This window comes from Salvelinus namaycush, chromosome 29 (genome assembly GCF_016432855.1).
Source record: "Salvelinus namaycush isolate Seneca chromosome 29, SaNama_1.0, whole genome shotgun sequence".
Classification (NCBI taxonomy): domain Eukaryota; kingdom Metazoa; phylum Chordata; class Actinopteri; order Salmoniformes; family Salmonidae; genus Salvelinus; species Salvelinus namaycush.
In genome coordinates, this window is record NC_052335.1 from 30,948,670 (window position 1) to 31,092,848 (window position 144,179).

The 144,179-nt window shown below is 41.9% G+C and overlaps 5 protein-coding genes across 7 annotated transcripts in view; 2 read left to right on the top strand and 3 right to left on the bottom strand.

The window, feature by feature from the left end:
• The first annotated feature begins 12,044 nt into the window (after positions 1 to 12,044).
• rd3 (retinal degeneration 3, GUCY2D regulator) lies at positions 12,045 to 19,821 on the top strand. Its single transcript, XM_038968840.1, has 3 exons — positions 12,045 to 12,194; positions 17,345 to 17,671; positions 18,838 to 19,821. Exons 2-3 carry the CDS (start codon positions 17,379 to 17,381, stop codon positions 19,205 to 19,207), a joined length of 663 nt encoding a protein of 220 aa, XP_038824768.1. The 5' UTR covers positions 12,045 to 12,194; positions 17,345 to 17,378; the 3' UTR covers positions 19,208 to 19,821.
• A 1,173-nt stretch (positions 19,822 to 20,994) lies between these two features.
• Positions 20,995 to 25,122, bottom strand: LOC120024524 (uncharacterized protein DDB_G0271670-like). The gene is made up of 7 exons (XM_038968794.1): positions 24,939 to 25,122; positions 24,033 to 24,750; positions 23,792 to 23,920; positions 22,409 to 22,470; positions 22,215 to 22,310; positions 22,011 to 22,103; positions 20,995 to 21,868 (listed from the first exon to the last, which is right to left on the bottom strand). Exons 1-7 carry the CDS (start codon positions 24,939 to 24,941, stop codon positions 21,818 to 21,820), a joined length of 1,152 nt encoding a protein of 383 aa, XP_038824722.1. The 5' UTR covers positions 24,942 to 25,122; the 3' UTR covers positions 20,995 to 21,817.
• A 493-nt stretch (positions 25,123 to 25,615) lies between these two features.
• On the bottom strand, positions 25,616 to 44,008 carry LOC120024088 (ammonium transporter Rh type A-like). Its single transcript, XM_038968215.1, has 10 exons — positions 43,711 to 44,008; positions 32,164 to 32,347; positions 31,429 to 31,579; positions 30,528 to 30,675; positions 29,747 to 29,913; positions 29,392 to 29,529; positions 28,929 to 29,050; positions 28,533 to 28,603; positions 28,244 to 28,317; positions 25,616 to 27,893 (listed from the first exon to the last, which is right to left on the bottom strand). The coding sequence occupies exons 1-10, from the start codon at positions 43,895 to 43,897 to the stop codon at positions 27,822 to 27,824; spliced, it is 1,314 nt and encodes a 437-aa protein (XP_038824143.1). The 5' UTR covers positions 43,898 to 44,008; the 3' UTR covers positions 25,616 to 27,821.
• A 72,333-nt stretch (positions 44,009 to 116,341) lies between these two features.
• Positions 116,342 to 129,128, top strand: si:dkey-12h9.6 (macoilin). Its single transcript, XM_038968441.1, has 9 exons — positions 116,342 to 116,418; positions 119,075 to 119,216; positions 119,566 to 119,692; positions 120,087 to 120,222; positions 122,180 to 122,338; positions 123,371 to 123,544; positions 126,121 to 126,247; positions 127,418 to 127,595; positions 128,938 to 129,128. The coding sequence occupies exons 1-9, from the start codon at positions 116,342 to 116,344 to the stop codon at positions 129,126 to 129,128; spliced, it is 1,311 nt and encodes a 436-aa protein (XP_038824369.1).
• A 3,252-nt stretch (positions 129,129 to 132,380) lies between these two features.
• Positions 132,381 to 144,179, bottom strand: part of nrbp1 (nuclear receptor binding protein 1) — a 14,030-nt gene continuing 2,231 nt past the window's right edge. For 2 of the 3 annotated variants that reach the window (XM_038968307.1, XM_038968306.1), the window contains exons 4-18: positions 141,980 to 142,081; positions 141,789 to 141,878; positions 138,472 to 138,512; positions 138,214 to 138,317; positions 137,883 to 137,966; positions 137,723 to 137,781; positions 137,409 to 137,507; positions 136,024 to 136,156; positions 135,825 to 135,915; positions 135,569 to 135,619; positions 135,296 to 135,431; positions 134,921 to 134,974; positions 134,654 to 134,717; positions 133,574 to 133,629; positions 132,381 to 133,420 (exon numbers count right to left, since the gene is read on the bottom strand). In XM_038968307.1, coding sequence (XP_038824235.1) covers positions 133,325 to 133,420; positions 133,574 to 133,629; positions 134,654 to 134,717; positions 134,921 to 134,974; positions 135,296 to 135,431; positions 135,569 to 135,619; positions 135,825 to 135,915; positions 136,024 to 136,156; positions 137,409 to 137,507; positions 137,723 to 137,781; positions 137,883 to 137,966; positions 138,214 to 138,317; positions 138,472 to 138,512; positions 141,789 to 141,878; positions 141,980 to 142,081 — 1,260 coding nt within the window. In that variant the 3' untranslated portion in view covers positions 132,381 to 133,324. The remainder of the gene's footprint in view (positions 133,421 to 133,573; positions 133,630 to 134,653; positions 134,718 to 134,920; positions 134,975 to 135,295; positions 135,432 to 135,568; positions 135,620 to 135,824; positions 135,916 to 136,023; positions 136,157 to 137,408; positions 137,508 to 137,722; positions 137,782 to 137,882; positions 137,967 to 138,213; positions 138,318 to 138,471; positions 138,513 to 141,788; positions 141,879 to 141,979; positions 142,082 to 144,179) is intronic. The other variant, XM_038968308.1, reaches the window with a different exon arrangement.

Below are 144,179 nucleotides of genomic sequence, written 5' to 3' on the forward strand. Positions count from 1 at the left end.
GACCAGCCAGACCTACCAGCCAGCCGACCAGCCAGACCGAGCCGTCTGCACGCCCGACCCACACAAGTCTAGTCAATAACTCAACTCTCTCCCAACACAATTTCCTTCCCAGTTCACACCCAAGGGAAAGGTTTAAATATATATATATATATACATTAACACACAGAAACAGCAAATCCTCCATATAATTAGTCTCATAGGACGAACAGTACTGTAGAGCTATTTTTACTTGCACACAGCTGGGTCGCCCCGTCCTCTCCCTAGGGGTTCACAACCCTGCAAGCGCCCCAACCCAACACTCCCCAGCCTGCTTTAGGATCTTAGTGAAACGTTAATTATTGGTTTTGTGTGTGTTAGGTAAAGGCCAGAGTGACAACCCACAGGACGCCAGACCCCCAGGGCCAGGACTGACCAGCCCAGCAGCCTAAATAGGTATCTCCCCTGACGTGGGCATGTTTTCAATACAGACTCCTTATGAAAGTTGCTCAGTATACCCTTAATCTTATAATGCATCTAATATAGTGATACATAACTTGACATTGTGGGAGGATAACCAACCTTCCAATTAATGGCAAGGCATTTCTTAGCCGCTATAAATGTTTGGTGACACAGTTTCTTCAGATAACAGTCTCCAGTATCAACAGTTCCAAGCAAACAAAAACAGGGATAAGTGAGAATCTGTAGACCTGCTGAGATAAAATAACATACTCGTTGCCAGATTTCACACCATAACATATGCAAATATGTCCCTTTTTGTGTTTTACACCTCAAGCAGAGGAATGACATTTATGACTGCATGTAATTCAGTTTCACTGGCATATAGTACGTCCTATGGATGGCCTTAAACTGCAGTAATTTATTTCTGAGATTATATGAACCTGACTGGACATTCAAACATATCTGTATCCATTAATCATCATCAGTAGCTTCTACTAGGTCTTCCTCACATTTTTATTTTACATGTTTTGTGTCATTGGGAAAAGCCTCTATCAACCCTTGGTACAGTTTGGAAATCAAATTTGGTGGTTTGACAAACTGCCTTAAAATAGTATCTGGCTTGTCCAGTGTTTGCTGCACAGAGAGAATAAAGTGTTGTATTTGCAATATTTCACCTTACCTTCGTCACAGACTGTTCTTCCCTGGCTGCCTGTCCCTGCTGAGACCCCTGTCACCATCTGATCCTCCTAAAATGAGGCATGACAAAGAATTACCTTGGTGTACATTTATTCATGATATTATTTAAGAATAGAATCAATGGTTCAATAATTGAAATGACCATTATTCCCAGATCCCAGACTGTAGCTTTAAGTTTAAGCTGCTGTCTTGTAGCCTACTGTAGGTCTACCCATCAATTCAAGATGGAATGTATCATTCACTGATATTGTTGATATAGGCCTACTGCAAAATTCACTTGAGCTCTGTAGACTGGTCTTACCTGGCTGTCTGACCCTGCTGGGACCTCTGTCACCATCTGATCCTACTAGGACATGATGAGCATAGTGTTGTGTACTTACTGCACTAGAGGCCTGCATTCCCACCGGATGCCTGCAGGACCCATGGGAATAGGCATTTTTCATGCTACAGGCGGGAGTGGGCGGTCAGACAGACAATCTTGGGATGAAAATATTTTTTGTTGTCCCACAGATTATTTGGAAATGGTCCTCTTTCTGCTTTGTATGCGTTAGTTTACCTATTGAATTAAAAGTTATATATATTTTTTGCATTACATGCTGACCAGACCGCATGCACGCGTGCGTCTGCGTGCGCCATCGCGCGCATTTTGATTTTGTACACCCACACCAGACGCGATCAGGACACAGGTTGAAATATCAAAACAAACTCTGAACCAACTATATTAATTTGGGGACAGGTCGAAAAGTATTAAACATTTATGGAAATAGCTAGCTAGCTTGCTGTTGCTAGCTAATTTGTGCTGGGATATAAACATTGGGTTGTTATTTTGTCCCGTTGAATAAATATTGTGGATATTAATAAATCCTCTTTGGGCTAGGGGGCAGTATTTTGACGTCTGGATGAAAAGCTTGCCCAAAGTAAACTGCCTGTTACTCAGGCCCAGAAGCTAGGATATGCATATAATTGGTAGATTTGGATAGAAAACACTCTAAAGTTTCTAAAACGGTTAAAATAATGTCTGAGTTCAGCCTACCACTGTTTCCAATGGCTGTCATGTTTAATATGAAGGGAAAACCTCCCAGATTGCAGTTCCTAGGGCTTCCACTAGATGTCAGCAGTCTTTAGAAAGAGTTTCAGGCTTGTTTTTGTAAAAATTAGCTAGAATCTGTAGTTTTTCTAAGTGGCTCCCATTTTGGCTGTAGTGTTTTCATGCGTGTGAATGAGAGCACGTTCTTTGTTGTTTATCTCCGGTAAAGACAATAACAATTCTCCGTCTTAAATTTGATCATTTATTTACATATTAGGGTACCTGAGGTTTGATTATAAACGTTGTTTGACTTGTTTGGAGAAGTTTATTGGTAACGTTTGGGATTAATTATGCATTTTGAAGGAGGGAAACCAGTGGATTATTGAATGAAGCGCGCCAGCTAAACTGAGTTTTTGGGGATATAAATATTTTGGAGTGCCAACAGAAGAAGATCTTCAAAGGTAAGGCATTTATTTTATCGCTATTTCTGACTTTTGTGGCGCACCTGCCTGGTTGAAAAATGTTTTTAATGCTTTTGTGTGGGGGGCGCTGTCCTCAGATAATCGCATGGTGTGTTTTCGCCGTAAAGCCTTTTTGAAATCTGACACAGCGGCTGGATTAACAAGAAGTTACGCTTTTTTCTGATCTATGACATTTGTATTTTCATGAATGTTAAATATTACTATTTCTGTAATTTGAGTTTCGCGCTCTGCAATTTCACCGGATGTTGTCGAGGTAGGTCGCTAGCGCCACGCCTAGCCATAACAGGACTATCGGACCACCATTTTATTACGTTTGCAATCGCAACAAATAATCTGCTCAGACGCCAACCAAGGATCATCAAAAGCCGTGCTATAAATTCTCAGACAACCAAAAGATTCCTAGATGCCCTTCCAGACTCCCTCCACCTACCCAAGTAAGTCAGAGTACAAAAATCGGTTAACCACCTAACTGAGGAACTAAATTTAACCTTGCGTAATACCCTAGATGCAGTCACACCACTAAAAACAAAAAACATTTGTCATAAGAAACTAGCTCCAAATGTACCTTTGTGGAGGCCTTTTTTGTCAACAATGTGGCCTCATTAACCTGGGCACAGTGGCCAGGAAAACCCTCCCCAATCAGGGGAGTTTTTATTTTATTTATATAAAAAAATGAATGCCCAGCACAGCTTGATGATGTGGTGCCCGAGATAGTTGCCTCTTCTGCCTAATGGTAAGTCCGCCACTGCTGGTGTGAGAAGCTGTGGGCTGCTGCGGTTTTGTCAGATGATGCTGGGATGAAAGAGACAGGAAAAGAGGGCTGAGTGCAAAGAGACCGAATGCACTGACGTAGCTCTGATGTGTGTGTGTGTGTGTGTGTGTGTGTGTGTGTGTGTGTGTGTGTGTGTGTGTGTGTGTGTGTGTGTGTGTGTGTGTGTGTGTGTGTGTGTGTGTGTGTGTGTGTGTGTGTGTGTGTGTGTGTGTGGTACAGACTGAATGAGAATAATGAGGTAAATTGAAGTGACTAATGCAGCTCTGCACAGTACATTCAGTAGGTGGGGAAGAAGCCTTAACAGTAGAACATTCGTAAATCAGAGAATGTGATGGATTGATAATTTACATTACATATCAATATACATGATTTACATATTGACATATATACAAGAGTAGGTATAGTGCTACTGACACAACAACAACAACAACAACAACTGGTGTTATTGTAAATCTTGCCACCACACGAGGAACTGTGGATGGATGTCACAGTGGAGTATCTATCCAACAATTAGCCATAAACATTAGTCCCATTATCTTTAAAGGGATACTTCCGAATTTTGGCAATGAGGCTTTTCATCTACCGTGTGTCCAGTATGAAGGATGTTAACAGATGGTTTTGCGAGCCAATGCTAACTAGCGTTAGAGCAATGATTGGAAGTCTATGGGTATCTACTGAATAAACTACCTTAAACTTCCTTCATACTGGACACAGAGATACCCACGAGTTCATCTGACTCTGGGGAAGTAGATCAAGGGCCTCATTGCTAAAATCCCAAAGTATCCCTTTAACTTACAGGCCAGTAAGATAATACAGCATGTGGCAGCAGGGCATGTGTATGCTGAGAGACTTGTTATGGGTGAATTTATTACTTCATTTCAAAACATTTCCAGCCATCTGTTCTTCTCTGGGTTTGCTCATGTAACAAGCTGTAGTATGGGCTCCAGGGACTCCATTAGAAACAGATTCACTCTGACTAAGGCAAGCTTGCCTGGCACACGGTTCTCCACTGAGAAAAATGTGCCTATTCACTAAATCAAATGTTATAATAAACTAAAGGAGCAACAGCTTTTGCATGAATCATCGATTTTGTACATGCCGGATAATATAGTTAACTTTTTTGAAGTTTTAGTTGATTTTTGACTTCCCTATGGGGTTTTTGTTTCCTCCAAATGTGTTTTGATTAGTTTGCAAAAAAAAAAACTTAAAGAGGCAATCTGCAGTTCAAACAACAACAAAGTAACACCCCACCACCTTTTTGAGTAAACAGCTTAGGGATGGGTCTGGTGAAATGTAACCGAATTCATAGATGGAACTATGGATGCAAGGACCATCCATGAGATCATTATTGTAGTTTTAACCATGTAATGAAGCTATACAGTGTTTGTTTCTAATTACATTGCTTACACACAACAGAGTAATACAAGCTTATATTTTGGTGCATGATGGGGTTAGACAGTTGATCTAAGGGCTCTATTCAATCTGCATCCCTAAAGCGTTACAGATTATTTGATAGAAATGTAAAGTTAACTTCCAATTAAGATGATATATACAGTGTTTCAAGTGAATGCAGTCTCTAAACTTCTGAACTTCCACAATATGGAGTGAATAGAGCCCTAAATTCATGATGCATTTATAATACATATTCTTCAAGAATCAATGACTTCCTAATATTGAGTTGCCTTTTGCCCTCAGAACAGCCTCAATTCATCAGGGAATGGACTCTACAAGGTGTCTAAAGCATTCCACAGGGATGCTGGCCCCATGGACCATTCTTGATACACACGGGAAACTGTCAAGCATTAAAAAAAACAGCAGCGTTGCAGTTCTTGACACACTCAAACCGGTGCGCCTGGCACCTACTATCATACCCTGTTCAAAGGCACGTAAATCTTTTGTCTTCTGCATAATCCACAAAGGCCCAAGCTATCAAAACAGGGCATTGGGCAAATGCCAACTAAGAAAGGGGATGTCAGCAAATCCAGAGATTTTTCACAGCAGTGCTCGTCATGTGATCGGCACCGAACTTCCTTCCCTATAGCATAGCTACAGGAACATGACAAATCACACATTTTGCTGTCTTATGATATGGTAATTTCATTATGAATCTAGTATGGATAGTTGAAGAGTTTATTTCCAAAACGCCATATCCACCAATATTTTTCATTTGTGTCTTTTCATAAAAAATGATTGCTTACGGGCACCTTCATACAGTATGTGTGTAAAATATGACATGTTTAATTCATAGATTTTACATGTGTATGAATGTGTTGTTCTGCAAAACGCTACAGTATCCATCCATTGTTTAGCTGGAATGGAATGTTCTTATCCTGTATATTTGACTGTGATATGTGAATGTCTCATCTATCGTAAGATGAATGCACTTACTGTGTCACTCTGGATAAGAGCATCTAAACAACCATACACCATGATTAGATAGTGAAAAAACACTTGTATCTCTTTCATCATTTCTTTAAACAATAAAAGCTAATTTACCAATATTTCTGAAACTACAGTGCCTTCAGAAAGTATTCATAGGGCGGCGCACAATTGGCCCAGCATCGTCCGGGTTTGGCCGGGGTAGGCCTTCATTGTAAATAAGAATGTGTTCTTAAATGACTTGCCTAGTTAAATAAAGGTAAAAAAAAAAAATAATAGTAATAAATACCGCTTGACTAATTCCACATTTTGTAGTGTTACAGCCAACAACAAATCTCACCCATCTACACACAATACCCGAATAATGACAAAGGGAAAACATGTTTTACATTTTTTTTGCACATTTATTGAAATATCTTATTTAGATAAGTATTCAAAGCCTTGAGTAAATACATGTTAGAATCACAAATGGCAGCAATTACAGCTGTGAGTTTTACTGGGTAACTCTATAAAAACTTTGCACACCTGGATTGTGCAACATTTGCCCATTATGCTGTTCAAAATCTTCAAGCTCTGTCAAATTGGTTGTTGATCATTGCTAGACAACCATTTTCAAGTCTTCCCATAGATTTTCATGCAGATTTAAGTCAAAACTGTAACTCGGCTACACATGAACATTCACTGACTTTTGGTAAGCAACTCCAGTGTAGATTTGTCCTTGTGTTTTAGGTTATTGTCTTGCTGAATGGTGAATTAATCTCCCAGTGTCTGATGGAAAGCAGATTGAACCAGGTTTTCCTCTAGGATTTTGCCTGTACTTAGCTCCATTCTGTGTATTTTTTATCCTGAAAAACGTAATGATTACACGCATACCCATAACATGATGCAGTCACCAATATGCTTGAAAATACTCAGTAATGTGTTGTATTGTATTTGCCCCAAACATAACACTTTGTATTTAGGACAAAAAGTTAATTGCTTTGACACATTTTTTGCAGTATTACTTAAGTGCCTTGTAAACAGGATGCATGTTTTGGAATATTTGTATTCTGTACAGGCTTCCTTCTTTTCATTCTGTCAATGAGATTAGCATTGTGGAGTAACTACAATGTTGTTGATCCATCCTCAGATTTCTCCTATCACAGCCAATCAACTCTGTAACTGTTTTAAAGTCACCATTGGCCTCATGGTGAAATCCCTGAGCTCTTTCCTTCCTCTCCGGCAACTGAGTTAGGAAGGACACCTGTATCTTTGTAGTGACTGGGTGTATTGAGACACCATCCAAAGAGTAATTAACAACTTCACCATGCTCAAAGGGATATTCAATGTTTGCTTTTTTATTTTTACCCATCTACCAATAGGTGCCCTTCTTTGCGATTGAATCTTTGTTTGAAATTCACTGCTCGACTGAGGGACCTTACAGATAATTGTACGTGTGGGGTACAGAGATGAGGTAGTTATTTAAAAAAGAATGTTCAACACTATTATTGCACACAGAGTGAGTTCCATGCAACTTATGTGACTTGTTAAGGACATTTTTACTCCTGAACTTATTTAGGCTTGCCATAACAAAGGGGTTGAATACTTGTTGATTCAAGACATTTCAGCTTTTCATTTTTTATCAATTTGTAAATATGTCTGTGTGTGAATACTTTCTTAAGGCGCTGTAGATATGTAACATTTTGGAATGAAACTCTTCAGTTATTTACATTGTGCTTGTAATTATTTTTGTCAGTAGATGTTCTAGTTACAGTGATATTAAATCTGAACCCAGTTATGATAAAAGATAAAAACAAAATATGTTTTTTTTATTTGATTGGATACAAGGCATTTAAAATAATCGAGGATAACACAAAAAAGTAAAAAATAAAATAATTTTCCTTTGTGGTCCTCTAAGTTCTAAAGAAGAGCCACCTCTGCAAAATAACTCTACCACTCCGGAGTACTACATTTATTCATCAATCATTCATTCCATTCATCATACGTCAACACCTTCTACTCATGAGACCAAGCCCATGCATATACAGTTATACAAACTTGCAGGAGAAAACAATAGTCCAGTGTTTTCTAAGGGCTCAGCAGTAATTTTCCATTCCCGTGTGGCTTACAGTGGTGTGTCTGACTTGTCTCTTATCTCTTTAAAAACATTAATAAAAAGTAACACAATAAAATAACTATAAAGAGGTTATATACAGGTAATTTGTACATGTAGGTAGGGGTGAAGTGACTATGCATAGATAATAAACAGCAAGTAGCAGCAGTGTACAAAACAAATGGGGGGGGGGGGGGGGGGGGTCAATATAAATAGTCCCGTGGCCATTTGATTAATTGTTCATCAGTCTTATGGCTTGGGAGTAGAAGCTGTTAAGGAGCCTTTTGGTCCTAGACTTGGCGCTCTGGTACCCCTTTCTGTGCGGTAGCAGAGAAAACAGTCTATGACTTGGGTGACTGGAGTCTCTGACAATTTTTGGGGCTTTCCTCTGACACTGCCTATTATATAGGTATTGGATGGCAGGAAGTTTGGCCCAAGTGATGTACTGGGCCTTACGCATTACCCTCTGTAGCGCCTTACGGTCAGATGCCGAGCAGTTGCCATACCAGGCGGTGATGCAACCGGTCAGGATGCTCTCGATGGTGCAGCTGTAAAACTTTTTGAGGATCTGGGGACCCATGCCAAATCTTTTCAGTCTCCTGAGGGGGAAAAGGTGTTGTCGTGCCCTCTTCACGACTGTCTTGGTGTGTTTAGACCATGATAGTTCGTTGGTGATGTGTACACCAAGGAACTTGAAACTCTCGAGCGCTCCACTACAGCCCTATTGATGTTAATGGGGGCCTGTTCGGCCCGCCTTTTCCTGTAGTCCACGACCAGCTCCTTTGTCTTGCTCACATTGTAGGAGAGGTTGTTGTCCTGGCACCATACTGCCAGGTCTCTGACCTCCTCCCTATAGGCTGTCTCATCGTTGTCGGTGATCAGGCCTACCACTGTTGTGTCGTCAGCAAACTTAATGATGGTGTTGGAGTCGTGTTTGGCCACGCAGTCGTGCATTCCAGGTGACTACCTCATTATGCTGGTTGAGAGAATGCCAAGAGCGTGCAAAGCTGTCATCAAGGCAATTGGTGGCTGCTTTGAAGAATCTCAAATATAAAACATATTTTGATTTGTTTAACACTTTTTTGGTTACTACATGATTCCATATGTGTTATTACATAGTTTTGTTGTCTTCACTATTATTCTACAATGTAGAAAGTAGTAAAAATAAGGAAAAACCTTTGAATGAGTAGGTGTGTCCAAACTTTTGACTGGTACTGTACGTTCAATGGCAGTTAACTGTAAACAATGAGCTGTTCAGTTTTCATAAGATTCATAACTTAGATGGTTGCTTTTGTGTGCCTGTTGAATACGTGGAAATACCACGTTCAAGGAAAATGTATTTGCTTAATAGGTTTGGTGTGCAGATTGCAGTCTTGGGAATGAGCTGATCATTCCCTCCTTCCCTATGAGCACAATTTTTGTTTCAAATGACGTTGAAAATACGTGGAAAAGAAGTCTTTCAACCAATTTTGCTCACTGGGTTACTTCCTGATAACGTACCTTCTGACTCAACATTTTAGGGACAGCGTGAAATTCCCCACATAGGAATGTAAAATCAATTTTGATTCATTAAGACAACATTTTAAAAGGCTAACTTTAAAAAAGGGTAACACGTCTTTTTTTTGCTACTTCTTTTATTGTGTGCCCTTACTAGAAAAAAAAACTGCAAATGAGTTTCTACCATAAGTCATAAATAAATAAAATACTTAAATAAATAACAAACAAAACAATGCTTAGGTGTTAACTTCAACAGCACGTTGATTCAAACTTGCTTGTTTTGTGGATGATAGGTGACCGACGACAGAGCACTCGTGTTGAATATGAATTTACAGAAAGTTATGAAAGAGCTCTCTCTAGTGGTGGAGCTGTGAATAGCGTAGACTTCTTGCTAAGAACTACATGAGACTGTTATGGGTTGGTTGTTAGCAACGAAACTGACGCATGCGCAGCTATGGGGCAAAACAGAGTGGGTTGGCTTAGATTGTTGACAACGTGTAAATCAATATTTCGTAGCTAATGTTTTTTTGAAAACATAAATAAATGTGCACAATGAGCACTTGTTGTCTCTCAAATACATCTTTACAGTTGTTGGTTATCTAGCTAGTGAATTTTTGCCATATTAGCATTGACATGAAATCAGTCAAAACACCTCAAAATAAGAGATGGTATCAAGAACAAGATGAAACTAGCTGAAACCAGCCACTTATGATTGCCAACGTTGCAGTTTCTTGTCATTGTTGGTAGCTATCTGGCCATTCAGAAATACAACACATGGACTTCTTCCCCACTGAAGCTGCGTTTTTGTGATGTTCTCAGCTAACCCATTATTCCCATGGCGTAACTTCTTAAGAAAGTTGCAAGAAATACAAATCATAAATTCTTTAAAACATTTTAGGCCTACATTTGGGCTTTGGTTTGAAAAAAAGTTCCCATATGCTCTGTGACCACCCGCCAATGTGGCTGGTGAAAAATACATTTTTACCCGCCAATGCCTAAATCTACCTGCATTTCATTTCCCACCCTGCCCCTATGAGATAAACTAATAAGATACACTGTGCTCTTGCTCTCCATCAAAGAGTGATATGAATATTTTAAGTTAACCAACCTTGATTGATATATGGACTGGTTTAACTCACAGAAGCTGATTTGTCTGCAGACAATGTTGTCATTTGATCAGTGAAAGTTTCAATGAAGTACTGTTCAACATCACTGTTATGAAATGACTCTTCACTGTTCAGATGAATAACCTCTAAATTGATTTCAAAGAAGTCTAATACAAATCCCAGTGTACTGTATTTTAAATTTTTCCAGACACATCCTTTCTATTTAAAGGATGGGTGGGTCAGGAAGCTAGTGACGTGTACTTGGGGATTGGGCTAAACCCCAGAGTAAAGATTGTCTTTAATCTATAACAGGCTATCTCTGGAGTAAACACCACATCATCCCTCCGTCATCCTCCTACATATAGCACCCAAAATCTAGAAACTGTGGGACGACTCCGTCACCACCATGGACCTGAGAGTGAGTCACTTGGTCACATGGCTACCTGATCTTCATGATCTCACCTGCCAATCTGTCAGCTCCAGGCTGAGTCTCGGCAGTTCTCGCCAAGGCAGAGAGACGGCCTTACGGCCATGTCAACACGACCTAGATTTGGGAATCGTCACTCACGGGAAGGGGAAAGATGGAGAGATGCTGTCTGCATCCCAAGTGGCACCCTGTTCCCTATGTAGTGAACTACTTTTGACCAGGGCCTACAGGGAGAGAGACAGGAAGAATCTCTCTTTTAGTATGCTCTGGAGAAGAGCTTGCAGGTGTTTATTCTCACAAGTGTTTATTCCATGGACAACCACACTCCTACACACTAACCCTACAGTGCAAGCAAGCGAACAAGCAAACAAAAAAAACACCCACACACAGACTTCAATGTAAACGCTCTCACACATGCACACGAATGCACATACATATAATACTGAAGCTCATTTCCTTCTGTATTTGTAACATACTGAACACATACAGCATATGAACAAACCGTTGCTTTGATGATCATGCAGGAACAAACTGTGCCGACTGAGCTCATTAGGTATGGGACAAAATAATTGATATTGGACTGACCTTTAAAAAGCTATTAAAAGGCGACCATCAGTAAGCTGTCTTGTCATGTTTAGCCCACATACACTATCTCTCTCATCATCTTACTCTCTCTCCTACCCCCTCCTTTAATCTCCCTCCCTCCATCTCCATCCCCATCTCTCTCTGCCTCCCTCTCAGCTGATAAAGCTTATTGTGGCCAAATAGGCTTAGGAGCATCGCTATGGCAACAGGGAGTCCGTAAGAGGCTTCACAAGGCACTTCATCTGGGGCTGTGATCTGCCGTTGCCCTCTGAGACATTGCCCCCAATCTCTGGAAACAAGCAATGACAGGCCATGCCTCCGGGGAGGAGGGGAGTGTGTGTGTGTGTGTGTGTGTGTGTGTGTGTGTGTGTGTGTGTGTGTGTGTGTGTGTGTGTGTGTGTGTGTGTGTGTGTGTGTGTGTGTGTGTGTGGAATCAACCACAGGCTATGGCTCCAGGTAGGAGGGGACTGTGTGTGAAAGGGGTGGGGTTTACTGTATAAGACTAAGTGAGAGTGTGTGTGCTCAAAGACTTCACAAGCAAGACGAGAACTATCAGAGTCCGTGCGACCGACAGCAACACATCTTCCAACAACATCTCTCTCTTCATCTATCTTTTGGTCATAATATACATCATATATTCACTCCCTTGTGAATTGACTCCTGCTATAGCTTCCAAGACTGACGAGAGTTCAGGTAAGCAGAGTTTATTCATACAATGTTTTGTTTTAGTTTAAGGGGAGATGTGCAGTATTAGTATGGACTACAATATGTGCCAAGTGAGGTTTCTGATAGTCAGGGTGTTAAAAGTGGACAATATAGTTTTAAAATATATAATTTATCCAAATCAGTAACATGCATATATATATTTATTGTCTAAGAAAGACTCACTAAACACTAGATGAGAACGTCTTTAACCTTAAATCTAATCACACCTACCTACAATTACATAAAAATTAAATAACAGGGAAGCCTATCTACTTCTGGAAAGTTCCATGAAAAATCACCCTTCTATTCCATGTTATCCAATGTGTTCAGTTTGATCCATAGGAGTAGTGTGTTTGAGCAAATTAGTACAACATTAGCACCGTTTATACCTGGTGCTAACATGCAGCTTGTGTCTGGATCATATCCACATTCTGATTGTGCCCACATTTTCAGACAGGTATAGACAATTAAAATATTAATTGTAAACTGATTTTGATGAAGTCTACGTTTCAAATCTGTGTAAACGGGCAAATTCAGGACGAAGGTCACATGTTAGCACCAGATATAAGCAGGGCTATTCTGGGCAGGAGGACAGAAGCGAGTGGGACACATTCCAGGAAACAGGAGTCAATGCAGGAGCCCTGTTTATACCTGGTTCTGAGATGCAGCCTTTGTCTTGATCTTGTCCACATTCTAAATGTGCCAACATTTTTAGACAAGTGTAGATGATCAAAAGAAACATTGTGATCTGATTGTGATCAGATCTTAAAAGTGTAAACACAAGATCAGGTCAAGACCAGAACGAAGGATGCATGTTAAGGTCAGGTATAAACAAGGCTTAGGAAATACTTGCATATTCATGAGTTAACCTTACAATTACACTTGATCAATATGGAAAGTGGTTGGGATTGGCACTGATGGCAGGATAGAAATACTCCATTAAGCGTTTATGAATACTCATTATAACATTATTATCATTATAATCATATACATATGAGCTCAATGAAATTCTAAATAAGGAGTTGCAGTCAGTATCATAATAGGTGATTAATAATAAACTGGTCTTAAATACATCAAACTTAAAGCATTGTATTTGGTTCAAAATATTTTCTAAAACCTAAACCTTAGCTGGAGATGTGTATAAAGGGTGTGACCATTGAGCAAGTTAAGGGAGTAAAACTCCTAGATATAACATTGGATGGTCACGTATCATGTTCAAGCTCTTGGGGCCCATATGCGCCGGTCATCAATGTCTATTTTCTTTTTAAAAAATTTAATAAATACTTTTGACAGTACTGTATGCTGTGGTTAAGGCTACGACGGCGCCAGTCCAATGAGTGGAGCTTACTCAGGTGTTCAAAAGCCATATCAGACCGAAAGATTAATGCTTCTTAGGTAGTTCTTTATGAGGTTCAGTTTAGAAAACGATCTATCTGCAGAAACGACAGTTACAGGGATGGTAAAAACAGCTTGATTGCCGTACTAGCAACATCAGGGAAACATAAGTGAGTGGTGCTTCAAATACAGCAGTTCTGCAACATCTTAAGCCTAATTGAGCCTCTCATTCTCCTTAATTGCCGGCCTCAACACGTTACAGAAAGAGATTAACTGTATAGGATGCTCTGGGGACAGATTGTCTGGATACTGAACAGCCCAAAATTTGTTGGTTGGATTTAATTTGATTTAATTTATCTTGAATATAGCAAGACAAAACCCGCTGAGTAGTGGCTGAATTTATCCTTAAGCCGACTACTGTTTCTTCCTAATTGTTATGCTATTTGATATGTAATTTGTATTAAAAGTTTATAAATAGCAGCTAAATAGCAACTAAATATGGTATATAGCTATATATAGTACACTGCATAATGAAACAATCCCTCGTGAACTAGTGTTTTGAGGGTGGACTGACTAATATTTGCAGTGGCAATTTTAGCATGTAAATATTGGTCGGCAAACCATTTTTGGGGTGGGGGATGCATGCCAGCAAAGCCACAACACAACACTAAACAATACATAAATTGCACTATAACGGTGACAAACTTTGCCCACAATCTGTTAGGGACTACATAAATCAAGTTGTCCCAATAGCAGAGTCCCAACAGCAGGCCGAACACCTTACCACCACTACACCTGGCTAACAGCAGGGCCTTGTCTGGCAGCGAAACAGTTTCATTTACTGACATTAAAAAAAACAGCTGATATGGTTGACTTTTTTAAACAAATGTGGTTTCTACTGACAATTGAGATGTACAAACTATGGCATAAGGGGATGACAAGCGGATAAGAGGCAATCTGTAATTTCGATTAAGACATTAATGAGTGAGCTAGGACGGATGTAAATCATGTAATCAATATAACTATTTGTTCAGTGCTTTTGAAATGTACAGGACAGAATTCAGAACATTGGCCATTCTTACAGTGTTCTTCGTCAGAACCGTAGGAAAAATAAAGGGGGCATATAAGCAGACAATGAAAGCTCTTACAATATTCGATGATTACATTTCTCTGAATCAGATTATAGGCTACATGTGCACCACCAAGTCAGAACAGTAGGCGAAATTAAGAGGGGTAAATAGACCAAATTATTAGGGTGAGGCACATGGGCTACAAACAGCTTACTACACAACATACACTTAGTATTACTTTCTTAGCTACAGTATGCATATCTCCCTGGCATATTACATCATTTATGCAGCGGCATACAATACATTTTTGGACTCATCTTATTGTGCTGTGCTCTCTTGAACAGGAAGAAGGCGTGGCGGTCCTTCATGTGCACATTTTGCCATCAAACTTTGTCATCAGTCTGGCATTCTCTTGATTTATGGTGCTTTCAAGACAACTGGGAACTTGGAAAAAAACAAGGTCGAATCATGATGACGTCAGTGATCTAGAACGCTCTAGAAAGAGGCTTGAGTTCCCGACTTACATTTCCGAGTATGATGACCGTTGAAAACTTATTTTCCCAGTCGGATCTCGTTTTTTTCCCGAGTTCCCCGTTGTATTGAACTCACTGAAGTCAGATTTCAGTTAACAGTTGTTTTGAGCGTGGCAGAAATCATTACCAACCCCTACGCTCCGTATTTTCCGCTGGCTGCCCCACACCACAGAAAGCACTGAGCTAGGCTGAAACACCTGCCTTTTAGTGCTGCCTTACTCAAGAAAGCAAAAAAGAGACCATGCTGCTTTATTAACTCAATTATTATAATGATGTTTTTGTTTACATTGTTTGCAAATTGATATGTGACACTTATTACTTCCAAAATTACATGCAAAACAAGCAACTCCCCCCAAATAATGTGGGGCTTAAAACAGGTGGGGCTCTGCACTGAATGATGGGTTGCTACTGATTATTTGGCATTAATAGACTGGTTTTACAAACAACTTTCCACCCAAGCTGGGAGAGAGCGCGAGGACGGCTCATGTCATGCAGGGTCAGGTACAATCTGCAATGTTTGAATTTCCAACTTTAATTAGCCTATTGAACAAGTCATATTATTGCCAACAGTCTAAAAATGGCAACATTGCGACACATTGTATAGATTGTGAAATGTTACGCTTAACATGAGAAAATTACGACCGAATAGATCTACCAATAAACATTTATCCATTAGCCAAAGCAAAGCTAAACATAACATTCGGGGTCCAGAGAAACTGTCTGACTCCAGTGGCAACGCACAATATTATACAGAGCCATGATCGGATGGAACTCCCTTTCATCGCTAATTACTCAAGCAAACAGCAAAATTATCTTTAAAAAAAGATTAAACAGCATTTAATGGAACGTCGGGGGCTGTAAGGGGACACACAAAAACACGCACATATAGACAGACATAATCTTGTTTTTACTATAATGTTTTATTTGTTGTATTGTTTGTATATCGTTGTATTTTAATTTGTGTTACTGTCCTTGTCTATCAGTCTATCAGTGTTTTGTTACTTGTCATGTTTTGTGTTTTTTTGTGGACCCCAGGAAGAATAGCTGCTGCTTTGGCAAAAGCTAATGGGGATCCAAATAAATCAATATGTACCATTTAAGTCGAAAAGCTACCTACCAAAAAGCTGCACTGATCTGATCATATAGAGAGCAGGGATGGGACTAATCTCATGCTGTCTCTCTATCTGTTCAATAAGCCCCTGTTTATAAACACATACATTGTTCATCTACATCATTTACAATAAAAACCAACACAAACGTACAAAATATATATATCTTTTTAATCAAAATCCCACTTTCGGTAATAAAAACAATAAAAAAATCATGCCAACACAGAGGCACTGATGGTCAAATTAGTTTATTCCGATTATTTATGCGTATAACAAACAATATCTTGTGTATTTTTTCAGTTTTATAAATGCATAGAACAGCCCCCTTCAGTTTTAATGGACACCCCTGAAAGAGGTTGACAGGAAGTGGGAGTCATGAAGCAGAGAAGACTGCATCCCAAATGGTACCCTATTCCCTATATAGCACTACTGTTGACCAGAGCCTATAGGGTAGTGCACTATGTAGGGAATAGGGTGCCATTTAGGACAAAGATGCAATGAGAGTGGATGTGAAGGAAGGGACTGGATATGAAAGGCTTTAGCTTGTACAGACAGACACCTGAATAAAAGGGTTGTGGCTGTGAAACACCTCTCTCTTTGTGCTGTTCTCCTTTGGGAATGTTCTTTTGATCTGTGATAATAGCCTGTCCAGGGGAGAAAGGTGTAGAAAGCCTCCAAGCTGTTGGCAACAAACAGATATTAGCTAGCGAGGTACGCACGTTACCTGTACCTCTCATGAATTACATTGATGTGATGGCAACCCAGGCTAACAGACTGTCTAGACATCCACACAATCCATCCAATGAAATCGTAAGATTACAAATGATCCTCTCTTATACAATATGGAGAATATCAATAGGAGTACTTTGTAGGATTCCCTTCCCTTCCATTTACAATGACCTTTTTCATCAAAGAAATATTGAGAAAACCTCATTGTGGAAAACCAACCCTATAAGACAAATAGTCCATACCACAACCTAGCAAACACAGTAGACTTTTATTTTATTGCATGCACTGTACTAGAGAGGCACTGTACTACAGATTTACACCATGGCCTCTCCTCACACTCCCGTCTGGTTCCTCCCATGCAGCACGGGGCACGAGGGGGACAAGGCGTCGGTGGCGATGGCCTCGTGGTTCAGTTGGAGCAGCGAGCCGGACTACCGGAGTCCGCGGCGGGACCCGTCTGACGTGGTCACGGACACCCTGATGCTGGAGCTCAACTGGCAGCTGAAGGAGGCCGAGAGGATGCAGCGTGAGAGGGACAGCGAGTACCGGCGCCTCCAGACTGGCGTGGACTACAGCTGGCTGGTCAACACGCCACGCAACAACTACGACGTGTTACCTGGTGAGAAGCTGGGCCTGGAGGACCTGTGCTCCAAGGTGCATCCATCCTACTGCGGAGCTGTCATACTGAGGTGAGTAACCTTTGACCTTCTGTACTCTGTACTTTACCCCCTAACCTAACGTATCTGGCGTAAAAAGACGACAGAGCAGAGTCCCCACATCCTTTTTTCAGAGAATAATACTGTATTCTGAAAACCAGAAACATCTACTTTCTTCCGATCAAGCGGAGAGTGTTATCCCCCTAATCTACACTGGCCTTCTGGTCAAGTTCTCTATACAACCCCTGACCTTCGACCCCCATTGATTCAATGCTGTCCTCATAATTGATTACCCTCTTACTCTGACCAAGGTTGTGTGACAGTAATGTGAGGCAGAGAGAGAGAGAGAGAGACAGAGAGAGACAGAGAGAATATAAAAAGAGCTGGAGGCCAATCGGCCAAATCAACAGGAGCATGGGTACAGGTGGGGGCTGACCTATTTGAAGGCCTAAGAACTTATCAGCCTAATCTTGAGAGGAGTAAGTATCTTTAAGTATCCCATCTCTATGGGAAGACAGAGGGGCCACCATTAAATATCCCATCTGCTAGTGGCCAGCCGATGAGCAAGGGACTCGAGAGCACTGATGCTGTCACAAAAGCATGGTGGAAAAGCAGAGAGAAGCTCTTCTGATATAATAGGCTTGTTTGGATCAAAGGTTTTTCAAGTGCATTAGTGATAGCACGTTGTGGTGGTACAGTGGCGATGGTAAACGCTGCTGAGCGGAATAGTACGAGCTCATCTCCTTCCCACGCATGTACTCTGAACCCTCTATGAGAAAACTAGACGCCCACATAGTTTCTCTCCTGTGCCTATAACTAGGCAAAGTGAAACAAAGCTATCGATTACAGCGGATGGCTTAAGGTCTCTTGGTTTTGTACTATTTTAAAATCTATAGATAAGTCATCCATTTATCCTGATGCATATGTATTGGGGGAGGTTTGGACCCACACTCACGTGATGAGTCCTGAAGACTTGTGTTGGCTTCTTGTATGAATGCCTAGGCCTGAGCTTGGTGGGCTAACAGTCTTGTGGTGCGCAAGATACCTGGGTTTGAACCCTGGCCAGTAACATGAAGACCTGTGTTGGCTCTCTGAGTTAATTCCTAGGCTTTAGCTCCGGGGCCTAACCTAACACAGCCACCCGACCAGTCACACATGGGTCTAGCTGAGACGATTTGACTTCTCTCTCTGACATCCAGGTTCCGCCAGGTGGTGACTGAGAACGAGCCGGAGGTGCAGGAGGTGTCTGCCCTTTTCCGCACAGTCGTCCTCGAGGCCTTGGACCGCATGAGGGAGGAGCAGGAGGCGCAGCGGCTCTCGCGCCAGTGGAACAACAAACGGGCCATGAGCATGTCTCTCATGAACTTCAAGTCACGCGTCAAGATCAACCCCTTTGGCAGCACCTTGGGTCTGACCTCGACTGGAGGGGGAGGGGAGGGTGTGTGCGAGCTGAAGACGGTGTCAGAAGATGTGGAGAAGGCGCTGGAGGAAAGGGCTGACAGGTCCCAGAGGGTGTGGAGCATGCCCAACTTCAGACATAAAGGGCTGTACACTACCAAGGCCGTCTGAGCTGGGGATCCACAGGACAGTGTTGTGGTTCAGTGGAGGATAGAGTGACGCTAGTGAGATGTAGCCTATAATAAACCCCTGGAACCTGCCCAATCTGCTTTGAACAAGAATGGGGAGAAATAGGAGACATGTTTCTCCCATTCTCTCCTTCGGCAGTGTGGGGTCATCCACTATTGAAAGCGTTTGACTTATGAATTCAATATGGGGAGCTATGCTAAGGATATTTTACAATGTTTTGAGATTTTCAGACACATTCTTTGCTGTACCTTTATTGTAAATTAGATCGTTTCTAAGAAAATTGTGTTGCATGCACTTCCTTTTACTGTGCTTTTTTTCTTTATAACAACATAATACTCCGGAGCTACATGTATTTAAATTGTAGTTAACCAATGAGACTTACACATGAAACAATCAACAAGTTCTGTTTTTTTCTCAAGCATTTTTTGGCACTGTAAAGGGAAGTGCTGCTAATCATGACTTTTTAGTGACCTTTTTATAACTTGAAAAATCAACAGTAAACTGACTGCTCTATTGGAGTGGTTACCATGACATTGTAGATTATATCAATCTTCATTCTAACTCTTTACAGTTGGAATACAGTGCATCTTGATCTCTTTGTGTTGTCGGTCTTACTTTATTGCTATTGACTTATCGGCAAAATACAATTTCTGTGCAAATATTTCAAATGCCAAATATTTCAAATCACTTTCTTATGGCAATTTCTCAGTAGAAAAGCATATCTAAGCTAAGGGTAAGCATGAGAAAAGCTAAGTGGTAACCACAAAGGCACCGTTTTATTGCTCAGCAACCAAGGTTGAGGAGCCTGGGCTATTTGCCTTGTCCAATAAGATTGACAAAGCCTGGATACAGGACAAACTGTGTCTCATAAGAGGCACACAATGGCAGCAATAATTCATACACAATGGGAATGGATGCTTGATTGTACTGTAACATTTCAGATGACTATTGTAAAGAATCTCTATAAACAGCAGCAGTTTATTGCTGTTGAGAGAAGCGCTGTTTTATTGGGTGGACTGTAGCAGTTTGCCACATCAAGTGGGCTTCACAAAATATAAAAAGCTCATCCAAAATAATATTGATTTATAGTATTACATGTGATGACATCCAGTTTCCAGTCTCAGATTTGTACATACTATACATTATTCTCTGATAATCAATATATCTAACAATAACAACATTCCAGGGGACCCGAGTTTAGCTGCAGGACTGTTTTGAACCTTCTTAAAACAACTAGAAAAACATAGATCATCAAACACAATGCAATGCCGGACTGGTGTTCTGTTTGACAGATTACGTTACAATAAAATGTACCCAAATCTCTTTGTTCATCACACCTGGGTTTAAATAGTATTTGCTTTCAAATACTTTTATTTTATTTTTATTTTTTAAATTTTATCCCCTTTTCTCCCCAATTTTTCGTGGTATCCAATCGCTAGTAATTACTATCTTGTCTCATCGCTACAACTCCCGTACGGGCTCGGGAGAGACGAAGGTCGAAAGCCATGCGTCCTCCGAAGCACAACCCAACCAAGCCGCACTGCTTCTTTAACACAGCGCGCCTCCAACCCGGAAGTCAGCCGCACCAATGTGTCGGAGGAAACACCGTGCACCTGGCCCCCTTGGTTAGCGCGCACTGCGCCCGGCCCGCCACAGGAGTCGCTGGAGCGCGATGAGACAAGGATATCCCTACCGGCCAAACCCTCCCTAACCCGGACGACGCTAGCCCAATTGTGCGTCGCCCCACGGACCTCCCGGTCGCGGCCGGCTGCGACAGAGCCTGGGCGCGAACCCAGAGACTCTGGTGGCGCAGTTAGCACTGCGATGCAGTGCCCTAGACCACTGCGCCACCCGGGAGGCCCCCGCTTTCAAATACTTTAAGTGCTTGAGCCTGCTGGCGTGAAAGATGGACGGGTTGGCACTTTTCCTTTTGTTTCATTGTGCCAGGCAAGCTTAATCAACTGAAGTACTTAAAAGAAAACCGATAATATTTGAACCCAGGTATGTTGTTCATCAATCAGATCTTTGCTGATCTGTAGTCTCCACCACAGCAACACTGTTCTATCTTGCTTAGCAACACCTTGTGCAGCAAACATACTGAAAAAAAGTCAGTGACTGGCTCCTTTGATGTTATAGTAAAATTACAATTCTAAAGACCAAACACACAGACATCAGTTACAAACAGTGTGAAGCACAGGAGGTTGGTGGCACCTTAATTGGGGAGGACGGGCTTGTGGTAATGGCTGGAGCGGAATTGGTGGAATGGCATCGAATACATATGGTTTGATGCCATTCCATTGGCTCCGTTCCAGCCATTATTATGAGCTGTTCTCCCTTCAGCAGTCTCCACTGGTCTGAAGAAAGGGGCCGACAACCACAGGAGTGACAGCACGCTTTTTCTAAAAGAGAGACATGGCACATTCTGTCATTTTGAGATAACAGGCCATGTCCCACATCTCTTGCAGTGATAATAATAACCCTGTAAATGGATGATAGTTCAGAGCTTAATCAAAAGGGTCGTCTTTCCCTGAGTTCTGTTCTGGACAAAAATTGGAAGGTTCTGGAACATAACCAACGGTGACGGCCTTTGCATTACAACGTGGAGTTGAGGAACTCGAGCAGTTCGGCGCGATTCTTGTCCCTCTGTTGAAACAATGTGTAGTATGCATACGTTTACATTTTAGAGAGACTTACAATCAGTGCTTTCAACTATGGTAGGCAAAATAACCTTCACTTTTCATAATCATTGTAAGTAAAAACCTTCATGCATCACACTCATACACACCAGCTTGTCTTTCTTGGACTTCTTCAATTTCATTTTGATCTTCTTTCCTGTGATCATGCTGTACTTGCTTTTTCTCCTCCTCTCCTTTAAATACTGAAAGATAGATATTTAATTTCAAAATGACAGCTTTCAGAAAGCTTCAAACCACTGGTATGGATGTAGCTAACTTGGTTAAGGATAAATAGTCCCATAAATGTATTCTACCTTGGAGATCTGAATAGGTCCAGGTCCAGCGCTTTCCTCCTCTGGTGTCATTTTCTTGTCCTTCTTTCGTTTATGCTTCTTCTCCTTTTTCCCTTTCTATAAAAAAATGTTAAAACAGAGGACACTTTACGTAAGTCACAAACCACACCTTTAACAAAATAAATACTGAAAACTGAATATTTGAAGAAAAATACCTTCTTGTGTTGTTTTTCCTTTTTCCTTTTCTTAGAATTCCTTCTGGATTTGCTGTGGGAATCTAGACAGGAGAAAGCAAAATCTAACTGAAACACGGTCCTTCAGGCTTTGACTATTAGCTATACATATACAGGGCTCTACAGTGCTACCATTTTGGGGGCATATGCTCCTAAATATTTTGTTGTTCTACCTGAAATGTTTATTTGGGAGCACCAGTGCCCCTAGATGAAAAATAAAAAAAAAACCCTGTTAATAATTGTTGTAATGATTTCTTCACTGTCCCACAGCCTCAGAAGTATGCAAACGTGGTAGCACAGAAAGAAAGGACAAGGGAGAGCTCCTTCAGGAGATGTGCTTCAAAAGTAGCTAGGATTCATATAGGCCCAATGTAGCCTACATCTCAATCTTAAAAATCTATTTGCTTGTGCTCCTAAACCCTGTATTTTGTAATTGCTGGCAATTATTTTCATTAATACCTCAAATATTTTTCATTGTGCTCCTGAATTTCTTTGTGTGCTGCTACATTTTTCAATTTAGGAGCACATGTGACTGTAGAGCCCTGAAATAATATGGTAATCTTTCAGATACAGTCCATTCAGAAAGTATTCAGACGCCTTCACTTTTTCTACATTTTGCTACGTTACAGCCTTATTCTAATATGGATTAAATAAATAAAAAATCCTCAATCACACAATACCCGATAATGACAAAGTGGCAGGGACTGGGAGACTAGTCGGGATCAAGGGAAAGATAAACAGAGCAAAATACAGAGAGATCCTTGATGAAAACCTGGTCCAGAGCACTCAGGACCTCAGACTGGGGTGAAGATTCACCTTCCAACAGGACAACAATCCTAAGCATACAGCCAAAAGAATGCAGGAGTGGCTTTGGGACAAGTCTCTGAATGTCCTTGAGTGGCCCAGCCAGAGCCTGGACTTGAACCCGATCGAACATCTCTAGAGAGACCTGAAAATAGCTCTGCAGCGATGCTTCCCATCCAACCTGACAGAGCTTGAGAGGATCTGCAGAGAAGAATTGGAGAAACTCCCCAAATACAGGTGTGCCAAGCTTGTAGCGTCATACCCAAGAAGACGCAAGGCTGTAATCGCTTCAAGTCGCTTCAACAAAGTACTGAAAAGGGTCTGAATACTTAAGTAAATGTGATATATTTTAAATTCACTTGCAAAAATGTATAAAAACAGTTTGTGCTTTGTCATTATGGGACAGTGTGTAGATTGATGAAAGAAAAAAACAATTTAATAAATTTTAGAATAAGGCTATAACGTAACAAAATGTGGAAAAAGTGAACGGGTCTGAAAACTTTCCGAAAGCAGTGTACATGTGCTTCTTTACAACTACGGGACAAGTACTGGCACACTCACCACTGCTGCTGGAACTACTCCTACTGCGGGATGAAGAGCGGGATGAGGATGAGGAGGATGACGAGGATGATGAGCTGGATGAGGAAGATGATCTACTGCGGCTCCGTTTCGTTTTCCTTTTTTCTTTCCCTTCAATAGAAAAATACAAGAGAACAGTGACTATTTACCATGACTCCAAGGTAGGCGCACGCACACACACTTGTGATATCAGTTAAGTGATCACAATAGACCATTAAATGACCTGTGCTTGTAGATCTTCTGTCATCTCTTGTGGCAGACTCAGTACTCCTTCTGTCATTTCCTCTTGTGGCAGACTCAGTACTCCTTCTGTCATTTCCTCTTGTGGCAGACTCAGTACTCCTTCTGTCATTTCCTCTTGTGGCAGACTCAGTACTCCTTCTGTCATTTCCTCTTGTGGCAGACTCAGTACTCCTTCTGTCATTTCCTCTTGTGGCAGACTCAGTACTCCTTCTGTCGTTTCCTCTTGTGGCCGACTCAGTACTCCTTCTGTCGTTTCCTCTTGTGGCCGACTCAGTACTTCTTCTGTCGTTTCCTCTTGTGGCCGACTCAGTACTTCTTCTGTCGTTTCCTCTTGTGGCCGACTCAGTACTTCTGTCGTTTCCTCTTGTGGCAGACTCAGTACTTCTTCTGTCATTTCCTCTTGTGGCAGACTCAGTACTTCTTCTGTCGTTTCCTCTTGTGGCAGACTCAGTACTTCTTCTGTCGTTTCCTCTTGTGGCAGACTCAGTATTTCTTCTGTCATTTCCTCTTGTGGCAGACTCAGTACTTCTTCTGTCGTTTCCTCTTGTGGCAGACTCAGTACTTCTTCTGTCGTTTCCTCTTATGGCAGACTCAGTACTTCTTCTGTCATTTCCTCTTGTGGCAGACTCAGTAGTAGTACTTTTTCTTTCAAAACTTCTTATACTGGACTCACTTTTCACTGTGTCTACTTTGCTGGACTAACAAAGACAAAGTAAAGGGAAATGTCTTGTAAATCTATCTGCATTGTGAGCCCAAACCTCTATCATAAGCCCGTCAGATTTTAAACACAGATCATCAGTAGCGTTATTTAGCTAGCTAATTAGCATTCCTAAATGCAAAACAAGTTGCTTGCTAGCCCGATGACGTTAGGTACCTAGGTACTTACCATGGTGGCTGTTGTCTCGACAAAAAGAGGCGAATGCAATAAAAAGTTGCTGTTTATCAAAGTGATATTCGCTACACAATTATTAGCAATACTTTATCGACTGTACTTATTTGTAAATATAACTGTATGGCTGTAAGAGATAACTGTTTGGCTACTTTGCTGACAACACGATTGAGCCATTTTGCATCCCACAATGCACCATTGATTTCTTAAAGCAACACCGCAATGTTTTAAACAGCAATATAATTAAATTTCTATGGTTGTAAACCTCGTTGGGCTCAAGTATTATTTTTGCATTTGACGGCTTGGAAGAGGTAAGGCAATAACACTTTATTTCCTTAACAAAAACAACATTCAATCAGAAAGAGAGAAAAAACCTATCCCTAATAGCATACAGTCACTGGATACTGCACACACATGTCATGAATCTACAAAATCATTCAGTGACAGTAATAATGCTCCTCGTGCAGAATAAACCTGACCTTTCAACCCCTGGCAAATCCTGCCAAATCCTGTGTGGTCAAAGGATGCACATTCATTAATGCATGGATCTTGACCCTGGAAAAGATACAGCACTCCATCACCCCTTCTACTAGCCACAACTTTCTGGTTGTAAAAATAATGTTGATGGTGATAATGCAATGGAATCATGTCAAAAACCACACACACAGAGTCACTCTGATATGATATATAATCATATTTATAAGTGCCAGTATTAGTATTTATACATTAACAACAGTGTCATACATATTCATTTTCTGTAACCTAAAAAGCTAATGCCATGTCAATCATTTCAACAAAGTCTTGACTGCTGGTGTCCTAAGCTTTAGGCCTACGTTTATATCACACGTTGGCTACTACATCAGCCAAATGAAATACTAGGCTATTTATCTATCTGTAGTCAGTTTAATCTTTCCTTGCAACAATGGTCTAATACAGGAACTATTGCAGGCTATTTTCCTCCTGCATTCTAAAGTATAACCTTCGCTTTATTCAACAAAATGTTTGAAATATATAAAGACATACCTTTTTATCTGATACACTCTGTACCAATTGCTAGTCCTAGGTGCAGGGATTTAGAGAAACTAACTATATCCATTGTGTAACTAACTACACTGTACATTAAGAGGTTACAATAAGAAGTGAAAGAAATAAAGAAAGCTTATCAGTGACTATCTTTGTCATGCCCCATTTATTCTGTATCCATATTATAATTGTGACATGTAGCCTATCCGGTTTTTAATTGGACGTGTCAGATTTCAATGCAGCCTTTCTGTATTTGAAAAAACTTAGAGGGAGAAATTAAAATGGAAGACACTCTACTTTAGCATTGAGGTGACTGGGGCTGAAGAAGGAAAAGCACAGAGTGTTGGGAGCACACAGAGAGAGTAGGACCAATCCTTGCCCTGCGCCAATCCCTGTGAGCCATTGGCCCATATTTATCAAGCGTCTCAGATTAGAAGTGCTGATCTAGAAAGGCAAAACGGATCCTAGATCAGCACCCCAATATCAGACGCTTGATGAATACTGTCCCTTACCCACTGGGCCAAAAATGGTTGAATCAACGTTGTTTCCACATAACTTCAACAAAAACATTACATGTGATGACGTTGAATCAACGTGGAAAACTGATTGGATTAACTAAAAGTCATCAAGGTAAAGTGATTTCAATGTTAACCTAAATTGATTGATGTATTTTTGTTGTTGTTGTTGATTTCACGTTAGTTGACCACTCAAAAACATGTAAATCAAAACTAGATGTTGAAATGATATCTGTGCCTAGCGGGTAGCTCCTGCCTATACTTCACAGGTCTGGGATCAGATTCTCTCCAGTAGGAGTAGTGGGCTCCAGTGAGGCGGCCTTGCTCTGCAGCAGGCCAAAGTAGCATTTGATTCTCTTCATAAAACAAGGCTTAGCACACAATATCGGTTATGTCAGTTGGATGGCGAAAAATATACAATGTATAACCCTAACTAATGAGGAAAAACAAATGTCTGTTAACATTTTGAGGAGGATTGGTGATATGATTGAATGTCAGCTTGATATACTGTTTCTACTATTTCTATACTGTTTCTACTGTTTCTAGTGGCTCAGAACAGTGGCACATTATTGGTCATCAAATTCAGTTTAAAAAAAGAATCCCTGAAAGTATCTTCCCTCCGAATATGTGAAAGAACAGTTCATGCTTATATGCAACTTATTAAGGAGCATTTATATCAAAATGCTGCTTTCAGACTAACACATCCAAAACTCTGCAAGCATGTAAGGTTTGATATGATTTTCTGTTAACAAAAATACTTACAATGTTATTTCAATTACATTGAGACCTGATAATACATGTTTTGTATGTAATACACCCACCTCTTACACTTTAGTTGGAATTATAATGAGCTAGAACATCTTTCCCAAATGCTCTTCAGTGGACTTATTCTATTCAATTAATACAAATCTATGGACAATGAGGACGTAGTTTGATACACAGAAAAGTGAAACATGAGCTTCCTTGCTGTTCGGATTGAATTAGAGATGTGTAAATAAGGTAGCTTGAACCACTTCAAATATGATTTGATATGATCTCAAATCAATACATTTATGCTGTGGGTAAAAACAACTGACAAGTTGATAGCACTGGTCATCCTGGGTTGATCTCAATAGCATAACTTGGCTTCCTCTCCTTCTTTCCGTCTGCACTGATGGTCAAGACATTAGACAGATGGCACAGGAAGTCCTGGTAGGGATCCACCACTTAAACGAAGGAGAGGAGACGAGGAGAGGAAGCCAGCTAAGAATATTAACATACACCCAAGGTCTAATGTCTGGTTCATGATTTCTCACTTTCCCATCTTTAGCTCCATGAGTATTTGCAGCACAGGGCGGGAGATTTAGGCCTCTGCTTTGTTCATGGAATGGTCTCCGTGAGCCAGACTCTCCTCGCCCTCTTCCTCTTCCGGAACCTAAGTACAGTCACATCTCAGTCAGTAACAGATCTTACAGTTTAGCCGCAATTTCATCTACGCCAAATCATATTTGTTATAAGATAGTATTTTTTTATTTACAAATTAAATATTTTTTGCATGTCACTAGGTGGTCACGTGACATGTAATACAATACAATATGCCATCTTAGACATATATGGCTAATGCCACATTATGGTATTGGATATCTCAAATGTTATATGAGTGTCACACCAATACATGAAACATCATGTACCGTGTACTATATAGCTCAGGTGTTTGATTCATCTGTAAGCTAGTGATGTTCAGGGATGGAACAGTATGATGTGTTTTATCTCTCAAGGTCTTACCTCCCAATAGATTGAATCATCAAAGCAGTTCTGATCTGGAGGCTGTCCCCAGAATGGAAGTTTCATTATCAGACCTGTATAAAGAGATAAGTCAATTACAGATTTATTCAATAAGTTTCCCCGTCTTCATGGAATAAAGTAAATTGTCATGACCTCAACGATTTGATGATGAGTGTAGAAATATAATACTTCTATTACCATACGAAAACCGACAGGAAGTCTGTTCAAATGATTTTGTGATGTCGATTTTTTGAATGACAAAACATTTCACTGTGTTTTCTCCACCCACCTGTTATGGCTCCTCCAACCAAAGCGAACCCAAGGGATGAGGCCAGGGCTGCAGCCTGCATGGCAGCACTCCTGAGGGAAGAAGGGTGGAGAAGAGAAAATGAGAAGGGTACAGTACTTTTTTTTTTTTTAAGAGACCCTTAATTTGACACTTATTATTGAGGCCAAGGTCACGCATTCACTGAAAAGTGAATTACTATAGACATTTCAGAACTACAGTATCTATACAGAGATCACAAATATGGCCACTGGTCAAAATGCTGAGTTTCCCATTACTGTTGATCATGAAAATGACTACACATTGTAATTTACCAAAAGTCTTAATAAAAATCATTCCTGTTTCTTAATCTGCTTGTATAGATGTACAGTATGAAGAGTGTCATTAGATGAGCCTTACCCATTCTTCTTGCCCAGAGCGACAGCCACAATGCCAGCGATACCCCCAAGGATGCCAGGCATGCCGTGCAGATTGTGGACGCCACAGGTGTCCTGGATGCCCAGGTTGGATGCCAGGATGGGCTGAAATGTGGTCTCATTTACATTATTCCCTATGGCCCACTCATTTCAAAATGTTTCTAGCTATCTGATGGTAGGTGTTTGTTTTGACTAAAATGCAAGTTTCTCCCAGCACGCAAAACTGGTTTCACCAACCACAACCAGAACCATTTTTTCTCATTAGGCTGAGGAGTTAGTTAGGATGCTGGTAGAAAGGTATTATTCAAAAGAATGTAGGTGTATTGCCACTCACAAGACACATTACAACCCTAGTTAACTATGGCATTTTCTAGACAGTTTGGTGTCCTGGTCCATCTCAGGATTGTCTTCCTATTGGTTCAGACGTGTGTGACCTTTGTACTCACAGTGAGGAACTTGAAGCCCAGGGTGGAGACGATGCCAGCCACGAATCCGATGATCATGGCACCGAAAGGCCCGATGTCCATGTCAGCGCAGGTTCCCACGGCAACACCTCCGGCCAGAGTGGCATTCTGGATGTGGACCTATGGAAGCATCTATTAGCTATGCTACAGTAGGTGCTGTGTGATATTCTATTGTCTCTCCCAGAGACACACATGCACGCACACACACAACACACACACAAACACTCAATAGCCTTGTTTGAATATATACAAGTCAAATAAATTGAGGAGGTAAACAATCTACAGCTTTGCTGTCTTCTGACTCTTTGTGGTTTGAGTGAAGCATGTGATATCTCACCATGTCCAGTTTCCCTTTGTGCTCCACCAGACTGGAGACAGCGTAGGCGGAGAGCACACAGGCAGCCAGCGAGAAGTAGGTGTTGGTGACAGCCATGAGCTGATCAGCACCGGGTTCTGCGATGGCAGAGTTGAAACTGGGCCAGAACATCCAGAGGAACACAGTACCTGGAGAAGATATTCAAGTAGATTTATATTTGTCTGCTACTTCAATTGATTCTGAAATATATAAAACAAAAACGAATGCATTAAATGTATTAAAACTATGTCAAACAGAAGTTGGCTTGCTAGTCTGAAGCGATTCACTTTTTTGTCCACTAGGTGGCGTATGTGACTATGATATGTGGAGGAGCCTCCACTTGAGCCACACACATACAACACCCCTTCCCTTGTGAGTAAAATATAAATATACCGTGCAAACAGACGCCAGGGGCTAAATGTATCAAGCATCTCAGCTTAGGAGTGCTGATCTAGGATCAGGTCCCCCGTTCATATAATATCATTCATTTTGATATAAAAGTCAGAACTTGATTGTAAATCAGCACTCCTAGTCTGACATGCTTGATACAAAAGGCCAGGCATTCCCTAGGCATTCCCTAGGCATTCCCTTAGGCACGTATTGCAACATTTCTATTTTTAGCGTTCCAAAGATACATAAGGGGACATTTGATCAATATTTAGCTGATCTATCTTTTAATAGTAGTTAGTGACTGACTACAGTAATAAGATCAACTGAATTTTGCATTGACTGTGATGACTGCCATGTGAGTTGCTGCTCCTACCGATCATGGCGAAGAGGTCAGAGTGGTAGACAGAGCCGTCGTTCTCATGACTGTTCCGCAGAGCTGGCCTGTACAGCATGCGGGCCACTGCTAGACCGAAGTATGCCCCAAAGGCATGGATAATCATGGAGGCCCCAACATCATTGGCCTGTGAGTTGGACAAACCACATAAACCACTTCATTATGTTGTAAAACAAAATACAACAATTCAAATAAAAGCCCTCCCAAACAAACTTTCTGCTTAGCCTGCTAGTTATCTCAATCACTTGTCACTTCATCCATCCCGCCTCTGGCCATTCCCAAGCAAAACTAGTGCACTGATTGGTTGGGAATAGAAATGGACAGATTCAAGAATAAAATTTGACACCTTGACGTTACATTTTTTTTTTTCAATGGTAGACTCATCCCTATGAATTAACGGCATGATTATATTTATAAGAGCCCTTTTGGTAGGATAAATCTTGTCTAGTTGTTTTGGGCTGCCACTTCTCACCACTAGAGAGCAATCTCACTGGGGTTAGGGGTCAGGTGGTGGGGTCGTGGGGTGAGGTCGTGTGTGTAAGGGCCCAGGTAAACGAGTAGTAGTCATGCACAGTAGGGGGTGGCATGCACCTTAAAAGTTTGTTTACGGACCACCATGATACCAAGGAAGAAGAAGAAGAAGAAGTAGTTATGCATGGATCAACAGGAGATTCACAAAAAATGTTTTACCATTACTCACAAGATTGCACACAATATTGCTCATTGGACTGTATTAACTAATATACTTTTTTTGCATAGTGTTGTCTTTCATGTACACGAGTGCTTAGATGAGTGGATGGGGGTGAAGTTAGTCTGTTGTGACTGACTGTTAACATAAGGGTTGGTTCTGGGTTATGAGATTATGGTGAAGTGCACTGACCTTCAGGACTTCGGCCACCAGATGTTCATTGATGCCGAAGATGGTGATCTCAAGGAGGGTCATGATGAGGAGCTGGACTGGGCTGGTTTTTCCCAGGACCGCGCCGAACGAGATCAGAACCGTGGCTGTGCTGAAGTCTGCGTTGATCATCCTTTTGGTGAGGAGTAAGAAGAGGTGGAGGTGGAGAGAGAGAAGAGAGAGAGAGAGAGCGAGGGAGACAGAGAGAGACAGAGAGAGACAGAGCGAGAGAGAGAGAGACAGAGAGAGACAGAGAGAGAGAGAGAGACAGAGAGAGACAGAGAGAGACAGAGAGAGACAGAGAGAGAGAGAGACAGAGAGAGAGAGAGAGAGAGAAGAGAGAGAGAGAGAGCGAGGGAGACAGAGAGAGACAGAGAGAGACAGAGAGAGAGAGAGACAGAGAGAGAGAGACAGAGACAGAGAGAGAGAGAGAGAGAGAGACAGAGAGAGACAGAGAGAGACAGAGAGAGAGAGAGACAGAGAGAGAGAGACAGAGACAGAGACAGAGAGAGACAGAGACAGAGACAGAGAGAGAGAGAGAGAGAGAGAGAGAGAGAGAGAGAGCGAGGGAGGGAGGGAGACAGGGAGAGAGACAGAGAGAGATGCATTATTAACACTAAAACAGACCACTTCCTCGGGTGTCCTCCATCATGTGGACATAATGCTGCTACTGCTAGCTACATTCCTTCTGACCGTATTGTGTTTTATTGTATTTACTTGAAGATGGAGACTTTGATCTTTCCTTCGTCCAGGTGCCAGAGGCCTTGCACGAGGAGACCCCACTGCAGAGCGAAGGCGGCCAGGAGCAGGTTGAGGCCCACGCTGCTGAAGCCATATCTCTTCAGGAAGGTCATCAGGAAGCCGAAGCCAATGAAGATCATCACGTGGACATCCTGGAACACTGTGGACCAATGAGAATGCAGGTCAGAGGTCAGCTCAGGGGAGTTTGACTATTTGATCCTTAACACAACATGGTTTTATTGAAGGTCCATTATGGCCAATCTGGCCCCATTTGAATTATTCATCACGTTGAATGAATACTGAATGAAATCAGAGAGGATGAAAACAAGGACACTGAATGAAACTAATAAAGGGTGTCAACAAGACAAAAAAAAGACAGAAATGCAACTGTAAAGACATTCAAATCGATTGACAGACCAGCAATTGATCAAATACCTAGGGCTTTGCCTTTTGATGCGCGAATGACTCATGGAGCAGCCACATTGGACTGTGCAGCAATCATAGTAACCCCTATCCCCACAAGGGGTCATTGTAAATCCAAACTTGTTGGAGGATGGAAGACCAATTCAATTTGTCTGTGAATGGGATACTGAGAACTGAGGCTCCCGATAACCGTGTTGTGTCAGTAACCTCACGCTGTTCCATTCACTGACTTCACATGATCTTACTCAAGTCTTCTGAACTTATCAGAGGGTCTCGGGGAAGCAGACACTCCACAGTTAAACACATTCCTCACTATTAGTTTCAGTTACTGGAATTATAAGGACAGGGGTCTTGTGTATGGATCACTGTCCTTGCACTTTATGTACTGTATGTTTAGATTGATTTACGTAAGAGGACAGAGACTTTACTTAGAGGGTGTATGAGGGCTCTAGTTCACTGTGTTTGTGGACAGTCGGATGTGGATGTGAGCTCTGTCCGATTGTCTGCAGATAAGGATCAGGCTACTAGCCCAAGAGACTGACCAGACGTATATGTGTGTGTGCATCTGGTATGTGTGTGTGCGCATGCCTGTGTATGTAGCTTAGAACGGTATGTCCACTGCCACCAGAGGAATGATCCTAATTCTCCAAGCTCCACTCTCGCGCAATGCTCACAAAAGGTTCCCTTCCCTGAAATGCCTGACAACAAGAACTTCCTAGTCCCAATAGCCATGTCCGATGGATGACGGGATCTCATCTGGAAAGTATATGAATGTGTGGCAGAAAGGGAAAACAATAGGCCTCATTTCTCCAGGTCTGGTTAGCATTGTGATGAGCAGTTAGCATTGTGGTGAGATGTTAGCATTGTGGTGAGCAGTTAGCATTGTGGTGAGCCGTTAGCATTGTGGTGTCACGGCAGGACCTAGGCAGACAGTCACACCTTAGAAAGTCCTGGCTGGGGAAGTGATGGAATATAGGGTGTGGGGTAGGGGGTTTCGGGGCTTAGTTGCAGCATAGACTAGCCCATACGTCCATTGTCTTCTTTTTGTCTGTGACTATGTATGGCTGCTATGTACAAGCATTTTGCTACACTCGAAATAACATCTGCTAACCATGTGTATGTGATCAATAAAATGTGATTTGATTTACTGTATGACTCTGTCTACCAGAATGCCATTCTAGAGCTTATATACATCTCTATCTTATAGTGCGGTCTTGAAATACAAGACCTTGCTATAAGTATAACTGATGCTGCATTGTACAGTTGTAGAGGGATTGTTGTAACTGGCAATTCATTTTAGAGTTGAGTTTGTTTGGAGGCTCCCTGTTTCTGCCACACCATGATAGAGACAGGATAAACAGGAAGGTTAGCTCTTCTAAACAGATATTGTCTCAGATTAGAAGTCTGTGAATTCCTCTCTCTCATTATTGTGTTTACATGTGACTGGCTCTTTCTCCCCAGTAGTGCATTGTATTGCTATGGATGATATTCAGCACACTACACCATGATTCTAATCAGGTTTAGTATTACTTACGCAATGCCTCCGAGACGTCATAGGATACATTATAACCCCTCTGGCACTGGTCAGAACACCCGCGCCCATCCGGGAACAAACAAATAACTCCAATCTATTCAATCTTTTCCCTGATATCGAAGTCTGAACAATGTCAGATATGTAAGATATACAAATAGCCTTGTAAGATATATAAAAGGTAAGATATACAAATAGCCGTGTGTTGACTTGACTTTTGTTACGGAACAAATCTGCATTTTTGTTGTTAATACATTGCATGCAATGTTTTCTGTTCTTTGGCACTGATTGTGGGTACTTATTATTGGGAATGTGCAAATCAAATCAAATCCATTCCCTTGCATCTGGGTGGATGCAAGGGAATGGACCGTATGCTAATAATGCTAATAATACAAACTAGAATATACGATGTATCGTGTAAAGCTGCTGAGAACTGCCTTACCTGATAAATTCAGAGCAACAAACTTTAGAACATAACAGGAAAACAAGTCTCAGCTTTTGTCTTGTCTATATTGCATATCTTTCTTTTTTTGGCCCACCGCTGCACATTGTCATCTTAACCAGCGCTGTCATCTAAAATCTCTAATGTTTTATTTCTTTGGCTTGGTAAGGTATGCACTATGTAGTGACCCATTGAGGAAGCCCTTGGACGGTGCTATATCACCCGAATACTTGATCCCTTGGCGACATCATACCAGTTTGCGTCTCTAAGAAAAGGAAGTGGCGGGAGCTAGAGAGGTCCATTTGGAACTCAGCCTCGTAGATGGCCTCTTTGCCCAACATGTTAGGTCATCCCCCATATGGTAGTTGTATTGTGCTAGCACTCTAACCAAGATTTCAAGTATTTTCTGGATTGCTAGTCTGAAGGGGTGTCAGTCTGAAAGGAGATGGTTTCAGGCCAGCAACTTAATTATTTTCGATGTTGAATCCTGACATGTTTGGAGGTCAATGCACAACGATCTGCCGAAGAAGCTTGCTCTGAAACGTGTCAGCATCAAACATCATTGAAGGGAATTAAATTGCTGTTCCTCAACCGTCCGTCAACATTTCAGTAATCCCTAGTGTGCTCATTCTGTCCCCCAGGCATGATGACCTAGTGCCAACTCCACTGCATTCACTAGGGCGGGCGCCAGTGACAGTATGGATCATGCAGATACAGTTGAAGTTGGAAGTTTACATACACTTAGGTTGGAGTCATTAAAACTCGTTTTACAACCACTCCACAAATTTCTTGTTAACAAACTATAGTTTTGGCAAGTCGGTTAGAACATCTACTTTGTGCATGACACAAGTAATTTTTCCAACAATTGTTTACTGAGCGATTATTTCACTGTATCACAATTCCAGTGGGTCAGACGTTTACATACACTAAGTTGACTGTGCCTTTAAACAGCTTAGAAAATTCCAGAAAATTATGTCATGGCTTTAGACGCTTCTGATAGGCTAATAGACATCATTTGAGTCAATTGGAGGTGTACATGTGAATGTATTTCAAGGCTTACCTTCAAACTCGGTGCCTCTTTGCTTGACATCATGGGAAAATAAAAATAAATCTGCCAAGACCTCAGAAAAAAATTGTAGACCTTCACAAGTCAGGTTCATTCTTGGGAGCAATTTCCAAATGCCTGAAGGTACCACGTTCATCTGTACAAACATTAGTACGCAAGTATAAACACCATGGGACCACGCAGCCGTCATACCGCTCAGGAAGGAGACGCGTTCTGTCTCCTAGAGATGAACGTACTTTGGTGCGAAAAGTGCAAATCAATCCCAGAACAACAGCAAAGGACCTTGTGAAGATGCTGGAGGAAACAGGTACAAAAGTATCTATATCCACAGTAAAACAAGTCCTATATCGACATAACCTGAAAGGCCGCTCAGCAAGGAAGAAGCCACTGCTCCAAAACCGCCATAAAAAAGCCAGACTACGGTTTGCAACTGCACATGGGGACAAAGATCGTACTTTTTGGAGAAATGTCCTCTGGTCTGATGAAACAAATATAGAACTGTTTGGCCATAATGACCATCGTTATGTTTGGAGGAAAAATGGAGAGGCTTGCAAGCCGAAGAACACCATCCCAACCGTTAAGCACGGGGGTGGCAGCATCATGTTGTGGGGGTGCTTTGCTGCAGGAGAGACTGGTGCACTTCACAAAATAGATGGCATCATGAGGCAGGAAAATTATGTGGATATATTGAAGCAACATCTCAAGACATCAGTTAGGAAGTTAAAGCTTGGTCGCAAATGGGTCTTCCAAATGGACAATGACCCCACGCATACTCCAAAGTTGTGGCAAAATGGCTTAAGGACAGCAAAGTCAAGGTATTGGAGTGGCCATCACAAAGCCCTGACCTCAATCCTATAGAAAATTTGTGGGCAGAACTTAAAAAGCGTGTGCGAGCAAGGAGGCCTACAAACCTAACTCAGTTACACCAGCTCTGTCGGGAGGAATGGGCCAAAATGCATCCAACTTATTGTGAGAAGCTTTTGGAAGGCTACCCGAAACGTTTGACCCAAGTAAAACAATTTAAAGGCAATGCTACCAAATACTAATTGAGTGTATGTAAACTTCTGACCCACTGGGAATGAGCTGAAATAAATCATTCTCTCTACTATTATTCTGACATTTCACATTCTTAAAATAAAGTGGTGATCCTAACTGACCTAAGACAGGGAATTTTTACTAGGATTAAATGTCAGGAATTGTGAAAAACTGAGTTTAAATGTATTTGGCTAAGGTGTATGTCAACTTCCGACTTCAACTGTAGGGGCAAACCTCCAAGGCACCAGATTAATTTAGCATCTAACTGAATCTAACTGCAAGTCACTTTTTATGTTGTTAACTGTAATTACAAAATTGAATTCCGTCCGAATAGCGCCTGACTTTGATGATAGGGCTTTACGGCTGTGAAACAACTCTGTGTTGGATAAATTCTTAAGGTCCCACTTCTCTGAGGAAAACAAATATTTCACAGAGCCACAGAACCCATTGGTTACTCTCAATTACATTTTTTCAATACTGATTTTGTCCCTTGATGATAAAGCCCAGCAACAAGATAGGTTCTTTTTTTCTAAATTGCATTTCTCTGCTTATTTCCTCTGCTTTGAACCTGTAATTGTGGAGTTTTGGTATGCACCATATAGATGGACGGACAGGGGGTGCAGAGAAAGGAAATCATTGCCACCTTTTATACGCATATCTAACTGTATAATCCCTTAAACAATTACTATTTAGGTATTTATTGTGGTTTATGTAGGATGAATACGGATATTTTATTTAACCTTTATTTAACTAGGCAAGTCAGTTAAAAACAATTTCTTATTTACAATGATGGGGAACAGTGGGTTAAAACTTCTTGTCAATAGGGGGGCGCTATTTTCACTTTGGAAAAAATTGTGCCCAATTTAAACAGCCTCGTACTCTATTCTAGATCATACAATATGCATATTATTATTACTATTGGATAGAAAACACTCTCAAGTTTCTAAAACTGTTTGAATTATATCTGTGAGTAAAACAGAACTCATTTGGCAGCAAACTTCCAGACAGGAAGTGAAAATTCTGAAAATGGGGCTCTGTTTCAGGGCCTGCCTATTCAACTGGCTTATATTTATCGATATACATGCACTTCATACGCCTTCCACTAAATGTCAACAGGCAGTGGAAGGTGGAATGGGGTGTCTAGCTTGATCTGAGGTCGAACAAGAGCTTTTGGAGTGGCAGGTCAGGAATTTCCTTTCTCTACCTAGGCGCGCGAAGCACCTCGATATTGTCTTCTGATAAGCGTTCGGTTTACACGGCGAATATCTCCGGCTCTGATTTGATTTGATACATGTGATAATAACATCGTAAAGTATATTTTTTCAACCGAGTTTTATCAGATTATTCAACGTTTATTGGGACTTTTGGAGTTTTCCGTTCTTTGCGTAGAGAGAAGATGGGAACGTTATCAAGCTTGGCTAGCATTGTGGCGCGAATTCGACAGAAGAAAAGGACATTCTAAAACCAAACAACGATTTATTCTGGACCAAGGACTCCTTGTACAATATTCTGATGGAAGCTCAGCAAAAGTAAGAACAATTTATGATGTTATTTCATATTTCTGTGGAAAATGTTGATTCCTATTCTCTGCCGTTTTGGCGAGCGCTGTCTCGCAATAACGCAAGCTGTTTGTTATGGTAAAGTTATTTTTAAAAATCTAACACGGCGGTTGCATTAAGAACCAGTGTATCTTTCATTTGCCATACAACAAGTATTTTTATGTAAAGTTTATGATGAGTTCTTTGGTCAGATTAGGTGAGTGTCCAAAATATCTCTGGAGATTCTGGTGAATCGATGCTACGTATTCACAATGTATAATCAGGATTTGTAGCTCTAAATATGCACATTTTCGAACAAAACATAAGTGTATTGTATAACCTGATGTTATAAGACTGTCATCTGATGAATTTGTTCAAGGTTAGTGATTAATTTTATCTCTATTTTGTCAGTTTTGTGCAAGCTATTTTTGCGGGGAGTAAATTGCGTTGTGTGTTTGGCTACTGTAGTGAGCTAATAGAAATATATATTGTGTTTTCGCTGTAAAACACTTAAAAAATCTGAAATATTGGCTGGATTCACAAGATGTTTATCTTTCATTTGCTGTACACCATGTATTTTTCATAAATGTTTTATGATGAGTATTTAGGTATTTCACGTTGCTCTCTGTAATTATTCTGGCTGCTTCGGTGCTATTTGTGATGGTAGCTGCAATGTAAAACTATGATTTATACCTCAAATATGCACATTTTTCGAACAAAACATAAATGTATTGTATAACATGTTATAAGACTGTCATCTGATGAAGTTGTTTCTTGGTTAGTGACTAATTATATTTCTATTTGGTCGGTTTTGTGATAGCTACCTATGCGGTAGAAACATGGTGAAAATATGCGGTTGAGTCTTTGGCTATTGTGGTTAGCTAATAGAAATACATATTGTGTTTTCGCTGTAAAACATTTTAAAAATCGGAAATGATGGCTGGATTTACAAGATGTTTATCTTTCATTTGCTGTATTGGTCTTGTGATTTCATGAAAATTATATTATATGATATCCCTGTCCCGTTAGGCTAGGCTATGCTAGTCAGCTTTTTTGATGAGGATGCTCCCGGATCCGGGATGGGTATCACTGAAAGGTTTTAACTGTCTTGTTCAGTGGCAGAACGACAGATTTTTACCTTGTCAGCTCGGGGATTCGATCTAGCAGCCTTTCGGCTACAGTGATACAGTGGGACATCATATGAACTGGGACAGCTTAATCCTGATGCTTTTATTTCTTCGTCTGACAAGAGAAAATAAAAACTATTGTTAGGGCTCTCGAGTGGCGTAGCAGTCTAAGGCACTACATATCAGTGCTAGAGGCGTCTGTCACGCCCTGACCTTAGAGAGTCTTTTTATTCTCTATTTTGGTTAGGTCAGGGTGTGACTAGGGTGGGCATTCTAGTTTTGTTATTTCTATATTGGCCTGGTATGGTTCCCAATCAGAGGCAGCTGTCTATCGTTGTCTCTGATTGGGGATCATATTTAGGCAGCCTTTTCCCACCTGTTTGTTGTGGGATCTTGTTTTTGTGTAGCTGCCTGTGAGCAGCCCAGAACGTCACGTTTTGTTTTCTTCTGTATTGTTTTTGGTGAGTTTCATATTTATTAAACATGTGGAACTCTAAGTACGCTGCGCCTTGGTCCATTCATTCAGACGAGCGTGACAGCGTCACTACAGATGCTGGTTCGATTCCATGCTGTATCACAACCTGCCGTGATTAGGAGTCCCATAGGGCGGCGCACAATTGGCCCAGTGTCGTCCGTGTTAGGGTTTGGCTGGGGTAGGACGTCATTATAAATAAGAATTTGTTCTCAACTGACTTGCTTGGTTAAATAAAATAAAATGAAATGACTAAGCCCTTGCTGAGAAACCACATGATCCAAATCACATCACTTCATTGGAAGTGTTTTTTTTTTCCAGCTTTTTTTCTGTTTTGATGTTAAGGTCACAAAAACTTGCACTGTACCAAATTGTGATGGGAATGTGCATTCTATGTACTTGTGCATCAAAATACATAAAAAAGTTACCAATATTATGTTTCTATTTGGTAATTCAGTCAGCATTTGTTGTTGTTCTGCTTCACCAACCATAGCTAGCTAAAGTAGAACAGCATGAAGTAACTAAAGTGGGACAGTCTTATAGGCTTTTCCAATGGAGGACAGAGATCCAGTTTACTTTAGGGACCCCCTGTATTTAGGTTAGGCAGGGCTCTGCTTCTTGTAGTACTATATCCTGTTCCTTTTTTCTTCTAGTACTGTTATTAGTATACTATTGTTATTGTACTGTTATTAGTACTGTTATTGCACTGTTATTAGTATTGTTATTAGGACTGTTATTGTACTGTTATTGTATTGCTATTGTACTGTTATTTGTACTGTTATTAGTACTGTTATTGTACTGTTATTTGTACTGTTATTAGTACTGTTATTAGTACTGTTATTGTACTGTTATTAGTACTGTTATTGTATTGTTATTTGTACTGTTATTAGTACTGTTATTAGTACTGTTATTTGTACTGTTATTTGTACTGTTATTGTACTGTTATTATTACTGTTATTGTACTGTTATTAGCACTGTTATTGTACTGTTATTAGCACTGTTATTGTACTTATTGTACTGTTATTGTACTGTTATTAGTACTGTTATTGTACTGTTATTTGTACTGTTATTTGTACTGTTATTGTACTGTTATTAGTACTGTTATTAGTACTGTTATTTGTACTGTTATTGTACTGTTATTAGTACTGTTATTAGTACTGTTATTAGTATTGTTATTAGTACTGTTATTTGAGTGAATTCAGAAAAGTGGGGCACTTTTTACATTTCCGTCTTCTGTAACCTCTTCAGAAATCTATCAAACATATTAGACCAACAAATCAAATCGTATTTGTCACATGGGCTGAAAACAACACCTTACTATGAAATGCTTACTTACTTTTTAAGTATGTAACAACATTTTAGCAAAAAAAAATAAAAAATACAATCTAAATAAATAAATGTAACACAATAACAATAAATGTAACACATATACTGGGGTTACCGGTACCGAGTCAATGTGCGGTGGTACAGGTTAGTCAAGGTAATTGAGGTAAATGTACATGTAGGTAGGGGTAAAGTGACTATGCATAGATAATGAACAGTGAGTAGTAGCAGCATAAACACTGAAATCCTCAGATGTTTCCTATCACACAAAATTGAATAGAATAGTTATTGGGGTACAATTGGGACTATAATAATGGTATCCCAGTTTATTTAACCTGCTGTCTCAGTCTACCAAATGCAAACTGAAAATATGGTTTTGACTCAGTGTACACAAATGGGTGTGTCATGCCTGCTGTGACTATGATTAGGAAACGTCTTGAAGTTTGCAGAAATGTATAATGTGTTGGGCTTATATGTTGGATAGATGACAAAAGAGGTTACAGAAGACAGAACATTCTAAAAGTGTCCCACTTATTTTGAATTGACCCTATATTGTTTCTCTGATCATTTAGAACAACCTATAATTATAACAACTATTAGGATGTTTTTGGATATGACTTAACGTAAACAAAGAGGGGAAGTTCACCCATTTTTACGTTTTCACTCTTTCTGTCCTTGTAGTTTGATTCCTCCAAACCGTTTTTTGTTTTGTTTTGTTACAGAGAAAATTGGTCACATTTTGCTGAGTCATCATTGACTATAATGCAATATGCAAACATGTTAGGAAACACATCAACTCCCATTCTGAATGTCTTTGCACAACATTATTTATGTCCACTGTGCCATAAATCCATGTTTGAATGATTGTGTTTACAACAACAAAAATATGCAAATATGGATTTATGGGACAGGGGAATTTGTTTTTCTAAAATTGAATTCAGAGATCATTCAGAATGGGATTCTGGTGTAATATGAGTCTGTGTTTTCTATCATGCTTTAGACACATTTTCATAATGCAAATGATTTTGGGGATCAACTACAATCACAAAAAGAGTGAAGTGTAAGTCTACATGTAAAAATAGGTGAACTTCCCCTTTAACATTTCTTAACACTGAACTAATCTCTTTGGGTCACAGCTGCCCCTCCCATTTATGGCTAAACCTCCGTACTGTAAGTCTTCAAGTATTTATGCTTTATAAAGATTTATGTACAAAGAAATGCCAGTGTCATATAGGTAAAGTAGTAAGGGTGGGTCTTTGTCACTTTTCAACTGATAAGTCACAAGATTTACAATAGTCTCCAAACACAAATTAATGTACACATGTGCAAACATTTTTACCCGTAACTCAATCAAATTCCCATTTAAATAAATTAAGAATTTATTTCCCTTCAGCGCATATGCAAGTTAATCCAGTTACATTGTAAGTATGTGGATGGCATTCATCAGACACTCATATCCCGAGCGACTTACAGGAGCAATTAGTGTTAAGTGCTTTGAGCAACTTTTCACTTAGTTGGCTCTGGGAATTGAACCAGCAACCTTTTGGTTACTGGCCCAACGCTCTTGACTGCTTGGCTACCTGCCACTAGGCTTCCCCTTTGTACAATCCTTCTGGGGGTAGCCACAGTGAACCTGCCCAGTATGAGCGAGAGGGGTGCCCCTATGACAGCTGGAGCATCTGGCCCGTTCCATACAGAATCATTTCAGGCTGCAATGGACACATGCACAACCAGGGTTGGGTAGGTTACTTTCTAAATGTAATCCATTACAGTTACTAGTTACCTGTCCAAAATTGTAATCAGTAACCTAACTTTTGAATTACCCAAACACAGTAACGCAATCTGATTACATTCAGTTACTTTAGGATACATTTCCACTTAACAGGCATTAGAAGAAGACAAAAATTATCCATCGAACACATTTGGTGTGTTATCATAGTGGTCTCTGACTTGTGGTCAGACTCGCTCAGGTGGAACAAACTTAAACTTGTGCCTTTTTTCAATTCTGAATTGAACGTCATTGAGAAAACAGAAAGGTGTAATAATGTATTTTTTACCAAACCTTTCTGAATTTAAAAGTGATCCAAAAAGTAATCATCTAGTTTTTCAAAAGTATCTGTAATCTGATTACAATATTTTTGCTGTTAACGTAACTGACTACATTTCTTTCTGTAATTGGATTACATGTAATCACTTACTCCTAACCCTATGCACAACAAGCTCACACTATGCTAACCCACATCCTTTCCCTCTGATTGATCACAGGAGCTACTGCACAATTATAAAGAGAAGAGGGGTCAAATCATTGAGACTCAATTGCATTATTAACTTCATAGCCTGTCATCCATAGCAACCATGGCTGCTATCAATAACAGATCCATGATTCTTCAACCGGGCTGCCACAGCCAGACTGACACACTGACAGACTATGTGTAGCACCACACTGAGGTAGCCTGCTCCCAGATCTGTTTCTGCCTTGCCAACTGCTATGGTCATTGTCATGCCAAGACAACACAAACTGATCTGGGAACAGGCTAACACTGAGAAGCCTTCAGGTGTCACTTACTGGGGTAGAGGGTCAGAGGATTCTGTTCTGTCTCCTCCTCATGGTGTGTGGTGTTGTGGGCTCCGTGTCCCCCGTGTTTCCCATCATCGTAGACCACAAACACAGCAAACAGGATGATGGTGATAATCTCCAGAGTCAGAGCCAGGATGGGAAACTTCAGCCTCATGTTGGTGGAGTAAGCAGGCATGCTAGCATTAACTAATTCTGTGTGTGTGTGTCTCTCTCCTCTCTCTCTCTCTCTCTCTCTCTCTCTCTCTCTCTCTCTCTCTCTCTCTCTCTCTCTCTCTCTCTCTCTCTCTCTCTCTATCTCTCTCTCTCTGGCACACTCACTCCCTCTCTCCCTATCTATCTTTTGGGGCTTGTGGTGGTAGTGTGACGGGGGAAGAGCAACTGGTGTCTGGTTTTAAATTGGTGGAGGTTTCGTGGGGACCAATGGCAGGGGATAACAGGCAGGCCCGGGTGGTTACTCCCACTTCTGCACTTTGCTTATGGAGATTGGTTCCCTCCCTGTTGGGTGTTTACTATTTTTAAAAGAGGGGGCAAAAACAAGACTTTGGCAAAACACACAGTAATGACAACCGGCCAGTGACAGAGCCATGATATTAATGGCTAATGAGCTTTTTCAAACTCATTTGCAATTGTAATGTCATATTAAGTTGAGGCATAATCCTGTAAAAATGAAGATTAAAAAGCAGTCTTCATCATGTGCTGTGCAAATATACACTTTAAAATCCTTAAGAGTCTATTGACACAACTGTGCGTCAATCTAATTAACATGATAAAAAATCCCCATCAAAATCCATCAGTTTAAACTAGAGAAATCCGCCGATGTCGGCCTACGTGGTAGAGCTACAGCGCTGGTTGTCAGACCAGGTTAAAGGACCCCACCAGAGAGAGTTGCTGACACTATTTCAATGTAATTCTGTCCTAGTGCAGAAATGCTTGCTTGGAGCGGGACTGGACTGGGCCTGGACTGGGCACCGGCGCAGAGGAAGGCTCCTGCCATGGAGCGGGACTGGACTGGGCCTGGACTGGGCACCGGCGCAGAGGAAGGCTCCTGCCATGGAGCGGGACTGGACTGGGCCTGGACTGGGCACCGGCGCAGAGGAAGGCTCCTGCCATGGAGCGGGACTGGACGCCGTGCCTGGACTGGGCACCGGCGCAGAAGAAGGCTTCGGCCATGGAGCAAGACTGGACGCCGACTGTGGACCGTCGTAGGAGGTTCCGGACTGTGAACCGTCGTAGGAGGTTCCGGACTGTGGACCGTCGCCGGAAGCTCTGGACTGTGAACCGTCGCCGGAAGCTCTGGACTGTGAACCGTCGCCGGAAGCTCTGGACTGGGGACCGTCGCCGGAAGCTCTGGACTGGGGACCGTCGCCGGAAGCTCTGGACTGGGGACCGTCGCCGGAAGCTCTGGACTGGGGACCATCGCCGGAAGCTCTGAACTGTGAACCGTCGCCGGAAGCCTGGTGCGTGGAGCCGGCACCGGTGGTACCGGACTGGTGACACATACTTCAGGGCAAGTGCGAGGAGCAGGCACAGGACGTAACAGACTGGGAAGGCGCACTGGAAGCCTGGTGTGTGGAGCCGGCACAAGTGGCACCGGACTGGTGACACGCACTTCAGGGCAAGTGCGGGGAGCAGGCACAGGACGTACCGGACTGGGGAGGCGCACTGGAGGCCTGGTGCGTGGAGCCGGCACAGGTGGTACCGGACTGGTGACACGCACCTCAGGGAGAGTGCGGGGAGCAGGCACAGGACATAACGGACTGGGGAGGCGCACTGGTGGCCTGGTGCGTGGTGCTGGCACAGATGGTACCGGGCTGAGAAGGCGCTCTTCAGCACGCCTGCACTGCAGCATACTCCTTGCCAAAACCTTTCTCCGGTATCTCTCATTACTTTCCTCTATCGACTCCCATACATGCTCTGGCACTCTCCGCTGCTCGACCGCTAGCTCCGCCGACCACCTCTCTGTCCCCCCCAAAAAAAATCTTGGGGTTGTCCTTGGGCTTTCTGTGGGTGCGAACCCTGGCGTCGTCGCTGTCCTCCCTTTTTTCCTTCCGTCTGCCGCCAAGGAAGGGTTTCGCATCCTCTCATGTCCTCCCAAGTCCAATACCTCCTCACCTCATGTTCACTCTGCTTGGTCCCTTGTTGGTGGGATCTTCTGTCACGATCGTCGTAAGCATACTCGGACCAAAGCGCAGCGTGATTAAAGTTCCACATATTTATTTACGCGAAACTTCCAAACAAAAAAGGAAACAAACAACGAACCGTAACATCAGAGGTGCCACATGCACTAACTCAAAACAAGATCCCACAAAACACAGTGTGGAAATGGCTGCCTAAATATGATCCCCAATCAGAGACAACGATAAACAGCTGCCTCTGATTGGGAACCATACCAGGCCAACATAGAAATAAAACAACCTAGATCACCAACCCTAGTCACACCCCGACCCAACCAATATAGAGAATAAAAAGGCTCTCTATGGGCAGGGCGTGACAGGTAATCTCTGGGCATAGCTTCCTGGAGGTGTGCACCAGGACACCAACACCACACCCCCATGTAGTAGTACTGTACATCCTAGCAATGTCACACTCTCTGTGCATTGAACCTGGTGTCCTGTACAGCAGAATAACATTTTAGCCTGATATGCCAAAACTTAAGCAATTTAGCTTGAGGGAGCCAATGGATTTTTTCTGGTCTCAGGCAAAGTTACTTATCACATGTGCTTGTTCACCGAACCACTTCTTCCTGGTTAGTCATTGGTGAGTAACCATGCCTGATACCTGAAGAGTTTCATTGGCTACAGGCTTTGGTTTAGCGGACTTATGTAATCTTCTGATTTGCAGAAGACTCTTGTTTGAACCCTGTCAATCATATTTGAATCAGCTTATTACAATGTATATCTCATTTTTTTTGTAAATACTTGTTAGAATATTGTTTACAACACACAGATTTAATTTATTGTTTTTCTCTGTAAGAGAAAGGATGGTGAATTTTAACTGAGGTGGTCCAGTTACCACACATGCATGATGAGTTAGCCTAACCTTGCTTGAGACCTGAAGAGTTGCATTGGCTCCCCGAGGCAATGCCTAAGCTTCATCTTAGCAGGCCTATGCTTTTCTGGTGCGCAGGAGACTTGAGTTCGTACCCAGTATGTTGGTTACACTAGACTAAGATTGATGTACAGAGAGCATGACATGGCTAGGATGTACAGTGCATTTGGAAAGTATTCAGACTTTTTACATAAATGTGATATTACATTTATTTATTTATTTCTAAAAACCTGTTTTTACTTTGTCATTATGGAGTATTGTGCATAGATTGATGAGGGGACAACGATTGAATCAATTTTAGAATAAGGCTGTAACAAAATGTGGGAAAAGTCAAGGGGTCTGAATACTTTCCAAATGCACTGTACTACTACAATCCATACTAGTACTAACGCTACCACACACCTTTTGTTATCAAACGTGAAGCTGTCTCCAAAACACAAGGTGTCTCTTCAGTAAAAAGAAAGTGCTTGCTGGCCAATGTGATACAAAATGCTGCAAAGTAATAGTAAAAAGTGCAAACTACAGTTCATGTAAAGTTGTAAGGACAAAACATAATTATGTTTCAATAGCTAGCTAGCCTGCTTTCAAAATTGAGAGATTGTGTGTATGTAGCTAATGCAATGAGTTCATCCCTCAATTTTGCAATTCTGTGTTTAGCAGAGTAAAATGCTGTCCTATTCAACATGCAGCAAATGTGAGAACTAATATTGCCATTTTCTCTTAGGCTACCCATCCGAGCCCCCCCTCTGCTACGACTAGCCACAGAAGTAAAACCATGGTCAGACAGAGGCCTTTCTCTCCACGCAAGCGAGAGAAAAACAAATATTTTAATATATTACATGTATACTAAAGTATAGTAAATACACTACAAATTCTAATAATATACTTCAAATACAAGATGTACTTTTCTAGTATATCTTAAGTATACTATAAATATACTATCATCACACTTCAATACACTTATTAAAATGTTATTAATTAATAGTTTCCCCAGACTATTAGTATGCAATTAATATACTAATTGTTTTTGTTTTTCAGTCTTTAAGTATACAGTGCCTTCAGAAAGTATTCACACCCTTTAACTTTTCCCACATTTTTGTTATTACAGCCTAAATTTAAAATTTATTAAACAGAGATTTTTTTGGTCACTGACTTAAACACAATACCCCATAATGTCGAAGTTTTACAAATTCATTAAAAATGAAAAGCTGAGATGTCTTCAGTCAATAAATATTCAACCCCTTTGTTATGACAAGCCTAAATCAGTTCAGGAGGAAACATTTGCTTAACAAGTCACATAATAAGTTGCATGGACTCACTCTGTGTGCAATAATATTGTTTAACATGATTTTTTAATGACTACCTCATCTCTTTACCTCACACATACAATTATCTGTAAGGTCCCTCAGTCGAGCAGTGAATTTCAAACACAGATTCAACCACAAAGACCATAGAGGTTTTCCAATGCCTCGCAAAGAAGGGCACCTATTGGTAGAGGGGTAAAAAAAGACATTGAATATCCCTTTGAGCATGGTGAAGTTATTAATTACACTCTGGATGGTGTATCAATGCACCCAGTCACTACAGAGACACAGGCGTCCTTCCTAACTCAGGGGTTTCACCATGAGGCCAATGGTGACTTTAAAACAGTTAGAGTTTAATGGCTGCGATAGGAGAAAACTGAAGATGAATCAACAACATTGTAGTTACTCCATTGTCATTACACTTAAACACACTTATTAAAAGTGTACTTCAATTTCATATGCTCTAACTGTCATTTAGCATATTAATTCAAAATACACTTGGAGTTGTTTTTAAGTTGAAGCATAGATTTTTTTACGAAACTTTGCTTGTGCGTGATCAAGTACACTATAAGTATAGTTTCAGTGCCAGTATTGAGTTTTGAATTACTTTCTGAATTTCTGTTGACAACGGAAATTATTTAGGGTACATGCACAGCTGAGGAACATGCTTCCTGAGAGTATACTTTTTCTTATCTCAAAAAAATATACTTAGGAAATATTTTCAAAAAGTATATTTAACTTAAATGTCCACAAAATATATTTAAGTATACTTTCAAAAAAGCATGTGCAAAATAATTTACTTTTTATTTATAATCTGATGTTGTTCCTCATATTTAGCTTATTCAAATGTTTTGATGATCATTTTCCAACATATTACATGTATTTTCGTATGTTAATTTTCACTGTAATGCGAACAACTAAAGTGTGAAATGCCACTGGTACACAGTTATCAAAACTGTTGTAAGTTGCTGCTGCAGCAACAACTGCTTTGTAAATAGCATGTTGTAACATTGTCTGAGAAGATGCTTAGGTCAATCAAGGTAACATTTACATGGCTAATTACAATAGCTAATGTGGTTCATGAGTAATAGTCTATTTGTGGAAGTATACTTGAAACACATTATAAATACACTTTATATGTAAAGAAAAAACAGGAATTTTAATTCCAAAACCATTTTAGTATACTTCTAATTCATGAAAATATACATAAAATGTACTTAAGGTAAATTCAAAGTATATTTGTTTTGCTCTATATCTACATTGAACAAAAATATAAACTCAACATGTAAAGTGTTGGTCCCATGTTTCATAAGGTGAAAAGAAATATGCACAAAAAGCTTATTTTGTTTGCTTGTTTAAATCGCTGTTAGTAAGAATTTCTTATTTTCTAAGATATTCCATCCATCTGACAGGTGTAGCATATCAAGAAGTTGATTAAACAGCATGATCAAGTAGCCAAGTTGTGCTGGGGAAAATAAACGGCCACTTTAAAATGTGCAGTTTTGTCACACAACACAATGCTTCAGATGTCTCAAGTTTTGAGGGCGTGCAAATGGCATGCTGACAGCAGGAATGTCCCAGTTCTTCCATGGCCTGCATACTCACAAGACATGTCACCCATTGAGCATGTTTGGGATGCTCTGGATCGACGTGCACCAGTTGCGACCCATCATTCAGGGCAGGTGGGGCAGAGGCCCACTTGTTTTGAGCCCCACATTTTTAGCAACAAAAATGCTAAATATTTTTTGGGTTTGTTTGTTTTTTGGGGGGGCTTGCCTGTTTTGCATGTTATTTTGGCATTAATACATGTCATATATCAGTTTACAAACAATGTAAAATAATATATATATCATTGAGTTAATAAAGCGGCATACAAACATGGTCTATTTTTAGTTTTCTTGAGTAATGGAGCTCCAAAATGCAGGTGTTTCAGCCTAGCTCAGTGCTTTCTGTGGTGGTGGGGCAAGCCAGCAGAAAATACGGAGCGTTGCACCATGATTGACTCAGTGTTCTGTCACTCATGGGGACACTGCCTCACCGCCAAGTCTAAGGGTACTCTAAGGGTACCGCCAAGTCTAAGCTCGAATATTCAAGCCCCTTGCGTGCTGCCATAGAGTTAGATTAGAAGTGCCCATCCAAGAAGGCTCAAGGTCAAATCAAGTTATTTCTACATTAGCTTTGATTGGACTGATCATGTCAACATCAAACTTTCAAAATCTTAGCTAGCAGTCATCAACATGAATCAAGTCGACAATCTACTGGCAAATCCTTTTTAATCCCTGTCATATGAAGAGAAATAATGAAGAGAAATTATAAATCATCGGCCATTGGATATAAGCATTACACAACAAGTTGGAAATCGCAAATTCAACAATGAGTGATTTGGAAGGAATCAGTGGCTAACTGCAAGCATTGCAAAGCAATCATTAGCCTGCTATTCAGCGGAGTGGCTGTGTGGTCCTAAATCTAAGATTAAGGGTCTCTTTTCCTAGATTAAAATTATGACATTCAACATTGGCCATACTGTCAATGTGCCACGCTCAAAGCAACTATTAAATCGGAACTGCAAAATCTGACTTTAGTGAGTTCAAGACATTGTAAAAAAAAACTTTAATTGTAAATCGGAAACTCTGGCTGCTTTCTAGAGCTACGACCTGAAGATCACTGACGTCATCATGATTCAAACTTTTATTCAGAGATCCCAGTTGTCCTGAAAGCACCATAAATCCAGAGAGTGCCAGACTTTGACGACAAAGTTTGATGACAAACGAAGGACCGCCGAGCCACCTTCCTGTTCAAGTGAGCACAGCACAACAAGGTGAGTCCAAAAATGTATTGAATGCTGCTGCATAAATTATGTAATATGTCAGGGAGATATGTATACTGTAGCTAGTAAAGTAATACTAAGTGTATGTTGTGTAGTAAGCTGTTAGTAGCCCATGTGCCTCACCATAATAATTTGGTCTATTTTCCCCTCTTAATTTTGACTACTGTTCTGACTTGGTGGTGCACATGTAGCCTATAATCTGTTTCAGAGAAATGTAGTCATCGAATATTGTAAGAGCTTTCATTGTCTGCTTGTATGTCCCCTTTATTTATCCTACGGCTCTGACTTGGTGTACAGGGAGAACACTGTAAGAACGGCCCATGTTCGCTGTACATTTCAAAAGTGCTGAACAAACAGTTATATTGACCACCTCCGTCCTAGCTCGCTCATTATTGTCTTAATTGAAATTACGGATTGCCTCTTATCCGCTTGTCGTCCCCTTATGCCATAGTTTGTACATCTCAATTTTCAGTAGAAACCATTTTTTTTTAGCAAGTCAGCCATATCAGCTATGTTTTTTTTAAAGGCAGTAAACGAGGCTTATTTGAACTGTTTCGCTGCCAGACAAGGCTCTGCTGATAGCCACGTGTAGTAGTGGTAAGGTATTGGACCTGTTGTTGGGACTCTGTTGTCGGGACAGCTTTATGTAGGCCCTAACAGTTTGTGGGCACCGTTTGTCAACGTTATGGTGCAATTGTTGTGTTGTATAGTGGCTTTGCTGGCACGCGTTCCACATTTTTTTTATTTTTGCGCCAAACAAGATTACATGCTAAAATCCCCACTGACGTGTACGACAGTGTGTTCCAGTTCCCACCAATATCCAGCAACTTCGCACAGCCATTGAAGAGGAGTGGGACAACATTCCATAGGCCACAATCAACAGCCCAATCAACTCTTATCAAAGGAGATGTGTTGCGGTGCATAAGACAAATGGTGGTCAAACCAGATACTGACCTACAGTATCTTTTAAGGTATCTGTGACCAACATGTGAATTCCATAGATTAAGGCCTAATACATTTATTTAAATTGACTGATTTCTTTATATGAACTGTAACTTAGTAAAATCTTTGAAATTGCTGCATGTCGCATTTATATATATATTTTTCAGTATACTATACTAACAATATACTAAAGTATCAAAAAAGTGTCACAATTTACATAATTTGAAATGTATTTAATATACTTAACTGCTAATAAAATACAACTACATTTGACATTAAATGCATTAAATGTATTTCAAATTGTTCCAACTTAGATAATTTTATATACTTAAGTATATTTATCACATTCAAATATATTAAGTAGGATTTAAGTATATTTAAAGAGAACGCCAGCATCCCGGAGTCGCCTCTTCACTGTTGACGTTGAGACTGGTGTTTTGCGGGTACTATTTAATGAAGCTGCCAGTTGAGGACTTGTGAGGCATCTGTTTCTCAAACTAGACACTCTAATGTACTTGTCCTCTTGCTCAGGGGCCTCCCACTCCTCTTTCTATTCTGGTTAGAGCCAGTTCGTGCTGTTCTGTGAAGGAGTAGTACACAGCGTTGTACGAGATCTTCAGTTTCTTGGCAATTTCTTGCATGGAATAGCCTTCATTTCTCACAACAAGAATAGATTGACGAGTTTCAGAAGAAAGTTATTTGTTTCTGGCCATTTTGAGCCTGTAATCGAACCCACAAATGCTGATGCTCCAGATACTCAACTAGTCTAAAGAAGGCCAGTTTTATTGCTTCTTTAATCAGAACAACAGTTTTCAGCTGTGCTAACATATTTGCAAAAGGGTTTTCTAATGATCAATTAGCCTTTTAAATGATAAACTTGGAATAGCTAACACAACGTGCAATTGTTGCACAGGAGTGGGCCTCTGTACGGCTATGTAGACATTCCATAAAAAATCTGCCGTTTCCAGCTACAATAGTCATTTACAACATTAACAATGTCTACACTGTATTTCTGATCAATTTTATGTTATTTTAATGGACAAACAAAGTGTTTTTCTTTCAAAAACAAGGAAATTTCGAAGTGACTCAACTTTTGAACGCTAGTATATATTCTACCAACGGGACATTAAAAACTGTAATATCTTGTGTTTCACCGTGTCGTGGCTGAACGACGACATTAAGAACATATACAGCTGGTGAGTTATACACTCCATCGGCAGAACAGAACAGCAGCCACTGGTAAGACACGGGGCGGGGATCTATGCATATATGTGAACAACAGCTGGTGCACGATATCTAAGGAAGTCTTGAGATTTTGCTCGCCTGAGTTAGAGTATCTCATGATAAGCTGTAGACCACATTATCTACCTAGAGAGTTTTCATCTGTATTTTTCGTAGCTGTCTACATACCACCACAGACTGATGCTGGCACTAGAACCGCGTTCAACGAGCTGTATACCGCCATAAGCAAACAGGAAAACGCTCATCCAGAGGCAGCGCTCCTAGTGCCCGAGGACTTTAATGCAGGGAAACTTAAATCAGTTTTACCTCATTTCTATCAGCATGTTAAATGTGCAACCAGAGGGGGAAAAATGCTTCACTCCACACAAAGAGACGCGTACATAGCTCTCCCTCGCCCTCCATTTGGCAAATATGACCATAATTATTTTCTCCTGATTCCTGCTTACAAGCAAAAATTAAAGCAGGAAGCACCAGTGACTCGGTCAGTAAAAAAGTAGTCAGATGTAGCAGATGCTAAACTACAGGACTGCTTTGCTAGCACAGACTGGAGTACACTGAGGAGTACACCACATCAGTCACTGGCTTTATCAATAAGTGCATCGCGGGCGTCGTCCCCACAATGACTGTACGTACATACCCCAACCAGAAGCCATGGATTACAGGCAACATTCGCACTGAGCTAAAGGGTAGAGCTGCCGCTTTCAAGGAGCGGGACTCTAACCCGGAAGCTTATAAGAAATCCTGCTATGCCCTTCGACGAACCATCAGACAGGAAAAGTGTCAATACAGGACTAAGATCAAATCGTACTACATCGGCTCTGATGCTCGTCGGATGTGGCAGGGCTTGCAAACTATTACAGACTACGAAGGGAAGCACAGCTGAGAGCTTCCCAGTGACACGAGCCTACCAGACAAGCTAAATAACTGCTATGTGTCAGGGCTTGCAAACTACTGCACACTACAAAGGGAAGCACAGCTGAGAGCTGCCCAGTGACACGAGCCTACCAGTCAAGCTAAATAACTTCTGTGCTCGCTTCGAGGCAAGTAACACTGAAACATGCATGAGAGCATCAACTGTTCTGGACGACTGTGTGATCACGCTCTCTGCAGCCGATGTGAGTAAGGGCTTTAAACAGGTCAACATTCACAAGGCTGCAGGGCCAGACGGATTACCAGAACGTGTACTGCGAGCATGCGTTGACCAACTGGCACGTGTCTTCACTGACATTTTCAACCTCTCCCTGTCTGAGTCTGTAATACCAACATGTTTCAAGCAGACCACCATAGTCCCTGTGCACAAGAACACTAAGGTAACCTGCCTAATTCCCCGAGCTGACAAGGTAGAACTCTGTCATTCTGCCCCTGAACAAGGCAGTTAACCCACTGTTCTCTGGTAGGCCATCATTGTAAATAAGAATTTGTTCTTAACTGACTTGCCTAGTTAAATTAAGGTAAAATTTAAAAAAATAACGACCCGTAGCACTCACGTCTGCATCCATGAAATGCTTTGAAAGACTGGTCATGGCTCACATCAACACCATTATCCCAGAAACCCTAGACCCACTCCAATTTGCATACCGCACCAACAGATCCACAGATGATACAATTTCTATTGCACTCCACACTGCACTTTCACACCTGGACAAAAGGAACACTTATGTGAGAACGCTATCCATTGACTACAGCTCAGCGTTCAACATTATAAAAAAGCTCAAAGCTCATCACTAAGCAAGGACCCTGGGACTAAACACCTCCCTCTGCAACTGGATCCTAGACTTCCTGTTGGGCCACCCCCAGGTGGTAAGGGTAGGCAACAACACATCCGCCACGCTGATCCTCAACACGGGGCCCCTCAGGGGTGCGTGCTCAGCCCCCTCCTGTACTCCCTGTTCACTCATGACTGCACGGCTAGGCACAACTCCAACACCATCATTAAGTTTGCTGATGACACAACAGTGGTAGGCCTGATCACTGACAACGATGAGACATACTATAGGGCAGAGGTCAGAGACCTGACCATGTGGTGCAAGGACAACAACCTCTCCCTCAACGTGATCAAGACAAAGGAGATGATTGTGGACTACAGGAAAAGGAGGACTGAGGATGCCCCCATTCTCATCAAAGGGGCTGTAGTGTAGCTGGTTGAGAGCTTCAAGTTCCTTGGCGTCCACATCACCAACAAACTAACATGGTCCAAGCACACCAAGAAAGTTGTGAAGAGGGCACGACAAAACCTATTCCCCCTCAGGAGACTGAAAAGATTTGGCATGGGTCCTCAGATCCTCAAAAGGTTTTACAGCTGCACCATCGAGAGCATCCTGAAGGATTGCATCACTGCCTGGTATGGCAACTGTTTGGCCTCTGACCACAAGGCACTACAAAGGGTAATGCGTACGGCCCAGTACATCACAAGGGCCAAGCTTCTTGCCATCCAGGAACTCTATACCAGGTGGTGTCAGAGGAAGGCCCTAACAATTGTTAGAAAAAGAAAGACTCCAGCCACCCTAGTCATAGACTGTTCTCTCTGCTACCGCACGGCAAGCGGCCCCGGAGCACAAAGTCTAGATACAAGAGGCTCCTAAATAGCTTCTACCTCCAAGCCATAAGACTCCTGAACAGCTTCTGTTTAGGTATGTGAAGGGTCATCAAGTTATAGCAACAATCTACCTCACCAAGCAAAGTGAGAAGAATAAGAGCACCACATTGAAGCTGCCCAGCAACACCCTTTGGGGTGGTGTTGTCGTCATGTTTGACAGTCTCCTGGAGGGGAAGGAGTCTCTCCAAGAAATGGCCATATCACAGTCTGCCGATATGGACAGCCCCATCAAGAGGATCCTCCTGGATGATGTATTTTGGGAGAGAGTGGTAAGCAGCCTGAAACTCCTGAAACCTATAGCAGTAGCCATTGCACGGATTTAGGGAGACAATGTCATCCTGTCTGATGTTCAGACTCTGCTTGCAGATGTAAGAGAAGAAATCTGTACTGCCCTGACCACTTCATTGTTGCTCCAAGCAGAGGAAACTGCAGTTTTGAAATACATCAAAAAGCGTGAAGACTTCTGCCTGAAGCCCATACACGCCGCAGCGTACATGTTGGACCCCAAGTATGCTGGCAAGAGCTTTCTGTCTGGTGCAGAGATCAACAAGGCCTATGGTGGCATCATTACAGTGGCTCGCCACCTTGGCCTGGATGATGGCAAGGTTCTTTGCAGTCTGACGAAGTACACTTCCAAGCAAGGGCTTTGGGATGGAGATGCAATATGGCAGTCATGCCAACATATCTCATCAGCCACCTGGTGGAAAGGACTTTGTGGTTCTGAGGCTATTTCCCCTGTTGCCTCCATCATCCTCCAAATCCCAACAACATCAGCCGCCTCAGAGCACAACTGGTCCTTGTTTGGGAAAACACACACCAAAGCATGCAACCAGCTGACCAATACAAGGGTTGAAAAATTGGTGGCCGTCCGGGCAAATTTTATGCTTTTTGAGCCTGACAACGAGCCATCCTCAACAAGGTTGGAAAGTGACAGTGAAGATGAGGCCTCAGAGTCTGATTGTAACGCTCGTCTGATGAAGAATGAGGAGTGGACCAAAGCGCAGCGTGGTACATGTTCATGATTTTTATTTAACTCAGAACACTACGAACAAAAAAAACAAAGAGACAAACAAACAGTTCTGTAAGGTAACCAAACTAAACAGAAAACAACTACCCACAAAACACAGGTGGGAAAGTATGGTTGTAAGTATGGTTCTCAATCAGAGACAACGATAGACAGCTGCCTCTGATTGAGAACCACACCCGGCCAGACACACAGAAATAGAAAACATAGAACACAAAACGTAGAATGCCCACCCCAACTTGACACTGATGTTCAATAAGTGGACATTGAGGAGGTCCAGGGAGAAGACATGGAAACCTGACAGGCAACAACCAAAGCTTTAGTTTTTAGACGATCATTTTACAGATGTATGTTGAAAAACATTTTTGGGAGATGCGATGGATAATTGGGGATCATTCAATATTCCCTTTCTTTTGTTGTTCATTGAAATCATCCCAAGTGAAGAGTCAACTCATTTAATTATAGTTAAATTATGTTTGTATCCTAACCCCAACCCTACCCTCCCCATACACTGATACATTGATACATCACTCTCTCTCCCTTCACCCCTGTCTTTGTTCATGTTTTTGTTTAGTCTGATGATTTGTTTTGACTCGATAATTGTAAAGCGACTTTGGGTCCTTGACGAGCTATTTAAGTCCCATGTAGTATTATTATTATCTTATTAGAACTTTTTAGCCTATTTTTTGCTCCTGCTGAAGTAGGCGCCGTTTAACGTTAGCTTCTTACTTCATCCTTCTAGCTGGCTAAATAATATTAGCCAGAGCCCTTCAATGTTACTGTAATAGAAGTCTCTGCAAGCAGCTAGCCATCTGAATGACAGACATGTCTATTTTGTGCACTCCTTCTCTAAAACCAAAGCAAAACAAAGGAGTTGATTGCTGACTTCAGGAAGCAGAGGAGGGAACATGAACCGATCCACATCAACGGGATTGCAGTAGAGAGTCAGCAGTTTTTAAGTTCCTCAGCGCCCACATCACCGAGGACTTGACATGGACCAACAACACCACCACTCTTGTCAAGAGGGCACAAAAGAGTCTCTACTTCATAAGGCGGGTGAAGAAATTCGGCATGCCACTCTGAGTACTCTACAAATACTACCGCTGCACCATCGAGAGCATCCTGACCAGTTGCATCACAGCCTGGTACAGGAATTGCGCCGTTCACGACTGCAAGGCCCTCCAGTGGGTGGTGAAGACGGCCCAGTATATCACTGGGACCGTGCTCCCACCCATCCAGGACAGCTTCTCAGAAACGGTGCCTGAGGAAGGTCTGCAGCATCACCAAGGACCCCAAACACCCCAGCCACGAGATGGTCAATCTCTTACCGTCGGGCAGACGATATCGGAGCATGAGCTCTGATACCAACAGGATCAGAGACAGTTTCTATCTACAAGCCATCAGACTGTTGAACACTTGAACTGGACTGACCACTTGCTCTGATTCTCCACACCTTAGCACACACACACACACACACACACACACACACACACACACACACACACACACACACACACACACACACACACACACACACACACACACACACACACACACACACACACACATACATCACAACTTTTGCTACTAGACTCTTCTTATGATTGCTAAATGCTGCACAATTTAAACACTTGTCCGTCAATCTCCTCTTCCCCAAAACATGTGTAAATATTGGACTATAAATTGTGCCTTGTGTATTCTACTTATGCTAAATGTTTTTTCTATTCTACTGAACCATTTACTTTATGTTCGTATTTTTATCTTTTATTATTTGTTATTGGTGTTGCATTGTCGAGAAGGAACCTACAAGTAAGCATTTCATTGGATGGTGTATGCTATGTGTATCTTATACATAAGACCAATAAATCTTGAAACGTAGTGATGTGGAGCCGAAGTAAGAAGCTAAATATTAGCTAGACATTAGGCCATTCATTAGCTAAATATTAGGGCTGTAGGCTAATTATGTCAAGTGCAAGAAAAGGTTAAAGTGGCATTCCAGTTTCCTTTTCACTTCATTTAACACCTGATTTACTTAACAAAAGGTACATCTCCATAGGTGGTCCAGGTACGTCATCACCAAGTACGTCATCACATAGTGGGAGGGGGGGGGGGGGGGGGGTTTCCTCTCTTGTTCTCTATTTCTCCTCTATTGTTCCTCAAGCAAGGGGAGAGGCTGATGACATCACAGATTTCTATCAGACCAGCTCGTTGACTGCCCTACTCCTTGAACTTTGCAGATGGGGCTAAAAAACATGATTTTTTTTTGCTCATAACAGATTTGATGACACTTTAGTGTGTGTACTTACTGTATTTATCCTTGTGATGTCACTTTTCAACAGTAACATTTCCAAAATCACTGGAAGACGTCTTTAACAGATTATGAAATGGCAGATCTGTGGGTTCCTCCAGTCCTCGGGCATGCACAGCTCCACTATTGATTAGGTCTAGGCCTACGTTTTTAGACAAGCAAAGTATTCTACACTGCATGACCAAAAGTATGTGGAGCATCTCATTCCAAAATGATGGGCATTAATATGGAGTTGGTCCCCCATTTGCTGCTACAAAAGTCTCCTCTCTTCTGGGAAGACTTTACACTAGATGTTGGAACATTGCTGCAGGGACTTGCTTCCATTAAGCCACAAGAGCGTTAGTGAGGTTTGGCACTGATGTTGGGCGATTAGGCCTGGCTCGCAATCACTGTTCCAATTCCTCCCAAAGGTGATTGATTGGGTTGAGGTCAGGGCTCTGTTCATGCCAGTCAAGTTATTCCACACCGATCTCGACAAACCATTTCTGTATGGACCTCGCTTTGTGCACGGGGGCATAATCATGCTGAAACAGGAAAGGGCCTTCCCCAAACTGTTGCCACAAAGTTGGAAGCACAGAATCGTCTAGAATGTCATTGTATGCTGTAGCATTAAGATTTCCCTTCACTGGAACTAAGTGGCCTAGCCCGAACAATGAAAAACAGTCCCAGATCATTATTCCTCCTCCACCAAAGTTTACAGTTGGCACTATGCATTGGGGCAGGTAGCGTTCTCCAGGCATCCGCTAAACCCAGACTCGTCCGTTGGACTTCCAGATTGTGAAGTGTGAATCATCACTACAGAGAACGTGTTTCTTTTTTTTCTTTTTTCTTTTTGTTTAACATTTATTTAACTAGGCAAGTCAGTTAAGAACAAATTCTTATTTACAATGACGACCTACACCGGCCAAACCCAGACGATGCTGGGCCAATTGTGCGCCGCCCTATGGGACTCCCAATCACGGCCGGATGTGATACAGCCTTTTGCTCCAGAGTCCAATTGCGGTGAGCTTACACAACTCCAGCCGACGCTTGGCATTGTGCATGGTGATCTTAGGCTTGTGTGCGGCTGCTCGGCCATGGAAACCCATGTCATGAAGCTCCCAACAAACAGTTCTTGTGCTGACGTTGCTTCCAGAGGCAGTTTGGAGCTCAGTAGTGAGTGTTGCAACCTAGGACTGGCGATATTTACACGCTACACGCTTCAGCACTCTGCAGTTCCGTTCTGTAAGCGTGTGTGACCTACCACTTCGAGGCTGAGCCTATTGTTGCTCCTAGACGTTTCCGCTTCACAATAACAGCACTCACAGTTGAGCGGGGCAACTCTAGCAGAGCTGAAATTTGACGAACTGAATTGTTGGAAAGGTGGCATCCTATGATGGTGCCAGATTGAAATTCACTGAGCGCTTCAGTAAGGCCATTCTACTGCCAATGTTTGTGTTTGGAGATTGTATGGCTGTATGCTCAATTTTATACACCTGTCAGCAACGGGTGTGGCTGAAATAGCCAAATTCACTAATTTTAAGGGATGTCCACATACTTTTGTATATATAGGCTTTCTGGGCTACAACAACATAGTGCAATGATTAATTTATTCTTGTTATAAACAATAGGCAGGTAGCCTAGTGGTTAGAGTGTTGGACTAGTAACCGTGAAGGTTGCGATATCAAATCCTCAAGGTAAACATCTGTTGTTCTGCCCCTGAACAAGGCAGTTAACCCATTGTTCCTAGTCCGTCATTGTAAATAAGAATTTGTTCTTAACTGACTTGCCTAGTTAAAATAAATGTTAAATACATTTTTTTTTTTAAATCAAGTGATTACACAACCACTCAAACATGTTTTGTTTCATGCCAAAGTAACTGCATACAGACTAGGTCTGATTATGCTGTCAGCAGCATCTCTAGTTGCCTACTTGAGCCGACTCCAACCTGGGATAGTTTGTTTCACGTCTCTGGCCCTCAGCATGTGCTGCCAGAGGGCGGGGTTAAATGTTTGAGTGGTGAATGTGCTGCTAAAAAGGTAAATCCGGGGGATGTAGGCGAACATAATGAACAAACCACTGTTCATGATTCCACTCGTTCTCAAAGAGGCAGGCGCATTTAGAACTCAGTTAGATCAAGAATATCCACTTCTTTTTTTTATGTTGCTATGGGCACAGCTAGATGGAAGTGAGGGATTCAACTTCTGCTTTACTTCCCTACTGCAGTGCGCGGGTGCCAAATGTGCCAGAGTAAATTATTCAAAGGAGTCAATTTATAGAGCATAAAAGTGAAGTAAACAAGTATAAGTTTAAGTGTAATTTGACATTTATTTCATTCAAGTTGGCTAACGTTAGCTAGACCTACTTGTAGTTCTGCTACTATAATAACAGTGGGACTGACCACCTGCTCTGACTCTCAACACCTTAGCACGCATGCACTCACCCACACACATCACAACTGCTGCTACAATACTATTATTGTCATGTGTATCCTGTACACATGACTAATAAACCTTGAAATGTAGTAATGTGGAGCCGAAGTAAGAAGCTAAATATTAGCTAGACATTTGGCCATTCATTAGCTAAATATTAGGGCTGTGTGCTAATTATGTCAAGTGCAAGAAAAAGTTAAAGTGGCACTCCAGTTTCCTTTTCACTTCATTTAACACCTGATTTACTTAACAAAAGGTACATCTCCATAGGTGGTCCAGGTACGCCATCACCAAGTACGTCATCACATAGTGGAGGGGCTTTCATCTTTTGATCTCTGTTTCTCCTCTATTTTTCGTCAAGCAAGGGGGGAGATCGATGACATCACAGATTTCTATTAGACCAACTCCTTGACTGCCGTACTCCTTGAAATTTGCAGTTGTGTCTAAAAAAACTAAAATGTTCTTATAATTTACACTTTAGTGTGTTTATTTCACTGTATTTATACTTGGGATATCGCTTTTCAACAGTAAAATAAATACAAAAAATCACTTGAGGACGTCAGATTATGAAACGGCAGTGTGTTCCTCCAGTCTGTGCTCTGCTCTGCGGTCCTTAGGGCACGCAAAGCTCCGCTATTGATTAGGCCTACGTTTTAGGCTACAACAACATAGTGCAATCCTGAATGTCTTATTGTTATCAAGTGAGTACACAATTATTGTGTATAGACTGTAAACTGCAGTGATCTAGGTTCATTTGAATTACCGCTCAAACATGTTTTGCTTCATGCCAAAGTACAGTCTATACACAATAATATCTGTAAGCAGCGTCTCTAGTTGCCTACTTGAGCCGACTTCGACCTGGGATAGTTCGTTTCACGTCTCAAGCCTGGGATAGTTCGTTTCACGTATCAGGTCCTCGCCTATGCCGTGAGAGGGCGGAGTTAGATGTTTGAGAGAGTGGTGAATGTGCTGCTTAATTAAAAGGTAGATCCGGGGGACGCAGGCGAACATAACAAACAAACCACTGTTTATGATTCCACTCGTTCGCAAAGAGGCAGGCGTGATTAGAACTCAGTCAAATCAATAATATCCACATCATTTTCTAATGTTGGTATGGGCACAGACAAACAACGGAAGTGATTGTTCGACTTTCACTTTACTTCCCAACTGCAGTGGGCCAGTGGCAAACCACAAATACGATGACATTGCTGCAGTAGGAGTACACTGAGTATACAAAACATATGAATCTATAGGGAAAGTTATGATCCCGTATTGATGTCACTTGTTAAATCCAATTAAATCAGTATAGATGAAGGGGAGGAGACAGGTTAAAGAAGGATTTTTAAGTATTGAGACAATTGAGACATGGGTTGTATGTATTCCATTCAGAGGGTGAATGAGCAAGACAAAAAATGTAAGTGCCTTTGAATGCGATATGGTAGTAGGTGTCAGGCGCGCCGGTTTGTGTCTAGAACTGCAGCGCTGCTGGGTTTTTCACGCTCAACAGTTTCCCGTGTGTATCAAGAATGGTCCACCACTCAAAGGACATCCAGCCAACTTGATACAACTGTGGTATGCATTTGAGTCAACATGGGCCAATATCCCTGTGGAACATTTCTGACACTTTGTAGAGTCCCTCCCCCGACAAATTTAGGCTGTTCTGAAATTTCACTACATTTCGTCAGCCAGTGATTGTCAAGCAAATAACTATCGGTAACTATCGGTAACGGTAATTGACCGTTAATTAACATAAACACATTTAGAATCTCCTGGCTTCCAAACATAGCCTACAAGCCACTGATAGAGACCTTTAGAACATTTTAAAATGTCTAATACATCCATGTAATATAGCCTACATCTTCACCATAAATCCATTATTTATTTTAGACAGGTCTAAAGAAACATGATATGAAGATAATGTAGTCTATTTCAGAAGAACAGAATAGCATACTCTTTGTTGTTCTTATGTTAGGTCCTGATGTGGCTATGCCATATGACTGTGGGCTACACTAGTTAATTTAGCAGACCAGATTTTCTTAGAATTCCGTGGCATTGTTTTATATTACTTTATAGTATGAAGAATACAATTGAACAAAGATGAATTAAATATAAATTATATTCTCTAAATTATTTGAGGGAGTGCGCACGTCCCTATTCTGTGTTGAGCAGTTAACAAAGAAATAGTTACTCCTATAAGCATAATTTAGAGTTATTAATGTAACTTTAGTTGTTCTACAAATGTTGGACTAGATGTTCTGATTTTAAATACATTGTAAGGCTGCATGATGCGACTCTAATGATGATTTGAAAAAAATTGCTTGAAAGGCATGAGCTCTGCTTTGTTTTTTTGCACAGGCTGTACACACTTCATCAGTCTCTCATTCACAATTTGATAAGCACTTGATAATGCCTCGAATTTCTCGGCGGCATCCCCTTTGTGTGGACTTAATGCACCCTGAAAAAAATCCATGACTTTTGTGGCTAGTTGCCGTTGTGCCCTTGGCCCGGAGTGATGCGTTGTGCCCTTCTCCTTGAGTGCTGCATGCTCCGAAGCACCTCTCACTCGCATGGCTCTCCATCACGTGAACAGGTCTTTCTCACAGGATACAAGTGAAGACAGACACATCGGGGATGCAAATACGCTCGTACTTATCCAATTTTATAGATGCATATTGAAGATATTGGAAGCACTGTCCACATTTACTTTTCGTCAGCCAACAAGATGTGTAGGCCTAACAAACAGCAAAAGCACTAGCATATGTAAATCTACTATCCCCCAAAGTACAAAAGTTGACCTATTCTATTCTGTGTGAGAAAAAAATATTCCAAACATAGTCTGAGACAGTTGTTGGATGCGATAGATCCCAAATTAATACAACCACTAGTATCCCAAAACTTTTTGAAGCAATGTGGCTGACGCAATAGATCAGAACGATAAACTATTAGGCTATTTCATCACATTATAAGCGCAGCAATGCACTTTCGGCAGTAGGCTATAAGCGCCAATATACCATTAGCATTATTAAAAGATACCACAAATGCAATTATGCATATAATGCCTTTATTATAAAGGTGCATGTTTATGGTGAAAATTATCTTCCCCAAACTTGAAACTCACGCACTGCTTATGTATGCCAGTTAGGCTCTACACCCCTTGGAAAGCAGATTAATGTGGTTAATTTTAAGAAGTTATTTGGCCAATTTAGTTGTGATAGAAACCTTATCAAAACATATAGGCCTATGGGCTAGGTTACATGAGGTGTGCGACTATTATTCGGAAAAGGTCATGTTTCTTGCCTTATGCTGGGCATCATTCACAAGTGATAATATATAATTCTCAAGTGACAGGCTAATATTGTCACCCATCAGACTATTCTTGATTTAATCTCGTCTTTACATATACTAAATAAAATATGTGTGAAATTTGTTTTGATTTAGAATGGACCATTATCATGCATCTGTCTGGAAACGGGCAGAGGGGAAAAAATACATGTCATCTATGCACTTAAATAGCGAATGGAGGACGCTTTTCCCATGGTTAATTTTCATGCCAGCCAGGTAGGCAATACTCCTGTTGTAAAGATAAGCAATGTGCTTAATATTAGTAAAGTTGAGAAATAAATTTAGTAGGCCTAGCCTATAGAAAGCTGATGGGATCCTTCTCTTTCTAATAGAGGCCATCACTCTGTTTTCTCATGCAATTGCATAGCCTATAGAAATGTTGCGCAACATGAGCTCATGGGCTCTCATGAAGTGTTTGATAAGAATTTCGATGACATTTGCACTGATGTCAGAGTGATTAGAGGGACAATAGAGTGCTGAGTATCAGGCAGTTAGCAAGTTTGGTAGGCTACTAATGACCATCAGCAGCATCAGAGCTTGGAGAAGCCTAATTACCATGACTAAACGGTCACATGGAATTTGACTGCCTTCATGACACAGGTGGCCTCAGATTAACAAGCAGAAACTTAAATATATCAACATGAAATTTTCTGTGGTTATACAATAATATTAGCATGTTAAAATTAAATATAGTTAAATATACACTGAGTATACCAAACATTAGGAACACCTTCCTAATAATGAGTTGCATCCCCCCTCCCCTTTTGCCCTCAGAACAGCCTCAATTCGTCAGGGCATGGTGGTCTTCAAGGTGTCGAAAGGTGTTTCACAGGGATGCTGGTCCATGTTGACTCCAATGCTTCCCACAGTTGTGTCAAGTTGTCTGGATGTCCTTTGAGTGGTGGACCATTCTTGATACACACGGGAAACTGTTGAGCGTGAAAAACCCAGCAGCGTTGCAGTTCTTGACACAAAACGGTGCGCCGGGCACCCTACTACCATACCCCGTTCAAAGGCACTTAAATCTTTTGTCTTGATCATTCACCCTCTGAATGGCACATATACACATTCTGTGTCTCAATTGTCCCAAGGCTTAAAGATCCTTCTTTAACCGGTCTCCTCCCCTTCATCTACACTGACATTAATAAGGGATCATTTACACTGACATCAATAAGGGATCAAGTGACATTAATAAGGGATCATTTACACTGACATCAATAAGGGATCAAGTCACATTAATAAGGGATCATTGCTTTCATCTGGATACACCTGGTCTGTCTATGTCATGGAAATAGCAGGTGTTCCTAATTTTTTGTACACTCAGTGTATTATAGTTAACAAAAGTTTTTAAGAATTAGAAGTTCGGTTAGCCTGAACGGTGTCTATAGCTTGAACGGTTCAAAAGTTACTGTTGGTGAGTTATTTTGGGCTAATTTATATAGTTATAGTTGATTTTGAAGTTAGCCTGAACATGTGAAACCTGGTTTGATGCCTCTAGCTTGAACGAATCAAGAGTTACTATTGGTGGGTTGTTTTATACAAATGTATAGTGGATAAAAGTTTTTAAGAATTTGAAATTCGGGTTAGCCGGAACTTGTTAATGAGAACCATAGGAATACAGTGGTCCTATTCAAATTTTTCCTGCACCTTGGCCAATTAAGCTATAAGACTAAATTTAAAACGTTAAAACGCTATCCTTACTTCAAATTCTAAAACATTTATAAACAACTGTATTTTGCATAAATTTGCATAAAATAATTCACCAACAGTAACTCTTGTACCGTAAACAACGTTCTCATGTTCAGGCTATCCTAACTTAAAATTCCTCCCTTTTTTTTATTAACTATAACTATACACATTTGCATAAATGAGCATAACATTACTCACCAACAGTGACTCTTGAACTGTTCAAGCAGAGACACCAAACCAACTTTCACATGTTCAGGCTATCCTATCCAATCAGTCAATCAATCACCCAATACATTTCTTCATCTACATAATTTTTCAAATATACTGTAGTTAACCAAATAGCTACCCGGACTATCTTCATTGACCCTTTTTGCACTAACTTCTTTTACATTTTTATTTTTATTTTTATTTACTCCCTTTTCTCCCCAATTTTTCGTGGTATCCAATCGCTAGTAATTACTATCTTGTCTCATCGCTACAACTCCCGTACGGGCTCGGGAGAGACGAAGGTCGAAAGCCATGCGTCCTCCAAAGCACAACCCAACCAAGCCGCACTGCTTCTTTAACACAGCGCGCCTCCAACCCGGAAGCCAGCCGCACCAATGTGTCGGAGGAAACACCGTGCACCTGGCCCCCTTGCACTAACTTCTTTGACTTCTTTGACACACGCTGCTGCTACTATTTATTATCTGTCACTTTATTCCTAGTTATATGTACATATCTACCTCAAATACCTTGTACCCCTGCACATCGACTCAGTACTGGTATCCCTTGTTTATAGCCAAGTTATTGTTACTCATTATGTATCTATTACTACTTTTATTATTATGAGTTTTACTTTTCTATTATTTATCTTGTCTTTCTCTCTGCATTGTTGGGAAGGACCCGTAAGTACGCTTTTCACTGTTAGTCCACACCTGTTGTTTACGAAGTATGGGACAAATAAAATGTGAATTGATTTTATCCACAGTTTCCTCGTTTGGCTTCTGTATTTTAAAAGCAATTGAAAATGAGGTGGGTAAGTGTTCAATGCTTTGATCAATGCTGGGGGAAATATTTAGACGTTGACCCCTAATAGATTTTCTGTACAAATATAGGGGTACCATCTTTTTTAATGGCCCTGTTACAGGTACTCATGCTTGAAACAACTTTGGAACCAATTTTCCACAGTTGCTAACAGTTAACAGTAGCTACCTGGCTGGCTAGCTAGCAAACTCTATTGGGCCAAGGAGTAGGTTAGCTAGCCTCTAGCTTTACCGGTAAAACTCCAGTATTACCACTAAACTCTATTCATCCTTGATCATTCAATTCCATTGCAGAAGAGGGAGGAGGAGAGTGGATGGTCCTCCGCCTTGTCATAGATAGCTGTGCTGTTCTCCATGGCGATTAGGAATGGATGGAAATGTACATAATGGGTACCTGAAGGAAAATGAGGGAGTGTCATGCTTTTTCAATTTCAGTCAAGGGAAGGGTTTAGCATTTTAAAAATCTAGTCCAAGGAAGGGTCATGCAATTTGTAGTTGATGAATTTAAATATTTCTCAATATTTCTCACATTTTAGAATTAGTTGCTTATTAGGCTATGTATTGATGTGTGCCCGATGCCGCCATGTGCCCGATGCCACCATGTGCCCAATGCCGCTGTGTGCTCGATGCCGCTCCTCATCCATTGTAAACAAGACACACTGATTTGACATGGAGAAATATGATAAGATTAACACACAGGCTTATCTCTCTGTCCATTCTTAGCCTTTAATTTCTGTAATTTGTGTGGTATTAAAAAAGATTTTGCTAATATGTAAAATGACATAGAATTGCATAAAATGTTTAGAAAATGATTTTTTTTCTCTGACCTGCAAATACAATTAATCTTTTTTTTTTTTTGCAATGCTTTTAGAATAAAGGATATCTTTCCACTCCTACTCTTGTCTACGGCAGTCTGCGAACCCACAACCTTCTGAAGCCCTGTGCGCTATCAAAATTCCTGCATTGCTATGTAATGCCCGCAGTACTAAAACTTTTGCCTGCAGCTTTGATATGTGCTGAGAGAAGGACGGTGTACCGTCTAGTCATACTCCCAAGTACTTGTATGAGGTGATTACCTTAATCTCTAAACCCTCAGAGGTAGTAATCACACCGATGGGGAGAGGGGCATTCTTCTTACCAAACCACATTACCTTTGTTTTGGAGGTGTTCGGAACAGGGTTAAGGGCAGAGAAAGCTTGTTGGACTCAAACAAAACTTTTTTGTAGAGCGTTTAACACAAAATCCAGGGAGGGGCCAGCTGAGTATTAGACTATCATCTGCATATAAATGGATGAGAGCTTCCTACTGCCTGAGTTATGTTGTTGATGTAAATTGAGAAGAGTGTGGGGCCTAGGATCGAGCCTTGTAGTACTCCCTTGGTGACCGGCAGTGGTTGAGACTTTATGTTCTGACTTTATACACTGCACTCTATGAGAGAGGTAGTTAGCAAACTAGACCAAAGACTCCTCAGAGACACCAATACTCCTTAGCCGGCCCACAAGAATGGAATGGTCTACCCTACCAAAAGCTTTGGCCAAGTCAATAAAAATAGCAGCACAACATTGCTTAGAAGCAAGGGCAATGGTGACATCATGTAAGACCTTTAAGGTTGCAGTGACACATCCATAACCTGAGCAGAAACCAGATTGCAAACCCGAGAGAATAGTATAGACATCAAGAAAGCCAGTCAGTTGATTATTGACAAGTTTTTCCAACACTTTTGATAAACAGGGAAAAATAGAAATTGGCCTATAACAGTTAGAATCAGCTTGATCTCCCCCTTTAAATAAAGGACGAACCGTGGCTGCCTTCCAAGAAATGGGACACTCCCCAGAGAGGAGAGACAGGTTAAAAAGGTCAGAGATAGGCTTGGTGATGATAGGGACAGCAACCTTTACATTTACATTTAAGTCATTTAGTAGACGCTCTTATCCAGAGCGACTTACAAATTGGAAAGTTCATACATATTCATCCTGGTCCCCCCGTGGGGAATGAACCCACAACCCTGGCGTTGCAAGCGCCATGCTCTACCAACTGAGCCACACAGGACCTTAAAGTAGAAAGGGTCTAAACAATCTGAAACCAATGTTTTTGGGGGGTCAAATTTAAGGAGCTCCTTTAGCACCTCGGACTCAGTGACCGCCTGCAGGGAGAAACTTTGTAGCGGGGCAGGGGAAAAAGAGGGAGGAGCATTGGGGATAGTCACATTAGAAGGGGTGGGAGATGTGGAAATGTTTCAGCAATTTCATCAGGTAACATGAATACAACGCCTGCAAGAGGTGGTTAGAATAGGATGGGAGGCCAAGAGTCCGTGTAACCAATAGAGAGTCAGAGTCCCAAGTGTGGGAACAAATATAGACTGTCCCACGGTTTGGTAAACAAGCAAGTTCATAGTCAACAAAGCATGAGTCATGAGGCAAATAGCATAGAGCACAAGCAAAAAATATAACAACTTGGGGCTAGCCATTGTAAGGTCAGAGTCACTCGCCTCAACAGTGCGTGTGTGCTGGAGGCAAGCGAAAGCTTGTAAGAGAGAGGGGAGTGTGGTAGTAAGGAGCCATACGTCTGTGTTCGGAGGGTGGAACTGAACATGCATTTCTGCACTGTATAAGAATAATGCCGGAATATTGGCGTTACTCCCTCTGGAGGGGCCCGTTAACATTCTGCAAACACATGGCATACAGCAGTTAGCTGCTACACACTAGCTCAGCGCCGGAATCAAAAACTAGTTTAGTTTCATGTCAAGTCAAACAGCAGCTAGAGTGGCTTCAGAAAGTATTCATACTCCTTGACTTATTCCACATTGTGTGTTACAGTCTGAACTCAAAATGGATTGAATAAAAAACCCATCTACGCACAATACCCCATAATGACAAAGTGAAAACATATTTTTCAATTTTTTTGAACATTTTTTGAAAATTAAATACAGAAATATCTAATTTATACACCCCTGAGTCAAAATTTTGTAGAAGTACCTTTGGCAATAATTATAGCTGTGAGTCTTTTGGGGTAAGTCTCTAAGATCTTTGTACACCTGGATTTGACAATATTTGCCCATTTATTATTAATACAATTCTACAAGCTCTGTCAAGTTGATTGTTGATCATTGCTAGACAGACATTTTCAAGTCTTGCCATAGGTTTTTTGATCAAAACTGTAACTAGGCCACTCAGGAACAGTCCATGTTGTCTTGATAAGCAACTCCAGTGTAGATTTGGCCTTGTGTTTTAGGTTATTGTCCTGCTTTAAGGTGAATTTGTCTCCCAGTGTCTGTTGGAAAGCAGGCTGAACCAGTTTTCCTCTAGGATTTTGCCTTTGCTTAGCTCTTTTCTGTTTTCATTTTATCCTGAAAAACTCCCTAGTCCTTGACAAGCATACCCATAACATGATACAGCTACTACCATGCTTGAAAATATGCGGAGTGTACTCAATGGTGTTGTGTTGGATTTGCCCCAAACATAACACTTTTTATTCAGGTCAAAAAGTTAATTTCTTGGCCACATTGTTTCCAGTATTACTTAAGTGCCTTGTACAGGCTTTCTTATTTTCACTCATTTAGGTTAGTATTGTGGAGTAACTACAATGTTGTTGATACATCCTCAGTTTTCTCATATCTGTCACGTTCCTGACCTGTTTTCTGTTATTTTGTATGTGTTTGACGGTCAGGGCGTGAGTTTGGGTGGGTAGTCTATGTTATGTGTTTCTATGTTGGTTAATAGGGTGACCTGATATGGCTCTCAATTAGAGGCAGGTGGTTTTCATTTCCTCTGATTGAGAGCCATATTAAGGTAGGTGTTTTCACACTGTTTGTTTGTGGGTGATTGTTCCTGTGTCTGTGTAATCCACATGGGACTGTTTCGTTTGTTCGTTCGTTTTAGGTAGTCTGTTCCTGTTCTTGCGTCCTTCGTCTATATGTAAGTTCGTTTGTTTCAGGTCTGTTGCCTTCGTTTATTGTTTTGTAGTTTGTTCTAGTGTTTTGTCAGTGTTTCGTCTGTTTTTTTAAATAAATCGTTATGTATTCATCACCCGCTGCGCCTTGGTCCGTTCATACACCACCAGACGAACGTTACAATATCACAATCATTAAACTCTGTAACTGCTTTAAAATCACCATTGGCCTCATGGTGAAATCCCTGAGCAGTTTCATTCCTCTCCGGCAATTGAGTTAGGAAGGACGCCTGTATCTTTGTAGTGACTGGGTGTATTGATAAATCATCCAAAGCCTAATGAATAACTTCACCATGCTTAAAGGGATATTCAGCATCTACCAATTGGTGCCCTTCTTGCAAGGCATTGAAAAACCTCCCTGGCTTTTGTGTTTGAATCTGTGCTTGAAATTCACTACTTGATTGAGGGACCTTACAGATAATTGTATGAGTGGGGTACAGAGATGGGGTAGTCATTCAAAAATCATGTTAACCACTATTATTGAACACTGAATGAGTACATGCAACAACAAAAAAATACTAACAAAATTCCAATTTGACATTATGGGTTATTGTGTGTAGATCAGTGACACAACATCTCCATTTCATACATTTTACATTCAGGCTGTAACACAACAAAATGTGAAGGGGTGTGAATACTTTCTTAAGGCACTGTATATTCAAACTCTGCCAGCAATACGTTTCTGTTAGTCTTGGAGCTCAACCCAGTGGACCTATTCCCAGACCTATTGGGAATCGCTTCCACATGTTGAGGGATATTATAACCCCCTTCTAAACGTTCTATCCATTAAGTACTTCTATGGTTGGAGAACAGGCAGAGAGAGCAGCCATATTAGTTTCCACCAGCTTGTTAGAGTAATGTGCCACATGGGAAAAAAAGGTGCTGAATTACGATGTTAAGAAATGGGTGCTGAACATAAAGGGACACACATTAAAAACCTTTTGTTTAAGCGTTATTTTTTATTTGAAGTGTATACGGAAATATAATTAGTGACAATGAAATATTACCATATGCATTCATTATAATGATCATACCTTGGTTACCTGCCACCTGATAAATCAAATCAAATCAAATTTTATTTGTCACATACACATGGTTAGCAGATGTTAATGCGAGTGTAGCGAAATGCTTGTGCTTCTAGTTCCGACAATGCAGTAATAACCAACGAGTAATCTAACCTAACAATTCCACAACTACTACCTTATACACACAAGTGTAAAGGGATAAAGAATATGTACATAAGGATATATGAATGAGTGATAGGCATAGGCAAGATGCAGTAGATGGTATCGAGTACAGTATATACATATGAGATGAGTAATGTAGGGTATGTAAACATAAAAGTGCATAGTTTACAGTGGCTAGTGATACATGTATTACATAAAGATGGCAATATGCAGTAGATGATATAGAGTACAGTATATACATATACATTATATTAAGTGGCATTGTTTAAAGTGGCTAGTGATACATTTTTGATCAATTTCCATCAATTCCATTATTAAAGTGAGCTGGAGTTGAGTCAGTATGTTGGCAGCAGCCACTCAATGTTAGTGGTGGCTGTTTAACAGTCTGATGGCCTTGAGATAGAAGCTGTTTTTCAGTCTCTCGGTCCCTGCTTTGATGCACCTATACTGACCTCGCCTTCTGGATGATAGCGGGGTGAACAGGCAGTGGCTCGGGTGGTTGTTGTCCTTGATGATCTTTATGGCCTTCCTGTGACATCGGGTGGTGTAGGTGTCCTGGAGGGCAGGTAGTTTGCCCCCAGTGATGCGTTGTGCAGACCTCACTACCCTCTGGAGAGCCTTACGTTTGTGGGCGGAGCAGTTGCCGTACCAGGCGGTGATACAGCCCGACAGGATGCTCTCGATTGTGCATCTGTAGAAGTTTGTGAGTGCTTTTGGTGACAGGTTGAGGTTGAAGAGGCGCTGCTGCGCCTTCTTCACAACGCTGTCTGTGTGGGTGGACCAATTCAGTTTGTCCGTGATGTGTACGCTGAGGAACTTAAAACTTACTACCCTCTCCACTACTGTCCCGTCGATGTGGATAGGGGGGTGCTCCCTCTGCTGTTTCCTGAAGTCCACAATCATCTCCTTTGTTTTGTTGACGTTGAGTGTGAGGTTATTTTCCTGACACCACACTCCGAGGGCCCTCACCTCCTCCCTGTAGGCCGTCTCGTCGTTGTTGGTAATCAAGCCTACCAATCATCAAGTTTGTCGTCCGCAAACTTGATGATTGAGTTGGAGGCGTGCATGGCCACGCAGTCGTGGGTGAACAGGGAGTACAGGAGAGGGCTCAGAACGCACCCTTGTGGGGCCCCAGTGTTGAGGATCAGCGGGTGGAGATGTTGTTACCTACCCTCACCACCTGGGGGCGGTCCGTCAGGAAGTCCAGTACCCAGTTGCACAGGGCGGGGTCGAGACCCAGGGTCTCGAGCTTGATGACGAGTTTGGAGGGTACTATGGTGTTAAATGCTGAGCTGTAGTCGATGAACAGCATTCTCACATAGGTATTCCTCTTGTCCAGATGGGTTAGGGCAGTGTGCAGTGTGGTTGCGATTGCGTCGTCTGTGGATCTATTGGGGCGGTAAGCAAATTGGAGTGGGTCTAGGGTGTCAGGTAGAGTGGAGGTGATATGGTCCTTGACTAGTCTCTCAAAGCACTTCATGATGACGGAAGTGAGTGCTATGGGGCGGTAGTCGTTTAGCTCAGTTACCTTAGCTTTCTTGGGAACAGGAACAATTGTGGCCCTCTTGAAGCATGTGGGAACAACAGACTGGGATAAGGATTGATTGAATATGTCCGTAAACACACCAGCCAGCTGGTCTGCGCATGCTCTGAGGACGCGGCTGGGGATGCCGTCTGGGCCTGCAGCCTTGCGAGGGTTAACACGTTTAAATAGGTGGACAGAAACTGTAAAGGTTCATGTTGATTGATCACTCAGTTACATGCCACCTCACTGTTATTTGTATAAATATGTGTCTTGCCTTTGAACTGCTTTGGCTTTCACACAAAAATACTATATTTGCTTGATCAATAAAGTGGTTGCTTGACTTTCTTTTGGAGCTGTAAGACATCTCAGGTCACAAGTGTGGAATTCCCGTTTCACCACAAACATGAGACAGAAACTGAAATACTGTATACATAATGATGAGAATATGAACAATAGAGATTTAGCTGAGTAAGTAGCTGATTTGTCATGTGTCATCTCAGTGCTTGGAAAGTGAACAGGATGACGCTGTGTTGAAATGTGGGATGATTCAGTTTGGACTTTTTTGGTTAAAAGCAGTTTGTGGAAAGCAACCAAGGAGTGCAAATATATTTCAAATAGATTGCAACAGAAGGGAACATTTACAAATCCCACTGAAAGGTGACTTTCAAGCTGTGTGTTTTTACGAATGTAACTGTTTTTGCCACATTAACAGGTTGCACTTTTTATTTTGAAAAAGCAGATTTTAGAGTGGACTGGGTCAATCAGATCACTTTAGGGGTTATTATTTCTAAAATCTATAAGAATCAGAATATGTCATTTGAGTTTGGCCAAATATACTGTATCATAGGTTTAGTAGCAGAGCTTGTACAAGAAATTAGATCATCAAAAAACTCTAGAGTAGTCAGGTTCATTTCCCATCACTCTTTAAGAGAAGATAGCTAGCTGTGTATTCTATTTCTCACATAAAAAGTTTGTAAATATCGCTCTATTGCTACTAAAAGCAGTGAAATACTGTATGTTCCATGTAAACTTTATTCTTGCACTAAGTCGGAATTCTGTTGTTTAAAATATATCTTTGTACATGAACTCAATGGAATGTTTTCCGTAATCTTGAGCAGGAGCTGTCGATGGTGTTTTTAGCATTCTATGCTAGCTAGCTATGTAGCTTTGCTGTTAGCTGGCATTGTAGCTGTTATTTGGTTTTGAGATGGTATACAGCTCCGGACAGAAGTCAGTTTTCATTGGAGGTTTGAAGAATTAGGAAACGGAGTGGCTGTGGATCCAACTTTTTATAAAGTTCCCAAGATGTTCTACTTTACGCACAGTTTCTGCTCTACTTGTAGAGAACAGGCTATTCTGACTCATTTAATTAAGTTGAGATTTATGGATGACTGAGATCATATCGTCATAATAATCTAATGTGGCCAAAACAGAACAGCGTGCGCCACTTGGCAAAATATGTGTTTTGATTGAAACTAAACTCAGGTAGGCTATGTTACAGTTTGTTAACAGTCTGCTCTGAAATTCACTTACTGTCCATAATTCAAAACAACACTGTAGGCTACTTTGAAACTTTAGTCTATAACTCAAGAAGATCTAAATGCGTATCCCATTGAAACTGATTGAGATCAAGTGGTTGGTATGCAGATGTTGCATGGAAGTTTCACCAGTAAAACTTGAAGAATCATCATTCACGATTGACAGTGAGAAAGGCACAAGGGAAGGTTCTCCACAAGAGGAGTAGAGACTGTGTGTAAAGTAGAAAATCATGCACATGCTCAGAAGCTACTGGTGGGAGGATATCTACTAGATCAAAGTAGATCCTAGATCTACCAAATCATATTTGGGTTGGGGTGGCAACAATTTAGCCTAAATTAATATAGGGGAAACACTGCTAAAAGGAATAATTGAATGTAAGTGTGCTCAATTATTTTACTTCTCTTGTCTTCTGATCCGTTGGAGAAAGATGTCCTGTTGTAATTCAATGTTACATACATGTTCAGTATATATGTTCAGACCCTGACAGAAGTTGTGGTGTCATCTTTACTCAAAACATCACGACTCAGAGTGTCACCTGTTACATTTATATACAAATACACTGGCCAACACATATGGGCTGTATATGGGGGTCTTAAAAGGACAATACACTTTCAACTCAAACTTGAATTTATTGATGAAATATCCTTTCAACACCATGCAGCTTCTCTGCACTGATAACAAAAGAAAATGCCATTCTCCTTGCACTGTTTTGATCAGTAGCTGGAAGAGTGTTTGTAGTCATACTGTTTGATGAGTGTTCATGTATTCACTTTTCACTGTGGGGACTCTCTTATACCCCACTTTAATTATGTGGTTGTTTCTTCTCCAAACACATTTTTTTTCCTTCTTCCATTTTTGAATCAAGTCCCCGTGGCGCGCCCATTGATGGCTGGAAGCTGTAGTTGTCAAGGGTCATGGATCCGGCTGTGATTGGCTGGATACAGGGTGTGTCTGTGGTTGGCCAGATCCTCATCCTGAGAAGAGCAGGTGTCTGGCACCGTAAGGTAAGCCCAAGCTGTCCTGAGATTCAATCAAGTTATGGTGGCCCCAATGGAACAACCCTGCTAATGGTATTGTATCGCCATTAACACTGATTCCACTAAATAGTAGTACTACGCACTATTAGTCTTTAAAAACCTCTGACGAATGTACTATGTGTCATGGAAATGGTTTAGCCTATTACCTTGATTGGGGAAAAATCTGCCACATCAAAGTCTCAAGCCGGCACAAAAAAGGCCCACACAAAAAACAAGAACAGCTGGTTATTTTTATCAGGACCAATCACTATCTGAATCTAGCCTGTCTGTGAACTCCACATTCCAGGAAAGCCATTAAGCAATTTATCTTCGTTCAGTCACAAGCCACCATAAAAGGCAGATTTGTGGAAAATATACAAGTCCTCGGCCCCAAAAGGCGCTCCTTTGTCTCGGAGCCCCACGTGCTGTAACATTACGCAACTTACACTGCATAGACATCTCCAATGATTTTACTATTGAAGGCTGACGTTAAGTTGATATACCTAGTTTACTCAGTACTGTATATCTTCCTAAGATAGATAGCTAGGCCTGGGAGAGTGATAGTGAAAATGTGAGGTGGTTTGAGGGGAGATGATAAGGGGAAGGTATCAGAGAAAAGATGGAGGAGGATGATGGTCTTTCATGGGCTTCCGAGTGGTGCAGCGGTCTAAGGCTCTGCATTGCAGTGCTAGAGGTGTCACTACAGACCCTTGTTAGATTCCAGGCTATATCACAACTGGCTGTGATTGGGAGTCCCATAGGGCAGCACACAATTGGCCCAGCGTCGTTAGGGTTTGGCCGGTGTAGGTCGTCATTGTAAATAAGAATTTGTTCTTAACTGACTTGCCTAGTTAAGTAAAGGTTAAAAAAAAAATAGAAATGAACAATTACAATTACCCTAATGAACTATATTCTACAGGGTCATGACAGACATACATTTACAACTGTGATGGGCTCTCAACTAAAAGGGTTAACCTGGGGTCTTTGTTATTTTACAGTTCCCAAAATCAATGGCTTTTTACAGAAATCTACAGATTCCAATGTGTTTGTTTACTACCAACTGTTTGCTACCAACTGTTGTTATCTATTGTCCTCAGCTGTAGATTAGCAGTAGTCCCAAATCAATGGGTTATGTGGCTGAACATGTGCAGTGCACTTACATGCTTAGAGGCAGGTAAACTGGGGCCATCTTGATCCATAATGGTGGGCGAGATGTAACTTGTAATGCATGGTGGGTGGTGGTCTTAATAGTGTTTTCCACATTTGTATAGTGTTATTGTAAAGATAAACAACATGCTCGACTCCACTTTATATAAACTTAAATTGGGTGCTGGATCCTCGTATATAATCCAAAGAACAGAAATAGGACAGCACTCCTGTAAATAAACGTACATTTACATATTACGTTTATTTACCGGAGTGCTGTCCTATTTCTGTTCTATAGTGTTATTGTATCGAAGCATCATTTCTGAAATGGTTTGTTTATGTTGAAGGAACAACGGGTAGCCATATACGCTCTTTATTAAACGGTGTGTCATAAGTTTGTGTTGCATACATATTCGTCAGGTCTAGATACTAGCACTGTAACATAATCTAGATTGCTTAAAACCAATGCTCTGTGGCTAAACTCTTAGTATACTGAACAAAAATATAAACGCAACATATAAAGTGTCGGTCACATGTTTCATGAGCTGAAATTAAAGATCCCAGAAATGTTCCATACGCACAAAAAGCTTATTTTTCTCAGATTTTGTGCAAAAATGTGTTTACATCCCTGTTAGTGAGAATTTCTCCTTTGCCAAGATAATCCATCCACTTGACAGAAGCTGATTAAACATCATGATTATTACACAGGTGCAGCTTGTGCTGGGGACAATTAAAGGCCACTCTAAAATGTGCAGCTTTGTCACACAACTGTCACGCCCTGACCTTAGAGATCCTTTTTATGTCTCTATTTTGGTTTGGTCAGGGCGTGAGTTGGGGTGGCCATTCTATGTTTTGTGTTCTGTGTTTTCTATTTCTGTGTGTTTGGCCGGGTGTGGTTCTCAATCAGAGGCAGCTGTCTATCGTTGTCTCTGATTGAGAACCATACTTAGGTAGCCTTTTCCCACCTGTGTTTTGTGGGTAGTTGTTTTCTGTCTTTGTGTCTGTACCAGACAGAACTGTTTCGTGTTGTTCGATTTTTGTTTATCTCGTTGTTATTTTTGTCATAGTGTTCACTTTTCTAATAAAGGCATGAACACTTACCACGCTGCGTTTTGGTCTCCACCCTTAGGCGATCGTTACAACAACACAATGCCACAGATGTCTCAAGTTATGAGGGACCGTGCAGTTAGCATGCTGACTGCAGGAATGGCCACCAGAGCTGTTGCCAGAATATTTTATGTTGATTTCTCTACCATAAGTCGCCTCCAATGTCATTTTAGAGAATCTAACCAGCCTCACAACCCGCAGACCACGTGTAACCACGCCAGCCCAGGACCTCCACATCCGCTTCTTCATCTGCAGGATCATCTGCGACCAGCTCCCCGGACAGCTGATGAAACTGTGGGTTTGCACAACCAAATAATTTCTGCACAAAATGTCAGAAACCATCTCAGGGAAGCTCATTTGTGTGCTCGTCATCCTCACCAGGACCTTGACTTGACAGCAGCTAGGCGTATTAACCGACTTCAGTGGATAAATGCTCACCTTCGATGGCCACTGGCACGCTGGAGGAATGTGTTCTTCACGGATGAATCCCGGTTTTAACTGTACTGGTCAGATGGCAGACATGTGGGCGAGCAATTTGCTGATCTTAACGTTGTGAACAGTGTACCCCATGGTGGCGGTGGGGTTATGTTATGGGCAGGCATAAGCTACAGACAACGAACACAATTGCATTTCACCTATGACAATTTGAATGCACAGAGATACTGTGACGAGATCCTAAGGCTCATTGTCGGCCATTCATCCACTGCCATCACTTCATGTTTCAGCATGATAATGCACAAACACATGTCGCAAGGATCGCAAGGATCAAATTCCTGGAAGTTGAAAATGTTCCAGTTCGTCCAGGGCCTGCATACTCACCAGACATACCACCCATTGAGCATGTTTGGTATGCTCTGGATCGACATGTACAACTACGTGTTACAGTTCCCGCCAATGTTCAGCAATTTCGGATGGCCATTGAAGAGGAGTGGGACAACATTCCACAGGCCACAACCAACAGCCTGATCAACGCTATGCGAAGGAAATATATTGCAGGCAAATGGTGGTCACACCAGATACTGACTGATTTTCTGATCCACGACCCTACCTTTTTTGTTTCGGTGTCCAACATATGCATATCTGTATTCCCAGTCATGTGGAATCCATTGATTAGGGCCTAATTAATTAATTTTAATTGACTGATTTCCTTATATAAACTATGATCATTGTGTTTACTTGATAGCTACCGACACAAATAGCTAGCTAGAACAATGTGTTAATAAGATAAAAAATAATTTAAAAGATTTAAAAGAAATACAAATAAAAGTTGTCCATTAAAATATTTGAAATTGTTGCATGTTGCGTTTATATTTTAGTTCAGTTTAGTTATATTTTGTCAAACAAGCTGTCCAGTTTACTGAACACCCCCTTAATATCTGTGTTCACAGCTGCCTTCCTTTCTCATGATGACTTACTTCTATTACTTACCACTTAAATCATCAATTTCTTATCTCCCCCACTAAAAGCCTGGTACAGTAGTTTTCCCACCACTGGCCAATACAGCCGCGGCACTCCTAAAGGACCAGATGCCTCTTCCTGGAATGTCCGATGATCACCCCCCCAACATTCCAGGGTTTTCCAATAATCTTGAACAGGATTCCCGGAGTGTTCTGCGCAGTGATCGGAATGCACAGCTTTGGTGACCCTTCGCAGTGTTGATTCATTATTTTAATTGCCAACGTCTCACTGCCAGTATTAACTGGGGGTTATTGTGCGGAGTGTTGCTTGGTGGAACCTGAGATCCTGTGCTTCTAGATCTGCATTTCTTGTTTTATGGAGTTTTATACTGGGTTTCTGTATAAGCACTTTGTGACATCTGCTAAACAAATTAGATTGGATTTGTAACAATGACGGAAAAAGACCAGGCCATCTCCTTCCCACAGTAACCTCTGCCTGACATTATTTCTCTTAGCCCCCCTCCCCCGTGTCTGTTGTGGAGTAACCCTGTGTGATTCATATTCCGCATGTCTGGTGGTTGTGATTCACAAGTCGCACACCCCTGACCCACCTCACTCCACCCTACGCCGCAGAGCACTGTGCTTTAGTTAGTAGAGGTTCTATTTACTCCAGTGGTGTGTTGGGAGACTACTGACTTGGGGAAAGTGCACAGAAGGTCAGTCTAGATTGCCATTAGAGTGTCGCTGCAGGGGTCTATGATTTGCACCAGTGGAATATTATGACTACTTTTATGTTGTTATTGAGTTCTTCTGCTTCGGCTGCTGCTCATAGTACTGTTGATTCTATCACCGTGGATACCACTGTAGAATTATTATCATGACCTAAAGACCCTTATAATTACTCCCAATACTATTACTGCTATACAGCATATCATGATGCTGATATAACTGTTAGGAACATTTGACTGAGGAGTGAAGTAGAGGAGTGGAGAACTGTGCAGCCCCCTTAACAAGCACACTGTACATCTATAGATAGTAGGCTTATATAGCTTCATGATGGAGTTTAGGCTTAGTGGCTGGGGTTAACAAAGCTTGTAGTGTGAAGGAAGAAGAAGATGGCCCATTGCAGCTGCCGTAGGCTGAGGAGACAATGGACAGATAGAAGGGGTTTTATGACTTAGAACTTTCTGAGGCTGGACATTTAAAACAGAATGCATGATTGACGTTCCACATTATTGACAGTCTACTTGACCATTTAAAGTGAACATCTGCTAAGAACTGTGTAGATTTGTTTCCTTCTATGTAGGGATAGAGCGATACGAGTAGGTTGAAGATTATTACCACTTAGTAATTTCTTGCAATGTCTCTTATGTCCATACATACCATTTCAAACTAAAGCGTAAAGCAAACTGGAGTATTCCTTTCATGCATGGGTAACCATGGGGACTGTAGTATTTACCCAGGGGTCTCTGAGGGGTCACCATCACTCATATACTGCTATGTCCCAAATGACAAAAATGGGGTCCTCCCAACCTTGAGCTCTGATCTGCAGTGCATCTGTAGCCCATCTGTAAGGGGATCCGCTTTGACCCACTCCCAGAGAGCAACCCCAAGTCTATCCATCACAAACCAGGCCTTCTCTTGCACTCTCAGCCTGCAGCTGCTCCACAGAGTTACCTTACCAGCAACCGGCCCAGTGATGAAACTATTTTCAGCTGAGATATGAGCAAGGACTACAGCTATGTGACTATGCCTGAAAATGAATATGTATGGTAGGCTTATATGTGGGCTTGAAGGTATGTCGGCACCCTTCTGTTTCACATGGTTTCCATCTTTAGAATTTAGGCCGCTTTGCAATGACAGGTGTTGTATAATGTATGGTTTTGGGAAAAGCTGTCTATAGTTTGATGGTGGTGAGGGCTACAGTTTGTACTCCACAGACGCATGGAGTACATGTTGTCCATAACATGGATTGCCAAGAGTGTGCAAAGCTGTCATCAAGGCAAAGGGTGGCTACTTTGAAGAATCTCAAGTATAAAATATATTTTTTATTTGTTTAACACTTTATATGTGTTATTTCATAGTTTTGATGTCTTCACTACTATTCTACAATTTAGAAAATAATAAAAATAAAGAAAAATCCTGGAATGAGTAGGTGTGTCCAAACTTTTGACTGGTACTGTATGTTATTTGATGCCAAGCGACCTTCTCTCTAGTTTAGACACCTTCAACCAATGGAATGGGTCAAAATATTGTCACAAATGATGAACATGATCATCTAGTCTATTCTGTGAACACCTAAACCCCACAGTCTCCCAGGAAATGCATTGCCTTGCTGCTGGAGGGGCCCTCTCCTTTCCTAGAAAGACTATAAAAAGTCATGCATAATCTGTGGAGGATGGGAATGGACAGGGAGGTAGCCTGGCCCCGGCACGTTTTCATGGACATTTCTGTGATGGAATGGCAGAATGGTGTGCCTGGCAGGCAGTGGTGTAAAGTACTTACGCAAAAATACTTTAAAGTACTACTTAAGTAGTTTTTGGGGGTATCTGAACTTTACTTCACTATTGATATTTTTTACAATTTTTACTTTTACTACATTCCTAAAGAAAATAATGAACTTTTTACTCCGTACAATTTCCCTGCCACCCAAAAGTACTCTTTACATTTTGAATGCTTAGCAGGACAGGAAAATGGTCAAATTCACGCAGTTATCAAGAGAACATCCCTGGGTATCCCTACTGCCTCTGATCTGGAGGACTCCATTATGTCTGGCATTCCGTAAATAAAAAAACAGGAAAATAGTGGTTTCTGGTTTGCTTAATATAAGAAATTTGAAAAGATTTGTACTTTTTTACCCCCAATTTCATGGTATCCAATTGTTAGTCTTGTCTCATCGCTACAACTCCCGCACGGACTCAGGAGAGGTAAAACACAACCCAACCAAGCCGCACTGCTTCTTAACACAGCACGCATCCAACCCGGAAGCCAGCCGCACCAATGTGTCAGGGGAAACACCTAGCGACCTGGTCAGCGTGCACTGCACCCAGCCACAGGAGTCACTAGTGCACAATGAGACAAGGATATCCCTGCCGGCCAAACCCTCCCTAACCCAGACGACGCTAGGCCAATTGTGCACCGCCCCATGGGTCTCCCGGTCATAGCTGACAGAGCCTGGCTTGAACCCAGAGTCTCTGGTGGCACAGCTAGCACTGCGATGCAGTGCCTTAGACCACTGCACCACCCGGAAGGCCGTGATTTGTACTTTTACCTTTGATATTTAAGTATATTTCTGCAATTACATTTACTTTTTATACTTAAGTATATTTTAAACCAAATATTTTTTACATTTACTCAAGTAGTATTTTACTGGGTAACTTTCACTTTTACTTGTCATTTTCTATTAAGTTATCTTTAATTTTACTCAAGTATGACGGTTTGGCACTTTTTCCACCACTGCCGGTGGGAGCAGGTGGTCGGAATGAGGAGGACAAACTGGCGTGCCTCAGAGCATAATAATTCCGCCTGCCGTCCCTTCACTGTCTACACACACATACGACCCCACCCCCCTTAAAAGTCACCCCACCCTTAGTTTCCTGTGGCCCAGGCAGAAGAGAACAGTTGTGCACCCTGATAAGGGGGCTAAGAGGAAGGCCTATGCACCCGGGCAATCAGCATGTTAGACGTTGGTAATCAAGAACAATCGCAAGCCAGGATCTTGTTTATATAGCGTTGGACCTACATGCTATTTAAGTGAGATACACATACAATGTGTTACTGTATAACATTCTATAGTGCACCATAGAATGTGACTCCATAGCACCTAGTCGACAAGTATACCCCAGGCACATATTAACAGCTGGAGGGAATTGGAGCCCAATCCGACCCGAGTCATTAAACTACTGTCCAAGACAATACTCGAGCAATGGCAGTTCTTATGTGGTAACACAGAACCAGTATATCTCATGTCAGTGAAGCAATTCGTCTGACCCACCATTGGAATCCAGTTGAAGTTAAATGATTGCATTAAATTCCATTATATGATTTATCTGTGTACTCTTTGTATTGATGGTGGTTCTTGCATTCCCTCATTTGTTAGTACCCACAATGCATCCCCATACTGTATCACCTACATCAGTTCCTCTCTATGCACATGTATGGTTGTGCAGATTCGACCTGGGTTATAATAGTATTTGTTCTCTTTCAAATACCTTGAGCAGTAGATTGAACCTGCCTGGAGTGCCAGATGAGCAGCAGATTGAACCTGCCTGGAGTGCCAGATGGGCAGTAGATTGAACCTGCCTGGAGTGCCAGATGGGCAGTAGATTGAACCTGCCTGGAGTGCCAGATGGGCAGTAGATTGAACCTGCCTGGAGTGCCAGATGGGCAGTAGATTGAACCTGCCTGGAGTGCCAGATGGGCAGTAGATTGAACCTGCCTGGAGTGCCAGATGGGCAGTAGATTGAACCTGCCTGGAGTGCCAGATGGGCAGTAGATTGAACCTGCCTGGAGTGCCAGATGGGCAGTAGATTGAACCTGCCTGGAGTGCCAGATGAGCAGTAGATTGAACCTGCCTGGAGTGCCAGATGAGCAGTAGATTGAACCTGCCTGGAGTGCCAGATGAGCAGTAGATTGAACCTGCCTGGAGTGCCAGATGAGCAGTAGATTGAACCTGCCTGGAGTGCCAGATGGGCAGTAGATTGAACCTGCCTGGAGTGCCAGATGGGCAGTAGAGCAGCCGGTGGGTATGCACTTTTAGGACTATTCCAAGGGTTCCATTATACCAGGAAAGTTCAATGAAATGCAGGTAAAGTATTTGAATGAAAACGAATACTACTTGACCCCCTGGATCTGGTGTAGCTCACCCTGGAAGTCACACGGAGTGTGATATGGGCCGACTGCTTGAAGAAAGCCTGGACTACCTGCATGTTTGACAGGTGAGACTTAGTACCGTGTTTATAGCGTGACCCGCTATGTGTGCAACATACTGGTTATGATGACAGAGCAGAGCGGGGAGCTACGTATGTAACTGTCCCCGTAACACCCATGTTCCCATGATAGGGGAGATAAGGAATTAAGAGTTTGGTTAATAAGAAACAAAACGAATGCTAGGCCTATGAATACTATACTTCAGATCCCCAATTTAGGTTTGATGAGTAATGACATGTACTATTTCTATTTTGTTTTAGGTGAATGCTCAGTAGGCAGGTTTCCATTGACCTAGGGTTATTCAACTAAAGCAATGTCGCAAAAACAATCTTTGCGACATTTGTAATGGAAACGGCAGATATAGGCTAGGAGAAATGTTTATATAGATCGACAACATTTTTGTCCATTCGACAGGGGTGGATTTTTATTTTGTCGAACTTTCTTTATTGTGACAAATGATGATGGAAAGCGTGTTTTTTAAAATAAATGATGATTACCGAATCATTTTGAAGGTACGCGGGGCAAGAGATGTCAACGCGTAGCTATAAAGCTCCTCTGCACATTTAATTCTAAATGCCTACTGATTGCAAAATAAAAAAATTCTACTAGAAAAATAAAGTTTCTTTGCAGGACAAGGATTGTCCTGACTTTCAAGAACAACACCCGTGCCAATATATCCTCCAAACACCGGCTTCTTGGGCATTATCACTTAACTATCCATGCTGGCTTTCGCAGGCTACCTGAGACATGAAACATATATGGGAGGGCATACAGACTGTCGCCAATGTATTATCATTCGCCTAAATGAGCAATGGAAACAGTTCAACCACTATATTTTGTATTCAGCACTAGTTTTTTGCCTTTTTAGTGTATATTTTTATTGACACAGGATAGTTACATTGAAACACAAACTAGCTGGAAATGATCACATCTATTTTCAATGCGAACTTTATTCAATGTCGAGAAAAAAAATCGCTGGACAAGTTTAAGGAACCATAGCTACTGACGTCAGAGGTTTGCGAAATCTCTGAGGAACAAATCATTGCCATTTGGAACCGAAGTTTAAAGAAAGGGGTTGTGGGAGGTTGGGATAGAAAAAGGAGAGAAAACACTCATTTGGTCATTAGCTGATGACATTTCAAGACTTTGGCTCTGTGAAGACATACTGTACTTCACTGTCATACAGAACCAGCCTCAATGGTAAGAAAGTGACAATATGTGGCCCGAAGACAGCCTGTAGGCTTACATGTAGTTTGACAGTCAGGTGGAGGAGGGGGACTTAGTTCAGTTACACTACGCAGGAGGAGGGGGACTTAGTTCAGATACACTACGCAGGAGGAGGGGGACTTAGTTCAGTTACACTACGCAGGAGGAGGGGGGCTTAGTTCAGTTACACTACGCAGGAGGAGGGGGACTTAGTTCAGTTACACTACGCAGGAGGAGGGGGACTTAGTTCAGTTACACTACGCAGGAGGAGGGGGACTTAGTTCAGATACACTATGCAGGAGGAGGGGGACTTAGTTCAGTTACACTACATAGGAGGAAGGGGACTTAGTTCAGTTACACTACACAGGAGGAGAGGGGCTTAGTTCAGTTACACTACACAGGAGGAGGGGGACTTAGTTCAGTTACACTATGCAGGAGGATGGGGGCTTAGTTCAGTTACACTACGCAGGAGGAGGGGGACTTAGTTCAGATACACTACGCAGGAGGAGGGGGACTTAGTTCAGTTACACTACACAAGAGGGGGACTTAGTTCAGTTACACTACACAGGAGGAGGGGGACTTAGTTCAGTTACACTACGCAGGAGGAGGGGGGCTTAGTTCAGTTACACTACGCAGGAGGAGGGGGACTTAGTTCAGTTACACTACGCAGGAGAAGGGGGGCTTAGTTCAGTTACACTACGCAGGAGGAGGGGGACTTAGTTCAGATACACTACGCAGGAGGAGGGGGACTTAGTTCAGTTACACTACATAGGAGGAGGGGGACTTAGTTCAGTTACACTACACAGGAGGAGGGGGACTTAGTTCAGTTACACTATGCAGGAGGAGGGGGACTTAGTTCAGTTACACTACGCAGGAGGAGGGGGACTTAGTTCAGATACACTACGCAGGAGGAGGGGGACTTAGTTCAGTTACACTACACAAGAGGGGGACTTAGTTCAGTTACACTACACAGGAGGAGGGGGACTTAGTTCAGTTACACTACGCAGGAGGAGGGGGGCTTAGTTCAGTTACACTACGCAGGAGGAGGGGGACTTAGTTCAGTTACACTACGCAGGAGGAGGGGGGCTTAGTTCAGTTACACTACGCAGGAGGAGGGGGACTTAGTTCAGATACACTACGCAGGAGGAGGGGGACTTAGTTCAGTTACACTACACAGGAGGAGGGGGACTTAGTTCAGTTACACTATGCAGGAGGAGGGGGACTTAGTTCAGTTACACTACGCAGGAGGAGGGGGGCTTAGTTCAGTTACACTACGCAGGAGGAGGGGGACTTAGTTCAGTTACACTACGCAGGAGGAGGGGGACTTAGTTCAGTTACACTACGCAGGAGGAGGGGGGCTTAGTTCAGTTACACTACGCAGGAGGAGGGGGACTTAGTTCAGTTACACTACGCAGGAGGAGGGGGACTTAGTTCAGTTACACTACGCAGGAGGAGGGGGACTTAGTTCAGATACACTACGCAGGAGGAGGGGGACTTAGTTCAGTTACAATACATAGGAGGAAGGGGACTTAGTTCAGTTACACTACACAGGAGGAGAGGGACTTAGTTCAGTTACACTACACAGGAGGAGGGGGACTTAGTTCAGTTACACTATGCAGGAGGAGGGGGACTTAGTTCAGTTACACTACGCAGGAGGAGGGGGACTTAGTTCAGTTACACTACGCAGGAGGAGGGGGGCTTAGTTCAGATACACTACGCCGGAGGAGGGGGACTTAGTTCAGTTACACTACACAAGAGGGGGACTTAGTTCAGTTACACTACACAGGAGGAGGGGGGCTTAGTTCAGTTACACTACACAGGAGAAGGGGGACTTAGTTCAGTTACACTACACAGGAGGAGGTGGACTTAGTTCAGTTACACTACACAGGAGGAGGGGGACTTAGTTCAGTTACACTACGCAGGAGGAGGGGGGCTTAGTTCAGTTACACTATGCAGTGTCTAGGGACCCTTCTAATTGCTCACACACAGAGATAAAGCATATTTTGCTTTCTAGTTTCCTCAATTACAAAGATAACGAAAGCAAAATCTCAGAGTCTCAGTCTGTTGCATGAAATGTAAGCGATAAGCTTCAATTCTCCTTACTTTGAATTGTGGACTAGTGGTAAACTACAGTATTTGGGGGCAGCACATTGTAATACTACTGTGTGTTGAGTTGAGTTAAAAGATTAATCCTTGCTTTATCCATTTTTATTCAACTAGAAATGATCTAATTGCCTTCTTTTTATTCTAATAGTTGACTGTCAGATCCAAAATCCACTCCATCAAACAGGAAAAAATTCCATATAATTCTTCGATCAAAGATCACGACTTCCTTTGTTGTGGATGCTGATGCCGAGCTGCCTTTTATATAGAGGGCCTCCCAGCAACAATGCTCTAATTGATTTATCTTACCCAGGCTGCTTTGAAAGAGGGCTAATTGATGGTCCCCCACCCTTTTCTCATGCGGCTCCATGCCGCAATCAACCTGTGACCCGGCTGCCTTATCGGCACATCTTAGTAAAAACTCAAATGATTGGGCCGCAACCCAGCACTTCCCATAGAAATCGGAAAGCCAGGGATAAAAAAAAAAACAAGAATGAAAAAAACATCCTGACTAGAAGAACATGGGGAGTGGGCTTTCAACGCACAGGATGTAGAGAGACTGGTTAGAGAATCATGTCGGTAGAACCAGGAGGATAAAAAGGGCAGAGTGAGTTGTCACGCGAGCAGTATGATAATCCGTATATCTAAGGGAGAAAATGCATGTGCGTATATGTTTCAATGTCGTAGTTAATGAGTCGTGTTAGCTAAGCCTCCAACCAGAGTATGTACAACAATGTCGCTTTGGAATGCAGTTTTAACCAATCAGCATTCATGATTAGAACCACCCGTTGTATAATACATCATAATACAGAGTAAGCCCTCTTCACACGGAAATTATAGTAATTCTATCAATTGATTAGTTGAATAATGTAGGTTAATTCCCTGCTGAATGTAGAAATTGCAGAAAACGTGCCTCTTTTTTAGGGGCCAGACATAAACCATTTGTGTAAATGTTTTTCCACATGTAAGGGATTACGGGGTTTGCTAATTGCTAAATGAGGCAGAACCCAGATGTACAGTATACATATGGGCCCTTTGTGATTGCATGCATATGGATGGAGGACCATAATGCTCGCTGCTTTTCTTAAAATATTCTCACCAAAATCTCACGACTGTCAAAATGGCCCTAGCCTTGCATACAAAGCTGCTGAGAAAAACCTTAGCATCAGTCTGAACCACAGGAGGCTGCTGAGGGGAGGACGGCACTTAATATGGGCCGGAACGGAGCTAATGGAATGGCATCAAATACATGGAAACCATATTTGATACCATTCCACCTATTCCGCTCCAGCCATTACCACAAGTCCGTCCTCCCCAATTAAGGTGCACCAACCTCCTGTGGTCTGAACATGGGAAATTAATGGATCATCTCAAACTCAAAGTCCCAAGATAGTTGGGAGGCATTGTTGATTGCCGTGAATTGGTAGATGGCAATTGTTTGTTATGCGAAAACATAAGATAAATTAGCTTTACAGAAAACAATGGGAAGAACTCCCACATTCCAGTTGTCAAATCTCAGCGGTTTACAGTGGTGTTGTAATTACTGGATATCTGGTGACAGAACCATAAATTATATAACAATGTAACAGTATCCCACAACAACAACTTGTTTAAACTTGTTTACTGTGATGCAGGGAGCAGCGGAGTGATTTCCCCACAATGCAAAACTCTAAGTGTTATGTAGTTTCAAATCTATTCTAGAAATGACAGAGTAAACATTTGAGAACATGTTTATTGTTTACCACAGTGTGCATACATTCCTAACCTGGTCCTAGAGATCTGTTTGTGTTGTCTTGCCAACTCCAATGGTCATTGTCAGGAGTTGGCAGGACAGCACAAACAGATCTGGCACCAGGCTATCAATTTCTGCTCTAACGTTCAGAGTGATACTCCTTGAGCTAGTCTTCCAGATGGGGCCTCACCCTGCAAACATATCCCCACATCACAGGAGGCTGGTGGCACCTTAATTGGGGAGGACGGGCTCATGGTAATGGCTGGAGGGGAATTGGTGGAACGGTATCAAATACATCAAGCACATGGTTTTCATGTGTTTTGATGCCATTCCATTTGCGCCGTTCCAGCCATTATTATGAGCCGTCCTCCCCTCAGCAGCCTCCATTGCCCCACATCAAACACCACGGTTTCCAGAATGCAGTGTCTGCCGTGCTGTCGAGATACGATGGCATGAGGGATTGACCTGTGCTTGACCAAGCCATTCCTGAGTGAAGCGTATGCATTTAGTTCCTAGGCCAGAACGACACAGCGTAATGGCAAACAGATGAAAACAGGAATGTTAGCCCCCTCCCCTTCCTAAAATGTTTTATACGACTGTCAGGCCTGGCGAGCGTCTGTGTCAGATTACCCAGAGAGCCTCAGATAAGCCAATGTAAAGGCAGGGACTATTTATTATTGAGGGGGGGGCAACAGTCAGAGCTCTGTAGTGAGAGCGCCGGCGCGAGAGAAAAATAACCCACTCTCATGCGATATTTGGATGGCATTAGGCATCTCTCAGGCCTGACATGTATATTTGTGAATTTGCCCCGTCATGCACTTTCCAGATGTTTTCCGAGCGTAGCGATTTGCACTCATTCGCAGAATCTGAATGTTGATGTAGGAGTTTGCATGAAAAAACAAACGCTGCTGAGAAATGGGCTTTTACAACTTAAGCCATCGATAGGCCTATTCCTGGCATGTAAGGGGAGAAACAGGAGGTTCCAGGCTTTCACTGTATGGTTGAGTAATGAAGCCAATGAGATGATTCTGATCACAAAGATAAAGGACACAGCTTTGAACATGATAATGCGTTGACGAGTGACTTGTTCATCAAATCGACATGCACGCTAAATTGAAAACCGGTATTAAGTCCTGAGTCAATACTGGCAATGCACTGTTGAAATGCTGGCAATGCCAACAAAACAACAAATCAAAAAAAGAACAGAGTATGAATACGAATGATATCCAGTTCATCGTTAGTGACAGAAAGACTCTGATGAGAGCTTTCTCCCCCACCAACAATGCCAAGAATTGTTGCTTCGCTCGGTTACGCTCAGGGATAGGGGGGAATGCATTGCAATGCATCGTGTTTAGAATCACTCCCTCTGTTTTTGAATTGGGACAAGGGTTACGCCCATCAAGGGGCGTGATAGGCAGTCTTTTTAAAGGGTCCATCTCGTCGTGAAATGGAAACATTGTTTTCATGTGAGCCCCTGATGGCGTTAAGGCTTTATTGAGAAACCACTACCCTAAACCAGAGGCCTTAACTGAAATCTTAGTGACATCCAGAAATCTTGTTGCTGAATAGTCCTATTTCTCCTATCTTGGGGTCAAAAGTTAAGCTCAAATTCATTTGTATTTATTATGGCAAAATTAAGGCAGTTAATCAATCTCTCTCAACCAAATGTGGGGCCAAAGATCTAACCCCACGTCCACTCTTGGGAAGTACAGGTCAACCACGATGAAACAGGGGCCCCAGATATACTGTACAGGCCAAAGGGTTTGAGATACTCCGGATAGGACAATGTAGGGAAGCGTAGTGGTGACATTGCCTGTGATCCCACCAGATTGGAGAAAGTGCGCCCGTGGCTGTGATGTTTTCACCTCTTCTTCCTCTATCGTTCAGAGTGATCTGCCGCTCCCTGACATAAGGCGTAGGACATTGGCAGGCGGCTGTTATTCGAGAGGCGTAGTTTACGCGAAGCCCAATGTATACCTCTATCACATTTTAGGGAAGACCCAGATGCAGACAGTGTCGAAGTAACAATTATTACTAGAACGGGGGGCAGGCAAAACGACAGGTCAAGGGCAGGCAGAGGTCGGTAATCCGGATCAGAGTTCAAAAGGTACAGAACGGCAGGCAGTCTCAGGGTCAGGACAGGCAGAGGTCAATAATCCAGTGTGACGGGACAAGGTACAGAACGGCAGGTAGGCTCAGGGTCAGGGCAGGCAGAATGGTCAAAACCGGGAAAACTAGAAAACAGAAACAGACAGGAACAAGGGGAAAACGCTGGTAGTCTTGACGAACAAAAGGAACTGGCAACAGACAACACAGGTATAAATACACTGGGCATGATGTGCGACACCTGGAGTGGGGTGGAGACACCTGGAGTGGGGTGGAGAAGCACAAAGACAGGTGAAACAGATCAGGGTGTTACAACCTCAGTGTGCAATGAGAGCTTTAGAGCCCAGAGAGGGTGTCAGTTATGATATTTTAACCTTTATTTAACTAGGAAAGTCAGTTAAGAACAAATTCTTATTTACAATGAAGGCCTACCCCGGCCAAACCTGGACAACGCTGGGCCAATTGTGCACCGCCCTATGGGACTCCCAATCACGGCCGGATGTGATACAGCCTGGATTCAAACCAGGGACTGTAGTGATACCTCTTGCGCTGAGAATCAGTGCCTTAGACCACAGTGCAACTCGGGAGCCACACCTACAATCTCAGACCAATGGATGAAAGGAAGCGAGCAGCGCTGTTGCCACTCTATGCTTTAGTTGAAAACTGACTTGGGCTCCATTAACGAATGAGAACCTATGGAATGAGTGTTTGTAAAGTGATCTACTCTGATTTTGATTTTGATTATGGGAAATGGTATATCATTTCTCCTCTTAGAGTCAAATCAAACACTGAGTACAAAATACAATGTAAACAAGTGCTGAAGTATCTAACTGAGTTAGTTTTGACTTTATTTGAAGCTAGGCTCAACCTGTTGGATCGAGTTCAAATCAATTGTCCTGCCTTCTGCATCCTGCATTCTAACTCAATTTCCACCAAGTTAGGAAAACCTGCTTTTAGTTGTTTTTGCGCCTCTCATGTGGAATGATCTCCAAAAGTCCTTAAAGTTGATGGAGTTGATGCCTCTCGGGTAATTCAGGCAGATGTTAGAGGGCCCTTTTACTGAAGAATGTGTATGTTTCAGATGATTGCGTTTTGCTTTTCATGTTTTGTGTTTGTTTTTAATGTAATTGATGTGTACATAGATATGTATAATGTAATTGATGTGTACATAGATATGTATAATGTAATTGATGTTAATTGATGTGTTCATGCAGGGCTCATCTGCGAAAGAGACTGTGGTCTCTGCTTCCCATTCGTTTTTGCGTCTATTACTTTTGGTTTTGTAGACCAGTTTCAAACAGCTGAAAATACAATATTTTGGGTTATGGAAAATATATTTCACAGTGGTTTGGCTTGTTTTGTCACAGAAACTGAAATTAAGAAAATAATAGAATTTTAGCAACCAGGAAATGACAGAGTGATTTTTGTATAGTGCACTTTTAAATTAAGATGATATATACAGTACCAGTCAAAAGTTTGGACACACCTACTCATTCCAGGGTTTTTCTTTATTTTTACTATTTTCTACATTGTAGAATAACAGTGAAGACATCAAAACTATGAAATAACACATATGGAACCATGTAGTAACCTAGAAAATGTTAAACAACAACACTACTGAGTTGTGACTACAGTAGGTAGGGGTGGTATGCAGAAGATAGCCCTATTTGGTAAAAGACCAAGTCCATATTATGTCAAGAACAGCTCAAATAAGCAAAGCGAAAAGACAGTCCATCATTACTTTAAGACATGAAGTTCAGTCAATGCGGAACATTTCAAGAACTTTTGAAAGTTTCTTTAAGTGCAGCCGCAAAAACCATCAAGCGCTATGATGAAACAGGCTCTCATGAGGACCACCACAGGAAAGGAAGACCCAGAGTTACCTTTGCTGCAGAGGATAAGTTCATTAGAGTTAACTGCCTTGCAGCCCAAGTAAATGCTTCACAGAGTTCAAGTAACAGGCACATCTCAACATCAACTGTTCAGAGGAGACTATGTGAATCAGGCGTTCATGGTCGATTTGCTGCAAAGGAACCACCACTAAAGAACACCAATAATAAGAAAAGACTTGCTTGGGCCAAGAAACACGAGCAATGAACATTTGACTGGTGGAAATCTGTCCTTTGGTCTGATGAGTCCAAATGTTTGATTTTTGGTTCCAACCACCATGTCTTTGTGAGATGCAGAGTAGGTGAACGGATGATCTGCACATGTGTGGTTCCCACCGTGAAGCATGGAGGAGGAGGTGTGATGGTGTGGGTGTGCTTTGCTGGTGACACTGTCAGTGATTTATTTAGAATTGAAGGCACACTTAACCAGCATGGCTACCACAGCATTCTGCAGCAATACGCCATCCCATCTGGTTTGTGCTTAGTGGGACTATTAATTAGTTTTTCAACAGGACAATGACCCAACACACCTCCAGGCTGTGTAAGTGCTATTTGACCAAGAAGGAGAGAGATAGAGTGCTTCATCAGATGACCTGGCCTCCACAATCAACCCAATTGAGATGGTTTGGGATGAGTTGGACCGCAGAGTGAAGGAAAAGCAGCCAACAAGTGCTCAGCATATGTAGGAACTCCTTCAAGACTGTTGGAAAAGCATTCCTCATGAAGCTGGTTGAGAGAATGCCAAGAGTGGCAAACGGTGGCTACTTTGAAGAATCTCAAATATAAAATATATTTTGATTTGTTTATAACTTTTTTTGGTTACTAACGTTACATAATTCCATGTGTTATTTCATAGTTTTGATGTCTTCACTATTATTCTACAATGTAACATGAAACTCCGTGACAGCAATCTCACTCTGACAGAAATTCATGATTTGTGACACATTTCAGCCGTTAGCTGCACTATTAACGGTTTCCTGGGCAGTTTCTAACAGATAATGCCGCCAGTCTGTTTCCTTTAGCTTCCTGTCTTCCTGTCGTAGTGAGATGATGCGTTGTGATAACAACATAGACTAAATGAACTGCCTGAACTGCCAACATAGACTAAATGAACTGCCTGCCTGGACAAACACTCAGATATTTCTCCCACTGTCTAAGATGTATCTTTATCTCACACACATCACATGCCCCTACTCTCTCTCTCTCTCTCTCTCTCTCTCTCTCTCTCTCTCTCTCTCTCTCTCTCTCTCTCTCTCTCTCTCTCTCTCTCTCTCTCTCTCTCTTTCTGTCTCTCTCTCTTTTTTTCTCTCTCTTTTTCTTTCTGTCTCTCTCTTTCTGTCTGTCTATCTCTCCCTCTCTCTATTTTCTTCTCACAATTGTTTTGATTTGCCGTAGGACTAACTGTCGAGGTGCACTGGTACACGTGATAAGGCCCACAGGATGGCATAGCTGGGCTTATCATGTGTGGCCGAGCCCAGTGCCCCCACTACTATCGCTCGGGCCATTGGCACAGGAAAGACTCATCCCCCTTATCTTCCCCAGCTGAAGAAATAACACTTTACTCCTGCCCTCTCTGTAGCTTCCTGCTCGGATGGGCCATGTTTCTCTCCTACTCAGAATAATTTTTTTGCTTCACATGGATTGGGATCTGAAACATCTCAGGCAGTCTGATATTTGAGTCTCAAAAATTAGCTGTTTGTTAATCTGTAAACATTTGTTCTAAAAGCTCAGCTGTTTTTGGTCATACATTTTAGTCTCTAACAGTCTCCAACATCACTTGGATTGATTTATGATTATTATAGTATTAGTCGGCATAGTCGGCATCTTTCACTTTGTTTTGGCTACCAGATGACTGTTCTATGGCTGGGACAATGCTGGGGGAAAGGTCAAAAAAACAATACAGACAATGCCTTCATCAAACAACACTGTTTCACGACGCATTAGTTACATGGCAGGAGATGTTTTGAAACAATTACTGCTTCGCATACAAGCCAGTGAATTCTATGCGTTACAGCTGGATGAGTCAACAGATGAGGCGGGCCTGGCACAGCTCCTGGTATATGTCTGTTACGTTTATGGGGGGTCAAATAAGGAAGACATCCTCTTCTGCCTACCACTGGAAACCAGGACAACAGGTTTCCAGAGGATATTTTTTTAAATACTGGACAGCTTTGTGACATCAAATGGACTTTGGTGGTCAAGATGTGTTGGTATCTGTACTGATGGTGCAAAAGCCATGACAGGGAGACATAGGGGAGTGGTAACGTGCGTGCAAGCAGTTGCTCCCGATGCCACTTGGGTACACTGCAGCATCCACCGAGAGACTCTGCTGCCAAGGGAATGCCTGACAGTTTGAAAGATGTTTTGGACACTACAGTGAAAATGGTTAACTTTGTTAAAGCAAGGCCCTTGAACTCTCGTGTATTTTCTGCACTATGTAATGTGGACAGCGACCATATAAGGCTTTTACAACATAAAGAAGTACGCTGGTTATCAAGGGGCAAAGTATTGACACGTTTTTTTGAAATGAGAGATGAGCTTAAAGTTTTCTTTACTGACCATCATTTTCACTTGTCTGACCGGTTGCATGACGACAAGTTTCTCACACGACTGCCTTATCTGGGTGATGTTTTTTCTCGTCTGACTGATCTGAATCTGAATCGTACTACTTCCTGCGCCGACCGAGATGGCCGCCTCGCTTCGCGTTCCTAGGAAAATATGCAGTATTTTGTTTTTTTATGTGTTATTCCTTACATTGGTACCCCAGGTAATCTTAGGTTTCATTACATACAGTCCGAAAGAACTACTGAATATAAGAGCAACGTCAACTCACCATCGTTACAACCAGGAATATGACTCTCCCGAAGCGGATCCTGTGTTTTGCCTTCCACCCAATACAGTGGATCTGATCCCAGCCGGCGACACTAAACAACGACGCCGTAAACGGGGCAAACGAAGCGGTCTCCTGGTCAGGCTTCGGAGACGGGCACATCGCGCTCCACTCCCTAGCATACTACTCGCCAATGTCCAGTCTCTTGACAACAAGGTTGATGAAATCCGAGCAAGGGTAGCTTTCCAGAGAGATATCAGAGACTGCAACGTTCTTTGCTTCACGGAAACATGGCTTACTCGAGAGACGCTAACGGAGTCGGTGCAGCCAGCTGGTTTCTTCACGCATCGCGCCGACAGAAACAAACATCTTTCTGGTAAGAAGAGGGGCGGGGGTGTATGCGTTATGATTAACGAGACGTGGTGTGATCATAACAACATACAGGAACTCAAGTCATTCTGTTCACCTGATCTAGAATTCCTCACAATCAAATGTCGACCGCATTATCTACCAAGGGAATTCTCTTCGATTATAATCACAGCCGTATATATCCCCCCCCAAGCAGACACATCGATGGCCCTGAACGAACTTTATCTGACTCTTTGTAAACTGGAAACCACACACCCTGAGGCTGCATTCATTGTAGCTGGGGATTTTAACAAGGCTAATCTGAAAACAAAACTTCCGCGACGCATATAAGGCCCTCCGCATATAAGCTGACCACGACTCCATTTTGTTGCTTTCAGCCTACAAACAGAAACTAAAACAGCAAGGTCCCGCGCTCAGGTCTGTTCAACGCTGGTCCGACCAATCTGATTCCACGCTTCAAGACTGCTTCGATCACGTGGATTGGGATATGTTCCACATTGCGTCCAACAACAACATTGACGAATACGCTGATTCGGTGAGCGAGTTCATTAGAAAGTGCATTGACGATGTCGTACCCACAGCAACGATTAAAACATTCCCAAACCAGAAACCGTGGATTGATGGCAGCATTCGCGTGAAACTGAAAGCGCGAACCACTGCTTTTAACCAGGGCAAGGTGACCGGAAACATGACCGAATACAAACAGTGTAGCTATTCCCTCCACAAGGCAATCAAACAAGCTAAGTCCCAGTATAGAGACAAAGTAGAGTCGCAATTCAACAGCTCAGACACAAGAGGTATGTGGCAGGGTCTACAGTCAATCACCGATTACAAAAAGAAAACCAGCCCCGTCGCGGACCAGGATGTCTTGCTCCCAGACAGACTAAATAACTTTTTTGCTCGCTTTGAGGACAATACAGTGCCACTGACACGGCCCGCTACCAAAACCTGCGGGCTCTCCTTCACTGCAGCCGAGGTGAGTAAAACATTTAAACGTGTTAACCCTCGCAAGGCTGCAGGCCCAGACGGCATTCCCAGCCGCGTCCTCAGAGCATGCGTAGACCAGCTGGCTGGTGTGTTTAAGGACATATTCAATCAATCCTTATCCCAGTCTGCTGTTCCCACATGCTTCAAGAGGGCCACCATTGTTCCTGTTCCCAAGAAAGCTAAGGTAACTGGGCTAAACGACTAGGTCTCGACCCCGCCCTGTGCAACTGGGTCCTGGACTTCCTGACGGGCCGCCCCACATCTCCACCCCGCTGATCCTCAACACTGGGGCCCCACAAGGGTGCGTTCTGAGCCCTCTCCTGTACTCCCTGTTCACCCACGACTGCGTGGCCATGCACGCCTCCAACTCAATCATCAAGTTTGCGGACGACACTACAGTGGTAGGCTTGATTACTAACAACGACGAGACGGCCTACAGGGAGGAGGTGAGGGCCCTCGGAGTGTGGTGTCAGGAAAATAACCTCACACTCAACGTCAACAAAACAAAGGAGATGATTGTGGACTTCAGGAAACAGCAGAGGGAGCACCCCCCTATCCACATCGACGGGACAGTAGTGGAGAAGGTGGAAAGTTTTAAATTCCTCGGTGTACACATCACGGACAAACTGAATTGGTCCACCCACACAGACAGCGTTGTGAAGAAGGTGCAGCAGCGCCTCTTCAACCTCAGGAGGCTGAAGAAATGCGGCTTGTCACCAAAAGCACTCACAAACTTCTACAGATGCACAATCGAGAGCATCCTGTCGGGCTGTATCACTGCCTGGTACGGCAACTGCTCCGCCCACAACCGTAAGGCTCTCCAGAGGGTAGTGAGGTCTGCACAACGCATCACCGGGGGCAAACTACCTGCCCTCCAGGACACCTACACCACCCGATGTCACAGGAAGGCCATAAAGATCATCAAGGACAACAACCACCCGAGCCACTGCCTGTTCACCCCGCTATCATCCAGAAGGCGAGGTCAGTACAGGTGCATCAAAGCGGGGACCGAGAGACTGAAAAACAGCTTCTATCTCAAGGCCATCAGACTGTTAAACAGCCACCACTAACATTTAGTGGCCGCTGCCAACATACTGACTCAACTCCAGCCACTTTAATAATGGGAATTGATGGAAATTATGTAAAAATGTATCACTGGCCACTTTAAACAATGCCACTTAATATAATGTTTACATATCCTACATTACTCATCTCATATGTATATGTATATAGTGTACTCTATATCATCTACTGCATCTTGCCATCTTTATGTAATACATGTATCACTAGCCACTTTAAACTATGCCACTTTATGTTTACATACCCTACATTACTCATCTCATATGTATATGCATAGACTGTACACTATACCATCTACTGCATCTTGCCTATGCCGTTCTGTACCATCACTCATTCATATATCTTTATGTACATATTATTTATCCCTTTACACTTGTGTGTATAAGGTAGTAGTTGTGGAATTGTTAGGTTAGATTACTTGTTGGTTATTACTGCATTGTCGGAACTAGAAGCACAAGCATTTCGCTACACTCGCATTAACATCTGCTAACCATGTGTATTTGACAAATAAAACTTGATTTGATTTGAATCTAGGATTACAGGGACTCTCTGCAACTATATTCAATGTGCGGGACAAAATTGAAACTATGATTAAGAAGTTGGAGCTCTTCTCTGTCTGCGTTAACAAGGACACAACACAGGTCTTTCCATCATTGTATGATTTTTTTTGCGTGCAAATGAATTCAAGCTTACGGACCATGTCAAATGTGATATAACGAAGCACCTGAGTGAGTTGGGTGCGAAATTACAAAGGTATTTTCCCTAAACAGATGACACAAACAACTAGATTCGTAATCCCTTTCATGCCCTGCCTCCAGTCGATTTACCGATATCTGAACAAGAGATCCTCATCGAAATTGCAACAAGCGGTTCTGTCAAAATTTAATTTAATCAGAAGCCAGTGCCAGATTTCTGGTTTGGGCTGCATTCAGAGTATCCTGCCTTAGCAAATCGCACTGTTAAGACACTGATGCCCTTTGCAACCACGTACCTATGTGAGAGTAGATTCTCGGCCCTCACTAGCATGAAAACTAAATACAGGCATTTAAGACTGAGACTCTCTCCAATACAACCCAACATTGCAGAGTTATGAGCATCCTTTTAAGCACACCCTTCTTATTAACCTGTGGTGAGTTATTCACAATTTTCCATGAACAAATAAGGTTTTATATGTAAGATGGTTAAATAAAGAGCAAAATGATTGATTATTATATTATTATTATTTGTGCCCTGGTCCTATAAGAATTCTTTGTCACTTCCCATGAGCCAGGTTGTGACAAAAACAAACACTCATTCTTATGTTTAATAAATGTACCGTATAGTGTGTGTGTGGCAGGCTTACAATGATGGCTCAAAACAGCATTTGAGAGTGCACTGACCCTGGTGCTAGAGGGGGTACGCAGCTGGAGGTTGAATGTTTGAAGGGGTACGGGACTATAAAACGTTTGGGAACCACTGATCTACACTGATTGAATTGGATTTAACAAGTGACATAAATAAGTGATCATAGCTTTCACCTGATCAGTCTATGTCATGGAAAGAGCAGGTGTTCCTAATGTTTTGTACAGTTAGTGTAGATCATAAAAATAATCCTCAAGCGCACAGCAAAGTTGATACTGTGAGATTTCAAAATTTTTAAAACCATGACTAGACCCAACAAATATAGCAAAGAGCTGCTGTTTTTATGAGTAAGTTCATGTTGTGCTCAGAAAAAAAAGGGCACCCCTAAAATCTGTTTCCCGTAACTATGGTTACAGACTCATTGAGCTATTATTACAAGAAGAGGGGAAAAAACACAATCTGATGAGGAATGTATTTTCCAAAACTATTTTGAACTGGAATAAATGCTGCATGAACAGATATGCATCTGTTAGTCACAGATACCTTTAAAAAAGGTAGGGGCATGGATCAGAAAACCAGTCAGTATGTGGTGTGACCACCATTTGCCTCATGCAGCGCGACACATCTCCTTCGCATAGAGTTGATCAGGCTGTTGATTGTGGCCTGTGGAATGTTGTCCCACTCCTCTTCAATGGCTGTGTGAAGTTGCTGGATGTTGGCGGGAACTGGAACACTCTGTCGAACACGTCGATCCAGAGCATCCCAAGCATGCTCAATGGGTGACATGTCTGGTGAGTATGCAGGCCATGGATGAACTGGGATATTTTCAGCTTCCAGGAATTGTGTGCAGAGCCTTGCAACATGGGGCCGTGCATTATCATGCTGAAACATGAGGTGATGACGGCAGATTAATGGCACGACTATGGGCCTTAGGATCTCATCACAGTATCTCTGTGCATTAAAATTGCCATCGATAAAATGCAGTTGTGTTTGTTGTCAGTAGCTTATGCCTGCCCATACCATAACCTCACCGCCACCATGGGGCACTCTGTTCACAACTTTGACATCAGCAAACTGCTTGCACACACAATGTCATACACATGGTCTACGGTTTTGAGGCCGATTGGACGTACTGCCAAATTCTCTAAAACGACGTTGGAGGCGGCTTATGGTAGAGGAGTGAACACTCTGGCAACAGCTCTGGACATTCCTGCACTCAGCATGCCAATTGCACACTCCCTCAAAACTTGGGACATCTGTGGCATTGTGTTGTGTGACAAAACGGCACATTTTAGATTGACTTTTTATTGTCCCCAGCACAAGGTGAACCTGTGTAATGATCATGCTGTTTAATCAGCTTCTTGATATGCCACACCTGTCAGGTGGATGGATTATCTTGGCAAAGGATAAATGCTCACTAACAAGAATGTAAACAAATTTTTGCACAAAATTTGAGAGAAATAAGCTTTTTGTGCGTATGGAAAACTTCAGGGATCTTTTATTTCAGCTCATGAAACATGGGACCAACACTTTACATGTTGTGTTTATATATTTGTTCAGTGTATATCCAACCCAACACCATTTGTTGCCACTATCATATGTCCCAGTGGTTTTCCACAACCCCCAAAAAATTAGTGGCATAACATTTGCGACCCCCGAGCACGCATATGGACATAGACGTAAACACACGCGAGCATGTTGGAAAGTATACACAAACGCAGTTTATTGGAAAGTATTCAGACCCCTTGACTTTTTCCACATTTTGTTACATTATTCAAAAATGGATGAATTTTTTTTTTCCCTCATCAATCTACACACAATAACCAATAATGACAAAGCAAAAACAGGTTTTTAGACATTTTTGCAAATGTATAATTTTTGTTGTTGTTGAAATAACACATTTACATAAATATTCCAACCCTTTACTCAGTCTTTGTTGAAGCACCTTTGGCAGCGATTACAGCCTTGCGTCTTCTTGGGTATGACGCTACAAACGTGGCACACCTGTATTTGGGGATTTTTCCCATTCTTCTCTGCAGATCCTCTCAAGCTCTGTCAGGTTGGATGGGGAGTGTCGCTGCACAGCTATCTTCAGATCTCTCCAGAGATATTCGATCAGGTTCAAGTCTGGGCTCTGGCTGGGCCACTCATGGACATTCAGAGACTTGTCCCGAAGCCACTTCTGTGTTGTCTTGGCTGTGTGCTTAGGGTCGTTGTCCTGAAGGAAAGGTGAATCTTCGCCCCCAGTCTGAGGTCCTGAGCACTCTGGAGCAGGTTTTCATCAAGGACCTCTCTGTACTTTGCTCTGTTCATCTTTCCCTCAATCCTGACTAGTCTCCCAGTTCCTGCCACTGAAAAACATCCCCACAGTATGATGCTGCCACAACCATGCTTCACCGTAGGGATGCTGCCAGGTTTCCTCCAGGTGTGACGCTTGGCATTCAGGCCAAAGAGTTCAATCTTGGTTTCATCAGACCAGAGAATCTTGTTTCTCATGGTCTGAGAGTCCTTAAGGTGCCTTTTGGCAAACTCCAAGTGGGCTGTCATGTGCCTTTTACTGAGGAGTGGCTTCCGTCTGGCCACTCTACCAAAAAGGCCTGATTGGTGGAGTGCTGCAGAGATGGTTGTCCTTCTGGAAGGTTCTCCCATCTCCACAGAGGAACTCTGGAGCTCTGTCAGAGTGACCATCGGGTTCTTGATCTTCTCCCTGACCAAGGCCCTTCTCCCCCGATTACTCAGTTTGGCTGGGCGGCCAGCTCAAGGAAGAGTTTTGGTGGTTTCAAACTTCTTCCATTCAAGACTAATGGAGGCCACTGTGTTCTTGGGGTGCTGCAGAAACTTTTTGGTACCCTTCCCCAGATCTGTGCCTCGAAACAATCCTGTCCCGGAGCTCTACGGACAATTCCTTAGACCTCATGGCTTGATTTTTGCTCTGACATGCGCTGTCAACTGTGGGACATTATATAGACAGGTGTAACAACATGAATTGGTACATGAGGCAGAAGTAATTCAGCGCGACTGGAGTTTCTCCATCAGATGGAAGACTGTGTCCCCTTTTCAAAGCACATGGAGGCAGAGCGGAGGGCCGGAGAGTCGGGTGAGAGGCAGCCTTACCTCTGCTCTCTCCATCCCTGACCATCAGAGGCAGGCCATCAATCCAGTAAAATGGCATGTGGGGGGTGAACATGGAGGAGTAAGACACCCATGTAGAGCCTCATTCAAAGGGGAGCAGTGAGTCCGGATTCTGTCTACAACTTCAAACATCTGCGGCCAAGCTCCTCACTTGAAGAGTTCTGACCTTGAGGAGTTACGTGAGAGCTCTGAATGCCAAGGTCTCAATTAAGTCCTCACCTCAGCAGACAGGAAGTCCTCTCTCCAGCTTCCTGTGTTACTGAGACACTTCCTATGTTACTCCTCGTATCCTGCACTTCACTGTCAATTACTGTCATCTAGACTGCTTTGCCTTGTTTTCACTGGGGAGGGAGTCATGTAGTTTTACAAGAAGAGGGTGGAAAGTAAACATTGAAAACCAGATGACGACTAGTAAAAATATTTTTTTCTTCAAAGTGCCACTGACACATTTATACCTAACTAATATACACCTTGTTAAATTTCATCTGACTTTGAGTCAGGGCCACGGTCAGAAGGTAAACATTGTGGAACGTTCCAGATAGACATGTTTGTTCTTTCATTTAGCGGATGCAAAGTCCCTAAACCAAGCGGTTGCTTCCGGTCCTACTGTGTTAAGCACAGACTGATGGGATGACCCAAAGGGTGTGAATAGAGAGGGGTCATAATTTCTGACATTGGGCTCTGTTGGGGGGACTCCATTGTATGTGAAGTTTTACTTTCCCGTGTTGGATCCTACCAAAAGCAGACCTCTATCAGTTGGTTCATCCCTCCCCCTCATCTAACACCTCAGATGTAGTCATCAGTTTTGTCCCTGTGCGTACTGTTATGCCAAGATCATTGGGTGCCAGGGGAGAATTTACCATAGGTTCTTTGCCCTACCTCACCTGAGAACAGTTTAGAAATTGCTTTCATTATAAGACTGGCAGAGAAGCAGCCACAAACCTGAAAGCGAAAGAGTAAGTGTTGTCCCTTAATTGCATTTTACAACTTAACCAAAGGATGATTATTTATTGTACACCTTAGTCATGACCAGGTTTATTAGGAGATTGTTGTTGTCTATCAGGATGATTGTTGTTGTCTATCAGGATGATTGTTGTTGTCTATCAGGATGATTGGTCAGAAAATGTCTCTGGCTGATCAGACCATCTGATGAGTCCTGCAGGAGGCAGGACACCAGGAGGTGACATGACTGTTGCTGCAGCCCCGGCTGCTTGGCCGCACAGTTGGTGTACTTATCAGCATAGTGGCAGGGGCTGGCTATGAGAGGGGAGGGACAGAGGATAAGAGAGAGAAACAAATAGATTGTGAGAAACAAAATAAATGGCTTAGATTAACTTTATTGTCTGTCATTAGCAGAAAAAGCAATGTGTTACAAAAATAAACCAAAAGAGATAAAGTTGCAAAGGGAATTTGAATCATATAATTCTGGCAAAGGTAATTGAGTTCAATAACAAATGTGAGTTTGATTGTGTTGCTTTTAGCCACTTACTGCACAGTCTGCTATCGCAGGCACCAGGACAGTCTCCAGAGGTGCATCCTGACTTGTAGTGGTGGTTGTTGTAGTTTCTGTAATAGGTCTGAGCATAAAACATTAAAACATGGTTAACACACACACACACACACACACACACAAACACACACACACACACACACACACACACACACACACACACACACACACACACACACACACACACACACACACACACACACACACATTATCTGAGCCATAACATGCCACGGTATAGCAGGGATAGACGGTACTGGAGAGCCACGAAATGTGTAGAGACTGAGAAGGACAATGCCATGTGAATGGGTGGCTCATGTATACATGAAATATCTTATATGGTATGATCCTGTGGAGAAGAACAGTAGTGATTGACATAGAAGTACTTGTAGTAGGAGCAGGGGACCACAGTACAGCCGATCTGGATGGTCATGAGAGCAGAAACAAGACACAGGCTCATTCAAGAGCGTATCTATAGTATGATCATGACGCTCTGTGAGAAGGTTACAAATTGTTGTGATACCTTGAACAGTATGTTTTGTTTGTAATAGAGTGAAATATGTATACAGAATCAATATGATAAAGGCAAACGTTTTTTCAAATGGTGGGTGGTGGATGATAGGGGAGTTAGCCTTTCAGAATGGAAAGCGTTTTGAGACCTCGGTGAAAAGAGCTACATAAATGCTATTCATTGCTATAATATGTCTATATACAGCACGTAGATGCACCTTCACCTCGTCAGTCCAGGAGTGGATGATATTACTCCAGGAGCTATTGTAGCTGGCCTTACACAGGTTATCTCCACAACTGCTGGCTGGTTGAAAATAGAGAAACGGTAAAGGGGGGAGGATGGTGTCAGTATTAGGTGAGCCATATGGTAAAGCAATAAGATTCTTCCCTCACTTGAGGATTAGGCATCAAGGGAAACACGTCCCCCCTGTGCACAGTGACTGGATCTGTCTTTGTCAAGGCAGGAAATTGAAGAAACCCTCCTACCTTTCCCCTGGGGTCAGATGATTACTTTAACTCTGCCTAATATCTGTAAAGCATCTGAAATATGGTATATTCTCTAAGTCATCCATTTATACCTTCTCTCCGATTTACAAATTAGACCTTACAAGTCTCAGAGTCTGGTCTCCCACAAAACTAACAACCATCCATGACAAGTATTTACAGTTCTGCTCATAAGTTATTCATGTGTCTCTGATCTGATGATCATGTAGACAATGGAATCTGTCTATTCAAATACTTTAGCTACGCTTGACTCAATCAAAATCTTAACATATTTGAAAGAAAACAAATACTATTTGAATCTGTCTGTCTGTCTGTCTGTCTGTCTGTCTGTCTGTCTGTCTGTCCGTCCGTCCGTCCGTCCGTCCGTCCGTCCGTCCGTCCGTCCGTCCGTCCGTCCGTCCGTCCGTCTGTCTGTCTGTCTGTGACTATTATAGGAGTAGAAGGAGCTGTTTTCAGGTGATGTTGCCAGTGCTCCAGATGTGCCATGTCTGTGCAGTATGTGGCTCTGAGAGAGGTGGTGGAGGAGGAGGGAGTGTACTGCTGATCTCTCTTTGGTTCCAGGGGCTGTGGATCATGGAGCAGGTACTAGCTTGGGCTTCCTTGTTCCTGCTCTGAGGGAGAGAGAAAGACGCCAGAGGAACAGACAGCCAACAACAACCCCAGTAAGTCTATTATGCCATTGCTTTTGATGAAGTTTCCAGATTACCCACTGTTTATTGAAGAACTGCTTATCATGATGTAACTAAGAAAAATAGTTGGGAAAAGCATTAGAAGTGCTTTCCATTTTGTAGGTTTATCTTCGCCACCATATGAAGAAATAATAATCCGCCTGGACCAAGAGGTCAAGAGGGAGCTGGATGTAAGGTAAGGTGGCTGTCTCAAAACCTGGTCACACATGCTGACCTCTCACATTTATGGACACATCAAATCAGGTTCTAGGCCATGTAGCTAGGCCTTAGACCACTAGACAGAACGAGTCAGGTTCCAGACCATGTAGCTAGGCCTTAGACCAGAAGACAGAACTAGTCAGGTTCCAGACCATGTAGCTAGGCCTTAGACCCCTAGACAGAACTAGTCAGGTTCCAGACCATGTAGCTAGGCCTTAGACCCCTAGACAGAACGAGTCAGGTTCCAGACCATGTAGCTAGGCCTTAGACCCCTAGACAGAACTAGTCAGGTTCCAGACCATGTAGCTAGGCCTTAGACCCCTAGACAGAACTAGTCAGGTTCCAGACCATGTAGCTAGGCCTTAGAACCCTTATACAGAACGAGTCAGGTTCCAGACCATGTAGCTAGGCCTTAGACCCCTAGACAGAACGAGTCAGGTTCCAGACCATGTAGCTAGGCCTTAGACCCCTAGACAGAACGAGTCAGGTTCCAGACCATGTAGCTAGGCCTTAGACCCCTAGACAGAACGAGTCAGGTTCCAGACCATGTAGCTAGGCCTTAGACCCCTAGACAGAACGAGTCAGGTTCCAGACCATGTAGCTAGGCCTTAGACCCCTAGACAGAACGAGTCAGGTTCCAGACCATGTAGCTAGGCCTTAGACCCCTAGACAGAACTAGTCAGGTTCCAGACCATGTAGCTAGGCCTTAGACCCCTAGACAGAACGAGTCAGGTTCCAGACCATGTAGCTAGGCCTTAGACCCCTAGACAGAACGAGTCAGGTTCCAGACCATGTAGCTAGGCCTTAGACCAGAAGACAGAACTAGTCAGGTTCCAGACCATGTAGCTAGGCCTTAGACCCCTAGACAGAACTAGTCAGGTTCCAGACCATGTAGCTAGGCCTTAGACCCCTAGACAGAACGAGTCAGGTTCCAGACCATGTAGCTAGGCCTTAGACCCCTAGACAGAACTAGTCAGGTTCCAGACCATGTAGCTAGGCCTTAGAACCCTTATACAGAACGAGTCAGGTTCCAGACCATGTAGCTAGGCCTTAGACCCCTAGACAGAACGAGTCAGGTTCCAGACCATGTAGCTAGGCCTTAGACCAGAAGACAGAACTAGTCAGGTTCCAGACCATGTAGCTAGGCCTTAGACCCCTAGACAGAACTAGTCAGGTTCCAGACCATGTAGCTAGGCCTTAGACCCCTAGACAGAACTAGTCAGGTTCCAGACCATGTAGCTAGGCCTTAGAACCCTTATATAGAACGAGTCAGGTTCCAGACCATGTAGCTAGGCCTTAGACCCCTAGACAGAACGAGTCAGGTTCCAGACCATGTAGCTAGGCCTTAGACCCTTAGACAGAACGAGTCAGGTTCCAGACCATGTAGCTAGGCCTTAGACCCCTAGACAGAACTAGTCAGGTTCCAGACCATGTAGCTAGGCCTTAGACCCCTAGACAGAACGAGTGCAGCAAAATCAGTAGGCTAGTTACTGGTTTCATAACATTTGCAAGTAAAAACTTGAATCTTATCATTTATGTTCATTATCAAATGTATTACATGATATACAACCAGCTCAATACGATAAAAGTGGTATGAAAATGTAGTAATATTAATATTAAGGCAACTGATTTATTTTCAACATGTTGCTGGTCGTAAGTTGGACTCCTCTCCTCAGGTCGTTATGCTTATTGACTGCTCTGAGGCTCTGATGAGATATAAAATAAACATGAGACCAGTTCGTTTACTAGCTACTAAGACAAAAATAAAGGCTTCTTGGATGACAGAGAAAATTACTAGATATGGTCCTACACTCATCATCCTTCAAGTCAAGATAGACAATATAGAAAAGTCAATAGATTTCATCCAGAAATCAGCAATATAAATGTTTTATACTATTGACTGACCATATAAACTGAGTGTACAAAAAATTAAGATATTGAGTTGCACCCACTTTTTCCCTTAAGACAGCCTCAGTTCGTCAGGGCATGGACTCGACAAGGTGTTGAAAGCATTCCATAGAGATGCTGGCCCATGTCGACTCCAATGCTTCCCACAGTTGTGTCCTGTTGGCTGGATGTCCTTTGGGTGGTGGACCATTCTTGATACACACGGGAAACTGTTGAGCGTGAAAAACCCAACAGTGTTGCAGTTCTTGACACACTCAAAACTGTGCGCCTGGCACCTACTACCATACCCTGTTCAAAGGCACTCCAATCTTTTGTCTTGTCCAGTCAATCTCTGAATGGAACACATACACAATCCATGTCTCAATTGTCTCAAGGCTTAAAAATCCTTTAATAACCTGTCTCCTCCCCTTTATCTACACTGATTGAAGTGGATTTAACAAGTCACATCAATAAGGGATCATAGCTTTCACCTGGATTCACCTGGTCAGTCTGTGTCATGGAAAAAGCAGGTGTCCTTAATGTTTTGTACACTCAGTGTATATTCAGTATATAGTGAACAATTTTTGCTCCATTACTTGATGTAGGCTAAATGTAGTGATGAGATAGATATCGATATACATGTTATACAAAAGATAAATATTGAGGTGATTCTAAAGCACTGCCTGGGCTATAGAATACCCACAGAACAACCCACTTACAGTTGAAGAGTCCTCTACATTATCCGCCCAGGTAGCGGCCACCTCTAGAACAGCAAGGAGACCCAAACACACAGGAAGGTGAGAGTGGTCATGACAGCATTGGGAAGAGGCCTCAGTGTGTTGGACATTCTGTTATATACCCCCCAGCTCCCGCTGACACGTGGATTTACCACAAAACACAAGTAGATTTAACAGAAATGGAAGGACAGATTTAAGATAGTGTATTTCTAGACGTGGAGCCTGGCACAATTCCCTTCGTTGTCATCACGTCCTTGAAAGGTTTGTGGAAAAGTCTCATAACACATACAATATGTATGGTTTGTGTCTGTGCATGTGTGTGCGCATACAGTGTTGTTTTGGCATACATAGTATGTGGACACCTGCTTGTCGAAAATCTCATTCCAAAATCATGGGCATTAATACGGAGTTGGTCCCGACTTTGTTGCTATAACATCCTCCACTCTTCTGGGAAGGCTTTCCGCCAAGATGTTGGAATATTTCTGTGGGGACTTGCTTCCATTCAGCCACAAGAGCATTAGTGAGGTCGGGTACTGATGTTGGGCGATTAGGCCTGGCTTGCAGTCAGCATTCCAATTCATCCCAAAGATGTTCAATGGGGTCAGGGGTCTATGCAGCCAGTCAAGTTGTTCCACACCGATCTCGACAAACCATTTCTGTGTGGACCTCGCATTGTGCATGGGGGCATTGTCATGCTGAAACAGTAAAGGGCCTTCCCCAAACTGTTGCCACAAAGTTGGAAGCACAGAATCATCTAGTATGTCATTGTATGCTGTAGCATTAAGATTTCCTTTCACTGAAACTAAGGGGTCTAGCCTGAACCATGAAAAACAGCCCCAGACCATTATTACTCCTCCACCAAAGTTTACAGTTGGCGCTATGCATTCAGGCAGGTAGTGTTCTCCAGGCATGCGCCAAACCCAGATTCGTCCGTCATACTGCTAGATGGTGAAGCGTGATTTATCATTCTAGAGAACGCATTTCCACTGCTTCAGAGTCCAATGGCAGCATGATTTACACCACTCCAGCCGACACTTGGCATTGCACATGGTGATCTTAGGCTTCTGTGCAGCTGCTCGACCATGGAAAACTATTTCGTGAAGCTCCAGACAAACAGTTCTTGTGCTGACATTGCTTCCAGAGGCAGTTTGGAACTCAGTAGTGAGTGTTGCAACCGAGGACAGACAATTTTTACTCACTTCAGCACTCAACAGTCCCATACTGTGAGCTTGTGTGGCTTACCACTTTGCAGCTGAGCCATTGTTGCTCCTAGAGGTTTCCACTTCACAAAAACAGCATTTACAGTTGACCAGGTTAACTCTAGGGGCAGAAACTTGACATCCTATGACAGTGCCACATTGAAAATCACAGAGCTCTTTTTTAACTAGGCAAGTCAGTTAAGAACAAATTCTTATTTTCAATGATGGCCTAGGAACAGTGGGTTAACTGCCTTGTTCAGGGGCAGAATGACAGATTTTTACCTAGTCAGCTCGAGGATTCGATCTTGCAACCTTTCGGTTACTAGTCCAACGTTCTAACCACTAGGCTACCTGCTGCCCCAGGCTACCTGTAGCCCCTAGCTCTTCTGTAAGGCCATTATACTGCCAATGTTTGCCTATGTACATTGCATGGCTGTGTGTTCGATTTTATACTCCTGTCAGCAATGGGTGTGGCTGAAATAGCCGAATCCACTCATTTTAAGGGGTGTCCACATACTTTTGAATATATAGTGTAGCCGGATGATCTTTCAGACTGATCATTTATGCCTGGATAATCCATATATGTGGAATTGTTTCCATTTGGAAGGAAGCGATTGGAAATGTACATATCAAGTACATATCATGTAGTCCCAAGTCCACAGTACTGTTCAGCAAGAGAACCACTCAACCCAGTCACCCAACAGCTACAGTATACTTTAAACTAACTGTCTACACCATTGATGAACACAGTGATTGGCTGGTAGTAGAAAGTGTATAATGTATAGAGGAAGGTCACAACGAACCCCACTATGTAAACGACATATCACTTAATTTGGTTGTCCTTGAATGTTTTTTTTATCAAATGTTTTTTCAAACAAGTCATGCTATAACTACTCAAGTTAACTCTATACAATATTGACCTCTCTGGGCCAATGAACAACACTGCACCCTTTTATTTTAAAGGCACAATCTGGGATATGTAATGCTGCTCAACTGTCATTTCAATGAATACCTATCTATTCTTGGAGAATATAACTTTTAAATGTACCATGAGCTTAGAACCCCATCATATTGCAAAGGTTGTATTACTAAATGTTGTATGTTTTGAGTTTTTGTAAACAAACATTGTGTCGCCTCCAAATATGTTTAAAACTATCACGTTGATCAGTTGAAAGTGGTTACATTCCTCCATGCCCTTCCTTCAGCTGTATACCTAACCAAGTTGTTTTATCAACACATAGCTCAGTGGCCTTGTTAAGTGGCTGCACTTGTGTCTTTGCATAACATTGCAAACTCTTATCATGTCCTTGATACATATTATTATTTTTTAAATCTTGAATGAAGTTGTAAAAATAAAAGTGTATTGTAGTTTGATGCTTGAGTCAAAATGTAAACTACAAGTCATTATGATACACATGGCCGTCCAGCAAACCAGTCCCCCAACAGTCAAACTTTAAATGTTCCTAGTCTAATTTGTTCTGTAGAGAGGATAGAAAGGGCTTAAATACAACCGTACAGCTTACAGCTATATTAAATAAAGTGAAGTTGATTCATTAAGTTGACAGGTGAGCCTATCATCTCATGGTGTCTCAGGTCAGGAGATCATTTGGTGCACTTGGACGCAGGATGTCAGGTGGCAACTTGAGGGTGGTTGCAGCTCCACTTCTTTGCCAGGCTAGAGCAGTACTTGGAGTACTTATTCCTGTAAGTGCAGGAAGTGGCAGAAGTGGCTGTAGAGAGAGGAGATTACACAGGGAAATTGTATTTTTGCTGAGAATGTTTTTGTTGATGGGGGGCCTGAACAAATCTTTTTGCCCGCACTGGCGCTGCAGACAGCTATATCGGTCCACTAATATTTATTATTACAAGTTTTTACTCTGATTTACACCCTCAGCACCCCTACTTCCCGCGGCTATGCATAGCATACACAAAAAGTATAACAAATGGAATGAGTGACTGTAACGTGTCCGCTGGGAGTCGGGAAGCAAGTTCAGGGTGTTACGCTCGTTGAAAGATGGATTGGACCAAGGTGCAGGGTGGTAGGCGTACATTTCACTTTTATTTTAAATGACACAACGAACGTAAAGCTATATGCAGTGCAGAAAGCAACTACACACAAACAAGATCCCACAATCTAAGGTGGGAAAAAGGGCTGCCTAAGTATGATCCCCAATCAGAGACAACGATAGACAGCTGCCTATGATTGGGAACCATACCCGGCCAACAAAGAAATAGAAAAACTAGAATGCCCACCCAAATCACACCCCGACCTAACCAAATAGATAAATAAAAAGGCTCTCTAAGGTCAGGGCGTGACACAGGGAGTGTATTTAATAAATAAATGAACATAGAACAAAACAAGAGACACAGGTAGTGTACAGACATGAACACTGGAACAGAAACAATAACGCCTAGGGAAAGAACCAAATCATTAAATCTAGAATCGGCTTCCTATTTCGCAACAAAGCATCCTTCACTCATGCTGCCAAAAATACCCTCGTAAAACTGACCATCCTACCGATCCTCGACTTCAGCGATGTCATTTACAAAATAGCCTCCAACACTCAACAAATTGGATGCAGTCTATCACAGTGCCATCCGTTTTGTCACCAAAGCCCCATATACTACCCACCACTGCGACCTGTATGCTCTCGTTGGCTGGCCCTCGCTTCATACTCGTCACCAAACCCACTGGCTCCAGGTCATCTACAAGTCTCTGCTAGGTAAAGCCCCGCTTTATCTCAGCTCACTGGTCACCATAGCAGCACCCACCCATAGCACGGGCTCCAGCAGGTATATCTCACTGGTCACCCCCAAAGCCAATTCTTCCTTTGGCCGCCTCTCCTTCCAGTTCTCTGCTGCCAATGACTGGAACGAACTGCAAAAATCACTAAAGCTGGAGACTCTTACCTCCCTCACTAGTTTTAAGCACCAGCTGTCAGAGCAGCTCACAGATCACTGCATCTGTACATAGCTCATCTGTAAATAGCCCATCCAATCTACCTCATCCCCATACTGTATTTATTTATTTATCTTGCTCCTTTGCACCCCAGTATCTCAACTTGCACATTCTGCACATCCTACCATTCCAGTGTTTAATTGCTATATTGTAATTACTTTGCCACCATGGCCTATTTATTGCCTTACCTCTCTTATCCTACCTCATTTGCACATGATGTATATAGATTTTTCCACTGTATTATTGATTGTATGTTTTATTCCATGTGTAACTCTGTGTTGTTATATGTGTCGAACTGCTTTGCTTTATCTTGGCCAGGTCGCAGTTGCAAATGAGAACTTGTTCTCAACTAGCCTACCTGGTTAAATAAAGGTGAAATAAATAAAAAAAGAACCAAAGGGAGTGACATCAGGCAGGTGATGTATTCAAGGTGAGTCTGATGAGTGGCTGGTGCGCGTAACGATGTTGATAGGTGTGCGTAATAATGAGCCGCAGGACGTCAACCAGAGGTACTGTCCCGGAGACCAGGTGGGTCGCTTCGGCTGAGGCACGGGAACCTGACGAGCCAGCTGTGGCGCGGGAACCTGACGAGCCAGCTGAGGCTCAGGAACCTGACGAGCCAGCTGAGACTCGGGAACCAGTCTCAGCTGGCTCGTTGAGCTAATGTGAGCTAATGTTGAGCTAATGTGTTAAAGTTTGTTATCTCAACAAACTCTGCTCGAAAGCGAGCTGAATCTTTTAAAAGCTTGTTGAGTAAATTACAAATGTATGTTTTCTCAAAACAACTCAAAACCACGCCATCATTATGAAATTTCCCAGCATGCTTTATTGCAGGTTGATTTTCAGAATTGTTTGTTCCAATACCTGTGTTTTTGCATAGAAAAATGTATGGTAAATAATGTATTGTGTCATTTTGGAGTCACTTTTATTGTAAATAATAATATAATATGTTTCTAAACACATTAATGTGGATGCAACTATGATTACGGATAATCCTGAATAAATCATCAATAATGATGAGTGAGAAAGTTACAGAGCCAGAAAGATCCTACCCCCAAGACATGCTAACATACTAAGGCATGCTAAGGGGAGGTTAGAATTTTTTGGGGGGTATGGTATTCATTTCTCTGTAACTTTCTCAACTTTCTCACAATTATTGGGGAGGGACATAAGAGAATAGTAACTACCTAAAGACTTTATGAATATGTTGAATATATCTTTTGCACGTTTATGATCTATGCACTTACAGCTGAGGCTGACATGTTTGAAGTTAAGCCTAAATGTACTTCCAGAATTGAAATGGAATTGATCCCAACCCTGATGAGCATACCCCTGATAAAGGCTCCAGACCAGGTTTAAGTACCTACTAATGTAAATTGACATTTAGAGCTATTTAGTAGGTCTACATGTGGCCTACACAGCTGTTCTCTACTTTCCTCTATTTAAAAAAAGTATACTCCTTACATGAAAACTAATCATCCGAATAGGGCTCTGACGAGACACATATAGGCCTAGAAGACACCTATGACCTGGAATAATCCCTTTAACTCTAAATGTATCAGTGAGAGAGCTGATAGCAAAATTTCGCACCTGAGCTGAAAGGGGAATATTTTGTCGTCCTTGTCCAGCTCTTCGACTATTGGACCATTTCTCTTTGCTTTCAAACATTTTTCATGGCCTAAGTACTATGATTCTCCCCTCAGCTCGATGTAGCCACTGACTTATAATACAAGGATGTAGCAGGTGGCCACAGCAACGGTCCGTGCTATTCGGAATCCTTGGTACGTCCCTACCCCATTTGAAGTATACATTTAAAATAGTTAAGGTAAGGGTTAAGGTTAGGGGTAGGGATTAAGGTTAGGGTTTAGGGTAGCGACGTCCCAGTGATCCCGTATAGCACTCATGTGAGTGCTGTCTCCATCGCGCGCTTGAGACGTCGAAGTATTGAACATGCGCACAGTAGCATCCGAGGTGGAGTTTCATTCATACACAAAGCCTCAAAATATCAGGTTGTTTTCTAACAAGGCCATCCATATTCGTTTTTTCCTACATTGATTGCCGCTTTTTGCGGTTTATTAGGGCACAAGGAATAGATCCATACAATGAAGAAACGTTATGTGGATGCAAGCAAGCTACGGAAAATGAAAAAGATAAAAATTACGGAGGAGATATCTGAAAGGTATAGTGAGGTGACGCATTGACCGGATGCCGTTGCTTTTGTTGTTGCTAGGCTTTGTGTAATGCGCATCTTCGTCATTCTCACCTGATGTCTATTTTTATCACAATAATTGCTTCTTCCCTTTAGCCTACTCTTGGACACTGTATGATATGGAAAAGGGCATTGTGGTTGCTAAATAGGCCTACAGACATTATAGCGGAGTCAACTTGAAAAACAAGCCTTTGCTACTTGATGTGGGTAGTTAATACAGTATATGATTCAGGCTATCTTCTCCCATTTGAAGGCTAACCATTAAATTATGCTACAATAATCAGAATGAAAATCGTGTAGGCTATTATTATTATTATATGCTCTGACCTTAATAGATATAGGCCTACTTAAACCTATTCGTACAATATTAGCTTACGACCAGGTAGCCATTTCAGGCATTTAGTTACAGGCAGCGTGTCTAGACCAATAGAGAATTCGCAATGTCCCCTTTGTGACGAGACAAAGCGCTGAGGTATGTTCAGTGGATTAATGCACTAACTGGAAGTTGCTCTGGAAAAGCGCGTCTGGTAAAAGGACTAGAATATACATTTCAATTGAGATCATCTCCTCTTTCCTTTTTTTGTGTGTGTGTGTGGGGGGGTTGGTACCCAGTATCGCGGATGAAACGTTGTCATGGTTACCAAACAAAAAGGGGGTTGATGTAATAACAGTACGCTATGGAGGTGTCGAGCGCACGAACAAAGGAGTTGTTGAAAACAAGACAAGAGTGTAGTCTATAATGAGAGAATATAGGCATTATCTTATCCAAGTGTCTATTTTCTCGAAGATGATAGTCTATATAAAACTAGGTTATGTTCCCAAATATAAAATAATGTCATGAATCGTGATTTAGTGAGTACAATATTTGCCTAATGAGATGAATCCCTATATGAGTGTATGATCACCTAGCTTTATATGTATAAGTCTGTTTATTATATTTATTGACGCAAGACTTCAAAATGTTTTGCATACCTTTTACATAAAAGTAACAGTATCTTTCACAGTTTGCCAATATTCCTGCCAAATGCATGATAATGACAGGCTTAGGCCTATATCGTGAGAAATAAGCTACATTGAGCTCTTCCACTAGATTGAGATTTTTTTTAACCTTCAATCACAGATCATCAGCATGACATTTTTACCATTATTTCAATAAAATTATAACACACACATTTTACATCAGAAGAGTTTATTTACAGAAAGCTATATCCACCAATTTTCACACTTGTGTTTTTTCATCAGAAATGAATGCTTATGGGGACCAGTGTGTAAAATATTACTGTCCTCTTTTGTTGCAAAACACTACACTGAGTGTATAACACATTAAGAGCACCTGCTCTTTCCATGACATAGACTAACTAGGTGAATCCAGGTGAAAGCTATGATACCTTATTGATGTCACTTGGTAAATCCACTTCCATCAGTGTAGATGAAGGGGAGGAGACAGGTTATTAATTGATTTTCAAGCTTTGAGACAATTGAGACATGGATTGTTTGTGTCAGAGAATGACTGGGCAAGACAAAAGATTGAAGTGTCTTTGAACGGGGTACGGTAGCTCACCGGTTTGAGTCAAGAACTGTAACAGTTTCCCGTGTGTATCAAGAATGGTCCACCACCCACCATCTCATATTACTGTACTGATTCATTTTAAAATATATATATTTTAAAAATATGATGTCACAAATGTATCATTTGTACAGCTCGTTACAAAAAAAATCATTATTTGTAACATTAGACGGTGTAAAACCTTGCCAAGCTAACTTTTTGAGGCGGATATATCTGGGGAGTTTTCAACAAAATGTGATTGTTTCATTTCATAGAGACAAACAATCTAGTGATAGATTTCAAACAAATACATGTCTGTCATTGAACAAACCAATGCCATGATTAGATAGTGAAAAAATACACCAGTCTCTTTCCTAAGTTCTGTGGTGGTTAATTTCTTTACTATCAAATGAAGAGAGATAAACTTATCACACAAGTCAGAGTTATACTTAAACTAAATCTTTAATCACTTATTAATAAGGGAGCAGGTCAATACAACGCACACATATAAAGTGAATCGATTGAGTGCTCTACGATAATGATGGCTGGTCATGGCTGATCGACGATTCACGCTCAGATGATTTGTTGAGAGCCCCGAGACAAAAGTACAAAAGTCTTTTATAGCCAAGATACACCCCTTTCAACCTACATGACGAACAACAGATATATAGAATTGGTTTGTATGAAAGATACCTATAATACATAGCAGACAGTATCTGCTGTGTCAACAGTTTTCATTGTGTAGAGACCAGTGTCTGGCCCCGTATTGAACAGAAATATTAACTCATCCTCTGGAATGCTCTTTAGGTTTAATCACCCAAAAGACATCGTAAATCTCCTGTCAGTGTTATCTCCCAGAGGCCCATCCTCAGTAGAACACACACACAATAGTAACAGAATACTCTATTCTGTTGCATAAAACAACCATTTGATGCAATAAAAGTATTATAACATAATCTTGCAATTTTTCCCCATAGTTCTTTAAACAAAAAAAAAAGAATTTACCAACATTTCTGAAAATGGATATATAGCGTTTTGGAATGAAACTCTTCATATCCTCCTCTTATGCCTGTTTTTCAGCGCTTACACCTTTCTGAAGTTTATGATTGTGTGGACTCTGGTGCTCCTGGCAGATTTTATACTGGAGTTTCGATTGGAATACCTGTGGCCCTGTTGGCTATTCTTCAGGAGCGTCTACACCACTTTCCACTGCCATGGGCTGGTGAGGACTTTATCAGTTAGTTTGTGTCCCAAATGGCACCCTATTCCCTATAATATAGTGCACTACTTTTGACCAGAACCCTACTTTTGAAAGTAGTGCCCTATATTACAGGGAATAGGGTGCCATTTGGGATGCAAGCCCTACCTTAATGGTCTACTAGATGGAAGTCAATAACAGTAAAGTATTGAGATCAAAATATTGTTGAAAATAGTTTTAGGCCTTGCAACCTGTTATATAAATGTTATAAACCTGTTATATACCACAGCCATTGTCTTCTTGTTCGAAACTCAAGCTGACAGAATAAAATAGCTATCCAACACAGCACCAACGTAATGTCTCTCTGTTGCAGGTGATTTGTGTGGTGTTTGTGTGTGCGGCGTTCACCCTGGACATCTTTTGTTTCATTTTTGTTCCCCTCCACTGGTTGTTCTTCGCAGCCAGCACCTATGTCTTATTCAATTACATTTGGCACACAGGTAAGTATATCAAGCCTGTTTTACAGCTTAACAATATGTATTGTATTGCCTAGCTATGGAATGCCTTAGATAAGGATAATGTGGAATGTTATTTAATTGTTGTCTAACAAGTCACAGGTTTCTGTAAAGAGTTGAAACAAACCATTCCGGTAACAGGTGAAACCTTCCATTATGTAAACTTTTACAATTATGAAATCTGCTATTTATAATAAAAATTATGAAAATTTACGTAATTTAATGTTTCAACCCGTTACAGAGAAATGGAACCACATTATGCTGTTTTGTTTGTAAAAGCACAGTTCTGGTGGTAACTACACTAGCTATGAACATAAGCTTAGTATTTTCTCTTGGTAAGTTGTGATGTTTTTTATAATAATAGATTTATTCTTCTCAGAGAAAGGCATCTGTATGTCAACGGTGTCCCTGTGGGTGTCCCTGTGGGTGATGCTGGTGTACACGGATGCTTCGTTGAGGCTCAAAGATCTGAACAACTCCCACGCCAACCTGTCTCATCTCTTCGCCGCGCACTGGTAGGTCGATTGAAACACAAAGCACTTCTCACCAGATATTCACCCTCGAGCAGAATCTTCCAAACAAACCCAGTGTATACGCTGTAGATACTTTCTGAATGCCAAGGATTTTCACAACCGCTTGAATTGAGTGGGTTTAAGCTAACGTCTTAAAATCGCAATGAATCACAAGTGGCGTACTCTGCTCATGCACTTGTTTGTCATCATGACACACAATAATGTAGGCCATTATTTAATATTTATTTTCTCTCTCCCGCCCCCCCCACCTTCCCCCCAGCATTGGCTACCCTGTTGTCTATCTGGGGTTCGACGCCACATGTTACTTCACCAGCATCTTCAAACTGAGGACGCAGAAAGCTGTGCAGAGCGAAAACAACTTCCATATGCACCTCCTGGAACAGTCCCTACCTCTGGGCCTGCAGCTTTACCCCAAGAGCATCACAGACGACAGCGGCAGTAAGTACAGCTGCAACGGCAGTAAGTACAGCTGCAACGGCAGTAAGTACAGCTGCAACGGCAGTAAGTACAGCTGCAACGGCAGTAAGTACAGTTGCAACGGCAGTAAGTACAGCTGCAACGGCAGTAAGTACAGCTGCAACGGCAGTAAGTACAGTTGCAACGGCAGTAAGTACAGCGGAGATTGTGCCTACTACTCATTCATTTCTACACTGTTTTACACTGTTATGAGATGATTCCCCAATGGTAGTATTACTTTGTTTGGTAAGTCAGTTGTTTTCAGGTTAAGCCCTTTGGATGGGCCCTGGTAAGGCAGTTGTTTTCAGGTTAAGCCCTTTGGATGGGCCCTGGTAAGGCAGTTGTTTTCAGGTTAAGCCCTTTGGATGGGCCCTGGTAAGGCAGTTGTTTTCAGGTTAAGCCCTTTGGATGGGCCCTGGTAAGGCAGTTGTTTTCAGGTTTAAACACTTTAGTTGGGCCCTGGTAAGGCAGTTCAGTACATAGAGAAAGTGGAGCCATTTGGAACTCATATAATGCCAAAGGAGGACATTTTTAGTTAATGCCCCACTTTAATATCCCTGTGCGTGTAGGAAGCAGAACTCACTGTGAGCTCAATACTCTGTAGCTAGATATTGTCTTTGAAATATAGCTCTTTCGCCCTGCAGACTCAAAGTGGAGGCCTAAACCTGAGTCCAGTCAGTACCAGTGTCAGAACGGTGCTGTGGCGTCTGACGAGAGACTCACCATGGACTGCCTCCAGATACAGAGCGGAGTGGAGCAGGGAGGGACCGAGAGGGGTGTGGAGGCAACAACGCTGGGAGACTCAAATCCCCAGCCACCCCCGTCCTCCAAACCCAGAGACCCCCCCACCGACGGTGGGACAGGAGGAAGGTCGACAGGAGGGTCGACTGAGTCTTCGGCCACCACCGAAAATATACCTCAGGAGGAGCAAGGCAGCAAAGTCCCCCGTGCCGCCAAAAGCTCATCCTCCTCCCCCAAAGCACGCAGGATGTCCCCTGGCGCCGCTAGCATCCCTTCACCTCCTCCCACTGGCAGGGCTGATAGGAAGCAGAAGAACGGGGCCAAAACAGTCAGCCCCAATCGGCACGCCGCAGACAAGGGCCCCGCCGCGCCAAATCCTCACGCTGACCAAATCACTAAGTAGGGATACTCCGCCGCCATTCACTTTGATTTCATTGGCTTTGGAGACACACAGAGAGATGTGTCTCTTCTTATTCTCTACCTCTCTCTCTACCTCCCTCTCTCTCCCCCTCTATCTCTACCTCCCCCTATATCTCTTTCCCCCTCCCTCTCCACCTCCCTCTCTCTCCACCTCCCTATCTCTCCACCTCCCTCTCTCCACCTCCCTCTCTATCTACCTCCCTCTCTCCCACCCTCTCTCTCTACTCCCTCTCTCTCTACCTCCCTTTATCTATTTCCCCCTCTCTCTCTACCTCCTTCTCTCCCCTACCCCTTCTCCCTCCCTCTCTCCCCCATTTCCCAGGCTGGAGCAGGAGATGAGGAGGCTGAAGGGCGAGCTGCAGGCCAGCAGACAAGGTGAGCAGGAGCTGCGCAGCCACGTCTGCAACCTGACCAACAGCGAGCACAGCCTGAGGCCCGAGGTGTCTCTGCTCAGGCAGAACAACGAGCTGCTCCAGAGCAAGTGAGTGATAACATTGCATTTTATGGTCTATTTTGTTTTGCCTCGCATCGTGACCCTATTGCCCTGTCTGTCTGCCATACACTGTTTTTGGCTCCCCCTGCTGGTTAACCAGGTAGTCTAGTGGGTAGAGCATTGGGCCAGTAAACGAAAGGTTGTTGTTTGAATACCCGAGCCGACAAGGTGAAACATCTGTAGATGTGCCGTAATTCTACACTGTAAAACAACACATTTCCCTGCACCTCTCTAGTGGATGTGACAATAAAACATTTACTGTTTATAATTATCATATGCACTGACACTCTGTTTGAAATGTTATGTCATGTCCCCCCTCTACCCCACCACCCTCCACATATGGCACTATTACACTGAGTATTGTACTCAAGCCAGGTTAGCACAAGTAAGCTATGTGGTGTAGTACCTTGATGCAATAATGTGATTATACTAAAATGAAATAACTAACAATGTTAAAGATGCAGTCCGGGATCTTAAGCACTTACAAATTCATAACATATTTTACACATTGGAATTCAAAACATTTCCTACAAATTGCCCAAAAAAACAGGACGGAACATGAAATGAATTACGTAGTACCCAATTGTGCAACATTTTCAGGGACCCGTTTTGGCTTGTGAGCACTTCTTTCAAAACTACTGGCTGAAATTATACTTTAGCTTTGGAGAATCACATGAAGTGCTACTGAAATATTTTTCACGTTTCGAACCTTCTAACCAATTTAGTGGGAATGGAATGTATTGATTCACATACACCAATGCTGCATGCGAAATGCACCTTATTGGGCCCATAGGACTCTGGTCAAATGTAGTGCACTATGTAGGGAATAGGGTACCATGTAGGATACAGACCAAATACTCCCTTTAGTCTAGAACAGGGATGGGCAAATTTGATGGGGGTGGGGGCCACCACTAGTGGCTCATGAGTTTGCGTACCCACAGGCCTCAGGCCTACAAAAGGGGGCACGCAGCAGTTGCCCATCCCTGGTCTAGAACATTGTGGTTTGACTCTGTGTTTCAGGATCTTGTCTCTGACCAAGACCAAGCAGAAAGATAAGCAGATCAGCGCCGTGCTAGAGAAGAAGACCAGAGCAGAGACAGAGGCCAGGCTCTCCATAGAGAAACAGCTGGCCGAACTCCAGGCTCAGAAACTAGAGGAGGCGGCCATCTTAGCTCGTAGTAGTCTACCAAACAGGTATGGCACTCACTCTCTCACCTTCCGCCATTATTTTGTATTCAAATGCATATAAATGTATGACTTGCATGTTACGCAATAACCTTTACCCTCAGATGCTATTGAGGCTGCGTCCCAAATGGCACCCTATTCCCTATGTAGTTCACTATTTTTGACCAGGGCCCATAGGACTATGGTCAAAAGTAGTGCACACTATATACAGTGCCTTCAGAAAGTATTCACACCCCTTGACTTATTCCACATTTTGTTGTTGTTACAACCTGAATTCAAAATGGATTCAATATTTTTTTTCTCACCCGTCTACACACAATAACACATAATGACAAAGTGAAAACATGTTTTTAGAAATGTTTGCAAATTTATTGAAAAGAAATAGAGAAATCTAATTTACATAAGTATTCACACCCCTGAGTCAATACTTTGTAGAAGCACCTTTGGCAGTGATTACAGCTGTGAGTCTTTCTGGGTAAGTCTGTAAGAGCTTTCCACACCTGGATTGTGCAACATTTGCCCATTATTATTAAACAAATTATTTTAGCTCTGTGAAATTGGTTGTTGATTATTGCTAGACAACCATTTTCAAGTCTTGCCATAGATTTTCAAGTATATTTAAATCAAAACTGTAACTCTGCCACTCAGGAACATTCACTGTCCTTTTGGTAAGCAACTCCAGTGTAGATTTGGCCTTGTGTTTTAGGTTATTGTCCTGCTGAAAGGTGAATTCATCTCACAGTGTCTGGTGGAAAGCAGATTGAAACAGGTTTTCCTCTAGGATTTTGCCGTGATCATTGCTCTGTTACGTTTCTTTTTTATCCTGAAAACTCCCCAGCCCTTAACGATTACAAGCATACCCATAACATGATGCAGCCACCACTATACTTGAAAATAGGGAGAGTGGTACTCAGTAATGTGTTATTTTGGATTTTCCCCGAACATAACACTTTGTATTCAGGATAAAAAGTGAATTGCTTTGCCACATTTCTTTGCGGCATTACTTTAGTGCCTTGTTGCTAACAGGATGCATGTTTTGGAATATTTTTATTCTGTTCAGGCTTCCTTCTTTTCACTCTCTCATTTAGGTTAGTATTGTGGAGTAATTACAATGTTGTTGATCCATCCTAAGTTTTCTTCTATCACAGCCAAACTCTGTAACTGTTTTAAAGTCACCATTGGTTTCATGGTGAAATCCCTGAGCAGTTTCCTTCCTCTCCAGTAACTGAGTTAGGAAGAACGCCTGTATCTTTGTAGTGACTGGGTATATTGATACCCCATCCAAACTTCACCATGCTCAAAGGGATATTCATTGTCTGTTTTTGAATTTTTACCCCTCTACCAATAGGCGTCGTTCTTTGCAAAGCATTGGAAAACCTACCTGGTCTTTGTGGTTGAATCTGTGTTTGAAATTCACTGCTTGACTGAGGGACCTTACAGATAATTGTATGTGTGGGGTACAGAGATGAGGTAGTCATTCAAAAATCATGTTCAACACTATTATTGCACATAGAGGGAGTCCATGCAACTTATTATGTGACTTGTTAAGCCCATTTTTACTCCTGGAATGATTTAGACTTGACATAACAAAGGGGTTGAATACTTATTGAGTCAAAACACTTCAGCTTTTCATTTTATATTAATTTGTAAACATTAAATCTCAATTTAATCCATTTTAAATTCAGGCTGTAACACAACACATTTTGAAAAGAGCGTGAACACTCTGAAGGCAGTGTAAGAGTCAATGTTCCAGATCAGTGGTTCTCAAACTTTTTGGGGTCGGAGAAAATTCATCAGGGACCCTCATAATCAAAACACAAAAAATATCATACAAAGTGTTTTACTATGACTTCGGTAGTGCATGGCCGGACTAACCAAGTTTCAGGCTGTAGGAAGGTACATTTTAAAGGCCTACCTCTTGGCATCGGAGAGAAAATGTTGCAGTTTTCAAGTTGAAATTACAGTGCATTTATGTATTGAGAAGTATTCAATACAAGACCTATTGAGTTGAAAAAATATAATTGGTGGAGTACTGTGGATACCAATAAACCTGTGACCCTCCCAGGCCCATGTTGCCCAGGGTTAAGAACATACATTGTAGATTAATAACATTGCATTGTATAGCACCCTCTAAAGTTATTTGGATCGCTTGGGCAAAATTTATTTCATCTGTTGTTGTTAGTAATATTCATGAGAAAAAAACAGTGAGATCTGACAGCGGACCCCCTGCAGTACCTCCGCGGGTCCCTGAGAACCCCTGCTCCAGATCATTCCTAATTTCACCAACACTTGCTTTTCTTTCTTTTATTTGCTGTACTATTAACTTTATTTTCATTGCAGCCGGTAACAACAATCATAGTAAAAAAACATAATGATTAGTGAAGTATAATATTTGTTTAAAGTAAACAAAAGTACAGATGGATTTCAAAATGCCCCCCCCAAAATCCCAAGATCGCTTGCTGTCGATGATGTCATGTTTCTTTGTGTTTGGACTACCCCACCTCCCCAATCCCACAAATAAGCAGCACCTCTCTGACCGCCTGAAACAAAGCATGTACTATTCTCTCTATCTTCCACCACACTAGGCAGGAACACTCTGTGACCCTAATGTTAAGGAAAAAAGAAAAAGATCTAGAGACAGAGTACAAACAACTACAGCTGGAGAGTCAAGGGAAAGAGGGCCGTCTAATAGCTCTAGTGAATGAAGTGGAGGTAAAAATAAATAAAAGTACTACTCTTTCACATGAGTGGGTTCCGTACGAATGTACGTGTCGAGTTTGTGAGTTTTCACGTCTTGCTCGTTGTTGAAGTGATACTCCGTTGTCTTGTGTTTTTGGATATGCCGTTTTGTGGACTTGTGGCTTGTTGCGTGTGACTATCTGTGTCATTATTTGTGTTTGTGGATTTGAGTAGCAGGAAATGGTGTTTGGGCCAGTGCTTTGAGGACTTTCAGATCATCAGTTTTTTTTGTGTTGGCCTGAACTCAACGTACTGTAATGTGGGCACTTTGTATTTGCATTCATCGATACTGTATGCTAACTGTATTCATTTCACATATATTTAATATCTTGTCATTTGTGATTATTGTTTTCTTGTGGTGACATATACTTCATGAAGCATGCAGACATTGCAGAGGCAGAAGCCAAGCCTTTCATAAAACATTGTACATCTTAAAGTGAATTCATCATAGGTTACTAGTTAGTTATTTAGTAATACAACCCAATACAACTGTTACTACCTCCACTTAACTTGTGAATATTTAAAAACCTCTTTTACAAAAAACAAAGAAAGAATCAGGTCCTTAGAGCGTTTAAACAAATATTCAGCTCACATTGTTTTTTGAATGGCTGGCCATCAACCAATCCACCATCACTGTTGGAAATAGATATTGTGGTCATGTGGTGCATTGGTTCCCGAACTGGGGAAATTGGCTTTCGAATGAGGGCGTTGCAATTCTTCAGCATACAAAAACGAGTATAAAAAAAAAGCATTCAACAAGTTTGGGGAACCAAAGCACATCCTGTTAAAAGCACCTCAGAATGACTGCTCAACCACCAGGGTCATGTTCAGTAGGACACACGGTTTAAAACGTTTTGAAACAGAAAACGAAACCAATCGTTTCTTATTGGACAACTCCAGGGAGAACCACCACGTTACACTCAATTACAAACCGTGTTCTCCTGTATCGTACCTACTGAACACAGCCCTGTTAGTCCACGCTCCTGCGTTAGCCTGGCATCCAAACTGATTTCGCTACATTTCACCATCGCTTCGATTTACAACAACAGTGAAACGTAGGTTAATCCATTTGGGTGCCAACCAGTCTGCTTCTATGTAGCCCTGGGGCTATTGCGAGTGTCTCTCTCCCTGATCCCATCCCAGGCCCTGGGGAAGTATCGTTGTGTTGAACAGGAGGAGCAGGATGTGCTGCTCTCTGCCCTGTCAGCCCTGCAGGACAAGGCTCAGCACCTGGAGTACAACCTGAGCGCCGAGACGCGTATCAAACTGGACCTGTTCTCAGCCCTGGGAGACACCCGCAGGCAGCTGGAGATAACACAAGGTCCCCCTCCCCATTTATGTTAAAGCGCTATATAATAATTTATAGCTTTATAGAATTATGTTATAGCGCTAGAATTATGTTATAGCTTTATAGAATTATATTATAGGTCTATAGAATTATGTTATAGCTTTATAGAATTATGTTATAGCTCTAGAATTATGTTATAGCTTAATAGAATTATGTTATAGCGTTATATAATTATGTTATAGCTTTAGAATTATGTTATAGCTCTATAGAATTATGTCATAGCTTTATAGAATTATGTTATAGCGTCATAGAATTATGTTATAGCTTTATAGAATTATGTTATAGCTTTATAGAATTATGTTATAGCGTCATAGAATTATGTTATAGCTTAATAGAATTATGTTATAGCTTAATAGAATTATGTTATAGCTTTATAGAATTATATTATAGGTCTATAGAATTATGTTATAGCTTTATAGAATTATGTTATAGCTTAATAGAATTATTTTATAGCGTTATAGAATTATGTTATAGCTTTAGAATTATGTTATAGCTCTATAGAATTATGTCATAGCTTTATAGAATTATGTTATAGCGTCATAGAATTATGTTATAGCTTTATAGAATTATGTTATAGCTCTATAGAATCATGTCATAGATTTATAGAAATATGTTATAGCTTTATAGAATTACGTTATAGCTTTATAGAATTATGTTATAGCTTTATAGAATTATGTCATAGCTTTATAGAATTATGTTATAGGTCTATAGAATTATGTCATAGCTTTGTAGAATTATGTCATAGCTTTATAGAATTATGTTATAGCTTTATAGAATTATGTTATAGCGTTATATAATTATGTTATAGCTTTATAGAATTATGTTATAGGTCTATAGAATGTAATAGATTTCTAGAATTGTGTCATAGCTTTATAGAATTATGTTTTAGCTCTTTAGAATTATGTTATAGCTCTGTAGAATTGTTGTAGCTTTATATAATTATGTCATAGCTTTATGGAATTATGTCATAGCTTTATAGAATTATGTTTTAGCTCTTTAGAATTATATTATTTCTTTATAGAATTGTGTTATAGCTCTGTAGAATTATGTTATAGTTCTATATAGCATTGATTTAGCTGATTGCCAACTTGAGATATGCACGTGTAGCTTGAACTTTCGCTTAAATCTTGCATTGATATCAGTGGAAGATTTGCGTGAATATTCCAGTTATACCTTATGCCGATTATTATGTGAAGATTTGACACTAAGGAGAGTTTAGCTACAGTAATTCAGTGACTTCATAAATCTTTTATTTATTTTTTATCTATAACTCCTCCAACGCTTATCGTGACTCTACTGTACCTCTGTCCCACAGGAAAAGTGCTCAAGCAGGATAAGGAGATTGGCGAGATGAAACGGAAGATCGCCGAGGTCATGGCCGTCAGTCCTGGCATGTCCTTCATGACGCCGCGGCCCGCCGTACCGCAGTACCTCACCAAGTTCCTCAACTCAGAGCGCTATGTGCTCAACCCACGGGCGCTGATGTACCAGTGTCTTAAGAAATAAGAATCCATCACGACCTGTTGAAAACATGCGGTAGACCATCTTAAGCCTTCTCTTGAGCAGGGCTCCGTCTGTGCAGTCACTTGTAACACGTCTATCTCGTAGAGACGGAGAGCACCCAAGAGACTTCCTGGATGTGGCGACGATGTCACAGTGCTCAACAACATTCTCAGTCTCAAGGATTTGTATACGGTAGTTCTCACAAAACATAAACTGTCTGAGATGATTACCTTCTCAGTAACCCTCCATAAATCATTGGCAAGGTGGGAAACAAAAAGCCTTTGGCTGCTTCACAGGTGCTTAATTCACAAAGGAAATATTCCTCAGTCTTTCCTCTGAAGAAGTATTTGAGTTCAGAAGACTTGTGAGATTACTGACGCCTACGGTGATGTGTTAATGTAACATTGAGCTCCCTTGGCTACAGTAAATGACATTTCATAGATGCTCGTCCGTTAGGACACTATTGGCTTTTTAATTCAGAATCCTGGCACAATGTACCGTGTAATGTGATTTGGGTTGAGCAAGATTAGGTTGGAAGAGATTGGGCTGTCTGAGCTCACTCTTAGCAACTCTGTCCTTATGTCGTTGTTTTCGGTTTCTCTCTCCTATTCATTTGCCTTATATTGATGGGCAACGTTTATTCAATGCATGTATTGCCAGTGGACAAACCCCTGGCCTTGATTATCAACCTTTTGGGACCTTTGGACAGTGTCACTTCGAGTTAAAGGATGATCAGGTCGTACCAGACCTGGGTTCAAATACTATTTGAAATCAATACTTCCTTGAGCTTGTCTGGAACAGTGGAACCAATAGCTTAGTTGCAAGAGTTCAAACCGAGACCATCTGGGTTTGAACTCTTCGAGACAGACTAAAGCAAACGCTAAAGGAGTTCAAAGATTTCAAATAGTATTTGAACCCAGATGTGGTTGACACCACTGTACCGTTTACCAGTCATGTTAAGTAATCTGAAAATTGATATTGTCTATAAAAGTTGGGCAGCGTTGTGAATAACATGGAATTTTGTGGACCAAAAATTGTGTAGCGATGTGCAAAATTATCCGTAAATTGAATGTGCCTATACACATTACTTTCAAAATAGGAGGTAAAACACTATTTAATGTGAGACAGTAATGTGTTTGAAATGAAGTGATATGTAATGTTTTTGTAGTCTTTTTTTATACACACACACACACACACACACACAATGTAAAGAATTTGAAAACACACCCCGAATTGATTTTCAAATTGATGAATACTAATGAAGTTGATCTTACCATTTTTTTGGTCTCTTTTTGTTAGAATTAATGTTTACACTTTTCTATCAAAACAATAATTTTTAGGCTTGATGTACTTTTCACGTGGAAGTTTACTGCTTTAATTTAGTAAATCAATGTTTTTGTCAGCATGACACTGGTGTGTGTAATACAGTACTAGTTGTTTGGGCACAATGTCATTGGTGACTAAAGATTGTGCAGTACATACATATTATAGTTCAAGGGCTCCAGCTATTCTTACAATTCTGATGAAACAGTTGATAATAAAACAAATGTACAAATTAACCAGTTACCATAAAACTTGCTTTTTCTTACGTTTGAAATTCACTGCTTGACTGAGGGACCTTACAGATAATTGTATGTGTGGGGTACAGAGATGAGGTAGTCATTAAAAAATCATGTTCAACACTATTATTGCACATAGAGGGAGTCCATGAAACTTATTATGTGACTTGTTAAGCCCATTTTTACTCCTGGAATGATTTAGACTTGACATAACAAAGGAGTTGAATACTTACTGAGTCAAGACATTTCAGCTTTTCATTTTGTATTAATTTGTAAACATTAAATCTCAATTTAATCCATTTTAAATTCAGGCTGTAACACAACACATTTTGAAAAGAGCGTGAACACTCTGAAGGCAGTGTAAGAGTCAATGTTCCAGATCAGTGGTTCTCAAACTTTTTGGGGTCTGAGAAAATTCATCAGGGACCCTCATAATCAAAACACAAAAAATATCATACAAAGAGTTTTACCATGACTTCGGTAGTGCATGGCCGGACTAACCAAGTTTCAGGCCCGAACTTGCTTTTTCTTAAGTTTGAAATGAGCTTTGCAGAAAAATACCTTCATTCAGGTTATTGAGACCAAAACGTTGGTTATAAGATCCATTCCATCAGTGGAGCATCACCAGTTACCTGGAGTTTTTATTATTTGAGCATACCGTTTTTCTGCATGCACCTGGTAATATGATAGGTATGTGAGCAGGGCTGGGGTCAATTACATTCCAGAAGTAAACTGAAATTCCAATACCAAATTCTATGAAAAAAATGTGAAATTGGAATTTCAGTTTACTGACTGAACTGACCCTAACCCTAAGTGCAAGTCATCAGTTTATCTATTCTTCAGCAGACAAACATTCAAAGGAAACCACTATTACATAACATACAATCTAGGTCAACAGAAACCAGAAGGGAGTCAAACAAGTTATTGAAGTGCTAGGTGTCGTGTTTATTTCAGGAAGTGGAATAAAAAAAGAGAAAGGTGTTGCAGAGCCAGATACAGCAGAGGCAACCCTGTTCCTGGAGTGCATTTACATTTTGTTACAACTAGGCACCACACCTGACCAACGGAGCTAATTGATCAGTTCAGTGATTGCATATATTCAACACACCTGGCCCTCCAGGACCAGGGTTGCCTACCCGAGACACAGCATTATGTCCAGCATGACATACACTATAGAAGACCAATACCAACCCATGTATCCCGCTTACCAGACCAACACCCCTCCCTCCCCTAACACATGCAAATCGTTACGTTGCTGGTTAAAACCATACCTAAGCAGTAGTAGTTATTGTATTTGAAAAGACGGGTTAAAACAACCAAAACAGTACATTAGTGCAAACTAGCAGCAAGTGGACTCGACAGATACTAGGAACAGTGGGTGCTTTCGTGACTTCTTAGCATATTCTGTGCTGCATCTGATTTCAAGCAGAACGTGTGCTTTCAGAGAATCAGCGAGACAGTCCTGTAACTCCCACACTGATACTGTATGTCCGTTATGACAATACGTTATTCTCAGTTTAACATACAGGCCTTCGCCCACACCACATTCCTCACTTTAGTTTCTGTAAAGAAAAAAGATCTTCCCTTCACAATGGTTGATTGAATAGGAATGTAGTGTTGTCAATTAGGGAGTGATAATTGTTGACTTGCAGCCAGTTTAGTTTAAGGTATAAAGAGTGCATGCATGTATTCACTACACGTTATGAGTCAATTTATTTGTTAAGGAATGTGACTATTGAGGTAAACCAATAGTCTTAAAGTGTAAACCAGAGGTCCTTACATGAATACTGTTTCACTGTGTCTGAAATGGCACCAAAACATAAAATTGGAGAAAATGCATGACCACTTTCTAACATTTGCAAAATAAAACGTTAGAGTGTAAGAAACAGTCGAGTGACAAAGTTCCTTCTCATAGAATAATTAAAATTGACACATTTGTATGTGGACCCCAGGTAAGAGTAGCTGCTGCATGGGCAACAACTACTGGGGATCCTAATGAACTAAACATTCACTAAAAGAACCAACCGGCTCCGTGCTGAAAGTTCATGACAGACCGTATTGATAAATAACTTATTAATCATCCCAACATTTGGACTGCAATCAGCTCTCCCACTCCCCACCTGAGCTCAGGTAAAGGTGTCGTCATAACTACAGCTACATCTCATTCTGATAATACAAAAGGAAGTTGGGGGGGGGGGGGGGGGGCATCACACTCACATCAAAGGAAGACGCCTCATTTGCTGGGAGAAAGTAGAGAAGAGGACCAATCACAACCAGACTCCGCCCACACACAGCACCATGCATAAGTACATCGGAATACGTGAGACCGAAGATATTGTCGTTCACAGACTGAAAATTCTGATAGTTGTGTAAAAACTCCTTAATTTTCAAAATATAGCTCATAATACTGACTAAAGTGACAACGAGTCGTTTTTTCTTTTAAAACAGAAGCAAATGGCTACACAAAATATACTAGAAGCATAAGTACAAAAATACTAAAACACCTAGTGGGGGGTGGGACAGGGACAGGCTTCCCCATGTCCCTGCAAAGCTTTCCCACAATAATTTTTTTGTGAGCGACAGCAAAGTCCTGTGTGAGAGGATGATGACGGGGGGAGTGGTTGAGGAGAGGCTCCTCTGCTATGAGGAGACGGTGACCGGATTCAAGAATCCGTTCCGGCTGTAGAACTTAGAGAAGGCCTCTTCCAGAACCGAAGCGAGTCGTGGCTGGTCGCCCTGGACGAGAGAAGAGAGAATTCAGGACCCCATTTGAAAGGCAAATTGTCAGAATGCCTCATCCTCAGCCCTCTGTATCCTGCTGGACTGTTTTAAGCCTGGGATTGTGGGATTTAGTTTCTGGGATTCAGGGATTGTGACCCCTTGTCTTACCTCGCTGATGAATCCCAGCTGAACGAGCTCCACGGCCAGCTCCTGCACATTCTCATCTGTACACAAAACACACAGGTCAACAACCCTGTGACCTGGCTGGTCTAGTGATAATGTTACACCCTCCGGCACACATATCTACAGTGTCGGTAAAGGTTTGAATCTGGCCTTCGGCCCTCTGAAACTAAATCCATCTTTCCCCACAGTCATTCGCTCTTTCTACCTGTTCAATAAAAATCTGAAAATACATTTAAAGGTAAAGTACAACTCTTGATGTGTCCATTTCTTTTGTATTTAACCTTTATTTTGACAGGGAAGACAGAGACCTAGGTCTCTATTCAAAATGCTCCCTGTATAATAACATACACACAATCATGGTATGCACAAATATAACATCACAAATCACCCTGAAAAACAGTTATATTTATCCACAAATAAATACCCAATCAATACTTTAAAATGCCTAAACGGCCCCAGAACATCAAGATGAAATGTATTTTGTTCCAGCAATACGGTGCATTAAAACTAAAAGGAGATTTACCTAGTTCAGTGGAGACCCTAGGAACCTCAAGAGTTACCAACCCTGTGAACGTGTTAGGCAACTCAGATGTCTATACTTTAACAGCAAAAGACGGAAGTTTCTGAAGTACGGCCTTGTAAACAAAAAGGGCGTAATGTAGAGATCTACATGTCTTTAGTGAAGTCCAGCCAACCTTTTGATACAGGATACAGTGATGGGTATCAAACTGTTGTCTTTAACAAAACGAAGGGCACTATGGGAGATGGCATCTAAAGGTTTAACAGTAGTAGCAGCTGCACTTTGATAAATAATATCACCATAATCAACAACAGACAAAAAGGTTGATTGAATAAACTGCTTCCTACTGCTTAGAGAAATACACGATTTGTTTTAGAAAAAGCCAACTTTAAATCTCAGCTTCTTAAGCAGCTCATGTATACGTTTAAAAAAAAAATCCATGTCAATCCAAATGCCTAAGTATTTATAAATACAGCATGCAAAAATATAGCTCTGTACACCCCCAAATCAACCCTAGCATGGACTAAAGACGTGTGGATACTTACTTGGTAACAAATCACAACTTAAGTGCCTGTTCAACTTGTCCTCAAGTTTCAGCAACAGCGTAAGCTGGAAAAAGAAGTAAGATAGATAATCTATATACACACACATCTCTATTTTTTTTTAGGTTTGAAATCTGGACAGGACTTACCCCGGGCTGTATTTACAAAGCATCTCAGAGTTGGAGGGCTTTTAAATCATAATGAATAAGATTACATGGACGGATGGGACCTGATCCTAGATCAGCATTGATGAATAGTCATGAGACTTACGTGATGTTTGGCGCCCTCATCAACAGGCTCGATGTTGCACTGCATCTGTAGGACCTGGGTAGAAAGATTTTTGTAGTCCAAAGCCAATTCAAACCAGTAGACAACACATATTTAGACAAAAATATATACATCTCTCCCTTTGAAAACACTCACACATTGATCTATTTCATTTATATGTACTACATTTTGTCTCTTGTATCTACTACCTACACTTGTTGATTTTCTATACTATGCCTATGGAGTTCAGCCTGTATTGACTGCAATGTGGGTCTCAACAATACTTGAACTACTCAATTCCCCAATCAATCCTCTTTTCCCTGTCCAGTGTGCCTTTCAATCCATCTCTGTACTACTCCCTCCTCCTTTATGACTTACCTTCCTGGTCTCCAGCTCTGCAGGCTCGGGGGTGGGGCTTTTGACTGATGGGGGCACGATGGGGGACTTCACTGCTTCCTGCTCGGGCTGCTTGGGGCCGGGCACCCCAAAAGCTGTCAGCGGGTAGATCCCATTCCTGATACACCAGAGGGGGGGGGGGGGGGGGGGGGGGGGGGGGTTAGATGTCTCATACACACACACACACACACACACACACACACACACACACACACACACACACACCTCTACAGAAACACACACACATTCCCCTACCTCACATCTTCCAGGAACTTGTCCAGCTCAAGAGCAGGGAACTGGGAAAGCCTGTGGACATCAACAGATTGTTCCTGGTTAGTCTGCTGTTCACACACTGTCCAAGGCACAACAACATCAAGCGTGACCATAAGTTCCTTCCCTTCTCAGTTATGTGTTAGTGGAAATGGCTACAAATCTGAACGTCATTGAAGATGTTAACAGAGTCATTTCAATCTTTTTGGGATTCCAAGAGATAGTTGGATCTAAGACTCACTTCATCTGAACTCCGTCCTTGACCTCCACGATCACCAGGTTGAGGTCCATGTTCTTCGTCATGTCCTCAAGAGCATTTTCTGGAATCATGTCTACATGACAAGACAGGGATAGTCCAATGACATTTTGTGTGTGTAAGTGTCAATTTGTGTGTGTCGCAGTGTGTTTCAGTGTCTGTGTGCGTGTGTCTTGTTACTCACGCTGGTGGCTGACGATGCAGTGCGCTGCCAGCAGCTTCAGTAAGGGCACCTCGAACAGGGCCTGGTGGAACAGCAGCTCTTTGGCCGTGGGCCGCTTGCTGGGGTCCTGTTCCAGACACTTCTGGATGAACTCCTACCACAAGAAAACACCGGCATTAACAAGACACGGTTCAGTCCTGGACAACACCGGCATTAACAAGACACGGTTCAGTCCTGGACAACACCGGCATTAACAAGACACGGTTCAGTCCTGGACAACACCGGCATTAACAAGACAAGGTTCAGTCCTGGACAACACCGGCATTAACAAGACACGGTTCAGTCCTGGACAACACCGGCATTAACAAGACACGGTTCAGTCCTGGACAACACCGGCATTAACAAGACAAGGTTCAGTCCTGGACAACACAAGGTTCAGTCCTGGACAACACAAGGTTCAGTCCTGGACAACACAAGGTTCAGTCCTGGACAACACAAGGTTCAGTCCTGGACAACACAAGGTTCAGTCCTGGACAACACAAGGTTCAGTCCTGGACAACACAAGGTTCAGTCCTGGACAACACAAGGTTCAGTCCTGGACAACACCGGCATTAAAGAGAAATGTCATGTCTGGATGAACTCCTGCCACAGGCAAACACACATACAGGCAATAAAGAGAAATGTAAATAATAAAATCAAAGTTAGTCAAATGTTTTCAGAGCTCAAAAATGGTCTGGTGACATGTTGATTTTGGAGTGAACTATCCAAAAAGAACACTATGGACTATAGTGGATTGTTTAGCAACAAAACCAATGGATGCGCAACTTTGGGGCAAAACAGACGGGATGGCTTAAATTCAAAGGATTACGGACAACAAGTCAACTCTATTTAGTCTCCAAATGTTTATTGAAAAAAATAAATACAGTCGCACAATAAGCACTTGTCTCTCAAATACCTTGTTGGTTAGGTAGCTAGTGAATGTTTGCCATATAAGCATAGACAGTCAAAACACTTCAAAAGCAAGACATGGTGTAAAGAACAAGAGACGAGCTGGAATGAGCAACCTACGATTCCCTACATGGCTGCTACTTGTCATTGTTGCTAGCCATCTGTCCGTTCAGAATCATAACACAGCCTTTTACCCCTGCGACAACCTGTCTATGTAGACTATAGTTATGTTATGGCTGGACTGGGTAATACCCTTCAGGACAAATCCATTCTGTATTTCAATGCAACACATCCCTTGGTTGCAGTATGCAACACATCCCTTGGTTGCAGTATATATATATATATATATATATATATATATATATATATATATATATATATATATATAATGTAGTGTCTCTTAAGGAATCAGCAACAAGCAGCGGGTGTTAGCTGCTAGGCCAGGGTCCCCGACTCACCCTCTGCAGCGGATCCTCCAGGAACTGAATGGCACTGTTGATGGCTTCTTGGGACACATACGACGACTCGCCGTTGCTCTGGATCTCCAGTACAGCCATCTGAAGAGACGAGGAAGTGTGAGGAATAGAAGATTAGAAACAGGACAAGTACAACACTACAAAACTGTTGGACTACAAAACTTCCCGTGTCCATGGAGCAAAGCTAGTCATCGACTTCATGATTAAGTTAATTTGCATTTCAATTCTTTCAGTTGTCCGTCATACGAGAGTGAGAATAACAAAACATCAGAAACAAGTCACCACTCTTCACTCACCTCTAAGGCACACATTCCAAAGGAATAAATGTCCACTGCAGTGGTGACGTCTGCAACAGCTAGAAAAAGACCAATGTCAGTAGAAAATGTCAGTAGAAAAACAGCTCCACTACATGGTTTATCAAAAGTGACCATTTGTCTAAGGTTAAAGGTTATCTACCTCCATACTCAGGAGCAAAGAAGTGCAGGCTCTTCTGCTCCTCCCGACACGTCTTGACGTGGTTGTTGATGGTGTCTGGGGCCACTAACAGACGAGTCACAAATTAGTCCAAAGAGAATGGGGAACGTTAGGTTGCAAGGGCCACCTGGTGTATGTTCAGTAGGGCGCACCGTAGCAAAACATTTCTGCAATGGATAATGAAATCTGTGTTCAGCTACTCCATTTCAAAATGTTTCCTCCCTACTGAACAAGGCCCCGGTATTAAAGAGACTAAAAATACCCTTCAGACCAACACCTCTGAAAAGGTTGACATTTAGCGTGATTGACCCACCTGACCCACCTGAGCCAATCTTAATGAGGCCATTATGCTGGATGAAGATGGTGTCACAGGTCAGGTTGCCGTGGATGATGGGAGGGTCACAGGAGTGCAGGTAGCTGGGGAGAGGAGAGAAAGGTTACAGGAAGCTTCAAGAGAAGTGTGAATGTGTAGAATTTAGAGTTTGGAAAAAACAGAACTGACTCCAGGGGCCTCAAAGTAGAGCTTAGTCCAATATGGATATATGTAATGCTGTGTAGGTGAGAGACTGACCTGAGAGCAGACAGTATCTGTGTACACCAGCGCTTCCAGGCCTGATAGACAACAGACAGACAGCATAGAGATGACATTCAAACCTAATTGAAATGTGATTACCATGTGGTTCTTGAAGTGTTACTTCTGTCAAATGACCAGGATAGGCTGCAATTAATTGCAAAAAATGTATAAATTGCAACAGCGGGAAAGTTCTGCATTAACAGTGGGCTTTGTAGGTTCAGTTAAAAATAGGGCTGTCACAAGATAATAAAATGGGACACTGCCCCGCCTGCAGCCAAGAGGGGGATTTTTACTGAGCTACTGGGAAACCAAGAAGAGCATACAGGTGACATACATTCTGCATACAGCTTTTTCTGTGTCAGTCTTGTTTCCTGATTTCATTCTTGTTTGTTAATTTCAATTTAAAATCAGTTCTTTAAAAGGGGAAGGCTCAAACAATAGTAAAGCGGCCACCCCGCCACTTTTTCCGTAAACAGCTGAGGGAAAAATCTGTGTACGCGACCAATAAACTTTGATTGATTTGGGTGGAGCTGGAGAAATGGAACCACTCAGTCATATACAAAGCTATGGATGCAAGGACTGCCCATCCATGACATCAACATTTTACACCATGTCTAGAGGGTATACAGTGTTAACAATTACATTCCTTACAAACAATATTGTAAAAACAAAATCACATTTTATTTGTCACATACACATGGTTAGCAGATGTTAATGCGAGTGTAGCGAAATGCTTGTGCTTCTAGTTCCGACCATGAAATAATATCTAACAAGTAATCTAACAATTTCACAACAACTACCTTATACACACACAAGTGTAAAGGAATTAATAAGAATATGTACATAAAAATATATGGATGAGCAATGGCCGAACGGCATAGGCAAGATGCAGTAGATGGTATAGAGTACAGTATATACATATGAGATGAGTAATGTAGGGTATGTAAATATGATATAAAGTGGCATTGTTTAAAGTGGCTAGTGATACATTTATTATATCCCCCAAAAAATATTATTAAAGTGCCTAGAGATTTGAATCCATATGTTGGCAGCAGCCACTCAATGTTACCTTATATATTTTGGGTTCTGATGGGGTACGACAGTTATACTAAGCCTATGAGGAATTTATATTATATTCTTGAAATAAGTTATATTCTTAAAGAATCAATGGGTAATATACAGTGCATTCTGAAAATATTCAGACCACTTGACTTTCTCCACATTTTGTTACGTTATAGCCTTGTTCTAAAAAATGTATTAAATAAAAAAGGCTCAATCTACACACAATACCCCATAATGAAAAAGGAAAAACAGGATTTTAGAAATACTGTATTAAAATGTCAGCAAAAACCCATGAGGTGGAAGGAACTGCCCGTAGAGCTCTGAGATAGGATTGTGTTGAGGCATAGATCTGGGGAAGGGTACCAAAACATTTCTGCAGCATTGAAGGTCCAAGAACACAGTGGCCTCCATCATTCTTAAATGGAAGAAGTTTGGACCCACCAAGACTCTTCCTAGAGCTGGCCGCCTGGCCAAACTAAGCAATCGGGGGAGAAGAATGGGAGAAACTCCCCAAACACAGGTGTGCCAAGCTTGTAGCATCATACCCTGTATGATGTAATCGCTGCCAAAAGGTGCTTCAACAAAGTACTGAGTAGAGGGTCTGAATACTTATTTCATTTTTTAGTATTTCATAAATATGCAAAAATGACTAAAAACCTTGTTTTCGCTTTGTCATTATGGGGTATTGTGTGTAGATTGATGAGGAACATTTATTTAATACATTTTAGAATAAGTCGGTAATGTAACAAAATGTGGAAAAGGGGAAGGGGTCTGAATAACATTCCAAATGCAGTTTAAGTATTCAGACCCTTTGCTATGAGACTTAAAATTGAGCTCAGGTGCATCCTGTTTCCGTTGATCATCCTTGAGATGTTTCTACCACTTGATTAGAGTCCAGCTGTGGTAAATTCAATTGATTGGAAATTATTTATAAAGGCACACCTGTCTATATAAAGGTCCCACAGTTGACAGTGCATGTCAGAGCAAAAACCAGACGGAAGCCAATCCTCAGTAAAAGGAACATGAAAGCCTGCCTTGTGTTTGCCAAAAGGCACCTAAAAGACTCTCAGACCATGAGAAACAAGATTATCTGGTCTGATGAAACCAAGACTGAACTCTCTGCCAAGCGTCACGTCTGGAGAAAACCAGGCACCTCTCATCACCTGGCCAATACCATCTCTACGGTGAAGGATGGTGGTGGCAGCATCATGCTGTTGGGAAGTTTTTCAGCAGCAGGGACTTGAACCTGATCGAACATCACTGGCGAGACCTGAAAATAGGTTGTGCAGCAACGCTCCCCATCCAACCTGATAGAGCTTGAGGGGATCTGCAGAGAGGAATGGGAGAAACTCCCCAAATACAGGTGTGCCAAGCTTGTAGCTTTATACCCAAGAAGACTTGAGGCTAATCGCTGGCAAAGGTGCTTCAACAAAGTACTGAGTAAAGGGTCTGAATACTTATAGTACCAGTCAGTTTAATCATAGAGCTTGATGGTTTTTGCGACTACACTTAAAGATGCTTTCAAAGTTCTTGAAATGTTCCAGACTGGCTTTCATGTCTCACTGTAATGATGGACTGTTGTTTCTCTTCACTTATTTGAGCTGTTCTTGCCATAATATGGACTTGGTCTTTTACCAAATAGGGCTATCTTCTGTATACCACCTCTACCTTGTCACAACACAACTGATTGGCTCAAACGTATTAAGGAAAGACATTCCACAAATTAACTTTCAACAAGCCACACCTGTTCATCGAAATGCATTCCAGGTGACTACCTCATGTAGCTGGTTGAGAGAATGCCAAGAGTGTGCAAAGTTGGCTACTTTGGAGAATCAAAAATATTGATTTGTTTAACACTTTTGGTTACTACATGATTCCACATGTGTTCATAGTTTGTCTTCACTATTATTCTACAATGTAGAAAATAGTAAAAATAAAGAGAGAACCTGGAATGAGTAGGTGTCCAAACATTTGACTTTTACTGTATATAAATATTGTTTTAGATTTTTTTTAAACATATTAGCAGAAATGTCTAAACCTGTTTTTGCTTTGTCATTATGGGGTATTGTGTGTAGATGAGGGTTAAAAACAATCAATTTTAGAATAAGGCTGTAACGTGATGAAATGTGGAAAGAGTGAAAGGGTCTGAATACTTCCCGAATGCACTGTATCATTCATTTAAAAGTTTTTTTAAATGATGTAGCAATAACTGCCCTTTTAAGATCCAAACAGACTAAAAATCCACCACGTACCTTCTCATTCATTGTCTTGTGGTTTTTCTTGGTCTTTTTCAGAAACTGCTTCAGGCTTCCTGAAGACATGTATTCTGTGATGAAAATGACCTGCAAGTGGAAAAAAAGTTAATTTCCTGTGTAATACATTCCATTTATATTTCTTACTATTAAAAATGTAGTTATTTTACTGCATTTGAAATCTCTCTTACCCTGGCCCTATTTTCCTTCACATCAGCCCAGTATTTGTGAAACTTGACAATGTTCAGATGCTCCAACTGGATCAAGTTGTCAAACACCGCTTTGACTTTCTCCTGGACAGTGATAAAAAGGAAAAGGGAAAATAAACATATTTGCAATCAAACATACCACAACCTTCAACTAATAAACATGATTGATGTCAATGAGCTCAACCCTTCAGTCCAAATTTACATTTTCTCATCATCCACTAAGTTAAGACCAATTAAGACAAACTCAAGATAAATCAAAACCCCTTAACCTGGGTTAATGTCTGTTTCTGCTTTTTTCCCCCATGGGGATGTAATTTTTATTTAAAAATTGTCTAACCCGGTCTACATTTGTTTGATTGTGGGCGATGTGGCCACAGGATATTTTTACTAACTAGGGCTTATATGTCTGATAACAATCCTGACTTGTAAGAAATGCCAAGAATGTTCTTGCACATATTACATTTGAGGGTATTGCAACTCAGAATATGATCTGGTCTTGCCAAGCAAGAGGTAAAGCAAAGGTTAGTTCAGGATCTCTGCAAGTCATACTTTCCCCACAGAGTCAAACAAATATATTTTTTAAGTTGTCACATACACCGGATAGGTGCTACGACACCTATCCGGTGTATATGTGACAACTTAAAATATATATATATTTGTTTGAGAGGAACACGTAGTACATATCAAATTAGGGTTAAGTGCCTTGCTCAAGGGCACATCGACAGATTTAGCTTGTCGGCTCGGGTATTCGACCACTGTGCTAACCACTAGGCTACCTGCCACCTAAACTCAGAAACGCAACATCGGGAGAATTCTGGGAACTATTAAAAACGATCAACAAAAACTACTCAAACTAAAGGGAGCTCATTCTACTCAATGCTCAGCCTGTTTTCAACAGACACCAACAGAGCATGTTGACATGCAGAACAGAAGGCAGACTACACTGTCTGAGAGCACACTGACACAAGCTCCAAACAGACTGCTCAGTGCCTAGACAGTCAGAGAGGAACACAGCCAAGAACAGGGTCTTGTTTATTCAGCACCAAACATAAGACGGACCACCACCTGGACTTGTCTAATAAGAAATGCTCATTTTTGTTTTGCGTTCAAAACATTTTTAACGTTATGCGCCCTTATGAACATGACCCAGCCCACAGACAAAGATTTTAAAACAATGTGCGAGAGGATTGTGCCTGAGGATTATGCAACAACCTTTGTGTCAGTCTCTATGAACAGTTTTCATAACACTTTGTAAAGAGAGTACTTTGCTATATGTTTGGCAGCAACGGGTTGAAACCCGGCTCGCTCATGTCGCACCAAATGTGGATCTTTAGGGACCATATGCTGTAGACGTCTGACTGCAGACGTTTTCACCTGAATCTACATGCAAAAATAAGTTCTCAGTCGGTTCACAAATTACAGCCTTCAGGAGGTGCTAAGTACTCTGGGCCAGCAAACGCCATTGGTGTGTCTGAGCACTAAGGAGCTTAGGAAAATCTTACCATAACTCTATCCTCCTGATTCCGGCTTACAAGCAAAAACTCAAGCAGGAAAACCAGTGACACGATCAACACCAATGATTACAGGCAACATCCACACTGAGCTAAAGGCTAGAGCTGCCACTTTCAAGGAGCGGGACACTAATCCAGACGCTTAGAAGAAATCCCGCTACACACTCTGACGAATCATCAAAAAGGAAAAGCATCAATACAGGGCCATGCATGGGTGCATGCTTAGTCCCCTCCTGTACTCCCTGTTCACCCATTACTGCGTGGCCGCTCACGACTCCAACACCAATGTTAAGTTTGCCAACGACACAATGGTGGTAGGCCTGATCACAGACAACAATGAGACAGCCTACAGTACCAGGACAACAAGCTCTCCCTCAATGCCAGCAAGACAAAGGAGCTGATCGTGAATTACGGGAAATGGAGGGCCGAGCATGCCCCCTTTCACATCGACAGGGCTGTAATGGAGCGGGTCGAGCGCTTCAAGTTCCTCTGTATCAACTTCACTTAGGACCCATTATGGTCCAAACACACCAACACAGTCGTGAAGAGGGCATGACAATGCCTCATTCCCCTCAGGAGGCTAACAATATTTGGCATGGGTCCTCAAATCCTCAAAGTTCTACAGTTGCACCATTGAGAGCATCTTGACTGGCTGCATCTCCGCTTGGTAT

Excerpts from the sequence above, each read along its gene's own strand:
- rd3 (XM_038968840.1), top strand. The coding sequence starts at position 17,379 with ATGGCCTCGTGGTTCAGTTGGAGCAGCGAGCCGGACTACCGGAGTCCG. Across the intron at positions 17,672-18,837 it reads TGCGGAGCTGTCATACTGAG|GTTCCGCCAGGTGGTGACTG; the intron begins GTGAGTAACCTT and ends TCTGACATCCAG.
- LOC120024524 (XM_038968794.1), bottom strand. Across the intron at positions 23,921-24,032 it reads CAGAAGATCTACAAGCACAG|GGAAAGAAAAAAGGAAAACG; the intron begins GTCATTTAATGG and ends TTTCTATTGAAG. Across the intron at positions 21,869-22,010 it reads AGTCCAAGAAAGACAAGCTG|AGGGACAAGAATCGCGCCGA; the intron begins GTGTGTATGAGT and ends TTGTTTCAACAG.
- LOC120024088 (XM_038968215.1), bottom strand. The coding sequence starts at position 43,897 with ATGCCTGCTTACTCCACCAACATGAGGCTGAAGTTTCCCATCCTGGCT. Across the intron at positions 29,051-29,391 it reads TGGGCTTCAAGTTCCTCACT|CCCATCCTGGCATCCAACCT; the intron begins GTGAGTACAAAG and ends ACCACATTTCAG. Across the intron at positions 28,604-28,928 it reads GCTCTGGGCAAGAAGAATGG|GAGTGCTGCCATGCAGGCTG; the intron begins GTAAGGCTCATC and ends TTCTTCCCTCAG.
- si:dkey-12h9.6 (XM_038968441.1), top strand. The coding sequence starts at position 116,342 with ATGAAGAAACGTTATGTGGATGCAAGCAAGCTACGGAAAATGAAAAAG. Across the intron at positions 116,419-119,074 it reads ACGGAGGAGATATCTGAAAG|CGCTTACACCTTTCTGAAGT; the intron begins GTATAGTGAGGT and ends CCTGTTTTTCAG. Across the intron at positions 122,339-123,370 it reads AACGAGCTGCTCCAGAGCAA|GATCTTGTCTCTGACCAAGA; the intron begins GTGAGTGATAAC and ends TCTGTGTTTCAG.